This window comes from Salvia hispanica, chromosome 5 (genome assembly GCF_029641045.1).
Source record: "Salvia hispanica isolate PSC_SH4W2 chromosome 5, Shi_PSC_v1, whole genome shotgun sequence".
Lineage (NCBI taxonomy): Eukaryota > Viridiplantae > Streptophyta > Magnoliopsida > Lamiales > Lamiaceae > Salvia > Salvia hispanica.
The window spans coordinates 46,733,345-46,839,301 of NC_142696.1; the positions used below are offsets into that span (position 1 = coordinate 46,733,345).

The 105,957-nt window shown below is 35.3% G+C and overlaps 12 protein-coding genes and 1 long non-coding RNA gene across 20 annotated transcripts; 5 read left to right on the top strand and 8 right to left on the bottom strand.

The window, feature by feature from the left end:
• The first annotated feature begins 4,491 nt into the window (after positions 1–4,491).
• LOC125191409 (glutamine-dependent NAD(+) synthetase-like) lies at positions 4,492–11,990 on the top strand. 2 transcript variants are annotated; one of them, XM_048088962.2, is made up of 14 exons: positions 4,492–4,620; positions 4,803–5,010; positions 5,357–5,662; positions 6,177–6,400; positions 7,088–7,191; positions 7,376–7,510; positions 8,217–8,385; positions 9,087–9,222; positions 9,892–10,030; positions 10,197–10,373; positions 10,533–10,700; positions 10,967–11,062; positions 11,439–11,567; positions 11,657–11,990. In XM_048088962.2, the coding sequence occupies exons 2-14, from the start codon at positions 4,817–4,819 to the stop codon at positions 11,849–11,851; spliced, it is 2,172 nt and encodes a 723-aa protein (XP_047944919.2). In that variant the 5' UTR covers positions 4,492–4,620; positions 4,803–4,816; the 3' UTR covers positions 11,852–11,990. The 2 variants fall into 2 exon arrangements, with proteins under 2 accessions (XP_047944919.2, XP_047944918.2); XM_048088961.2 differs by lacking the exon at positions 4,492–4,620 and having other exon boundaries at positions 4,634–5,010.
• A 612-nt stretch (positions 11,991–12,602) lies between these two features.
• OEP80 (outer envelope protein of 80 kDa) lies at positions 12,603–17,369 on the bottom strand. Its single transcript, XM_048088950.2, has 16 exons — positions 16,637–17,369; positions 16,452–16,545; positions 16,263–16,345; positions 16,038–16,132; positions 15,878–15,947; positions 15,486–15,579; positions 15,303–15,387; positions 15,174–15,209; positions 14,794–14,947; positions 14,585–14,725; positions 14,211–14,281; positions 13,842–13,920; positions 13,641–13,756; positions 13,392–13,539; positions 13,065–13,134; positions 12,603–12,977 (listed from the first exon to the last, which is right to left on the bottom strand). Exons 1-16 carry the CDS (start codon positions 17,240–17,242, stop codon positions 12,823–12,825), a joined length of 2,097 nt encoding a protein of 698 aa, XP_047944907.1. The 5' UTR covers positions 17,243–17,369; the 3' UTR covers positions 12,603–12,822.
• Positions 17,370–18,942: 1,573 nt separating this feature from the next.
• On the bottom strand, positions 18,943–26,553 carry LOC125188429 (uncharacterized). The gene is made up of 19 exons (XM_048085263.2): positions 26,417–26,553; positions 25,559–25,662; positions 24,965–25,051; positions 24,753–24,828; positions 24,561–24,635; positions 24,396–24,449; positions 23,766–23,825; positions 23,553–23,669; positions 23,013–23,107; positions 22,725–22,927; positions 22,391–22,488; positions 22,050–22,153; positions 21,805–21,970; positions 21,541–21,663; positions 21,132–21,214; positions 20,711–20,852; positions 20,548–20,577; positions 20,201–20,271; positions 18,943–20,020 (listed from the first exon to the last, which is right to left on the bottom strand). The coding sequence occupies exons 1-19, from the start codon at positions 26,453–26,455 to the stop codon at positions 19,417–19,419; spliced, it is 2,331 nt and encodes a 776-aa protein (XP_047941220.2). The 5' UTR covers positions 26,456–26,553; the 3' UTR covers positions 18,943–19,416.
• LOC125186980 (kxDL motif-containing protein LO9-177-like) lies at positions 26,441–30,468 on the bottom strand. Of its 3 annotated transcripts, XM_089058155.1 has the most exons (4): positions 30,317–30,468; positions 30,031–30,183; positions 28,915–29,024; positions 26,441–26,565 (listed from the first exon to the last, which is right to left on the bottom strand). In XM_089058155.1, the coding sequence occupies exons 1-3, from the start codon at positions 30,436–30,438 to the stop codon at positions 28,919–28,921; spliced, it is 381 nt and encodes a 126-aa protein (XP_088914281.1). In that variant the 5' UTR covers positions 30,439–30,468; the 3' UTR covers positions 26,441–26,565; positions 28,915–28,918. The 3 variants fall into 3 exon arrangements, with proteins under 3 accessions (XP_088914281.1, XP_088914280.1, XP_088914282.1); XM_089058154.1 differs by lacking the exon at positions 26,441–26,565 and having other exon boundaries at positions 28,522–29,024; XM_089058156.1 differs by lacking the exon at positions 26,441–26,565 and having other exon boundaries at positions 28,895–29,024; positions 30,307–30,451.
• On the bottom strand, positions 27,642–28,787 carry LOC125188257 (uncharacterized). Its single transcript, XM_089058153.1, has 2 exons — positions 28,272–28,787; positions 27,642–28,200 (listed from the first exon to the last, which is right to left on the bottom strand). The coding sequence occupies exons 1-2, from the start codon at positions 28,785–28,787 to the stop codon at positions 27,880–27,882; spliced, it is 837 nt and encodes a 278-aa protein (XP_088914279.1). The 3' UTR covers positions 27,642–27,879.
• A 4,554-nt stretch (positions 30,469–35,022) lies between the features above and the next one.
• PHB (Homeobox-leucine zipper family protein / lipid-binding START domain-containing protein) lies at positions 35,023–41,299 on the bottom strand. Its single transcript, XM_048085936.2, has 18 exons — positions 40,210–41,299; positions 39,062–39,221; positions 38,840–38,949; positions 38,614–38,704; positions 38,436–38,531; positions 38,233–38,346; positions 38,036–38,119; positions 37,741–37,896; positions 37,544–37,618; positions 37,342–37,448; positions 37,029–37,218; positions 36,684–36,872; positions 36,518–36,598; positions 36,289–36,423; positions 35,865–36,190; positions 35,666–35,777; positions 35,428–35,577; positions 35,023–35,349 (listed from the first exon to the last, which is right to left on the bottom strand). The coding sequence occupies exons 1-18, from the start codon at positions 40,443–40,445 to the stop codon at positions 35,203–35,205; spliced, it is 2,559 nt and encodes an 852-aa protein (XP_047941893.2). The 5' UTR covers positions 40,446–41,299; the 3' UTR covers positions 35,023–35,202.
• A 5,660-nt stretch (positions 41,300–46,959) lies between these two features.
• On the bottom strand, positions 46,960–49,172 carry LOC125186546 (nuclear transcription factor Y subunit A-7-like). Of its 3 annotated transcripts, XM_048082928.2 has the most exons (7): positions 49,022–49,172; positions 48,743–48,831; positions 48,577–48,627; positions 48,134–48,279; positions 47,702–47,803; positions 47,468–47,632; positions 46,960–47,368 (listed from the first exon to the last, which is right to left on the bottom strand). In XM_048082928.2, the coding sequence occupies exons 3-7, from the start codon at positions 48,602–48,604 to the stop codon at positions 47,180–47,182; spliced, it is 630 nt and encodes a 209-aa protein (XP_047938885.1). In that variant the 5' UTR covers positions 48,605–48,627; positions 48,743–48,831; positions 49,022–49,172; the 3' UTR covers positions 46,960–47,179. The 3 variants fall into 3 exon arrangements, with proteins under 3 accessions (XP_047938885.1, XP_047938884.1, XP_047938886.1); XM_048082927.2 differs by lacking the exon at positions 48,743–48,831 and having other exon boundaries at positions 49,022–49,167; XM_048082929.2 differs by lacking the exon at positions 48,743–48,831 and having other exon boundaries at positions 48,140–48,279; positions 49,022–49,165.
• A 6,017-nt stretch (positions 49,173–55,189) lies between these two features.
• LOC125190288 (ADP-ribosylation factor GTPase-activating protein AGD12-like) lies at positions 55,190–67,358 on the top strand. Of its 3 annotated transcripts, none has more exons than XM_089058274.1 (9): positions 55,190–55,437; positions 55,874–55,923; positions 56,263–56,344; positions 56,531–56,606; positions 56,695–56,858; positions 56,991–57,126; positions 66,672–66,788; positions 66,890–66,985; positions 67,077–67,358. In XM_089058274.1, exons 2-9 carry the CDS (start codon positions 55,890–55,892, stop codon positions 67,356–67,358), a joined length of 987 nt encoding a protein of 328 aa, XP_088914400.1. In that variant the 5' UTR covers positions 55,190–55,437; positions 55,874–55,889. The 3 variants fall into 3 exon arrangements, with proteins under 3 accessions (XP_088914400.1, XP_088914398.1, XP_088914399.1); XM_089058272.1 differs by lacking the exons at positions 66,672–66,788; positions 66,890–66,985; positions 67,077–67,358 and adding exons at positions 57,237–57,353; positions 57,456–57,551; positions 57,644–58,080 and having other exon boundaries at positions 55,195–55,437; XM_089058273.1 differs by lacking the exons at positions 55,190–55,437; positions 66,672–66,788; positions 66,890–66,985; positions 67,077–67,358 and adding exons at positions 55,549–55,701; positions 57,237–57,353; positions 57,456–57,551; positions 57,644–58,080.
• LOC148926929 (uncharacterized) lies at positions 58,818–61,040 on the bottom strand. Its single transcript, XM_089058551.1, has one exon. It carries the CDS (start codon positions 61,038–61,040, stop codon positions 58,818–58,820), a length of 2,223 nt encoding a protein of 740 aa, XP_088914677.1.
• A 2,702-nt stretch (positions 67,359–70,060) lies between the features above and the next one.
• LOC148926930 (mitosis inducer protein kinase cdr1-like) lies at positions 70,061–76,659 on the top strand. The gene is made up of 7 exons (XM_089059299.1): positions 70,061–70,098; positions 70,168–70,591; positions 70,936–71,106; positions 71,836–71,946; positions 72,044–72,242; positions 76,241–76,509; positions 76,573–76,659. The coding sequence occupies exons 2-7, from the start codon at positions 70,508–70,510 to the stop codon at positions 76,657–76,659; spliced, it is 921 nt and encodes a 306-aa protein (XP_088915425.1). The 5' UTR covers positions 70,061–70,098; positions 70,168–70,507.
• Positions 76,056–77,251, top strand: LOC125191016 (uncharacterized). The gene is made up of 2 exons (XR_007171011.2): positions 76,056–76,857; positions 76,948–77,251. It is a non-coding gene; the product is annotated as an uncharacterized LOC125191016 (long non-coding RNA).
• An 8,384-nt stretch (positions 77,252–85,635) lies between these two features.
• Positions 85,636–88,041, top strand: LOC125220683 (uncharacterized). Its single transcript, XM_089059300.1, has 2 exons — positions 85,636–87,402; positions 87,493–88,041. Exons 1-2 carry the CDS (start codon positions 85,636–85,638, stop codon positions 88,039–88,041), a joined length of 2,316 nt encoding a protein of 771 aa, XP_088915426.1.
• Positions 88,042–89,450: 1,409 nt separating this feature from the next.
• On the bottom strand, positions 89,451–92,001 carry LOC125186850 (laccase-14-like). The gene is made up of 6 exons (XM_048083317.2): positions 91,877–92,001; positions 91,644–91,795; positions 91,315–91,559; positions 91,117–91,245; positions 90,115–91,041; positions 89,451–89,999 (listed from the first exon to the last, which is right to left on the bottom strand). Exons 1-6 carry the CDS (start codon positions 91,961–91,963, stop codon positions 89,794–89,796), a joined length of 1,746 nt encoding a protein of 581 aa, XP_047939274.2. The 5' UTR covers positions 91,964–92,001; the 3' UTR covers positions 89,451–89,793.
• Positions 92,002–105,957: the final 13,956 nt, after the last annotated feature.

A 105,957-nucleotide genomic window follows, 5' to 3' on the forward strand; every position in this document is an offset into this window, starting at 1 on the left:
CGTCTCACCTGAACGTGGGGCCCATCTACAGGTAGGAACAATTTCTTTTTCCTAATTCCAATATACTCCATTATTATAATTTGCATTCTATATATCGCAATTGTCTAATAATTATTTTATTGATTCCAAGTTTCTAAGTTAATTGAGTTATTTTTTAAAAAATTAGAATGTTTTATTATAATAGAATTATTTATAGTTTTAGCAAATAGCACATTCTATTTTAACTTTATTTCAATTTATTTAAGTATTACTAGTATTATATATTTATTCATCATGTCGAACATATATCTTTTTTAGTTTTTAATCTACATGCCTAAAAAATGCTTCTCTTAACAAGAAATGACGAGATTATATAGTATGCTCAAATTTGGACACCTGATGCGAGTGCACATATACAAAGTGCCCACACTAAACAAAAGCACTGAGAGTGCATCACGTTGCGTCGTTTTTTAATTGAGAAAATTAATACAATATGTTTGTTAGATAAATGTAATTATAGTCATTGTACGAGGTGTCTTATAAATAAATGTTATTATTCATGGAACATATAGTTGATTGTACATAAAAGATAATTGTATGAACTAAATTAATTTGACGACATTGAACTATAAGATGGTGGTGAAATCCGAACTTACATATATCGAATGATGGCGTGCTAGATAGGAGATGACATGTATGTTGTTGTTATATGTAAGTGTCCTTATAGTCAATGGCGGATCCAGAAAATGAAATTCGTGGGATCGGATGTAGTAAAGAATATTTTTAATATTTCTCAACTCTGATGACATCCTTTTCGTTGCTTTCTCATTTGTTGTCGTTTTCATAAATCATACTAAAATAATCAGATCCGCAAATATTATCAGTGTCTAAACGTTTCTTTTCATGCCTAATACTTCGTCTTGATACATGGATTAGAAATAGCAACTCGCCTTAAATAACATTATGTCCTTCGTTGTTAATGCAAAATTATAAACTCGATAAGAAATTTTTTGAATAAAGAGTAGTAAGACGGACAAATCTATCGAAATTTAAAATTGATATTTGAGATTTGTTTAAATTAACAAAAATAATATGTTGTCTTTTATAACTAATTAAAATTTTATGGAATTATCAAACACGAACCTTTTAATATTATGAAATCATGTATTTTTTTTATTTTAATAAATAAGATAAATATGTATAAATAATTATCAATCCATTATATGAAAAAATAATACTCCCTTCATTTCATAGTATTGGAGGCAAAACTTTTCAGCAGGGAGATTAAGAAAAATTGTGTTAGGTGAGTTAAGTAAAGAAATAATAAAATGGAAAATGAAAAAGGTAGAGAGATGAAGAGAGAAAAAAGTAAGAAAGAGTAAAGTATATGTGAAAAAATGCGTTGATTTTTACTAAAAAGAAAAATGACTATATTACTATGGAACGTACCAAAATGACGATAACTCTATTACTATGGAATGGACGGGAGTAGTAATTAAATTTCTAGGTATGAATTTGATTCTAGAGGCCATCTCATTAATTCGTTACTTATAAAAAAGTTAATTTGAGTGAATTATAAATATTAGTAAAACTAGTATTTTGGTAATTTTGAATATTATAATATGCATTTATCAAAAGAGATAAAAGTCCTCATTCGTAACAAACAAAAAGCTGGGCCCCACAATGATTATTGTACATTTCATTGTCTTCTTCCCCCTTCTCAATCTCTGCAACTCAATTTTTTCAATTCCTCTTCTCAAATATTCAAATTACTCCTCTCTGTCTATGAATTTCTTGTCTCACACACACGACACAAAGATTCGTGACTGCTCTGTTTCCCGCTCCAGCGCACCATGGGGTCGGCGGCAACTTCAAAGACCGGATCTAATGGAGCTCCCCCTGTCTTAGTTGGCCGGCGGTGGGGTCGGCCGACCCCGCCCGACCCCACCTGGATCCGCCGCTGCTTATAGTAGTGATAGTTTCGTATGAATATCCCTTAAACTGAAAAGAGAAGCTAGTCATTTGAGAAATACATTTGTTTGGTTCGATAGATTAGACAGAATTGAATTTTACTTATGTTGTTTGATTTAATAGAGTCGATAACATACTTCATTCAGGGCAATAAAATGTAAGATTAATATTGGCTTATAGGTCATTGTCCTCATGTGACAATTTTGGTTATTTTATGTTAATTCTAACTCAAAAACAATCTAAGGTGAATTTAATCTTAAATAACGGAACATTCTTAAATGAATTTTACGCAATTGACTAAATATATATTACGCATATATACACAAATCACAATGCATGCAGTTCCAAGATAAATCGATTCATGGTATAATGTTTAGAATTTTCCAAATTAAATTAAGAAGACCACTGAAAAATTTAATGATCATCATATGGAAAACCACTTAAACCAAGACAGACTAGATTTCATTAATTAATTAAAAAAAACACTTAAACCAAGACAGCCTAGATTCATTAATTTATGGATGAATAATTAGGTAGTAGTACAAATTTATTGACATACTCTCACTTTGAAAATAAGGGTCATTTATTTGTAATGTATTACTACTATTACCGATCAACACTAATTCCATTATTGAATAATTGACTAAACACCTACCAATTGTGTCACAGTCACCATATTTTTAAAATTGTGGTTGTTTGTCATATAATGTTTAATATATCGAATTAGCAATTGAATTATTTCTCATATGCTTACATGGAAATAGTAGGCATGGATTTGCTTTAGCTCATTTGTCAATATATAGATGCAAAATTCCTAAATAATGTAAAGTGTTGTCAAGAAAGGCAACACCTAACAAATGAAATAATATATAGTTAAACATGAAATTTCAAATTTCATGATAGACCAAACATGAGCTGATGAGCCTACTATGATGGAGTGACTGTTGAACAAGAGACAAAGATTAATGTATCTTATGGCCCCATCATTAATTTGATTTTATTTAAATTTTCAGGGTGGGTTTGGTTGTCTTGAGAGTCTATAACAAGACTTTTATGAAAGTGGGCTTTTCAAGGATTTAGTAATAAAGTAGTTACCACTTGTATGATGTTTGGTTAATATTGCGGTCTATTTAGAGCATCCGCAATGGTAGGCTAGCCATCGGCTAGCCGATTGACGTGGCTAGCCGATCGGCTAGCCGAATCATTGGAGTAGGCTAGCGGAAAATCGGCCAAAATTTCGGCGTGGGCTAGCCGATCGCGTTGCGCTGGCCGATGCGCTGGCCGCCATTGTGGCGTGCCGATCGGCCAGCGCTATTTTTTAATTTTTTTAATTTTTTTTTGAAAAAATATATAATGTATTTTTTAAATGTTTTTTTATGATTTTTTTTTAATTATGTAATTTTTAAATAGGCACACAGCGAGACCCCCGTTCGGCTAGCGACAAACTATAATGGATTCAAAGCATACTAACATTTGTTAATGTATTTTTTAATAAATTAGTGAGGAGTAGAGTGGGGCGGTGGCTCGTGTGTTGAAGCCCGGATTTTATTTTATTATGTAATTTTTTTTATTTTTGGTTAATGTACTTTTTTTATTTAAATAAAATTAACGAATTTTTTCAGTATATGTGTCGTAAATTTAATTCCGTAAATGTAGTATATTTTGAATTATTTTTATTGCGGCTGGCCTATGGCTGGCCTAAATCTGATGTGGCAGGTGATTTTTTTAGTGTTGCTGACGTGACAGGGGAGAGAATGACTGGCCTACTGACCATTGTAGATGCTCTAATGGTATGCATCTTTCTAGTACTCAATATAGAAAAAATTCACAATGTAGGGACATCTTTTGACCATTTTGTCCCTAAGATCATCAATGAAATTAGTCTTCTAACCTGGATAGTAAAGACACTTAAACTGTGATTTTTTCTACTTTAGGTGTAAACCTCGTTTTATATTTACTAATTTGTAATTTAAATAATACATTTTTTTAATTTAATCATTTGCGTAGTTAATTGGGTCTAATTTTAGATTTATACCTTCCAATCTTCGTACCTATTAGAATTATTAAAACATGGATTGTTCTAATGTTAATTGTTGTATGTGATTTTCTTTGACACATTGTTAATTACATTATAAGTGGTTTACAAATGACAACAATAAAAAATGTAAAGGTCAAAACTGGTCCTGGACATATGTTCATTTTATGATTTTGGTCTTATATTTTATTTTTTGAATTTTTGCATCTTGAACATTTCAACTCGGACCACAATTGGTCCTACGCTAACAATACCGTCAATTTTTAAATCAGGTTAAAACCGATTAAAAATTGATGAAATGTTAGTATAGGATCAATTGTGATCCAAATTGAAATGTTCTGGATGCAAAAATTCAAAAGATAAAATAAAAGACTAAAATCATAAAATGAACGTATGTTCAAGATCAATTTTGACCTTTATTCCTAAAAAAACCAAACTCTTGAACTACAGAAGAAAACGGTGTTATCCCCCTCTTGATGGGCCTAGTATAATTCAACATTCCAACAGCCCAAATATAAATAAAAATTTTAGAAAGCCCATACAAACGGCGGAATGGGCCGTGATCATAACGAATCACGCCGCCGGCAACTGCCGTAGATTAGTGCCGCTAGCCCCGCCGGAATCATAATCTCTAGGTAGTTTTTTAACTTTTTTTTATAACTTCATGTTGAAAGCAAATTGAAATACTGGATTTTCTGAAATTGGGAGTTATGGATGCATAATTTAAAGCATAAATTGCATAGGATTCATCTACGCCATATATTCTCCGTCCACTTCTTTTTCTCTAATTCTCTCTACTCATTCACTTTTTTTCCAGCAAATTGGGGGGAAATGAGGCTTCTCAAGGTAGCCACCTGCAACCTGAATCAATGGGCAATGGATTTCGATTGCAATATGAAGAACATTAAGGAATCCATTTCTAGGGCCAAACAAGCCGGAGCCGTCATCCGCCTTGGCCCCGAGCTTGAAATCACCGGCTATGGCTGCGAAGACCATTTCCTCGAACTCGACACCGTCAACCATGCGTAAGCGCCTCCTCTATTCTATGCTTTTGCTGTTTACTGCGAAAATTCAATTTCAAGTGATTCAATGCAAACTAGTGTAATGCAATTTTTTAGAGTTTAAATCTGATTTGCTAAGCTGTTATGGAAGAGTTCATAGTAGATTATGCTAATGTAAATATGTAAATATGCAATTAGCTAACTTGATTCCTGAAATGCAATCGATTGACTCTTGTAAATCTCAGATAGTTTTGGTGCATTGTGATTTAATTAGCATCAAGTAAAATATTTAGTTTGTAATTGCTTACAACTTCAAGAAACCAGCCCCCTTTAATTGAATTTGTTGTGACCTTGAACAATCATTTTTCAGGTGGGACTGCTTGAAAGAATTATTAGTGGATGACTGGACTGATGGCATACTATGTAGTTTCGGTATGCCTGTTATCAAAGGGTCAGAGCGCTACAATTGTCAAGTGCTATGCATGAATAGGAAAATAGTGATGATACGTCCAAAGATGTGGCTGGCAAATGATGGAAACTACAGGGAGCTCAGGTGGTTTACGGCATGGAAACGAAAAGGGTCTCTTGAAGACTTTCTGCTTCCAAGTGATATATCTGAGGCTCTATTGCAGACAACAGTGCCTTTTGGCTATGGATATATTCAGTTCCTAGATGTGTAAGTCATCATGTCGTCCTGCCTCATTTTTTTTGTCTCTCTCTTTTGACGTTGATCTCTTACCATTATTTTTAATCCTTTTAAACTAACGTTTTACTGGCTCATTACCTCATGAAATACGCTCAAGAATATAGGTCTAAAGTCAATTCTTTGAATATTAGTAAACTGAAGATGCACTATCTCTTTTAAGTAGGATTTTGTTAATGAAGGTTAGGTGTAAAACTAATATTTTAGATAAGGCATACTTTGTTATGAGGCGCATAAGCGCATTGCCTCTGAAGAGTCATGGAATACATCAATTCTAGTCACACCAACCAGTTTCTGCAAGTATAATGAGTTTCATCTTTGGGATAACTGGAACTCCTGTTTTGATGAATTGATGTATTATGTAGCTATACAATCTGAATCAGGTTTATATTCATGCATATAAGCTATAGTTGAACACTTGAGCTTGATATCTGCAAAACTGTTTACAAATTCTACAGCTTAATTTTATTTTTTTTTTGTTGCTCAGAGCCATTGCTGCTGAAGTTTGTGAAGAACTTTTTAGTCCAATGCCCCCTCACGCTGAGCTCGCTCTGAATGGCGTTGAAGTATTTCTGAATGCTAGTGGAAGTCACCATCAATTGCGTAAACTTGATCTTCGCCTCCGTGCTTTCATTGGAGCTACAAATACCCGTGGAGGAGTTTACGTGTACAGTAATCAACAAGGATGTGACGGCAGCCGCCTTTATTATGGTGGGTGACCAAGCATGAGTTGCATTTCCACTGTCATACTATGGGTTGTTGTTACAGCATATCTGATCTTATATTCTTAAAACAATATGGAACAAGTAAGACATCTAGTTACTAGTAGGCTTTCACTATAATGTAAACGCAGCAAATCTTGGTCCTCCATTTTTCAATTTCAAGTTTCAATCTCACCGCTTAAACTTTGATCTTTGAAATAAAGGGAAAGCTTAAAACCTCAAAATTTTCTATAGCCATTCTCTTATTGTCACAAAATTGTGGATATGAAACTTTGTTCCTTCTTATGTCATCCTCCACCTGACTGCTCAGAGTTTGAACGTGGAAAATAGGTGGAAATCTTTGTAATAATTGCATCACTAAGTTTAGTATGTGTTGTGATATTACAGAATTGTTAACTTTTGTGACATGTGGTGTTCTCTGGGAACCTTTTGCTTGATGAAAGAAAGACTCTTGGAAGTTTACTAGCTTTCTCTCAATCCTAATATTACCATGACAATATATTAGGTGAATCATCTAGACTCACAAGAAGTATCACAGTTTGTGATGAACCAGTATATTGAACTACCTGTACCTCATTACTTAATTGAAATGCTCAAATTATGGTCCATTCCCTTTCCTTGAGATGCAAATAATTTATATTTTGAGGAGTCTTTGTTTTTAACTTCTTACATTCAGATGGTTGTTCCTGCATTGTGGTGAACGGTGATGTGGTTGCCCAAGGCTCACAATTCTCCTTGAAGGATGTGGAAATGGTGGTTGCTCAAGTAGATCTAGATGCAGTATGTTCTACTGCAATTATTTGTTAGGGCCTTGGAGGAACTTATTTAGTAGCACTTAATTTTCAATGGAGAACTATATAAAATAAAACAAGATTTTATTTTTCAGAATTTGGACATTTTTAACGGTCCTCAACCCTCATCACATCATCTGTATCATTTGATTTACTGAAACTTCTCATTGCAGGTTGCCAGCCTTAGGGGGTCTATTAGTAGCTTTCAGGAACAAGCCAGTTGCAAACCAAAGGTTTCCTCCATTGAAGTACCTTATAGACTTTGCAAGTCTTTTACGCTCCAAATGTTGCTTTCAAGTCCTCTAGAGGTGAGGCAATAACGGGTTGACAAGAAAACGTTCCAATACTTATGCTATCACATGTGATAAATTCCTGTATGATAGTTCATGGAGGTAATATAGAGCAAACATCCATGTTTCCTGTGATGGATGATTTCAGTTCCTAAGAATCTCTTTGATAACACATTAATTTATGCATCAACCTCAGTCATTGGTTACCTCTTGCATTATAACTCTTACATATCTAATCTAGTTTTACTCATTGCTTTGAAGCTTCTTGCATGCTCTATTTTCTTCAAAAGAAAGTTTGAGTACCTAGATCACTTCGGCCCATTCTCGTCACTTATTATTTTCTTGCACATTAAGAAAACATGGGATCATATCATATATGGGCTCTTTTATTCATTTCTTTATTTATTTGCTATTTGTCTATAAATATAAATGCCTCTGTATGACTAGCCACCATAAAACCATTGCAGTGGCAATACACATCTTACATTTATCTCATGTGTTTGTATCAATGAAAGTAATTTACTTGGCATTCTTTATATGCCACCATTATACTTTCATTTATCAATTATTTACTTTCTACTTGATGTTCTGCTTTTAGAATTCTATGATCAAAGCTTTTTACCCCCTCTTTTAAAATAATAATAACAGTGTGTCCAACTGAAACCTCCAGAACAATAGTAGCTTCATTTGTTAAAGTTTGCTGAGTTACTTCTCATTCTTTCAGATTCAATATCATTCTCCTGAAGAAGAAATAGCTTTTGGGCCAGGCTGTTGGCTGTGGGATTATTTGAGACGAAGTGGTGCATCTGGTTTTTTACTTCCACTCTCGGGTGGAGCAGATAGCTCATCTGTTGCTGCTATAGTTGGTTGCATGTGCCAGCTAGTAGTGAAAGGTAAATTTCTATTATTGAACTCCATCCCCATTAATTTGTCGACCTGTATTCATTGTATGAATGATGCAGTTGTTACCCATCTAATTTGTTAAGCGAATACAGAGGATTATCATTTTAAACTTTTACATACATCTTCAACATGCCCCCTTGAGCATATAAAATATCTGCAGCATGATGCTCTCTTCCAGGTGCCAGCCCTTTGTTTGGGTTCTGATTACAGTGTTAATGATATTTTTTTGATAATGATGGGTTTAGCACTCATCCGCCCTCCTAAATTAATTCTCTGAAAGTAAATGTTTATGTGGTCAAAATGACTTCAGTTTTCATTTATTTCTGTGTTTGAAGTAAGCAGGGATCTAATCATCACTTGCTTGATAAGGGGGGATTGCAATTTGTTTGTTTGTTTTCTGATGATACGAATATTCTGTACATTTTTAACCATCCATTGCTCACTTTTATGAGCCAGCATATAATTTATTTTTTGTACCGTTTTCCTCTTGAATTCAACAGAATGATGATCCTTCTTTCATTTATTTGTCTGATTGGCCTAAAACTTATTTAATTGCCTTAAGCTACATTATTTTTAAAAGATAACATTGCATGTGATTGTATGAGGCCTTTATTCAATCCTCATGTGTAGGAACGGCCTAACATCATGCCTTTTTTTGTATTGGTATTGATTATGAGGCTTGTTACTTCAGCAATATCAGAGGGGGATGAACAGGTCAAAGCTGATGCCATAAGGATTGGCCATTATACTGATGGACAATTTCCAACAGACAGCAAAGAATTTGCCAAACGTATATTCTACACTGTTTTCATGGGGTCTGAAAATAGGTGAGAATATATGTGCAGCTTTATGTACATTTTGAGTGACTTATTAGTCTTTAGCATTTTCTGTATCATATCCCCACAAGGAGAGAGATGATTTCTGCTATTGGTTGGTTCATTTGCAGTACTTCGTCTATTTTCTTTAGTTGCTGTGGGTAGGACCATTTTTCATTCTCTGTTTAAGTTTCCAGTTATTTGCTTATCTTTATTCTTTGGGTGGGATGAATCACTCCTTCTTGAACTATTACATGGTGTAATATTCTTGTGGAAGCTTATGTGCAGCCTCTGCAGTGTGCACAGTTCGAGATAGCTATAAAACTAATGGTATGCAAAAGGCAATCAACATCCCCAGTCTGACCTTAGTCGCAGTTTGAAAAGTTTCTTTTGGGGTGTCTTTGTTGGGTAGTTTGCACCCAACAGTCTTCAGCTATGAATCATGAAGCATTTCTTGTGAAACAAATTTTGTTATTATATCGGAGTAGGATGATACTGAATTAATTGTTGATAAGCTTTTAACCTAAAGTAAAGTTGTGTAGAATTTTGACTTTTCAACACTACATCTACATGTCTACAAGACTACCTTCCTTCTATAGCACTGGCAGAATGTGTCATTTAACTCTTACTTTCTTTTTGAGATATTTTCTTGTACCATTAACTTACTTTCATTTATTGTAGCTCTAATGCCACAAGAACGAGGTCGAAGGTGCTTGCAGAAGAAATTGGGTCATGGCATCTTGATGTCTCAATAGATGGAGTGGTTTCTGCTCTGCTCTCTTTGTTTCAGACACTTACGGGAAAACTACCACGTTACAAGGTAAAATCTGAACACTTATGTTTACAACATTTTTGCTTGTATCATAAATGCATCAAGATGTTCATTAATTTCATCTAGGAGTAAGTATATGGCTCAATATTTATGCTGTAGTATATGCAGGATTCACATAATTGAAGTCGCTTGTTGTTTTACTGTTTTATTACAGGTAGATGGGGGCTCTAATATTGAAAATTTGGGACTCCAAAATATTCAAGCTCGAATCAGAATGGTCTTAGCATTTATGCTAGCTTCACTCTTGCCGTGGGTTCATAACAAGCCTGGTTTTTATTTGGTCTTAGGGAGCTCCAATGTTGATGAAGGATTGCGTGGTTACTTGACAAAGGTACTACATATTTCTAATGTTATTATGGTCCTTGGCAAGGTCATCCTTACTTTTGATGCACACAAACCGGTTGACTTCACTCTTTGCTCTTGTGCATAACTGAATTCAACTTTGCCATTCATTATAGCGTGAGAGTTGGTGGGTGTTCATTTTATGCAGTATGATTGTAGTTCTGCTGATATAAATCCCATTGGAAGCATCAGCAAGCAAGATTTGAGAAGATTTTTAAAATGGGCTGCTGTCCATCTGGGTTTCTCTTCATTGGAAGAAATTGAATCTGCTCCACCCACTGCTGAATTGGAGCCTATACGTTCCAACTACAGCCAGGTAGGTATCTGATCACATAGATGCAAACATGTCAAACTAAGCTAATTTTTTTCCTTCCAATCTTCACCCCCCTTGTTTTAACTTTCTCTACTTCTGTATTCTCTTTTCTAGTCATTCTGTTTTTTTGCATGTAGCAATTGTCCTTCAACACAGAGATAGTTTTCTCTTGATGTGCAAGCGGGACAGTTTTTGTGTTTTAAGTTGTTTGTATGCTACTGTTAAATGCTGATATTGTGCATGACTAATATTATTTTCTGAAAACACAGCTGGACGAAGTGGATATGGGAATGACATATGAAGAACTCTCGGTATATGGCAGGCTGCGAAAGATCTTTCGCTGTGGACCCGTATCCATGTTTAAGGTTTATTTTACTTTTTATTTATGTAATAACCTTTCGACTTTGCTCTCGACAACTGCTCAGCCATCTTCATACGTCCAATTATCTCTCTTGTGCAATTAACAAGGTTGATAGTGAGTATAAGGAAGTATAGTTACCAACAACCGAGAAATGGAATAATTTTCTGCAAACTGCTCATTGTTAATTGTAATTGCTAGGGAAAATCAAACTTAAAACACATGATCCGAAAAATTTATAAGTACATAGTTTGGTGGAAGCTAGGATTTATATGCATGCATAGGGATGCTGTATTATACTATTTTATGTGTATTCCACGTGTGGCTTCAAACTATGTTTCTATCGTTTCTCGTGTTGATTCATTTTCTGGTATCTATTGAAGAATCTGTGCTACAAATGGGGAACAAAGTTAACTCCAGGCGAGGTTGGTGAGAAAGTGAAATATTTCTTCAAGTACTATTCTATCAATAGACACAAGATGACAGTTCTAACTCCATCGTACCACGCAGAGGTACTACTTTTTCGAGCAAGTGAAACTTTTGTACGTTCATTGTTCTCTCCTTTACCATTTTTTTGCTTGACATAAAATGCCTTGTGCAGAGTTACTCACCAGAGGATAATAGGTTTGATCTACGGCAATTCCTATACAATGCAAGATGGCCATATCAATTCCGGAAGATAGATGAACTTGTGACGCAGTTGGATGGTGATAGAGTGGCTATTGCGAATGAAGCGTCGGATGGTGGCATGGGTGTTGTAGCTGCAGGTTCTGGCAATCCAAATGTTGGTTTATAAATTTTGACATAACCTTTTGGAATTTCAGTACTCACCCACCATGATGCATGGTGTAATTTGTGTGTTTTGTCTTTGTATATTGATGTTAATTTTAAGTTGAGGTAGATGTCGCCATTGAAATAAAATCAAATCTTTCCCATGTGTTCATGACCGACTGTTGAACTGATTATTGTTAGAATAAAAAACAGTACTAATTATTGAAGGAATAAACACTTGGGGAATAGGAACGATGGCATGAGTTTAAATTTCAAATTGGTAAAATAAGAGAGATCGAAAGAAAAAATGATCTGGAGTATTGTAAGTGATGATTGAAGTCCACTGGAGTATTGTAAGTGATGATTGAAGTCCACTTCATAAGAGAGAAAAACTTAATGGAAGGAAAAAGGCATGATTAAAAATAAAGTAGAAACTAAAAAATATAATTAATTGTGGATGAAGATCATTGGAAAATACACACTACGTTTGGTTTATTATAAGGTTCATTTTATAAAATAATCCAATTTGATTAAATGTTTAATTTATACTGGTTTATTTATCGATAATTCCATCTTCACCAAACCACCCAATTGGATGATTTTTTTTTCACATCAATGTGACTGTTTAATTACGATATAGTGGAATTTTCAAAATAGTCTTGTAACAATTATTTGAGTTTCTTGTTCGCAATTTTTACATTTTTGCATGATCATTTTTCTTCTAAAAATTCATTTTAGTTACAAGTTACATCCATTCAATCTATCTTACACCCATGTAACAAGACTCCAAAACTAATGCCATTTTCAGCAATAAGAAAAATATCAACAATACAATAAAAAAGGTGGAAAAAAATCAAAACAAAATCTCAATACTAGAAAGGTGGAAAAAGAAGCTCCCAAATTCTAAAACTAATGCAAATATACTACTTGATGGATGAAGGTGGTATAAGAATAAGAGATTGCCAAGGCATGAGAAGAAGCAAAGATGAAGGACCTTTAGTTCCGGAGCCCGATACCAAAATGAAACCGCCCCGTTTTCTGATCATTGAAGGCATACTCGAGCCTCAACGGACCCAAGGGAGAGTCCACACGAATGCCTACACCGTACCCATATCCACTTCCGGGCTTATTTCTTGCCCCAGCAGGATCACCTGATAGCAAGACACACAGTGTGGTGATTGCACAAAATGAGAAATGCAATTACAATAAACAAGAAACCTAGTAAAATATAGCCAAACCTGGAACAGTCGGTCCTGAACCAAGATCAGTTCCATAGTCAGCGAATATGGCCGCTTCTAGAGGCCCTGTCTGCAAAGAGCAACCATAAATTACTGCACAAATACTCATTGGATGGTAAGGAAGGAACTCAATGGAAGCGTTTCTGGTAGGACTAAAATTAATAGACGAAGAAATTCCAAGCAGATTCAGTTGCAGAGCTAATAACATGGTTGATGATGTTGTATTGTACAGCAATTCAGTAGCAAACACTAAGTAGTTTCAAAATCAAAGTTCTAGGCTAGGTCAGAGTGCCTATATGTAAAACATGGATGATGGCCAAAACATACCACTGGCAATGATATTTCTCCACTTCCAACCACATACGAGCGACCTGATCCAACAGCTCCTTCTTCGTAGCCTCTAACGCTGTTAGTTCCACCAATCGGAAATGCTTCATGAGGGGGGAATTTACCCACAACATGGCCACCGGACAAGCTATTAAAAACATAAAAAGTGAGTCACATATGACAGATATCCAAAATCAGCAGCCCCTGGAAAATTTCCATAACGAAGATTAACTAAAACAACCGTCTTACCAAAACAGAAATCTAGCAGGTCCCACAGAAAAACCCTGCCTAGAGCGAGCATTTACTCTGTTAAAAACTAGCCACTCTGGAGACAAAGGGATTCCCTGGTCCATGTTCACGACACACTGCATTTTGCCAACATAGCAAGAGTTACTTTGATTACTAATATTTGCAAGAGGAAAGTCTCACTGCGAATGGGAAGCAACTGACCATAGTAGAACCTGGATCACCAGAGCCAGTATATACAGTCTCGAGTTTAGCAAGTAGCATATTATCATGAGAGTTTCCGCTGCAGCAAAGACCAAAAGTGTGCAGTATGAATGGATTGGACTGCAGTATAACGTGTACACTTTGAGGGCATTTACTTTGAATGACATGATGAATTGATAAAAATAACACAAGTTAATCCACTGTTTTTTAATGGACTTTGATGGATTGATTAATTTTTAGCTTCTTTGACTAATCTTATCCTTCAAATGCTCAATCCAATGTTTTATCACTCTATCCTATCACTCAAATTAAATGCCCGCTTACTTAATTTTGGAAAACCTAGAAACTATTAGCCAACAAAATACATACCTTGCTGTAAGTGGACTGCCAAAGAAGTCCCTTATAATAGGATTTCCCTTTTCATCATGAGCACCCGCACGCTGTGACAATGAATTGGTCAATCTAATGAAATCCCCTTATTATAGTTTTATCATTAACTGTGAGACATCTATAACGACGTGTGTTTGAGAAAGAATTGCAAAACTATTCATTTACTACCTACTCCCATACACAGGGAACCTTAAGGCACAAAATTACTAAACCATAGACATGAAGCAAGATAAAATTAGAATTAATGGAATCTTGAAATAAATTATCAATATGAGCCCAAAAGACAAAACAGGAAAAGGGAACAAGGGAATGGGATGTAAATTGTAATCCACACACAAATTCTCATATGTTACCTGAAAAACAAGTCCAGCTGTTCCATTCCACTTTGGTCTGAATGGCCTACTATACTCAATTCCAGCTGTGACACGCCCAATTGTAAGGCCAGTGTTATTGGGTTGGTTTCCGTGGACTAGTGTTCCTGGGGTTCTTGAATTCTGAAAGTGTTTCAGAATAAATTCATTTGGTACAAAATTACTAATAGGGCATTATAAGTGAAAGTTACCTGTATCATGATTGCTCTTGACGTCCTCTTATCATCTCCTTCAATCCAAGGATCGGTGTAGTTCATCCTAAAAATGGAATCAATTTGCCCCCTCTCTAATGATAGATTAATTTTCTGGTTCCGTCCAAAGAGGTTCTTGTGGTATATTGCTATGCTGCAAACAAACAAATGTAGCAAGTTCCTTTGATGAGTAATCAATGTTGTAATAAGGCTACAGTGTAAAATTATTAGTAAAGAAGCATTTCCAGATCGAATTTCAAATAGCATAATATGTTAGTGGAGCAAACAATCTACTGTGGATCCAATCATCAGAATATCCTTAAAACCCTGTACATGGAAGAGATTTTTTTATAACAAGCTGCTAAGTGCTAATTGATTACCTTCCTATCAGTCCAGCTAGAGGCCCACTTGTTATTCTGCAGAGTAAATCAATGTGGATGATTTAGCAACAAGAGAAAAGAAACCGTAACAGAATTCTGCCAACTGCATACATTGAATATTTGACTTACCCACTTGATATTCCACCACCTCCAGAAATTCCTCCTCCGCTTTTACGCTCAACAACATTCATTGCTAAATCAACCTTGCCAATTTCTGAAGCATTCCATATATTAAACATGGAACCAATTATGCACCTTAACACATAGAAGCTGACTCACTAATCACTAAAACAAAGCCTCGAATGCATTTACCACTAGATGGCTGAGGAATAATACTAACATCATCCATGACACCCATTGCCAGCACTGTATCGACATCTCTTTTCCCCTGAATCATACTGTAGACCTACATGACCCAAAAGTGCAAGATTCCATTCCCGATCAACAATAATAACAAAAAAATAGATAGAAATCTCATCTTTAAGAGTCTCAGTTAATTTTCAACTCCAATTTTTGGAAGGGGTTCTGATATTTGCCACTATTCTAAGAACTAAAGCTTCTTTGAAAATTAATAGATTGGTCAGGGACTCGGACAAACATTAAAAGTTGGTGGGTGTTTCTCTAAGAACAGCTATAGAGCAGTTAGTTTAGCCTCTGGACTATGGTAGAATAAAGCATACCGCAAGAAACTAAACCCTACATACCTGTCCCTTCTTGGTAGTAAGTTGTCTGAGTATTGTTTCTGGCCTTGTTTTTCCAACAGTTGGCTCACCACTAACCAAAAATAATGGAAGTCAAGAGATCATAAAATAACATATATCTTCACTTAATATGCAAAAATACTGAAAAAAACGAGTTACATACGTCTTATCAAGGAAACGTATGGAGATATCATTGACCTCCGCTTCTGAGGCTTGTAACTTTATAATACCTCCAGAAAGAATCTCTACTCCTGAAACCTGATAAGAGTGATACATATCAGGAAGTCGTAGTTCAAACTATACCATAGCAAACAAAGCAAGATTACTGCCCACGGAGAGGCATTACAATCTAGCCTCCGAGATATAAAGAACAAACAACATAACTAACCATGCCAAAAAGACCTCTTTCCATGTACCAATTGTCGATGGAGTTTATCACTTCGTCCAGACGCCTGACATTAACAACTTTTCCTGCATAACTTGACACACCAATGGGAGCAGGTCCAACATCAGAAACATTGAGAAATGGAGGGGCATCCATTTTCGAGTAAAAAGTAAAAGCACGAGAAAAACGCACCATATGCATCACGAAATGCATCCTCTATAAACTTTGCCGGAAGAACATTAGCTCCTTCACACACCAACCCTTGAAACTCTTGGTTTTGTTCTACCTTATAAAAGATATACAAACTACAATATCCATCAACAAGCACACATATATACAATCGAAACGAAAAACAGCAATCCAAAGTGACTAAATACCTGAAAAATCAACCGAATTCCATCGCGGGTGTCGACGGCGACGGGCATACAAGACATGAAATAGCCACTGGCGATAATCCGGTGCACATCTTCCTGCACCTCACGAACCGTGAGGGCCGAATTCGCGCGGGAAGCTTTCAAAGCGTTGAGAGCTTCGGCTTCCAAGTCCTTCCTCTCGAGCTCCTCCCCATCCTTGTTCCTCACCAGCACCTCGCTGATTAGAACCCTCTCTTCCTCAGTGGCGCGAGTGCTGCTCACGTTCTTCGACTGAGTCACGGACCCCGCCTCCTCGCCGCCTTTCGACTGCGCCGGCGCCGGCGCAGAGTCAGACAAGGCTAATGCGGCGAAGCAGAAGAGTGGGGGTTTGTTAAAGGCCGCGTTGACAATGTGATTCTTCTTGACAAAAGGTTGGTTTTTTAGGAATTGGGAGATGAAATTGATCGGCTGGGAATCGGCATTGAAATTAAAATTGAAGTTGAAATTGAAGGGCAACTTGGCAAAATTGCTGCGCGCGGAAGAAAAGAGGGAGTGGCGGCGGGGAGGCGGGGAGAACGGCGGCAGTTTGACGGCGGAGGAGACGAAGCGAACCTCGTCGGTATTGGTCATATTCGGCGGCGAAATCGCAGACCCCTCTTTGGTTTTGGAGGGTTTAGAGGGTTTTACCGATTCTGATTAAGCTACGGAAGGAATTTCTACATGTAATCCGTCATTTTCACTCTCAACTGGAGTAGGATTTTGAGCTATCACTACGTTATAGAAGCCCAATGAGGAGTATAAAAGTCTATTCATGTAGACCTGCCCAAGGTTTACTGAACTAGCGGTTAAAACCGAAACCGTAACCGCCGATTATGGTTTCGGACCGAAACCATGAGAATTTATCCGAACTGAAACCGTCGATTTTTGAACCGTGGTTCGGTTCAGGTTCAAAAAATTTCAAACCGAAACCATGCCGGAACAGCCGGTTCCGGACGGTTCCAAAGCGGAACTGCGAAAAAGCATCGGAAAACCGTGAAACCAAGCCGGAACCGCAAAAAACTGGTGGTTCGAAACCGTGAATAACCATAAAAAACCATCGGAAAACCGCCGGTTCCGAACCAAAACCGAAACCGGCGGTTTTGGAACCGTAACCGTAACCGCGAAACATCATCGCGGTTCGGTTCCGGTTCAACAATTTCTAAAACCGGAGCTGGCGGTTCCGAACCGTAACCGCTGGTTCCTGAACTCTGAACTGTGGGCACCTCTAATTCATGTATTTATTTTGGTTTGACCACTGGTGTTCCTAATCCACCTTCAGTGGAATCGGATTAATCCTGCTCGACCAGACTTGCTCTACTGGACTTGCGGATTAGGCCGAAAGTCTCTCGGCAGAATCGGGCTTGCAGATTAAGGCTGACTTGCTCGACCGGACTTGCGGATTAGGCCGAAAGTCTCCCAGCGGAATCGGGCTTGCAGATTAAGGCTGAAAGTCTCCCGGGCTTGCGGGTTTAGGCCGAAAGTCTCTTAGCGGGTGGTGGGGTTTGAACCCTGATCCGGATTAGGCCGAAAGTCTCCCGACAGAATCGGGCTTGCAGATTAAGGCTGAAAGTCTCCCGGGCTTGTGGATTTAGGCCGAAAGTCTCCTAGCGGGTGGTGGGGTTTGAACCCTAATTCTACTCGACCGAACTTGCGGATTAAGGCCGTGGGGTTTGAACTCATGATCTCAAGGTCATCACAGCTCCGCGCTGCCAACTGCGCTACAATCCGTTGGTAATTTTTAAATACTAATCCATGTGCTTAAAAGATTCATTTTCAAACTTTTCAAAATTGATCTTAATTTATCCAAATTTCATGATTAATTAGTTCTTATTCAGGCATAGACAATTTATCACAATGCCGACTAAGAGAATATTAATTAGTTCAAAACTCATTTTAGCATAAATTTCACACTAAATATTGATTTCACTCAACCATTCACACTAAACTCAAACTTAAAAGAATATTCTCTATATTATGCCTTTTTTACTCACAAAATTTGAAAAACTTTTAGGTATTGGTTTAGTGTAAACCTAAAGATAGGTATTTTTTTCTCAAAAACCAAAAATAGGATTGATTTTTGAGTACTTGGAGCTAAATACTTATCCCATTTTAGATTTTAGTGTACCTTTTAAGATGGTCTAAGTATGCCGCTAACAACCAAATCATTAGTTATTTACCCGAAAAATGACCATTAATAATTATTTAGTTGGAAAGCTAATCTTTTCAAATCCATAATAATCTAATCTGCAAAAAGAAGTGGCAAAGAAAAATTCAATCAAATAAAAAGACAGTTAATAACGTCTCATCTATATAACGAAATCAAAGAAAACAAGGTTATTCAGAATTTATAGCAAGATTTCAATGCCCTAATTTCAGCCTTAAGAAAAGCTGCCACCTTAAACAACAAGAACAAAATATAAACAAGATCTTTGCCAACATACACATCCAACACATTTCCACTGCAAGTCAGATTTAACCTACAATTACATCAACCTTGAATCAGTCGAAATAATGACAAACTCTACATGTTTTTTCAGTAGCTGTTAGGCCTTGGCTGAGCTAAAGCACTTTATTGCACATCAGACGGACAACAAACGTTCAGCTTTTCTTTAGTTTATCCCCGTAAAAGACAAGTGTGGGGCTGTGGTTCTACCTGTGACGAGCAGCAGCATCGATCCTAGAGTCATCCGCTCTCCATCAATACCAGTGCCAGGTTCATCTTGACACGAAATATCATAAGAATTGTAGTTTGTTCCATGTATTAGTCATCCTTTTTTTTGTTCTGCGGGTACAGAAGAGTTGGCGTCCTCTTCAACAGAAAGGTTCACCTCCGTCGCTTGTGTGGATCGCGAAGGATTGGCAGCAGAGTCTTTTGCATCATCAGGGGATTCTCCACTTTCAGTCTTGCAAGTATCAGCAGGCTCATCGGTGGAGGCTGGGGAAGCAGCTGGTTTGTCGGGTTGATCCACTAATTCCACCTGCAGTTCGCCATTGGGTAAAGATGGGAGTTGGTCTGCATCTGATGAGTTTGCGGTATTTGACAGCGGAGGGTTTTCAAAGGAATCGGAACTCTCCCTCCACTCAACCCACTCGGTTGGTTTGTCAGATGAACTTGTCTCACTTTCTCCGGGACCATCCAACAATTCAGTAGGCATGTCATCACCAGCATTTGATTTCTGTTCAGAAGGTTCAGATACAGCAGTATCTGCCAAGTCCTCATCTTCCTCGACAATGACATTATCAGCTCCTCCAACATCATCATGACCTTCAGTGTTGGGGGATGAAGAAGCAACAGGAGCAGTGTCACGCTCACCAGCAGTTCTCCCATCTTCAAACGCAAACCAATTGGAGTTTGTAAACAGAGATCCACTGCAAACAAGATCAAAAATCAACATGAGCTCTAACTAGTTTGTTAAAGAAAATATTTAAATTAATATCGGAAGAGCATTCTGATATATTACTTTAATGGAGACAAAAATGTGACAATCAACTTTCATCAATCTTTCAACTCGTGGAATAAAATTCAACTGTGCAAGTTCAACTACTTACTTTTCCTGGTTATCGCCCAACCTAAGTGAAGAAATAACAACTTCCGCAGATTCATCGTCAAAGTAAACATCCTGAAAAAGTTATTATATGAACATAATTCAATTAAGATTAAATTTGACGATGTTGATATGATAAAATAAAAGGACAGAAATGTGCTACTGATGGTTGTGCATAAGAACTTGGCACAGATATAAGTCCAAGATAGAGAGAGAAGAATACAGCAGAAATTAAATTCTCAAGGTATTCAATGCCGATAAATTTCCTTATATGACACCCAATGAGGACCCTATCTACAAGTCACTAAATACGACTAATAATCAAGACATAATTCTCAGTCATATGAATACCTCATCATCCCGCTCGATAGAACCCTGAGCCTGCAAAAAGCAAACAATTAAACTATTCAGCCAATGGTACATTTTAGCCTTTTAGAGCATCTATTTACTTCTAATCTTCTGGAAAGAACCAATGATAAAATAGAACAGTAGCAGATAAATAACTAAAACAAACCTCATCAATGCCATCATTACTGTAGATTCCATATTGGAAGGCCTGGCTCAAATTATTCGCCAAAGCTGCAACATCATAATCTCTATCTTGGTAATCATCTTCATCACTATCTCTATTCCTATCCTGAAGTGCAGTGGGCCGCCTGCATAATCAGAACAATGAGCCCGCATCCATTACATGAGTTTGAGATTTAGCTAAATAGACTATGCAATTTCAAAATGCTGTAGTCCAAAAGAATAATGCTGAAACAAGACAACCATATCCAAAAGAACTAGAGTCAACATGGGCATAGATGCAACTATGAGCAAAGCCACTTAGGGTAGTACCAATGCAATAACTCAGTTTCTCATGCATAGTCCATTTAGCTAATAACTATATCTCTCCATGCAAAGATGCAGAGACCCAAATTAGTAACACTAACCCGCACGCCCACTGGAGGACATTTTCCACAGCGTTGCGCTTAACCAGGACATTTGTTTGCCAATCAACCCAATCAATATTCTCCTGCCAATGAAAAGGTAACAAATAACTTTTTTTTAAAATGTATCAGAAACTCAACAACATTGATGCCAAGCAAGATTCAAAATATACTGAAAGATTACCATTAAAAGTCTCCCTATACGGGTCCACACAAGGATAAACGCAATGCTACAATGTTAAGATATATGGGTGACAGAAAAAAAAAAAAAAAAAAAAAAAAAAGTCAACAGACAACTATGCCACCTTCCAGTTGAAGATTGCCATTGGCCAGGAGACAGAGGTGTTTGAAAGCAGCTGTGAAAATTAACAGAAAAATGCAATAACAGACAATCAATAAAGATTGGACAAACCTGCAGAAATGTCTTTATGTCACTGTTGCTATTCCCCAATTGGACAAGTTTATTAGCAATTCGGGTTAGGTGACCAATATTCCCTATCCTGGGTGGTTCTCTTCCCTCCGCAGATACAGTAGGCTGCAAATACATTAATAAAGTTCAATTTTAAGGATGATTGTATTCTTTACCCCATATATAGAAGCCCAAACAATAAAAAAAAAGGCAAGGAAGCAAATTGATAGACACCCTACAAGTTTTAACTGAGTATCAAATAATTACCTTGCTCGTATCAACAGTCAAAGTGAAGTTTTTTTCGGCTTCGAGAATCCTCCCAACGAGATCACAATCACGAAGCAGATGATCCACAAACTGAGGGTTCTTACTCTCGAGGCAAGATAGTACAATGAGCTCCACGTGATGATGCAAGAAATTATTGAATGGATACCTAAAAATAGAGAGTGATCAGATTTCTCTATTCTCAATAGAAGTTATTAGCATAAGATGGAATTAGGTAAATGACGTACTCGAAAAACAATTCCAGAATACGCTTCACAGCACCCAGCCGGATTAATTCCGTTTCTGCAACTTCATTGCTAACAGAGACCAAGACTGAAATGAACTCTATAATCTACAAGATCCATCATTGTTCAAAATGAGATTTTGGTTAATCAGCATTGGTTAATTATCTTATTAAGACATAATGTAATATGACAGATATACAAGAACGAATTAATATAGAGATGTAGCCAAGTGAAGTATATACAGAATGCACATGAGATTTGCAGTTATTTATTTATTGGACAGAGAAAATTATCAAAGAATCAACATCTGACACCAAACACTCCTTGAACAACAAAAGATGTACCTTCAAACGGCACTTTCCTAGAGGGGGTTGCAATTTGCCATAAGTAGTTAGCAAGATGTGATCCTCTGTTGAAATATCCAAAAGCTTGAGCAAATCACCTGCCAAACAAACCAGTAGAGTTATCAAGCCAATCCCTAATAAACATTTGATAGCGACTAATACCACGCTTTTCACAGAATCTACCCATATAAGCATATTTGAATGGAGACAATAAACAAATGAACCACACATTTTTATTGTAACTTAGTAATGAATCCATAATGGTCTACAGAAAGAAATGACTGAATTGGAAGTTTTCACTTGTTAGTACAACCAATGAAATCTGAGAGCTAACCTAGTCCATCTAGCATGCCTCTGACAGTCTCAGGGCTGGCAGCAGTTTCTGATCCATGTGTCATTTGACGGGTATACATGTAATACGTTCCTGAAGTTAGCCTCTTGGGATCTAGCAATGATATACAGACGGACAGCAAGTTAACCAAAACAGATTTCGGCCGCGAGTCCTCCAGAGCGTGTCGGAACAGTCTTTCGATGAAACTGTGTCAACAATTGGTTCCAACCAAGATAAGAAAACAATGTGACGTGGGAAACCAAGAACCAAAACATGTATAGACAAATAGACCTTGGGCTGGAGATTTTTGAAGCTAGTCCGGACGGAGCATATCGACTGATTGCACAAAGTGTTTCTGCAGCATTAGCATGTACTTCAGGGCAGTCCTGCAAATATAAAATAGAATACAAATCAATACCTCTGTGAAACAAATCAGTCGTATTCATGGGGAATTTGGCATTAAAATAGGCATTGAAAGGTTTCATACGTCAAAGTGCATTCACTTAACACCCCCACCTACAATATGAAAACAAAACTAAACTAGAAAATAAGGTAAAATAAAATTTAACCAAACATAAACAGATAAATATAGTATCGTACGAATTAATTAACATATACAAACTGCAAGTAAATCTGTGACTGAATAACTTTTGCTCCACAATAATGAAGGATAATAAGTAAAAGAGGCACAACTATTAACAAACTATAACCCTCAACAATCAGAAAAGAAAATCAATCTCCAGTCATTGCAACACACTCTAAATTAACTAGACCCTAGGGTAAAGAAGACAATGCTGTCAAGTCAGGTTATACATGCTTACTGCAACTTACAGATGAACTATATTTGTCAACAATCATTTCCAGCACATTCATATCTTCCAACCACTGCATAGAGTCCGCGCAGTTGGTATAAATATGTTCATCAGCGCCAATTAGACGAATTAAAACCTGTTCAGCAAGAAACGTATTAGTATTTTAAACAAGTACCCCTGGTAAGCCTGGGTGAGGATGGAGTTTTCGAGGAAGGATTGTACAACAGCATACCTCCATTATAGATGTAATTCCAATTAGATCAACTAGCCTTTTAATGATATCCTGATGATCCTAAAAAAACATGAAAGAAGCTCCTTGGTAAATGCAATTAGGTAGTGTAGGGCAGTAAGTAGGACGATGAAAGAGGAAATTAAATTCCTACATACTTACATTAAACAATTTAGACAAAAGAGTAATGAATTTTACATTTATTTAGAACAATATCTAAGAAATGGAATTATAGAAATCATGAATATAAACCCTGGAATGACTGAAACAAGTTAGTGTGCTGAAACAGGAAAAAAGTTATGCATTTAGGAATTAAGGTCTCTAAAAACATGAAAATAGACTGTAAAGTAAGAGAGAACATGCTCCTTCTTTGTTTGGAATGATACTTCCAGCAACTTCTCAGTTTAGAAGGACGCAACAATGTAGAATAAGAGAGAATAGGTAAACAGACTGTAAAATAGAGAATTATTTCCATCCCCATTACTATGCATAATGTTGAAACATTAACAAAAGGCTTAAATTATGTGTCTTTATGTTCATATAAACTATATTTGTCATTCAGATGATAAACATAATGAGTACTGCTTTATCAGCACGCAAAAATAGCAGATTTATAAATACAATTGAACTCACTCGTATGTAATTTGTTAAAGGAGTTGTCTTCCGCAGCAAGAGGCACACAACAACCTGGAATATTTTGATATCAAGGCATCAAAAAAACCAGCAAGAAATTCAAAATAACCAAAACAACGATAAGCAACATAATTTGTCATTGATTCATTTGTTGATAAACCGTACCTTGCTGAAATAACCAGCCAACAAAGTGCTATGGGGACGCTCGGGTTCCAGGAAAGAAAACAGCATGTCCATTAACTGTGAACCAAAATAAGGAGGTAACTGGTGTAGTTTCATAAAAAAAATGCCTAAATTTGAGAGAGACGAAACGAGATGACCGAAAAGAAAGAAGAAGACAGCATTGCAAATTCCAACCTCCTCATCCTCTATCAAGGCTTTGAGAATTATATCAACCTCACAAGTGAAAATCTCACAAGCAACGAAAGGTAACCTGTTGAGAGAAAGAGAAAAATACATAAGTCGTATTTATTTGAATGCAATGCACTGTAGAATTTTTATTGAGAGGATATTGGTATGAAGATGATTGGAAACAAAATACAGGTAGAACATATATGATGTGTGCTTACTTGAAAGTTCGTTCTTTTTCAGCTCCTACTGGAGGCTCTTCCACTATGTATTGAACTAGTTGTTTTACATTAGCTCTTTCCCGCAAACTGCAAGAAAGCGAGGCTATTAGCTGAAAGTACGCCAGCAAAGAAAAGGGTGTTATATCCAATTATTACCAAAAAATTATGACTGGACTTTAGCAATAAAATATAGTTCCCATGATTGCAGCAGAGAAAGAAAACAGTTCATTTTTAGAGATCAATCAATAACCCATGAAGAATCAGTTACTACACAAACTACTTAGCTAGAATCAAATCAATTATAATGTTCTCCCCCTCTCGTCTTAACCTATATAACAGAGTCTTTTTTACTTATAGCATGAGCTGGTGAGCATTTGTGCCCATTACTGCGTAAAACATTACATAAGAATACTCAGAGATGCTATACTATTCTATACTATATATAGAACAAACATTTGATATACTCAATTACGAACACCTAGATCTCCCACCCCAAATGGTCAATACAGTGATTAGAAATCATAAAAAATGTTTAAATACAGAGAAAATAGACTATCACAACAAATTTTTGGGGCAAGTGAAATTGGATCTCACAAATTAATGAGGCGGCCATTGAGAGCTTTGCATTCCTGGATGATTTCATCCTCATCCAATAGCTCCTCCAGCGTAAAATCATCTTTATCCAATATGGTCTCCACCTGATATTAACACGGTAAGAAAGCAATAAACATTGCATACTCAATCATCCCAAAGAGTAATCATACTTAAATAGTATTAGCATGGCATCATAAAATAAAACAAATACCATTCCCAATTCTGAGCATAAAGTGCAGTCCGCTATAAATTTGTAAAACTATACCAATATAAATTGTAGGTTCACAGTCGAAGTCAGAGAAGGGTAAATAAAAGATAAATGTCTTCCCAGATCATCCTTCCACCAATAAAAGGTTCTACGGTTATGTTCAAAGAAAGACTACGAATCTCACTCAACTCACTCCATTGTACTGATTTCCTACTTCCAGCTTTTTGTAGTTATTTTTTCTCAATCAAATAAGGTATAAATCTCACTAACATGGAATCTCCTGCCTAGCCTATTCAAAATAGAGAATCCATCCTACAAATACCACCGGAACGAGTTTAGGAACACGACAACAGGAAAGTCCGCATCGATCTGTAAAACCTACACATGGCAACCACGTGTGACACTCTACTAGGCCAATGTTACATCTCCAATCAAGAGAGCTCCGCCACTGCACATGGCTAACAGACACCACTAAATAACGCAAGACTCCACCGGTAGAGTCTCCCCAATGAAAAAAGCCCCATTTCTACCCAACAAATCTCAACAGCAATCCAGAAAACGAAACCCAACGTCCAACAAACAGCATGCCAACAAGATTCGATCCAACAAACATAACAAACTATCGAATAAACAAGATCGCAGGCACTCACTGGGGATGCAGTGGAGAGACCAGCCATGCGCCAGAACATGTTGAGTTCCGATCGAATTGCAGAATTGTACTCAGATCTGTCCACTCAAAAACCCTAGCTCACACACCCCGCTAAAACTCCGAATCACAATCTCTGATTCAATAAAATCCCTACAATTTCAACCCAAATCAATCACAACTCGCAAACCTTTTGGATAATCCAAGACACAAGCACCCGCGGATTCTTGTGTTGGATTCAATTTCACAGAAATATTTCACTCAATAGATAATGAGATGAATATGTGAAACTATATTACCTGCGGATGTGTGTGGGAGAAATTTTGAGATTTTTTCGGAATTTACAGAAAAAAATATCAATAAACCGGAAATAAATATCCGTTATTCAATTAACCATAGTTTTGAATCTTTTAATTTATGTATGTGTGTATAATTACCACATGCGTATTTTTTTGACTTATTTTGTGTCATCTATCATCTACTATACTTTTAACTAATAGTAGTATAATACCATGACCTGACGTCATAAGAAAATTATTGGAGATTAGTTTCAACCTGAATTAGTAGTTAAGTTAAACTCATTAATTTAAGAGTGACAAAGGAATAATAGTTTTTCTAAGAAATGTAATTCATGGGGTATTGGTTTAAGTCTCTTTCACAATAACTTTTGTAGGTCAATTATAGGATAATGATGATTTGAATTGAATTTTAAATTATGTGGTTTTGGTTCGTGCTTCTTGTTAAAAATAACAAAGTCGCTTTTACTGCATGTCCAATAAGTATATGTTAAATCTGAAATGAATCTTGATTTTAACTCGAGATAACAAAAAATGTGTCAAAGGAGAGGAGGGATGATACGAAAGAGGATGAAATGATAGTGCTGAAGGCAGCAAGAAGACATATTGGTGATGGTGAGGAGGACAAGGTGCAGACGGCAGGCTTTGGGCACGTGATGGGTGGAGGAGGCAGCAACGATGGAAAGAATGATATGCGCACATTATGAGTATACGTAATTGGATCAAAATTTAGAAAAAAAAATGACCATGTATAAAGAATCTCGCGTGTACAATATATCATACTTATCTTTGTGCTAATAATATCAACAAGTTATTTATTTTACTCCAATATAAGTAATTCGTAGTATTATTTTTATGATCATCCCATTATTAGTAGCCATTTTAAAAAATGAATTATATACTTGTAGATAAGAAAATAATGAGATTTAGAAATAGGTAGTATGGAGTATCATAACTCTAGAAGCTTTAAATACAAAATACAAATTTCATAATTTGCATATTCAAATGAAACAATCCAACACCATATTAGTGTTTCGAATAAAAATGATAGCCATATCCAGACAGAAGTAGTCTTTTTTTAGTAATCTTGGTTTAAAAGTTTGAGCAATCAAAAAAAAGGGCAGTTTAGTAATTAGACCGCAAAGGGCACCCGAGTAAATTCCCTCCAGATTTAAGGCGAACCAGTTGGCGTGTTCTGATTGGCCACACGACTCTCACGCACCAAGTACAACTGCTGCCCTTCTCCAAACACGGCGGCGCCGCCACCGCCGCCGACGTTTTGCGCCGCCCCTCCGCTCATGTAAATGGAAAGAAGGCTGTCGTCCGTGGCCCCAGCTCCACTCGACGAGAGATTGTTCCCGCCGGACTCCCCAACTCGCCGCGGAGAAGCCGTGGTGGAGCACTCTCCTCCGCCGCCGCCCAAGAAGCTGCAGCTCGGCGTCGCCGCCACACTCCTCCCCCCGCCGCCGCAGAGCGGACACGAAGTCGCCCCCTATCAACCGCAGCCACCGATTATTTACACTAGCAAAAAAAAACTAATGCAAAAAAAAAAAAAAAATTTACGGCGGAGGTGGCGGCGGCGGCGGCGGAGCGGTAGGTGGTGCCGTCGTTGTCGACGGTCCATCCGGCCTCCTGAGCGAGGTGGCGGAGGACCTCGTTGATGTCGGCGCGGGGGGAGAGGCGGTAGCCGCCGTGCTTGCGGAGGCCGTGGAAGATGTTGGTGGTGATGGAGCGGCGCTGCCTCTCCCTCATCTTGGTCCGCTCTCTCTCGAGAGCGCTCCGGCCATTGGCGCTTCGGCCGCCCTCCTTCATCATCAATCTCTCGTTTTCTTCAGTGTGTGTTGTGTTGTGTGATAATGATTTATTTGTGGCATGAAAAGCTTGTTTTGGTTGCATGAAAGGGTCGTGGCTTGAGGAGTTAAGACAGTCAAAATGCATGTACTTTTGCTCAACGTACACATGGCAGTAGAGGGACCAAAATTTTATTCTCTTTTCATGGAACTTTTGTTTTATATGGGTCGGGTTAGAATACAAATTTTTGAATCGAGACGGTCCATTGATCGAATGAAAACTTGGCATGAACTTGCCCGAATGATCTGTGCTGGATAGCTCGTCGCCCTCATTTTTACCATGGCACGATTTACATGATGTACAAAGAGAATTTGTGTGAAACGAATTCAGAATAGAGGAAAATGGCTATCCTTACTTGGTTACTCCTTAGGCAACTCAAGGTCCGGTCTTTGATCAAGAGCTTCGATTGCTGAATTATCAGGAAATGCATCTGGATAGGTTGCTGCAATCTTGTTCTTCAGGCTCCTACAAATTAAATTAGAAGAAACGTGCATCAGCTTTCATAAAAATGTGGTGAATAAGACTTTCACGCAACGAAATTGCATTACAATGACAGGGTCATGGAGTATTATTTTTTGCAAATTTCCTTTAGGCAAACCTTGTAAGCTCTAATCTTATGTTATATGAAGTTCACTACAAAACTTGTTCCACTCCTTTTTTAGAATACACCATTTTAGCTTACTTGGTATAGGTGTTATTGAAGAGGACTATTATGTGCAAAGCAATTAAAAGCTTCCCTCATGTTGTTTTTCTCTCCACATGAATCACGCATCCACTTCGACATACAAGATCCTCTGCTTCAAATTAAGTGCTTAGGGAAAATCATTGATATGATAAACCAAAATTTTCAAACAAACTCCTCTGTAATTTTTGACAGCAGCAAGCACATTCTGTCAAACTATGAATCTTATCTAATCCATATTGCTAAAGAAGCTTCTAAATTCATCATAAAATATCCCATAAAACAGATTTCCAAGCCGAGATGTTCAATATCCTTCTTCGAAGAATGTAAAGCTGATCTGCCCTATCTCAGTTTGAACTTTGATCCTTCTATTTGAAATCTATGTTTGTGAACAGAAACCTCTCAAATAAAATGGTGGAAGATTACTCACATGAAGCTGAATGTCGAGACAACGATGAACCGACAAAATTATACAATTAAACAGACTAGGTATTGTGATGGGGAGACCTAATCATGGCACCAACAATTTATTTACAGCCGAACAGGATAAAGTTCAATCTGCCATTGTCATCATCAATCATACCCACACATTTCACAGGCTCAATCATCACCATCAATCATAAAACATTATCACTAATCCAAAAGGCAAGGAACACAAGTTAACTCTGCAAACATCTAAATAAGGCAAGTACTGTAGATAACACGAATCAACCAACAAACCATCATTTTTAGCATCATAAACTGTAGGGAATCGAAATTTAAAAGCCAAAAACGGAGAATTCGGCATACCTCAGCTTCAGAAAGATGTGATCCAGATCCGATTTCATGGATCGCAAGAGGCGCGTGTTCTTCGCAAAATCGGCATGCACTTCCATGAAGCAATTCTCCGAATACTCGTTAAAGTGGGACAACACTGCATTGCTGTCTTGCAATCTCCCCAATCTGCGAATTCAACTCTTAGAGCTACAAATTTCTGCAAATTTATGGCTGAAAAAAACACAATTGAGAAGAAGATATTTAATCGAGTATAACGCCCGAAAATTGTTGGCGTCAATCAATACATACATATACATACATGAGATTTTGTGATTGTTTGATCGAATCTAAATCTTGAGAATCAACTAGAGTTCTAAATTCCCTCGAAATTTCGCTGGATGCCGATTCTATCGACTCCTTTTCTGAATCCGCCATTTTCATAACTCTTTCTTCTTCCTCCCGAAAATGGGCCTAAATTTGAGATATATTTAGCGGGCTTGAAATTGGGCCTCAATCATGGATATGTAAATAGAATATTTGGGCTTTTAATATTTGGATTTTCATAAAGTCCAATTAAGTATTTTCATTGATAATGTGCAAAATGGTTTTGAATGTGTTTTACACTGAAGTGGGAGTGGTTGTTGATTTGTAGGTGTCAATGAGTTGAGTTAGTGGAGCCCGACATGGCCCGGGTTCGATATGGGTTGGGCTAAGATTGTCCGACGAAAAAATAGGATGCGCACTTGGGATGGGCCTAGCCCTTGCCCGGCCCAATTCAAAATTCAAAATTTTGTTTTATACTATATGTATGTAGTGAAATGGTTAATGTTGTTTGGTCTAATGAATTAGATCCTTGGAGCTAGGATGAGGCAATGCATAACAAGGATATCTCTTGTAAGAAAAGAATTTTATGCAAGAGTGCAATTCATATTTGATATGGAGGTTTATGATCTTGTAATCCAACTAGAAGGCTATATGTAGCTCGATATATCTAAATTTGTGAAAAAACTTAGTTCGATCATGCCCGCTTTTATCTTTGGGCCTAGGTCGAGCCAAGCATCACCGAGCCTTAACCAAAGTTGGGCAAATTAACCCATTTGGTACCTCTATGTTTGTGTCTGATAATGAAGCGTGACTCAGTTGGTAAGACGTTTCCCTTTAATCAATAGGTTAGGGGTTCGAGTCACCACATAGATAAATAGAGAATCATTATTGATAATTTTTATAAAAAAAAATACCTTTACGTTTTGTGCCTTGCCCAAACTTCATGTTACTACTCATTTCCATTTGTTGACTCAAATTATGGAATTAACCAAATAGCTAATATTCTTTTATATCTGAAACTAATCAAATAATAAAACGACGACATCCATTAGTTCTTGCCATTTGCCGCATGCGATATTAACCTACAACATTTTCACTAATGACACATAAATCTTCATTCATGCATGTTGTTCAAAAACATCATTTACGGCATGAATTTATAATAAAGAATCATGAATGTCTGCGAAAATTCGCAATGATACAAACATTTAGTTGTTCATAGTAAAGATAGTGCACTCATCTTCAATTTCAAATTAGTAATTTGTTCAATATGAAGTTTGTTTATGAAGTAAGCTAGTAATAATATTAAGTTACTTTAATATTCGGTTTAGTAGATAAGATAACAATGAGATACGATATTGAATAAGTTGAGTTTATCTAAGATTAAATTAGTTGTATGGAGTTAGATTGTTATTTATGAGATATAACGTAATCTTAGGCTCTTAGCATTGTGGAGATGTTCCAAAATACATGTCACGGATTGAATTTGTGCAAAAATGGCAACCGAACAGAAGATAAGATTAAACATAATGCTATTTGGTTACGAGTAAATATGACAACACAACGAACTATTATTGTTATACACCAGTATCCACTAGTAACCCAAGAGGTGTGGTCGAGTGGCATGAGACTCGTCCATCCTTAACCAAATGGTCAGAGGATCGATCGCCGGTGGATACCCTGTTAGGGAGATTTAATATATAGAACAGAAAAACGGATATCTGAAAGTCGTGATAAACACTTTCAGATCAAATCAATTTCGGTGGTTCTACCAAAGTTATTTGATCGGATAAAATTCAGAGTATGCAGAAAATTCATATGTGTATTCGAGATGTGAACCAGACGAATTGATCAGATTTTGAAGAAGATGAAACGATGCAGCTGTTGACGAAACAGTGCATCCGTTGGGAAAAATTAACCGAAAATAACTAATTTTCAAAGGTTTCCGAAATTGCAAATTAGTCCTTCGATTTTCAGAAATTACATTTTCGGATGAATTTCTGAAACAGCAACTTGGACCCCGCCAGGGGCTGCCGCCCCTTGGACCCCGCTACCCGGGGGCGCTGCCCCCGGACCCCCGTTCATCTGTTTAGGGGCTTCGCCCCTAACATCATAATGAATTCAAATAAGCGTGCACTCCGCACCTCCATACTTAAATGATGTATCATTATAACAATAACCGATCAATCAAGTTAATCCAATTACACTAAAATATCCAACATATCCTTGGTAATTAAAAAAAAAAAGAATATATCCACTAGTATACTGTATTATCCCAAATTTCAATTTTCATTTATCTACAATCATATCTGTACTCATGTTTACAGAAAAGCTTAATGGTACACCAATTTTAGTCTTTTACCGATAAAAGTTTGTAAAATTAATCAACCAACCAACATCAATTAAATAGAATGTAAAGTGTGAATGGGTAAAAGTAAATAATGATTGTATTTCTGCAATACATGCTGAGAAAAGCAAAGTAGACAAAAACTCAACTTATCCCACACCCAAAAATTTATTTCATAGTTTGCTTCCACAAGAAACCATAGAAAAATAATTGCATCAATAGTTGGTCAACAAGGATCTTTAACAGTATCAATTCATTCATTTGAGGGACAGTGGGTTTTTAATGAAAAACTATTTAGTCACAATTTATCAAACATAAGGCTAATATATTCCTAATTTAAAAGTGATATATAAATAAAATAATAAGCCTGACTTATTGCATTAATCGAATTTCCAAGTATAATCTTCTCCACATCCTCAGGAATCTATAAAAAAATTATGATCAATCATAATATAATCAAATAACATTGGTCAATAGATGTTTGCCTATCCTATAATGTACACAGCCTCAATTCAAATCTTAGGTAGTAGTATCAATTTTTTTCAACTACCCGTTTCATATTTTATTATTTTTGGATTAAATTTGGGTCATTTACTATTAAATCTAGTAGTATTATTAATAGAAACTATACAATTTAATCACAATATGGTCAATTTCAAATACTACAGAGAGAAATACTAGGAGGAAAAAAATACTATTAGAAGTGGATATTTTTAGATAAATTGTACTCCTATGTAATTTGTAATATTCATAAATGCTTATTGCATATTCAAAGCAACCGTACCATGAAAAGAGGATTGAATTGCACGCTTGTCTGAGCAAAATTCAAAAGACTGAGAAATATTTGTGAAATGGACAAAACAAAATTAAAGTGGAGAGGGATGGGCATTTTATTTTTTGCTTTTCTATTAATTCTTGCCTTAGAAAAGCTTACATTTTTTGTCGTCTATTGTAAATGAAATTTATGTCGTTGATATTTCAAATATAAAAAATCATATGGGTTCATAATTCTCATACCAAACCTAATTCATCAAGCTTTTGAGAGAAATGATAAGCTTCCATTAAAGTAAAAAAAATAAATAAAGCGCCACTTTAGAAGAGTATATTTAATTCATGAGATGGACCTTATTTTAAAACGTACGCAAGGAGTGGACATTTAAAATATTGTCACTTAATTAATTGATACTCCCCCCGTCCCGCTTTAGCAGTCCCATTGACTTTTCTGCCCCTTTTTGTAAAAATGATAAAAAATAGTTAAAGTGGAGAAATTAGTAAAGTAAGAGAGACAATAATGTAGATAAGACCCTTCTCTATATTATTCTCTTTCTTAATTTACCATTTCTCATCTTTAACTATTTCTTTTATCATTTTTACAAAAAGAGAGGAGAACAGTCAATTGGACTGCTAAAGCGGGACGAAGGGAGTATTTTTTTGTCATAGAATTCCATATAGATGAGCATATACAATGACGAATTCAAATATAGTCGACTCACCTCACTTTTCGCCAAAAAAATTCATTATATCCGGGCATTAAAGTTGTAACTGATCACACGATACGGTAACTCCAGCCCAACCCCTGGGACTGGGGTTTATTTCACTTTTTCTCTTGCGATACATTTCTCTTTCAAGTTCACGATTACATTTTTCATTGTATTTGATCCCACGAGTTGTGTTTTCTGAGTCCGACACAGAAGTGCGGGGGACCAATTTAAAGATATTGGGTTGGTGGTTCATACACACACAGGCAAATGAGTTCACGAGACATTGTTTAGTTCTTTGGAGCCATGCAATTGACCTTGACTCCCTATCGCTTTTTCACTAAATGTTGCTTTCAAAACCTTACCTTTTTCATATTTCAACGTCCAACATTTCAATTTGCAACCAACCAAATCATCACATAATAGTAGTAGTAGTACCCACCGATATCATTTTGCAGATTTTGCGTCACATCCTTCAAATTTATTCCATTATTATAATTGTAATCATTATTTATCATTTAGGACAGGGTCTCTCTCTTTGTCTCTGTTCAACCCTCTTCTAAAATTAGAGATTTTGATAACAATAGTAAAAAAAATACTTGAAATAATAATAGTAGAAGAAGTGAGAATTTTTTCTTCATTCAACATTTTACAACACAAATTATAAGAAATACGATGAATATGACAGAAAGAGTTAATAAAACATCGATCATCCTTTATATATATTTATAACTAAATACGAATAAATGAATTAATATATTATACATTTACTAAAATGCATACATATAAGATATAAATTGACTGATATTCTAAAATAGTAAAATAAGATTCTATCATATTATTTACTACCAAAAAATAATAGTAGTAATTAGAAGATGATAAAGAAAGTACATTGCTTCCATATATAACATAATAGTAATAGACATCTCAAAAGTTAATAATCTCTCTCAACATTATGTCATGCATAAGTTCTGGCAAAATCAAAGGTACAAATAACTTAAGCAGCTGCTGCAAACCAGTGCAATTGTCATATAGTTAGGAGTTTGATCTGTTTCTTTACACAAAAGACCAGTTCATGAACATGAAAGCTAGGCAGTGATTGGCGTCGTCGTCGTTCAGGACCTTCCACGCGACGGCCTGCTCATACGCGACGGGCCTGCCCATGCTCGACACACAAACTCCCGCTGGCAGATAGGCAAAACCCTAACAGAAATGCAACGGTAGATATTGAATACACTCATCACAAGGGGAGGAAAACTAGTCGGTGAGTGGTAGCCGTACCTGCTGCATGATCTTGGAGAACTCCGAGAGGAGAATCTTACGACCGGCTTCATCTAGAATCTTCTCCAGCATTATGTCCTGAAGGGCGACCAGGGTCGTCTCCAGCATGTCGAGCCCTGCCTGGTTTGCGAATGTGAAAACTGCAGATGCCTGTCATTTTTATGAACAAAACATAGATGAACATAGAGAAATAATAGAAGAGGTTTTAAAAGTTAAACTAAAAGATAAGATGACTAACATTCATCTTAACAGTGCAGCACATGATTGCGTCGCTGTGGTGCCAAAGTTGTTTAAGAACAGCATCGCCTGCTTGTGAGTCGGCCTGAAGGAGTTCCCCACCGGTGTGCACACTGGGATATAATCATAAAAGTTAGCAAGTTCAAATAAAAAAGCTCGTTCCTTGCGGCTCTTCTAAATATCCAGAGATAAAAAGATACCTATAGCTCCTGCATATCCACTGTGCCAATGTCACAGCCTCGGGTGAGCCTGGGAGAGGCTTTGGTACCATATGTGAGCTGAGTTGAGACGGGGCTATGGCCATGGCGACTCTTTGAACTGAGGCAACAATGCTTCGTACATATTGACGGGCCATAGCAGCAACGCTCTCTTGATAGTGATTTTCAAAAGTGAACTGGAACGCAATGGTTAGGACGGACCTAAGGTTGTGGTTGCTCGTATCAGCTTCACCAGCTGAGCGAGGTCCACCATGTCCTACATCGAGGGCTGAAGCCAAGTCCAGTGTTCGATTTGCTGCAGGACCATCCTGTATCATAAAGAATAGAATAATTTATAAGAATAACGAGTATGCACGACTTTAACATGCAATTGACCGAGAGAAGCTAGCAAGGAGTAGCACCCAACTGATTTAGGTTCCAATGGAATGACACGGAAACCAGATGGAAGCAAAGGAGCATCATCACCAAATGATTCATCTATCGGTGCAAAAACAAGCTGAGCGCAAGCCCCAGTGGTTGTCTCATCAATACCACTGCATAGCTGCATGGACAGAGGGATACATTCACGATATGAACACCATAGTCAACACAATTTAGTAAATGACATCTACAAATCTGTTTTCCTATTGTCAGACCTGTAATAAGTACATATCTCTCGACAAAGCTATGTCTTCGGGGGAGAATGCATGGCCCTCCAAACGAACCACCTCCAGAAACTACATTTTGAAACCAATTATTCCACGAATTGCCATTGAGAGACAAAACAGATAGGCGAAGGAAAAAATGTGTTCATAAAAGTACCTCTTCATGCTCCACTGTCTGCGCCAGAGGTAAAATGACTTGGCTACTAGGAAATCCACCAGGCTTTGAACATGGAACTGCGTAAGGGCTAGCTTTAAGAGAAGCAGCCGAGTAAACATCAACGCCATAATCAGCCCACTCCGAACGATGCTCCCTTAGGAAGCGAACAAGCAAAGCAGGGGGCACATTCTGCATCGAATATATATTAGGGATGTTATCGAAACTATCCATCTGGAGTGTAATAATAAGCTAGAGTGTAGATAAGAGATCATGATGGCATTGGAAATGAAAAGCTGATGTAGATTACATCATTTCTTTGTCAAGAAAACGATAAACAAAACTGACCTGGAGAAGCATTGATGCCCGTGCACATAGGACTCCCCCAAATGTTGGGAGCATTGACAAATTGTTATATTGAGAACCAAGAAATTTGCTCGGGGAAGGGTTAATAGCAATGGTTACATCTTCCACTCCATCGCTGCTCATTATGGACCAACCATCATCAACAAATCCATTGACAGCATCATTGAATCCCCTAATGGTCATTCACCATAAGCAGGCAGCATCAGAAGAATAATTGGAAGAAAATGGGCATGAGATCATGGAAACGCATGACCGAGTTAAGCATTTTATAATAATAGCGGAAGTCATTACTCACCTACACAACCTTTGACTAAATGCCCTGAGAACGGCAGGTTGGCGACCACCTGAGTACTGGACCTCCCCACTGGTTTCTTGAGCTATTTGTCTTATGTGACGCAAAGCCTAAACAATACAGAATGAGTAATTTGTTACATACATAATCAAAGACATGAACCATTAAAGACACTAAAATGAAATGCGAGGCAGCTAACACCTACAGCCATAGTCATCTTCTGTGCAAGAATTTTGGAAGATTCGTAGAGAGGCCTCAAAACTTCAGGAACACTGGAAGCCTGTTACAAACAATCCCATGATATATGACACCAGTGAATGATGATGGACAAACATGTAACAAGTCAAAATGCATTGGAAGAGCAGAATGAAAGCCTCCTAAACATAGTTGGTGAGTTCTTACATCAAAGTCAATGTGATCGACAATGTGGATAATTGATCCGCCACCCTCACAAGGTCGGATCAGGTATCCACTTGGTAGCATTTCAGATCTGACAAAGCAAGTGGCAGGGGGCCCAGCTGGACCGCCAGTGGAGGATGTTAATGACCTCTCACAAATCTGCCAAAAAAGGTTATGCTGTCATTAAAGGCAACACCTGCTGACGGCATACAGATGCTTGAGACTCGCCTCCTTTGATGTTTAATAAGAGAAAATTAATATGAAATTACAGAAAATAGGTAAGTGCCAGGATAGATACCACTAGACTGCCATCCTCCAAGCTAGTAATATATCTTAACGTCCAAAAGTCACGAGCAGATGCCAATGTTGTTGGTGCATATACCTATGGATCAGAGTGGATTTATTTAACATTTTATGAAGCTGTTATTCTATATAAGTTGCCTGAGGCCAAAGCTGCACAGAACAACATACAGACTTCCATCACAACAATTGTACCTGCATATATACAAGCTCTATAGTCCCTCCGTTTCCTGTGGGAATTGCACTTGCTATATCAAGGCAACGGCAGTCACGGAACCAAGAGAGACGATCTTTAAGAATTTCAGCAACCTACAAAGGAAAGTTAGTCTGAGTAGAATTTCAAATGGGAAAAGACACGCCACAGATGATGGGCAACATAAAGAAAGTTCGATTACTACCTTCGTGGGTTCAAGACTCACGAGGCCACAGGCTCGTGCTGCAACCCCACTACAATTGCGGGAAACAGCGACGATGCCAATAGAATCCGGACCAGGCTGCACACGTCATATAAGAGATGTTACCATGTAAAGCTGAGAAAAAAATAGAAGACAAACCAAAGCATTACGAATCATTTACCTTCATCCCAATCATCTGTACCCAGTCGACAGCAGTTCCGGTAGCCTTACCAAGAAACTCTGCCAGGGTCTCCTCAGCAATTGCGAGAAGACTACAAAGCCACAATTCAAACATAAAAAAAGATTAAACGAAATGATAAAGAAGCAAAATCAGTTCAAACTTCTCGAACCGCCAACACATGAAACCTAAAAACATCCAAAATAGTAGGCAGCAGTAAGATAGTTACCCAGCTGGGCTATTAGCATCCCTCTGAGGATGCTGAGGAGTTGGGTTTTGCTGTTGTTGCTGACCACTCATAACCACCGAGTCACAGCTAGTATCAGTGGTCGAGTTAACCTGTTAAACACTAGTAGAATCAGTTTGAAGTAACATAATGACAAGACACAAAAGCCAACTGGTTAGATTATTAAATTAAAACAATGTAACATACTGTACAAATAATACTTACGGTGTGCAGCTGCTGACGCATGTAACCATTTTCATAAACCAGATGCGAGACCTGGTTCTGAAGGCGGTCATTCTCTTCCATAAGCAGCTTATTCATGGCAGTCAGCTTCCTATTAACAGTCTGGAGGCGAGATGATTCTTTCCTCTGTTTCTCCCGGCATCTACAAAAGATAAACAAGGAAGTTATTCATTGCTTAATGCAATGCATACAGGATATTTTTTTAAATCCCACGCATAAGAGAGGATAATAATGCAAAAAGCAAAATACCAACAATCTGACAGGTAGAGTTTATTAATAAATGTATCATGAATAATCAACCGAGCAGTCAGACTTCTTTAAAACAACTCTGTGACTCCATATACTGAAAATTCAATAAAGAACGAGCATTTACAGTTTAACAATACTAATTGCATCCAGAACAAGTGAGCTCGAAAACTAAAAATTAATGTTTAAAAGTCGTATAAAAAAGCAAAACCTGAAAAGTAAACTTCTTAATGATGACTACCAACTGGAAAACTCAGTAGTGTTCAAACCCGGAGAGAGATCTGATGGACATTTATTGTATTCATTGAATTAAGATCTATAAAGAAAGGGACTGGAAGTGAAGATAAAGCAACTAATAACATGACTCTTATGATGATGAAGGCCCATCTGAAACATATTGACTGGGCACTAAGATATCAAATGGCACAAATTTCAGACGCAGATTTCATGAAAAATCAGAGATTTATCCGCCGTGTAAATGTTCTTAAGCGAAAAAGCAATCCAATTTTACCTCCCAATTCGATTAGCTAAAAGAATATGAGCCCTCAAATTTTTCCTAATGGACCATGTACAGAATACTAAGTTATTTTGTGTCATTCTTCCATTTCAGGTGTTCAAAAATAAATTGAAAACCGCCATTTTTTGAAGAAGTGCTGAGAAAAACGTTTAAGGTTTGGAACCAGAAGAAAAAAAATATAGTAACTCTTGTTTAACAATTTTTTTTCTTTCCAAAATACTAAATCTAATAGAGGAGGATGGATAAGCAAACAATAACTACATCATTCCAAAAGAACCCCAACGATGAAAAAAACACAAAGAACTTTTCCAAATCCTTCAAAAAACTCCACATCCCAGCTCCCAACAGCCTTGAGAAACATGTGTACCTGCGGTTCTGAAACCAGACTTTGATTTGTTTAGGTTCAATGTTAGAGAGAATGGGGCACTCCCTAATGAGCTGCTGCCTCCTCAAAGAGCTAGGCTTGGGGCATTCAGCATAAACCCTCTCGAGCGCATCAACCTGCTCCGGCGTGTACCTCACATACTTGCTCGCATCCAATTGCTGCTGATGCTTGCTACTGCCGCTGCTGTTACTACTGTCCCTGTGCATAGAAAGCGCCATCCGAAACACCTCCTCAGAAAGACTGAATCTTTGGTCGTGGGAAGAAAAGTAATGGCGGTTTAGATGGTTGCATGAACAGGCAGGCTCTCTTCACACAGAGAGCCTACTCTCTCACTCATCAAGATTGTGGCTTTTGCGTCTTGGTTATCTTCTCTTTCCTAGACTAAAGAAGAGAGAGAGATATAGAGGAGAGCAAGGCAGGAGAAGGACTGCTGGTGCTGTTTATTGGAACAGAGGTCCCTTGGTTTTTATCCAAGACCCCAATCTCGAGAATTTCAGAGAAAGTGAAATTTGGAGAGAGAGAGTATACAGTGAGATAAGAGGGTAGATAATAAAGTCAGTCACAAAACCAACCCACAGGACACAGGAAAAAGAAAAAGAGGGAATTTCAGAAGGAAGGAAACAAGAAACAAAAAACAAAAAACAAAAAACAAGAAACAAAAAACAAAAAAAAGAAAACAGGATAGACTAATTCCGATTCAAAAAACGCCAATAATTTTGACCACTTGATCAAAAAACGAGTTGCAGAGGCAAAAGGGGTTAAAATCGTTGAGGAAAGGCCAGATTTTTTTGGGTCTGAAATGGAAAAGCTGGGTGAGTAATATCATCAAACACGTTCAATGCAATCAGTGAGGCGCATATAATGATTTATTAAGAAAGGGTATTCGGATTTACTGGAAATTGGGAAGTAAAAAAAAGTGCACAAACATGGAAATATTAAAGAAACACTGAACAGTGAAAAGATGGAAGATAGTAAATAGAAGGCAGAAGGGATGACTTTATGGGAAGCAGACTGGCAGCCCCATTTTTGGACAAGTAGAGCTTCTAGCTGGTAAATCTGTAGCTTCTCTTCATGAGGAAAAAATATTAATTCAAATCAAGTAAACAGATCTTCCCTCCCTCTACAATCTCTCTCCATTTGTATGGTGAGGATGATTATGAGGTGTACTTACTGTCCACTGGCTAGTTCAGTAGGCTCAAAAGGTGGAGATTTGTAACAATGAGCGGGTGTTCGAATTCCACTATCACCGTGAGGAGACTGGCACCTCTCGGGCATAAGCGTGAGGCCTCTGTGGATGTGGGTCTCCGGTGTGACAGTGGGTTGAACTCTCTCCTCTAGTGGGCTGTTGAGTACCGTGATTTAACTCCCCTCACTGATGTCGGGGGGCGTCTGGGGTTGGCGTTACAACCTTTTTTTAACAATAACAATGATTATGAGGTGTACTGTATTTGATCAAATTGGTAGAAGTATAAATGTAGTTGTACATATAAATTAGAGTCCTATACTCGTCGGAACGTAGAAACGGTCGTAGTTGGTATTTAATGCGATCCTTGTGGGCGTTCATATACCAAATTTAATTGAATTTTTCGACTTACCGTGACCCAGTCATGAGATAGGCTACCGACTCGACTCTATTCGCAATAACGGTGAAGTTTGATAAAATTTTAGTTCGTCCGTTACCTTTAAAAACTAGATAAAGAAAATCCTGAACTTTAAATTTATTCGTAATTATCACTGACAATAAAAATTAAGTGAAATTATATCTGAATGTCATGCGGGAAAATACATGGACGTCATCGTCAGTGAATTAAATAATGTCGTCTATCCATAAACAAGCTCACGTTGTTCGATTGGAAAATATCATTCAATATATTACACATAGACGATCTTTTTTGGTCTTCGGATTTTTTTGACCAAGTTTTCAAATTATGAGACAATCCATAATATGACCATATTCATGATTTTCGACAATTTAGTCTAATTAATAAACTAGTTTTTGGTAGATCATCACACAAATTGTATATAAAGGTGGGCCAGTCCAAGGATATTACAATAACTTCATGGGCCTACAGGCCCACATGCTTCGATCCACAAAGAATGCTGCAAAAGCCTTTAAAAATATTTCTAATTCTATTTGTATTATGATTAATAAATAAACGTAGTCATTTTATGATTATTATTTCAAATTCAATTATATAAGAAAATAAATAAATAAAATATCCAATATAATTATAAAAAATAAATCTCTAACTCAGCTTTTCTAGTTTTAGAAAGTTACTCCATCCTCTCATAAATAGTAGAGTAATGTTTTCCACGCTTATATTTAAATTATTTAATACATACTCCATATATTGAATAATGGAAATACCTTGGAATTAATTATTGATGTCCCAGCATGCTTCCACAAACATGATATCATTATTACGCTTTCATGCACTAAATTTTTTGTTGGGAATAGGACCCACGAGACACTAACATATGTATAAAATTTTGAATTATCACATTAATTCTCCTAATTATATAAGTATTCCCATTGGTAGATTCCTCGTATAAGATCCATGTCAATTGCTCTCCACATCCCCTGCAACATTGGAGCATCATAGTTGTTAGCATTATATATGAGTGTGTTTGATTCAAGTATACTCTAGTTATATAAATAAATACTATAAAAGTTAAAATAAAATATGAAGTTATGATATATACAATAAATACTCTATAATTATATATGTAGCTTGTTATATGTATGTGTTTTGAAATTATTTATTTTAATATGGCGACACGTTGACAGTTTGTTCATTATGGAGATGAAGTGCCACGGGGCTTTTCACAAAAGTTAGAAGGCAAATGTTTTAAATATTTTAGAGAAAAAAAAAGTATAGGGGTCATATTATAGGGAAAAAAAAACTATAGTTTAGTGGGAAAATCGAGATTAAATAAGGCAAACTTTAAGTGAAATCAATTTGAAAATAAGGGAAGATAAAGAAGCATGTGACTGCTATAAACAGTGGAATAAATAGGCATTTTTCATGGTTAGTTGGTTACTTAGCAATGATTATACTATGAAGGCTATGTCAATAGCTTCGGTATATATTCGACTAAATTTCGATTAATAATAAGGTAAGAAATTAAAAAGTAATGTATTATTTAATGGATAAACTTATTGCAAAAAATGAAAATTGAAAATGACTTAGAATCGTGTGAAATGATGTGATTTTGGAGGCTTGAAGATTACACTCCTTTTTACTTGTACTAGGTATGATAAAGCTTGATTAACACTTTTATAAAAATTAATACTTATTCCGTTCATATAAAATAATCTCATTTTAGGATGTCAATACAAAATAGTATCATTTCTATAAATAGAAAGTTTATTTATCATACTTTAACTATTTTTTTCTTTAACTCTATTACTTTATCTATTTTTTCTTATTTTATCAATTTCTCATTGAAAACTCGTATCATCCACAAATAAGACTATTTTTAGTGAATGGAGTAAGAGAATAATTACTCCCTCCGTCCCGCTTTAGCAGTCTCATTGACTTTTCTGTCCTCTTTTTATAAAAATGATAAAAAATAGTTAAAAAGGAGAAATGATAAATTAAGAGAGAGAATAATATAGAGAAGAATCTTATCTAAATTATTGTCTCTCTTACTTTACCATTTCTCCATTTTAACTATCTTTTATCATTATTACGAAAAGAGGGCAGAAAAGTCAATGGAACTGCTAAAGCGGGACGAAGGGAGTATTAATTAAAATCAACACGCAAGTACATTAAAATGTGCCTTCCCTCAAAAGAATCCTAAGAGGTATGAAAAAGCAATTGATCTTTAGATTTCTCACTAGGTTGACATTTTGAATAAAGTGTTTCACATTTGCAAAAGCATCCAAAGAAGTGTGCGAGAGAGTTGTCAATAAACTTTATTAGCAATGTTTATATTATGTTTTATAAAGTATTAGAATGTGGGTGATTAGTGGATGCTTTGATGAATAATATTGATGAAACGATGTAAACAAATTGGAACAATGAGGAATTAGTTACTATGTAACTGAAACTTATCGGTAATAAATAATATAAACGAGACACATAATTGACTTTTATGGTTTAATTAGTTCTTCAATGATACTTAAATCATAAATCTATTAGTACCCATTTATTATCATGTACTGTACTAATCACTATCCAAGTTAATAACACAATGCAAAAAATGGTGTGTGACCCTGATATCCAGATCATTTACAATTATTATCATTTCAGAGTATCTTTTTATATAATCTAGGGAAACTATAAAATTCACATTATATTTAATTTAATATAATTTAAAGAAGGAAAAATATTGGGTGTGGGCCACAATATGGGTCAGGCCCACTTGTTAATGTCTCCATATCGCAATCTGATTGCGTGATTTAGCAAAATTAAAGAGACAAAAGTGCTAGTCGCTTGCAGCCGAAAAGCGCTGGGGCTCTCCTTTCCCTCATGCACCAAAAGCGTGTTTTCTCAATAGAGAGAGTGTTGTGCTATTCGAAACCCCACCATCCACCTGTCTCCCTCTTTCTTAAATTTTCCATGACTTTGCTTCCATTTTACATCTCCAATTCTCTCTCATGCACATATATGATAAGAAACACAAATTGTAATTCATACATATTTCAATGAATTAATAGACAGAGGAGAGAGTGGGCCATGTTTTTAAAATTAATAATAGTTAGTTGTAAAGGTGAAGAAGAGCCAAGAGGGATGGTAGAGAACAAGAAAAGAAAAACTTTATGGTAGTAATAATAATAGCATAAAATCATGGTATAATACTTCATTACTTTGCCTGCCATTATTATGAGTGATACCAAAGATTATGAATTTTATTTGTCAACCCTTGGCATAAATGGAACAAAAAGTAACCCAATATTATGGTTGAGAGTGACTCTTCAAGTTCTCAACCCATCCAACATTCTAGCTCCCAACCCCCTAACCTAATTGCATTTTTATTCGGTACTACCTTCATCCCGCGTTAACGGTCACATTTACTTTTCTGCTCTCATTTTGTAAAAATGATAATAAATAGTTAAAGTGGAGAAATAGTAAAATAAGAGGGAAAATAAGATAGAGAAGAGTCTTCTTTGCATAATTCTCTCTTTTATTTTATTATTTATCCACTTTAACTATTTATTATCATTTTTACAAAATGAGTGAAGAAAAGTAAACACGACAGTTAATGCGCGACGGAGGTAGTACTTACTATACATTTTTTCCCATAAAAGATTAATAAGATATTTGATCATTATACTATCTTTTTGTTACAAGATAAGATACTGTATCATTTGTTGTTTCCAAATAGAGTTATTGAACCTAAGATTGGTAAAACATGTTTGGTATGACACTAGATTTTCATTATACTATTATTTATTCACAGCTACCAATAAAATATTTCAAACACATGGGGGACCTCTAATGTCACTATTCACTACATAAATAGCAATAGAATAAAATATGAAAAATAAACGAAAATTTGAGAAGGAAAAATATCCCAACAAACAAATATTGAGGTCAAGGAGAATCACACGTAGCAACAAATAGATTGTTTTTTATGATTATTCAATGAACCATAGGTGGAATGAAGAAGACAAGAGAACGCATGTTTCAATGAGACAAAATCCAAGGAGCAACTTGAAATGATTCAAGAGAAGAAAACATAGGGAATATTTATAGATAACATATTACTACTATAATAAATAGCAAAAGTGAAGTAATTGTGGCTGTGTTGAAAATTTTGAAGGAGGGTATCCTCTCTATACCCTTTGAATTTGGTTTGATTGAGAGATAATTGGCATATCATGTTTGTTTGAATAAGACACACAACACACTATCATTATCTTTCACACTTTGGTCAACATCTCAAAACTAATCATACAATAATAAATCACACCCCAAAATTACGACGCAAAAATTAGTAGTATTTGTCGTTTAATGAAGTTGACACTTTTCTTCACGAGTTTCAGTTAATAAATAGGAAATTAAATATGGATATTTCGATATAAGTTTGATTTTTCACCTTATTGGGCTTAGCTAGGCCTATTTGAGGAAAATATATGTAAATTAATTCGGCCTAAATAGGAACTTTGTTACTTGCTGAGGCCCATTTATATGAAATCGACGCGGCTCTTGCTGAGGTCCATTTATTTGAGCAAAGTCTTGTGACGTTCAATCATACCAAGCTTATTTTAAGCTTTATCAAGGCATTGTTTAAGCAATATCTTGTGGTGTTCAATTTTACCGAACCTATTTTACAATTTACTATGATATTCGAACAAAGTCTTGTTGCGTTCAATCATGCCAAGCTTATTTAAGGCATTATTTAAGCAATGTCTCTAGGAGTGATCAAATTGGATTCTCAATTCAGAGAGACCGATGCCTAACTCATATACACGGGTTTCGATCAAACAGATTCTCGATTTAAATAGACCAATGCCTAACTCATATACGTGGGGTTTCGATCAAACTGGATTCTCGATTTAGGGAGACCTATACCTAACTCATATGTGTGGGATTTTTGGATCCTTATATCCAACTGGTCCTTCATCCATATTCAATTTATATCATTTAACCTATTAAACTTCATGATTTTGGCATGTTGCAATGGTTTTTTAAGCCCACTATAAGTGACATGTTGCCCATATCTAGTTATGTAATTTTATGTTCAACCTAAGAAGGGAATTTTAGCAAGAGTGACACAACTAGAGAGAGAAAAGCTTGAGTTGCATCAATGCTAGAATAAAAAAAACATGAAACTGGCACAGCAACCTGAAATTCACATTCTGCTGAAACGCTCCCTACAAAAACCTATAAACTGAATGTACACACACGAAACTATGACTTAAATATCTATGAACCATCATCTTAATGAATCTGCCAAATTCACACGAGATAGTTTCGACTGAGCTACTTTCGTTTCGACCTGTTTAAGCTACATCTTCTGAGGGCGCTCTTTGGGGGGCATCTTTTTCACCGTTGAGGTTGATACTGTCGCGATATTTCTCGCTAGACTCAACATCTTTCTTCTTCAGGTTGTCATTTTTTTTCTGGAATCGACCCCCGTTTCCCCGAGCTCGCCTCAGTGCATGCAAGTGCCGAGATTCATGCAAATATGGCTGCAAGAATAATCAATTAGTATGACAAATGCCTTATTTCTAAAGGGAAAAAAGTACTACTACGAGAATTAATGCAATGATGGCATAACTCATTGATACCTTCCGAGGCTTGGATAGTTTATTTTCTGATTCAGCCTTAGCACGAGACTGGCGACGACGCAAGATGCCATGATATTGCTTTGCGTTAACAAAGACAGGCTCCTCAACTGCTTCTGTGGGCAATGGCACACCAGCTTGCTGAATTCCCATCAATTGCAAATGTACCTGAATTAAGTGGGGATTTAGAACACTTGGGAACATCTGTTAGGAATATGAGACGAGCATAACAAGTACCATAGGTTGCGCAGGATAAGGTTGCGCTGGATAAGGCTGGGTTTCGTAAGGAGCAAATATGCTCCTGTAGTACGGGTCAGGATATGGGTAAGCTGTTTGCGCCTGCAAGTATCAAGAAAGTAGAGTTAAATACTTAACTAGCCTTTATCAACCATCAAGCAACATGGCTAATTGAACCAAAAATAACATCTTCAGAGATTATACAGTTATATTCTACAAAGGGATCTCCTTAGATTCGAGAGAAACATGAAAAGTATTGTCCAGGAATACTATGACAATAGTGATGCAGCAGAGACTAACGTATTCTGTAAGAGCATATAACAAAAAACAGATGATGCTGCATTTCATACTCAGATAGTGATACTTTTACAATCAGTAATACATTCAAACTAATAAAAACACAATTAGCACAACTAACACCATATGTAATACCATTACATTTCCAACTCCAACTTGAGCAGGTGGTGCATAGGGCATTCCTGGTGATGCAATACCAGTTGCACACATCCCTTTTGCTGGAGACAAGGGCTGGAGGTAAGACTCTGTGTGGTTTTGTTGTTCATCAGCCTCACTATTATCTGACAATTATTCACATCACAAAAACTAGTAAGGAAGTCTAGACAGCCAATATCAAAACAGAGGGCATTGCGAAGTAAGAAAGTAATAGCAATGGCAACATTGAGTACAATCCTGCTTAGAAAAACTCCAATTGAAGATCTGTAAATATAAAGCAGGTAGCTGCTGAGTGCTTACTCTGCCTAGCTAGATAAGGTTTTCCAAATAAATGTCCTCTATGCTCTAAATTTTGATGAATCAAAACACATAAACCACCAAAACATACTAGCAAAGAAAGTAATTTCTTCACATAAATTAACCTGAAAGGCTGTGAACGGAAGATGTCATAATGCTGAATGATGCACGCAGACCTGCAATGCAGAAACCAGAATCCAATCAATCACAATTAGGCGACTAAGAAGGAAATCAACATCCAAAACGCATAAAATTTTAGATGAACTCAACGAAAGCTCAGCACAAACATACAGGCAATCTTCACGAATTTCCAATCAATAATCAGCCCCGTCACGATTTCAATCACATTGAATCGGCTCAATTGAGACCAGAACAATCCACTAAGATTCAGAAAATTCAAAATCAAATCCAATTAAAATCAAGCCCCTCCAATTCCAGTAACGCACCAAAGTCCAAACGGATAAAATCGAGAAATCGAAACTCAAACAAAAAAATTGAAACGAAGGGGATTTTAGATTTGATAGAATTGGAGAAGTGATAGTTAGGGTTTGAGATTACAAAAAGTTTTACCTGAGTGAAGGGAGCTCGAATTCACGGAGGTTGCTGCACGACCAATAATTCTCTCTTCTCTCTCTCTCCCTCCTTACTTTCTCTCTCTAGCGATATATATTGCTGGAGCTCTTATTCTCTGCAGTTGAATGCAGATGGAAACTGTTGTCTCTATCCGAAGAGAGAGAAACTAATGAGGCGTCGAATTTTCCGTTTTTACCACGGCATGCACTTTTGACTGCCACGCTGTAACTCTCCAATGCCATTTATATCCGGCGGTAATTTCGATATAAATTAAATTTTACTATTGGCCACAAATCTTTTTCTTTTAATTTAAACAGAAAACAGATATAAGTGGAAAAAAATATGAACAATCATCAATTAATTTAGTATTTTTAACTTGAATTTTTTTATTGGATTTATAACTTTTGAATTTAGATTATAAAATCTTAAATTTTCACTTGCAATATCCCACGATAGAAATAAAAAATAATATGACAAAATTAAACATGATTGGAAAATAAAATCATAATTTTAATTTAAGAATGTCCGAAATTTAGGGTGTTACAGTGACAATATTTGATAAAATGACGTCATTCTATTATGATTTTAGATTATGACACTGGTTCAATCAAAACTAAAATTAAAAAATACTATTTTCTCCGTCTCATTTAAGATGACCATCTTTCTTTTTTTTATTTTATCCCACTCAAGATGTCCACTTTTCAATTTTAGAAATGACATCCTCTTTCCTCTTCCCTCATTAGAATATTCAACTATCTTTTTCTTCTCTACTTTATTCCACCTAACAACACTCCCTAAAATCTCGTGTCACTCAAGAATGTGGTCAAATCTTGAGTGGGACGGAGGAAGTATGAGACAAGTTAAAAATCAAATATGAATATCTTGAAGTAGAGAGGTATTAAATTAAATTTATCATTTTGTCCAACATATTGTTCTTCAAATATAAATACTACTAATTGACTATATTACACAATCATATAGGAGTATAGTTTTTCGGTTTTTCCTATACATAAAATGGGATACATTCGCTTCACCAAATCTATGCAATAAAAGAAATTGTTATAAATTTTTTATTCCTCTTTCAAAAGCAAGAATATTACTTTAAACCTTTTTTAACTACAGTTTAAAAGATAAGTAGCCCCACTAATTTGAAACCTAATCATAATTAATTCCGACTTATCTCCGAACTATGGGGAAATGCATCGCGGAATATGCGCCTATAAATCGAGCCTAGGGAATATCCAACCAGATTTCGCCACAACGTTAGCGTCCTCGAATTGATTGATGGAGGTGACGGAAGGCGATGGCGGTGTATTGGAGCGCGACCGCAGGATATAAAATCCGGAATAAAAAATTGAATAAAAAAAGGGCGAAGTTGAATATGTGGCGGAGAGGTGTGTGGTCCAGTGGTACTCCTTGATTTGGGCAGACAAATCTGAGCTAATCTCAGCCACTACCTTTCGCGGGGCCCGCATTCGGAGAAGATGACCTCACACGTATGTTTTTCAACATAATTTGTGGTTGTGTTTTGATTGAGTGAGGTAAGTCTATGTCGAGTTTGGAGTCGCCTAGGCTCGACACGTACATTCGAATTATTATCTTTTTATATTTTATTAAATACTCCCTTCATACCATAGTAGTAGTGTGTCATTTTTGTACATTCCATAGTAATAGTAGAGTCATTTTCATTTATAGTAAAAGTCAATACATTTTTCCACACCTTCTTTACTCTCTACTTCCTCCGTCCCACTTTAGGAGTCCCGGTTGAGTTCAGCACGAGTTTTAAGAAATATAAAGGAAAGTTGGTGGAAAAAAATAGTGGAATGTGGGTCCTATTTTTATATATTAGTTTTATAATAAAATATGAGTGGAAAAAGGTGAGTGGAATGTGAGGTGTATTACCAATTATGGAATATTCCAACCGGGACTCCTAAAGTGGGACACCCAAAAGTAATAAACTGGGACTCCTAAGGTGGGACGGTGAGAGTATTACTTTATTCTCTCTTCATCTCTCAACCTTTTTCATTTTCCACTTCACTCTCCCTTTACTAATGTCCTTGCCGAAAAGAAATGCCTCCATTACTCTGGAACTGAGGGAGTAAGAGAAAGAAAAGTAGATGTGGAAAAATGTGTTTAAGACCCTATGAATTGATTAAAACCTCATATTCATACTCGAACCACGACGATTTAATAAAAAATCCTAAGCTAACCCGAGGATTCTCCGAGTAAGAACCCTCGGTTGATCACGTATTTCATGAATTAGATAAAATGACTAAAAAAAAAGAAAGATTTTTCTTTTCTCAAACGGGTTGCATTTTTTTTGCCGCCGGATACGAGGTCAAATATTCAGTATGAATCATAGTTCAAATATTTATAATCTAGTTCATATAGTTCGTGTTCCAGATACTTGAATAAATATCCGACGAAGTAGAACCATCTTTAGACTTTTACTAAAAAGATAAATGACTCTATAACTATGGAACGTACCAAAATGACAAAATGACTGTATTACTGTGGATCGGAGGGAGTATTAAACTCCATCAAAATTTTCTTGTAAAACAAATTTATTTTAGAGATAGTAAGAATGAATTTTAATATGAAATCAATAAATTATAAAAGAAAAAAAAGTTAAATTAGCGTTATTGTAAAATAATACTCCCCATTTGTACAAAATCAAAATAAAAGGAATGAAGTTTAGTGAACAAACAAAACTAACTAAATTTTTTTAAAAGAAGGTTGAAATAACTAACTTGTTAATTGTAAAAAAAATACTAACGTATTTGTAATTTTCTCTATCTTCTTCGAACTGTTTAACTAAATTCTGGCGCAAGGCAATGTCGATTAAAAATCTCAATGTTATTTATGCCTTTTGCAATACACGAATAATAATTTCGTTCGGCCCTTTTGTTGAAATTATTTTTAAGCTATCTTTGTAATCCACACACTTGTTTTACAACTACCCAATGGTTATTACTATATGTTTTTATTAAAATGCTAACATTAGGAATCCAATAGAACAATAGGATCCAATATGTTTTATCTTTATGTACCTTATTATATAAATCAAGCTAGGAATTTAACATTAGGAGATAAATTACTTAATTGTGGTGTATTTCTAGGTGTAGGCATAGCAATTGTAGCAATGACATCGAGGGCTATCAGGGGGAGGAATCTCTCTATTGTGAATGCTCTAATGGTAAAGAATTCTACCCCAATTCTTGATTTTTTTTTTGATCCATGAGACTATGATTCAACCCCAATTCTTGAGTTTTTAATCTATGAGACTATGACAGGAGTAGTATCTTTGAAACTCATATGTAAACTTTATATAAATAAAGAAAGTAAGGTTTTGGGCCCTATGCATACGTAAGTTTGGGCCAGAGGTTTTTTCTAAATGGGTTTTGTTGAGTCCAGCGTAAATAGACCATCAGTTGAATTGGGCCGTGAATATCTAACTTTTAAACATTTTTTTATTTTTCTAAATTTTATGTTTTTCCTAAATCAAAAATAAAAATTGACTCGTCAAATAAAACCTTATCTAACAATATTAATTAATTAAATAAATAAAATTAAAATTCCACATTATCATACTTTCATCCAAAGTTCTCTCTTTAGTCTCTCATTCTTTCGGTCATTCAAAATTCTCGTGTTCCTTTAGTTCGAATATGTTGTGTATTCTTATCTTTATGCTACAACAAGATTTGTTTGTGTTTTTTTGCCAATACGAGGTTGAGAAATTTGGGCAAACCATTGTGAAATAAAAGGAGTGAGAAAAGAGATAGAAGTAGGCCACATGGATAGTGGTGATGTGATTTTTTAGTATTAAACTTATGTTTGGGATAAAATAAAAAAATATAGAACATCTGTATTTTATTGAAAAATAATTACTTAGCAATTGATCATAATCGTAATTATTAATAATTTATTTTGAGTTATTATTAAAACTCCATTTATTAGGATGAGATCGATACCCTGCCGTTCCAACAAACACAGAAAATGGTGCTGTTCTCAAAACGCATAAAATAGAGAATGAGACGGCATACTCTATTCTGCTCCTATTAGTACTATATTCTAGACCCTGCCCATGGTTCATGAACCGGCGGTATCGGTTCGGAACCGTCGGTTCCGATTTTGGGAAATATGGAACCGGAACCGAACCGTGAGGCTGTTTCACGGTTTCGGTTTCGGTTTCGGTTCGAAACTGCCGGTTTTCGGACGGTTCGTAGCGGTTTAGGTTCGGTTTCGCGGTTTCACAGTTTTTTCCGTCAATTTTTTTTTGCCATATAGTTTGAAATTATAAAATAAATTGGAACAAGGAAATGGATAGTTTAAATTGAGAGATTGAAGAGAGAAATTCTTGTTAACACTAAAATGAGGTGAGTGTAAGTAAGGATATAGATGAGTATTTAATATAGATAAAAATAGAGAGAAATGAGATCCAATTTGAATTTAAAATCAACATTTAAGAATAAATAAATAAATAATAAAAATAAAAGAAATTGTGTTTTGTGCAATCAATTTTTAATAGTGCAGCCATCGCCCACCGTCAACCAATCAATTTTGAAGACTCAACTAATCAATTTTGAAGACTACAACATTAACCAATGTTAATTTATTATACTTTATTTAAAGTAATCAATTCTTGTAAGTTTATTAAAAATGTTGGATAAATATTTATTAATAATTATCCATACTCCATAGATTCCATACGTAAAAAAATATGTTAATTAATAAAATCAGAAATAGTATTATAAAGTTATTACCATAAACCATACAACATAAACTCCATCTTGTAATTTGGTTATTTTTATTTTATTATCTTTTATCTTATGTTTTCCAAATTACCATCCAATTTTACCAAATAGTATTATAAAATTATTTTTGCTACAAAATTTTTTCCCACATTATTGTTTCTACGGATATTACCAAATCTAAAAATGAAAGTTATTTATATAAGAGTATAAAACTCATAAACCGGATCATTCAGCAATGTTTTATTTAATGGAGTATAGTTTTAATATAAGGATTAACTATGTTTAAGTTTATTTATTTATCATCGCGTTGGCGGTTCGGAACCGTCCGGAACCGGCGGTTCGGTCGCGGTTTCGGTTCGAAAAATTTGGAACCTGAACCGAACCACGGTTCTAAAATTCACGGTTTCGGTTTGGCATATTTTTCGCGGTTTCGGTTCGAAACCGTAATCGCCGGTTACGGTTTCGGTTTTAACCGCCGGTTTGGTAAACCTTGAGCAGCTCTACTATATTCTTCTTATATGCTATTAATATTATATTATATAGTTTTCACTTTAAACAATACTCCCTCCATCTGCGAATAAGAGTCCCGTTTTTCTATTTTAGTCCGTCCGTGAATAGGAGTCCCGGTTCACTTTTACCATAAATGGTAATATATAGGATCCCACCTTCCACTAACTCATTTCACTAACATTTCATTTAAAACTAATATATACAAGTGGGACCCCTATTCCACTAACTTTTTTACACCCACTTTTCTTAACATTTCTTAAAACCCGTGCCGCCCATGAGACTCCTAATGGCGGACGGAGTATAATTTACTCTAAATATCAATTAAATTCATAAATTAGCACACCCACAAATGGTAAGTAACATATTTAATATTATGCGTATGTTTTTTCAGTATTTTTATTGTATTTTACATTTTCTTTTTTGTGTTTTATATCAGCAATGTATTTTTATAATAGAATAAAAATATTAAACAAAAAATAAAATATATATCTAATATTCGATATGAGTGTGCTAATATAAAAATTTAATTGATTTATTGTTGCGTTGGAAAAGTATAACCATAATAATATACATATAAAGTACTCCATATAATAGGAAAAGAGAAGAATTTGAAATGTCATTTAATTAGCTGTTTTATGCGTTTTGAGAATAACACCATTTGTGTGTTTGTTGAAATAGCAGAGGATCGCACCCTGAAAAGGATCACCTAATTATTTTCCTAATACTTTTCCTAATTCATTTCTTACAAATATAAAATATAATAGTGGGGTCCATTATCATATATGCAAGGATGAATTAGGAAATATACTAGGAAAAGAATCTGGTTATTTTTACCGTTATTTATATGTCCGTAATACTATTATCTAGTCACATTTATCATTATTTCGAAAATGAAGGAAAGTCAAAACATATAAATTGAAAGAAAGAGAATATGAAAACGATGAAAACGACGAATACAGGACGAAATCAAGGCTGTAATACCAGAAGGTGGACAAGTACAACTAATGAACACGGAAGAAACAGTTGTTTTTTCGTCGATTTGAAATCAAATAAAACGGCCCATTTTCGCAGGAGCAAGGATTAGTTATTGCATCCAAAGAAAGTTCAAGTCTTGGCAATAAAAACTCTTCTGATTGCATTCAAGAGAAGGTAATGAAAAGCTCTTTTTTTTTTCACAATCATTTTCAGATCTTTCCTTTTTCAGCTATGCAAGAGTGCAGCTTGTGCATAAGCAGAGTAGATTTCATGTTTTTCGTTTATCGGGGTTTAAGATTGAGATCAGAAGAAGAATTTGGGTTTCTCCATAGTTTCAAGATCAGTTTTTTAATTTTCCCTTTTCTGAGTTTATGAATAGAATCTTTAGTTTCTGGAATTGGGTTGGGTGGATTTATGTTTTTCTTTCTGTTTTTGAAGGTGGGTTGGGAAATTTTGATTCATTCATTTCACTTTGGTTTAGATTGACTTTATTGATAAAAATAGCATAATTGAGTTTGACTGTGGAAAGAAAGTGCTATTTATGATTGATTCTGTTTTATTGGTTGTGAATTTTGATGGGCTTATAAATGGGGCTCTTATTACTCTGCAGGTTTTGATAAGAAAGCATGAACCGCCATCCATCTGGAAGACTAACTTCAGGTTTTACTTTATGCATTTTGCAATTTTTGAATGAATTCTTTCTATTAATTGGTTAAATTGGAAGTATTTGTTTGTGTGTATTCACTTAGTATTGTAAGTATTTTGGGCTAGTTCTAAGATAAAGGGAAAAGGTGAGAATAGTTTCAGAAGTTTGGGATTGTAACACAAAATCTTACACAAAGAAGATAATCACATGTACTAATACTGATAAAGTATCGTGGACCGCTCTTGTATGGACGTCTTTCTCGATTTTAGTACTGTTTACATTGATGAGTTATGGTGTTTTATCGTAGACTCTGTATTTCCCATCTTTATGCTGGTTCTTGAAAATGTGTTCAGGTAAAAGAGCATTGAAAGATCTTCTGGCTCGACCTGACAATCGTGTGTGTGCGGATTGTGGTGCTCCGGACCCAAAATGGGCGTAAGTCCCTCGTCGAGTCTCTGTCTTTCCTTGCTTTATCTTTACAAATGTTGACTCTAATTTTAATAAGATGGACTTCGAAGAAATTACAATTTTTTTTTACGTATATTGTGTATTTGAGGCTCGGATAGTAAGTATTAGAGCTTACTAGTTTGTGGTTTATATATGGTTCGTTTTTCATTTCAGGTCGTCAAATATAGGAGTCTTTATATGCTTAAAGTGCTCTAGTGTCCATAGAGGCCTCAGCATGCATATTTCAAAGGTGACTTCTCCTTACTGTTTTCTGCTCCGTGGCGTGCTTTCCCCAATATGATGTATTTTCCCTTCATCGATGCTTCTCTATTCTGCAGGTTCTGTCTGTGACGTTAGATGACTGGTCTGACGATCAAATAGATTCGATGGTTGAAGTAGGTGGAAATGCATCTGCAAATTCCATTTACGAGGCTTATATTCCTCAAGGGGTGTCAAAGCCTAGGCCCGATGCTGGCCCTGAAGCACGCTCTCAGTTTATCAGGTAAAGTTCGTGTTTAAAGTCTTGACGATTAATCAACACATAACGAAATATTAGCTTGGGATTTTACTGCTCATTTTCAGCTAGTTATTTGTATATTTGTTTGTTTTATTCTTCTTAATTTGCACCTTTTAGATCGAAGTACGAGCTTCAGGAATTCTTGAAACCTAGCCTGCGTATTCTGTCGACTGCTTCAAAGAACTCTTTTCGATCTAGTATGTCCACGAAAAGTTCAGAGAGCTTTCGAAGTTCAGCTTCATCACAGCAGCCAGTATGTCTCCTCCTTTCCACCTTTGGAAGGACTAAACGTTGTTTCTTTCATACGAAACTCACTGTCCCGATAACTTGATGCATAGGAAGCTAATGCCAATTCGATTGCAGGAAGGTATGGCCGAGTTTATTGGAACGTTGAAGGTTAAAGTACTAAAAGGCACGAATCTAGCTGTTCGAGATATGCTATCTAGTGATCCGTATGTTGTCTTGAAACTCGGAAAGCAGGTCTTTAAATCAAAACCTCCTTAATCTATACACCGCGTTTTTTTTCATTCACCGCGTTTCCCATGTTTCTTTGGGATGAAAAATGTTTATTCTTGTTCGTAGAGAGTTCAAACAGCTGTGGTGAAGAGCAACTTGAATCCCGTGTGGAATGAGGAACTTATGCTCTCCATTCCACAAAAATATGGCCCTATCAAGCTGGTACGAACCCCTCATTTTCACGGCACTTGTTGCATGATCTGATATTGAATCCATCACACGTCGTAATGATCCTTTCGTGTCTGAAACCACAGGAAGTTTATGACTACGACACGTTCTCAGCGGATGATATAATGGGGGAAGTCGAGATAGACATTCAGTCGATGATAACTTCTGCTACTGCATTTGGGGATGTTGGAACATTCGAGAACATGCAGATCGGGAGGTGGCTGAAGTCGAACGACAACGCGCTGTTGGAAGACAGCACAGTGAACATTGTGGATGGGAAGGTGAAGCAGTTAGTATCTTTGAAGCTGCAAAATGTGGAATCTGGAGAAATACATCTTGAGCTGGAGTGGATGCCTCTTGATCAATAACAGTAGTACTTTAAATTGTTGTGTTTTTATATGTTGATATAGATTTGTTAATTTTTTTTCCTCATTGTTATTTGAAAGAGAAATATTCAAAGTCTAGGAGCCAGGAGTGTTATTTTTCTTTTATTTACTTTAATAAAATCAGTAAATTTTTGGTATTTTATGTAAATAACTTTATAAAAGCTTGTTTATCAAACAATATTTTGCATAAAAAAACAAAGTTTGAAATCTACATTGATATTACCTGATAGAATTTTATTGGATTTCGTAATAATTCTATAGGCGATAGAAGTTGTCTTTTTACACATGAAATAGTGATTGTTTTAACTTGTAAACATCCTCCAATGAGGAATGAATTCTACAAAACAAATCTATGGATGATCATGGTCGTTAGAAAGGAATCATCCTTAACAAGTATGACTCCGGCAAGGAATATATACCACGAAACAAAATCTATGGAGAGGACATGCCTAAAGAGATAATTGTAAATCTCAATTAATATTTGAGTATTATATTTGTTAACAAAAAAAAAAGGGAAAATGCACACTTTAACTTATTTATAGAAAGGTCGATTATATGATATCAAATTACTGGATCGTTTGCAAGAAATCATCTGTAACAAAAAAAAACTCCGATATCTTAAATGTGCGATCGTCTATGACCTACTATTATATTGAGTAACTAATGACTATAGATTCGTTGACTACAATGTTAGTAATTGGGATGGTGACAACCAGTGGCGGATCCAGGAATTTATATTCGGGGGTACGAGTCATATGATAAATCATTATATAACATACCAAAAATAAAAACTAATAGTACTAAAAGAAATATATTTTGAAATATAACATTTTAGAGTCATACATTTCAAAATACAAAATAATCTACATTATATCTAATTTATTTTTCGACGAGTCTTCATTGCTTCAAAACGATTCACTACATCGTCATCGGATACTTGTAGAAACACATCTTTCTCAATGAAAGTGACCAAACAATCATTCAAAGGTTGATCACCCATACTATTTCGCAACTTATTCTTCACAAACGTCATTCCAGAAAACACTCTCTCTACACTTGCAGTGGCAACCGGAAGAATCAAAATCAACTTGATAAGCAAAGCCACACGCGAATAAGCCACATCTTTTTTTGTTTCAACAAGCTTCACCAAAATAGAACTAATATCTCGCAAATTCCGAAAGTCTTCATCACTTCTCATATCTCCAATGAATAAATCAAGTTGGCACTCAAGGTTCATCAAATCAATGTTTGAAAATTCGGAAGGATAAAAAGTGGCAAGTTTGAGTACCTTTTCCTTGTCAAAAGAAGAGAAGCCATCTCTAGGATTGAAGCAAGCCATACATCTGAGCAACTCCATATTAACTTCATCGAATCGATTATCAAGTTCTTGAAGTAATAAGTCAATCACTTTGATAAACACATCAACACGAAAATGATGAAGATATGAAACTTGTTGAACAAAACGTTTTGATCTTCCATGAGGGCTATAGTGAGCTTTCATATCCGGAACAACAATGTCATTTTTATTGCAAATTGAGATTACCTTGTTCAAGTGAATCTCCCATCCATCCTCCCTCATTTTCTGTAGTTGATCTTTGGTTAGAGTGACAAGCCTCATAGCATTAATGATGTCTTGATCTCTTCTTTGCAAAGCAAGACACAAATCGTTAGTGTACCCAAATATAGTAGTCATTAGTTGTGCCATGAACACGAAATCAAATGACTCTAGTAAGTACAAAATGCCTTGAGCTTTTCCCTTATCACTGAAAATTGAATCTTTCTTTCCAATCATCGTAAGAACTTCAAAAATCGTAGAAAACAAGTCCATGATATTCAAAAGAGTCTTGTAGTGAGAACCCCAACGAGTGTCTCCAGGCCTCTTCAAACTAAGTTCTTGATTCAACCCCGATCCCGATTCAAGCTCACCAACTTCCAATGCTTGAGCAACTTTTTGTGCTTGAATGTCACGAATCAATTCATTTCTCTTACAAGAAACTCCAATTACATTCAACAAAATTCCAACAGTTTCAAAAAGCCAACTACAATCATCGTTCTTTTTTGAAATGGCTACTAATGTTAGTTGAAGCTGGTGGGCAAAGCAATGTACGTAGTAAGCGCTTGGAGTATCTTTCATGATCAAAGTCTTGAGTCCATGTATCTCACCCTTCATGTTACTAGCCCCATCATATCCTTGCCCTCGAATCTTGGATGAGCTTAATGAATGTTCAACAAGTAAAGTCATAATTGCACTTCTAAGAGACAAAGATGTAGTATCACCAACATGCACAAGACCAATGAATCGCTCAACTACCTTTCCCCTTTTCTTTTCAACATAGCGCAAACAAAGAGCCAACTGTTCCTTTTGGGACATATCACTAGATTCATCGGCTAATATAGCAAAGTAGTCATCACCAAGATCATCCACAATTCTTTTCATTGTTTCTTTAGCACAACAATTGATGATGTCTTTTTGAATAGTTGGAGATGTCAATTGACAATTTCCAGGGGCATTTTCCAAAGTCACTTTTGAAATAACTTCATTATGTGCCTTCAACCATTTTAAAAGTTCAATAAAATTTTCCCTATTAAGGGAATCTTCACCTTCCCTGTGACCACGAAATGCCATGCCTTGTCCCAATAGGTAACGTAAACAAGAAATTGAAGCCTTCAAGCGAACATTATATTCTCTGTTTATCACATCACTAACATTATCTAAAGAAACCAGAATCGATTTCTTTTTGCCATCCCTCAAGTTCACATATTTCTCATAAGCAATATTATGAGCACTTCTAACTCCACCAATATGTTTAATAAATCGTTCTGGCTTATTCCACGACTTAAATCCTTTATTCACAAATGCATCTCCCCCCACGTTAAGTCCAACTTCATTCCTGAATAAGTAGCAAACAAAACAAAATGCAGCATCTTCAACCATACTATATTCAAGCCAATCCCATTTATCAAACCATGAAACCATAAACCGACGATGCGAACTTCCAAAATTTCTTTGTGGAAAATCAAAAGTTCTTGGCTGACAAGGTTTTCTAAGAATATATGCCCTCCTAATTGCATCTCGATCATTTGGAGGATATTCCATTATTTGACTTCTTTTAATAGGATCATGGTGAAGTTTTTCAACATCATAAATCAATTCTTGCTCCTGTAATGGCACACTAGCATCTGAAGGAGATACAATACCAATTGGAGCCGGAGAGCTTGAAGGTGGAGAGCTTGAAGCCGGAGAACTTGAACTATCATGAGTTTTTCTCTTTTTGGCGAGAAATTGTCGAAGATCAGACTGTTTTCTCATCACTTTTTATTTTATTTTCTGCATATATATCATAACAAATATTCTATCAAAATCATTATTCTATTTTCTAAGCCACAAGCTGCCAAAATTTTTCCCCAAATCATTTAATGAATAAGACCCACATGTTTCCCCCAAATTATTTAATGAATAAGACCCACATGGCCACACATTTACACCTCTACAATATGTTTACACGTATAACTTACACCCATATAAATATAAAGAATGAATGGTTGATAAATTAACAATTGACAAACAAAAGTATAAACAATTGACTCACTTAATCCGCCACTCTCGGCCTCGGCTAAAGATTGAAGAAGAAATTAGGGAGATGCAGATTGGAATTTGGAGCCTTGGAGCCTGGACCCTGGAGGAGAAGCAGTCCCGATGGTTGGCAACGGCGGGGCGGGGCGGTGTGGTGCGGTGCGTCAGCGGCTTAGCGGTGCCTGCCGGTGAGAGGATTTTTTCCAACAGAAGCTAATTGGGAATGGGTGGCTTAGCGGCTAGGTTTTTGGAATTTTAGTTAGAATTAAATTGATTTTTTTAGCTTTTATTAACTTCCTTTCATAGCTAATTAGGAGTAGTCAAATTAGAATAGGGGTGCATTTTAATATAAAATTTAAATTTTCTATATATATATATAATAGTACTAAAAAAAATAAAAAAATTTGGGGGGTCATTTGAACCCCCAAGTTACCATCTCCATCCGCCACTGGTGACAACAATGACCGAAAGAGTACAAGTGGATATGTGTTCTACGTGGGTGACACTGCCTTCACTTGATGTTTATGAAGTAGCCCATTGGCACAACATCAAACTGCAAAGGCGAATATGTGGTCGCAACCTTCATTGTTTGCCATGTGGTTTAGCTTAGAAACGGAGCTTGGTGACCACAAATGAGCCAACAACTATTTGAATGGATAACAAGTCGACGATTGTGCTATTTAAAAGTGTTTCACAACCAAAGCAAGCACATCGACACTAGATATCTAAATTTAGATATTATGTAATCAAAATTTCTAGAATTAGGTATTAGAGAATTTATGGTATCTAGATAATTTTTGTTAGAATTATCTAAATATAGATATTATCTAATAAAATATCTAGATTTTTATAGAGAAAATTCTAGATGTATGAACTTAAAAGAATAGAGTGGAGAATTATAGAAATCAAGAAATAAAGTATTAATCTCTATTTACATAGACTATGAGTAATTAATTAGTTATTAACATTAAAAAATTTCTAATTAGTTACCTGGATTTAAAAAATGGTCAAATTGAAGCTCATTTTAACCAATGAGCCAGCCCATGCCCACAACATTTCATTGATGGGTCAAGCTTGGACCAGCCCCTGCCAGGAGTATATTACTACTATTTTGTATCTTTGGCATGTTTGTTGTCAAAATTAGTAATGTCTTTTATTAAATTTGTGCACTAGTGTATTTTGTCTTATTGTTACTGTTAGGGAATATATGATCCTTGGATTTATACAGTTAATTTAGTGTCGTAAGATTTATAAAATTTGAACTCTTGATCTTCTTACAATTTAATCATAGCATATTAGTAATAGATTTATGATAATTTGAATATTTTCCAGTTGGTTCGTGATTGAAGAAAAATGTTTAGATGGCATTATTTTTGGTATAATCGCGGAATACTTTTGAGATTATTAAGTTCCATACGTCGTCACATTTGAAACCCTAACAATACACACTAATTTTGGACGAAGCAGTCAAAATAATTTTTCAATTCAGCCAACATAATTATAAAAAAAAATTTAAGAGTCCGAAATGGTTAATTTTTTGAATGTCATATTCGTATTTCTAAACAAGTACTCCCTCCGTCTCACAAAAGGTGTCACACTTGTGGAACGACACATGATTTTAGGAGGTTTTGTTTTGTGTGTTAAATGGAGAAAGAAAATATAATTTTTATATTCACGCGAGAGAGAACTTTTTCCAAAAAGGGAAATGTGACATCTTTTGTGGGACAAACTAAAAACGTAAGTGTGAAATCTTTTGTGGAACAGAGTGAGTAGTAAAGAATATCAATTCGAAATTCAATTCTTTCTAGATATACTCTATTATCATGCAGTGGCGGATCCAAGATTTGTCATCTGGGGGTACGAGTCGTATGATAAATAATTAAATAACACTAAAAAAAAAAAGAAAATAGTGGTAAAATAATATTTAAAATATTTTTCAATTTTTAACTCGTGTATTTTAAAATAAAATAAAGCCAAAAACTATACATAACATCTAATTTATTTTTCTACGAGTCTTAATTTTCTCAAAGCGATGGACTATATCATCAATTCTATTTCGCAACTTATTCTTACAAACGTCATTCCAGAAAATACTCTCTCTACACTTGCGGTAGCAACTGGAAGAATCAAAATCAACTTGATAAGCAAAAAGATAAAGGGGTAAGCCACATCCCTCTTTGTATCAACAAGCTTCATTGAAAAAGAACTAAGATCTTGCAAATTCTAAAAGCCATTATCTCTTCTCATATCCTCCATGAGTATAACAAGTTGACAATCAAGAGACCTCAAATCAATGCTTAAAAAATTGGAGGGATAAAAACTTGCAAATTTGAGTACACATTCTTTGTCAAAAGAAGAGAAGCCATCTCTAGGAAGCAAGCTTATATTTTATTTTATTTCCTTAGATAATTCTTCCTTCAATATTCATAGCTATTTTTTGGAAATTTTATAAAATACATTACTAATAAAATTATATATATAATAATAGTAGTGAAAAAGAAAAAAATTTGGGGGACCACCGTCCCCCCTTGTTTTGAATTGCCTCTGCCAGTGTTATCATGCCTGCATTTTCGATTAGTTTCTAGAACAACACACCAATCTCGAAGAGCTTCTCGAAGGTGCCCTTCTCTTTCACCACACCAATATTATCTGGTCAACCCGAGTAAGCAAATGCCACTGATTCGTGACAAGGACTAAACGTTTTCTTGATGCAATTATTAAACACCAGGATTGGAGTAGTGATAATTCTAATCGAGCCTTTCGGTGGCTACCTCCTGATCCCGATGGATATATCACCGAGTTTTTGGTGCAGGAGGAGGGGGAAGGTTGGCATGGCACTCTTTAAGACGCTCTATATACTTAATAACATTGTCTAATTGATCGCCAAATGAATTGTTACCGGCAAAGGACATACTTGAAATGAAAGAAAAAAAGGGGACAACCGCTGCAAAAGTCAAGGACTTTTTCATTTTTCCGGATTTCTCACGAACTTCAAATGTAGTGCCAAATGTCATGAACTTTGAAAAATTGTTAAATTTTTCCCATGTTTCATATTATTAAGATTGAAAAAGTTCATAACATTTGGTGCTACATTTGAAGTTCATGGAAAATCCCGACAAAATGAAAAAGTTTATGACTTTTGCAGTTGTCCCAAAGAAAGTGTTTTGATTTAGTGGGAAAAGTTTTGTATATTGAATGTGAGATATTTATAGATAAGTATTGGAGGATAAAAAAATTATTGGGAATAAATCAATTAAGTAAGTAACATATACTCTATATAATTTGAATTTTGGAATGAATTATGTATTAATAATTTTGGTCCATCCATCTATTTCATCACCCACGCGGGAAGGGAACATTTTGGATACTTATGTAATGATTGATATATTAATAGCATTGGATGAATGAAATTTATAATATACTCGCATTTCATATTTGATTAGTTACCGGCTAATAGAGGGCGTTACAAAATTAAACTGAATTGTAGCATTTCATATTTGATTAGTTGCCTATCTCCAAACAGAAAAGGAAGAAATAGCAATAGGATAATGTATTTCTTGGGGTTTAAGTCATACAATAGTCTTATTTATAAACTAGGACCTTATGTTCAGTAAAGAACTGATAAAGAAAATACAAACAAGAGCATATAAATATGCTCGACTCAACAAATTAATTTAAATATATAATCTAAAAGATAAAAATCTAAACATATAATATAGCCATAAAAATATCAATATTAATAGCGCTCCCGGGGACATCTCACACGTTCACGGGCGTCCAATTCTCGGTGCAACTGCAGTTGTACAGCTAACTCCTTCGTCCTCCACGTGTCCCCCGGAGTCATCATCCACTTCCAGTTCTTCCTGTTCTCGTTCTCCTAGCCGTTCCTCGGCTATGGCACGCGATCCATTCGTATGATCCTCCCCCCATGTGTACACTCTAATGTGATCTTTCATATATCTTGTATAGCCTAAGTGAAATCCCTCAGGTCTTATAGACCAAAAACATAGATTTCCCATTTTCGAGCGGCAAAACTTGGACAAATGATAATTAAACACATTAATATATCTTCTTTTTCGTCCCCAAGAAAATTGACAAGAAAATTGAGTAGTAAACCAAAAGTTTTGTCTGAATGACCAATCGATGCTCTGAAATGGCCTTAATTTATGATATCCAAGATTGTCTTCTGAAGATAGACAATGAACTCCCACTGAACTATTCTTAATTTCATTGTAAATCATAATTTTGTATTTTGGTAGAATGACTATACTTGCGTAACTAGTCTCAACAATGATACATAATATTAAAAATATTAAAATAGGACGACCCATTTTGATAGTGTCGAAGTGAGTTTTGTTATTTACATATATTTCTGTCGTTGTTTACATAGATGAGATGGTTAGACACACATATAATTGGATGATTTGTGATCTTCATAATATTGAAATTGAATTTATGTACCATAGTACTACATGTGATTTGCGATATATAATAGCTAATGATTTCGGATTTTATGCCGTCGAAATAGAAATATCATGACAATATTATTGCAATTTTGTGTAATATTGTTTGACTATAATTGTGTTTAAGTAATTACTTTTTGCATGCAATAAATTTTCTTGTTAAATAGTAGATGTACAAGAAATTATATGATAATCGATTAATTACTTACCAAAATATATAAATAAAATTGTTTAGATACTATTAAGTTGATCGTTACGATGTTTCCACACTATAAATATTTGGTTAAACATCAATCGAATACTTGTGGTGTTAGACAAGTTTTTTTGTGGGTGCGTTTTGTTTTTCAAGTGGCAGAAGAATAAAAATATCTTAACTTGATAGCACAAAATTGAAGTTTGTGAATATAACTGAATTTTTTTAAATATCAGTAATCATAAAACTGTGTTTATATTGATTAACACATAACGAAATATTAGCTTGGGATTTTACTGCTCATTTTCAGCTAGTTATTTGTATATTTGTTTGTTTGTTTTATTCTTCTTAATTTGAAGTTTGTGAATATAACTGATTTTTTTTAAATATAAGTAATCATAAAATGTCCTTTGGAAGGACTAAACTTTGTTTCTTTCATACGAAACTCACTGTCCCGATAACTTGATGCATAGGAAGCTAATGCAAATCCGATTGCAGGAAGGCATGGCCGAGTTTATTGGAACGTTGAAGGTTAAAGTACTGAAAGGCACGAATCTAGCTGTTCGAGATATGCTATCCAGTGATCCGTACGTTGTCTTGAAACTCGGAAAGCAGGTCAGTAAATAAAACCTCCTTAATCTATACACCGCGTTTTTTTTCATTCACCGCATTTCCCATGTTTCTTTGGGATGAACGATATTTATTCTTGTTCGTAGAGAGTTCAAACAGCTGTGGTGAAGAGCAACTTGAATCCCGTGTGGAACGAGGAACTTATGATCTCCATTCCACAAAAATACGGCCCTATCAAGCTGGTACGAACCCCACATATCACTGCGCTTGTTGCATGATCTGATATTGAATCCATCGTACATTGTAATGATCCTTTCGTGTCTGACACCACAGGAAGTTTATGACTGCGACACGTTCTCTGCGAATGATATAATGGGGGAAGTCGAGATAGACATTCAGTCGATTATAACTTCTGCTACTGTATTCGGGGATGTTGGAGCGTTCGAGGACATGCAGATCGGGAGATGGCTGAAGTCGAACGACAACGCGCTGTTGGAACACAGCACAGTGAATATTGTGGATGGGAAGGTGAAGCAGTTAATATCTTTGAAGCTGCAAAATGTGGAATCTGGAGAAATACATCTTGAGCTGGAGTGGATGCCTCTTGATCAATAATCAGTAAAGTTTTGGTATTTTATGTAAATCACGCTTTTTATAATATGTTTACAATATACATATAGAAAGAGGATTTGATTTGATTATATTTCATCACACTACTATTTTTCTCTTGATTCGATATTGGTTTCTTGAGCTCTAATTGTCTCACTTGAATACAAGTAATAATTTTATGTTCAATATATTACAATGGCTCTTCCATTTACATTCATGTAATATAGTAGTACAATGTTCATACGTAGTCACGTGTGTCTTTATGTTAGTACTTATCAATACTGTTAATACACCACATCTAATAAAAAAAAAATTAATTACTCCCCCGTCCCGGATAATTCGTCCTACTTTGATCGGACACAGATTTTAAGAAATGTAATGAAAAGTGAGTTGAAAAAGTTAGTGGAATGTGAGTTCTACTTTTATATATTAGTTTTATAATAAAATGTGCATAGGAATGAGTTAGTGGAATATGGGGTCCACTATAAAAGTGAAATAAGACAAATCATGTGGAACGGACCGAAGTGGAATACTGGGACGAAGTATCCGGGACGGAGGGAGTAGATTACATGCATGAAGACGATCATGGCAAGAGCTTGGTGTACCGAATTGGTGAAGCTGTAAGCATGGATAGTGTGAGAATCTGAGATACTGAGAATCGATAACCATTTGAGAGTTGTAGAATTCTTGTCTGATGTCACACTTTATTAGGCATATTTTTAAGAAAAAAGGAGTATTTATATATGAATTACTCTAGATGTGACCATTTTTATTATAAAATTCAGAGTTGCAATTAATAAGAATTAATATTCAATAAAACTTCAAGGGCCCACATAGAAAATAGCTTCACACACGTTAATACGAATATGATCATGGTCGTTAGGCCATCCTTAACCCCATCCCGGATTTGGATCGCAAGTCCCCTCCACGTCATCATTTCCCTAAATTTGGAGACCCAGGCCACAACTCCAATAACCCCGCAGGCCACAACTATTCATTTGCATTATTCATATAAATTTATATATAAATTTTCGAATTTTATAAAAAAAAATAAAAAAATTACTAGTATGAAATAGAGTCCCGGTCCGGCCCGAACCCCAAATAACGCCGGGCCGAGACTCTCTGCGGCATGGCCCATAACAATTAACCCTAGGCCGGGATGGGACTCGGGAGCGGCCCAGGGACGCAACTGCGTCCTCGGGACCGTCCCGAGCCATGACTCTCCTCCCTCCAACGCTGATTTCAGGCCGGGGCTCGCGAGTCAGCCCCGTAGCGTTAAGGATGCTCTTAGTCCTTAACAAGTAAGACTACTACTAGGAAATAAAACAAAATAAACTATATAATTATAATTATAAAATTCATCAAATTATCATTATATTAGTACTAATATAATCGAGACCACTCAGCGTAAAGTACTCCATCCGTCTCAAAAGAATATATATTTGTTCTATTTACTATACATTTTTCATTTACTATTTACATATAATGATATTACTTTAAATTTTTTATTTAATTAATGTATAACCTCATATCAATATTTCAAAAAATCTTAGTCCGTGCAATGCACGGGGTGGGCGTGATACTAACAAAAATTAAAGAGGGAGGATGTATTAAATATAGTGAGAGGTAAAAAGGTTTATAATTAATTAAATATATATTATAAAAATTAGTGGCATATGGAAAGAAATAAATCTATTTTAGTCTCATATATCACATTTGATTGTTTCCTTGTTTATATGATTTAGAGCACTCCCAATGCTCTCTCTAAAAACTCCCTTATTTCTCCCTAACTCCTGTTACATCAGTGCCACATCAGCACCAAAATTTATCCCCAGTTTTTAGCCAACTTTTAGCCAACTGCTCCAATGGTTTCTCCCTTATTTCTCCCTAACTCAACATTTCATTTTTACATCATTACTAATTTAATTGTTTTATTTTTGTATATAATAAAGCTAGCTAATTTATAAGACAAGACAAATAATAGTAATAAAGTTCGTTGTATTAAACACGAGTAAAAAATTATAACGACAAAAATTAAAAAAAAAATAGGGGGGAAATTATTTTAAATTAATTATTAAATTTTAAATTTATAGGGGGGGAAATTCAAAAAAAAAAAAACTATTTTTATCGCCGGATTATCGCCCACAGTGGTCGGCGATAATCCGGCGATAATCCGGCGAATTTTCGGGATTCGGCGTTAATTCTACCGAATTAACGCCGGATTATCGCCGATTCCTCCCCATTGTCGGCGAATTTTCGGCGATAATCGGCGATAAAACGCCGGATTTAACGCCGAGTGCATTGGGAGTGCTCTAGGTTGGAAAGATTGGTTTGACTATTATAAATATACATCACATGTGCAAGATTTAGATGTTCATCTTTTTTTCTCTGACAAGATTTAGAGGTAGTTCTGCAAGATTCATGGATCTGGATCCGTATGTTCTCTAAACCCTAAACCTTTCCAATATTTTTCAAACAATTTTGAATTTCAAATATTTGTCATCATCTCACTTGTTTTTCTGACCAGATATAGAACTTATTTTGCAAGATTTAGGGCTGCGCATCCGTATGTTCTCTAATTTTGTCTCTATTTTTCGAATTTCAAATATTTGTGGTAAAAGTTGTGGTATTCTTTTTTGAGAATTTTTTTTTTCTCTACATCAACTTTTTCTTCTTTTAAATAGTGCTATCTGATTTGTTTTTGTTATGCAGCCAAGTAATCGAGTCTAACTGGAATGATGACAGAGTGAGTACTCCATTTTTGTTCATGTAATCATATATGGCTCAATTTAATTTTTGTTTTTGGTGATTTCAGTTTAAAAATCCAAGGTTCTTCAAAAGAGGATCCTATTCCAGTGTTTATTTATATGCTGGGATAATCAAACTGGCAGTGACAATGCTATTGTGAAATACATTCCCCTGCCCAAACCTCTCACAACCGAGCTTCGTCAACGAATCCATCGGGAGATGCTTGCCCGACAGGCTTTGGAACATCCTAATGTTATCAGGTTATTTACAAATTGTATCGACCTATTCAAGCAACATGTTTTCAGAACATAACTCATTAATTTTGTACGTGTTCATTTTGGTTTGGCTGCAGAACGATTGATTATCGATGGGGAGACGAGCAATTACTTCCGAATTTCAAATTTGCAATGCCGAGAATTGACGTCTCCCCTTCAACGGACCTTGCTAGTCACTTGATGAATTGTGGTCGCCTGTCGTCAATTGACACAAAAGTAGGTAGTAACTAGTAAGTACTCCATCCGCTCCGTAGTAATGGAGGCGTTTCTTTTCGACACGGAGATTAAGGAAAATTGTGTTAGGTGAGTTAAGTAAATGGAGAATAAAGTAGAAAATGAAAAAGGTAGAGAGATGAAGAGAGAAAAAAGTAAGAGAAAATAAAGTATGTGTGGAAAAATGTGTCAACTTTTACTAAAAAGAGAAATGACTCTATTACTATGAACGTACCAAAATAGCAGAATGACTCTATTACTATGGAACGGAGGGAGTACTTGACTTGTAGTAATAAAAATTTATGTCCTTAGTTTTGAATGATAATGAATTCATTCTACTTTTGTAGAATTACATGTACCAAATACTCCAAGGCCTCTCCCATTGTCACTCACGAAGCATAGTTCATTGTGATCTTCGACTTGATAATTTGCTTCTTGATATTAGCCCCCAAACAATACTGATTACTGGTTTTAGTCATTCCATCAAACTTGACGATCCTCCTTCGCCAATAAACCAGGTATGCTAATCTTGATTAGAACAATTTAAGACATGAATTAGTAAAGTAAGAGATACTCCTATATAAAAGAAAAAAAAGTGATTGGATTAATGTTAGAGCCAATAAAGGTTCCTAAACTAGAAATTGCTATTTTTATACTATGACAAAGGGGTACTCCCTCCGTCCCATTGAAGATGACCCACTTTCTTTTTTAGTTTGTCCAAAATAAGATGACTCACTACTTTAAATGGAAACACCTTTATCTCTACTTTATTCTCTCTCTTACTTTATTCTCTTCTCTTAACACATAAAAGAAATTTGCATAAAATCTCGTGCCGGTCATCTTCCTTGAGACGGAGGGAGAATATTTTTTTTTCTAACTAAACCACTCCGTTTAGAAAATACTACAATTTGACCAATTTTATGATTTTTTTTTGACAATTTTCCAATTTCATTATATTTGCATACCTTCTTGTATATATCACCTACAACAAACCCTAATCCATATTCTAATACATACACAGTTACATAATAAATGATGGTGGGATCCATCACTCATATATGTGTATGTATTAGGAGATGAATTAGGATTTGCCGTAGTGATCCTTACCGTCTTCTAACATACCAATTTCTGAATAGGTAACATGTCCTTATCACAATGCACCTGAGATACTGGCACAAGATTCTTCCGAGATTACTCCCGCGACTAATATATGGTCATTGGGTTGTATATTTGCTGCGATGGTCAAGGGATCTAGTCCGTTTATTACACAAGACCTATTGTCTCACGGCATGCATCTCGAGCCATATCTTATAGACCTTTTTGCTGAGCTTCGACCCGATGCACTAGACCTTCTTGTAGTAAGTTTCACCCCTTCTTTAACGTCATAGTTTCGAGACTTTCTGAATTTTATGAATAATTATTTGATACGAAGAATGTAATTTTTTTTTCTTCCAGAAAATGCTCAAGATTGAACCCACTGAGAGGATTTCGGCTGTGGCTACGCTGCAACACACATACTTTGCTGGCTTCGAACTAAGGGTGTCTCCGGTGGCGCCCTTCCCACTAGGACTTCCACTAAGACTTCCTACACAAAATTCATGCCACGTCATCACTAGGACTTCCCATTTCACTAGGACTTCCCGCAATAAAATTAGTAAATTCACAATTAAAATTAAAATTTACGGAATTAAAATTTTGACACGAGCCATATTTATAGAGTTTTTTTTTTTTTTTTAAAAAAAATTAATTTTCGGTGGGACGTCCGAGTGGGACGTCCTACCCACGCCACAGTGGCGGACGTCAGGTAGGACGTCGGGCTGAGGGGCGAGGACATGGGACGGGCGTGGGCGCCCTTCCCCTTCACTACGGCGGACGTCGGGTAGGACGTCGGTGACGTCCTACCGGGACGTCCGCCATTGGAGACACCCTAAGTTAATAGAGTTTGAATGAAAAATTATGATTTAAATGAGCCGACGTCCTACCGGGACATCCGCCATTGGAGACACCCTAAGTTAATAGAGTTTGAATGAAAAATTATGATTTAAATGACTATTATGATTATCTCTCTTTTTAAAAGTAAATAGGTTTTTTTGTTGACATCACCATCAGTGGAATTGGACTTGAGAGCACTAATTTGGTTTGGCTAGACTTATTTATATGATTATTTGCTTTCTGTTTTTTCTGAATTTTATTTTTGAACACAAATATATACTACTTTAATTTTTCATTTTCCTCCCTAATTCATAAATTAAAATTGATTTGTCAAATAAAACTTTACCTGACAATCAAAACAATACCCTTTTAATTTTATCAATCAAACAAATAAAAATAAAATTTTACACCATCATGCTTCGACCGACTCTACCTATTATCTATATTTGTTATTTCTCCCCCTTTCCAAACTTGTATCTCTCTAGCTATATTTCACTCACTCAACAAATCTCCAATATCTTTGAAAAGTTATGTTTTGCAATCGTTATATGCCACAACATGATGTTTTTCTGCAACCACGAGGTACTAAATTTTAGTTTGTCTAGTCAATTTTGATATTTTAATTAGAGAGGAAAAATCAGAAAAGATACCTCATGAAAATATATAAAAATTTATCATAATATTGCCAAATTTTGTTACGTGAACAGGTGCAATTAGAATTGTTAGAATCTGTATAAAATTACTTTTAATTTGATATATCATCTGTGAAAATATAATTTAAATTGATATAGTTATATGAATTCACATTTTTCAAAAATAGAAAATAATTACTTATTTATAACTAATGTGTGGTGGTTGACATTAATACCCTTAGGAGGTGTTCGGTTTGCTAGATTGTATCCGAGATTAAATTTGTAATGTGTTTGGTTCATGAGATTCAACCTCACAACTCAATCGTAGATGGATAATCATGAGATAATTAGTCATAGCCAACCCTCTATGACTAAAATAATCTCATAACTCAATCCTAGATTGTATCTTGTAATATTTTATCTTGGAAATCGAACACCACCTCAATTGATGTTCTTTTTTCCATTGCATTGAATTATTGATACATATGGTTGGATCATCTTAGGCCTTGATTTAATGATTGTGAAAATGAGTGTTGGAAATAAGACCAACCAAAGGCCAAGAACTAAGCATAATCAAATCAAAGAGAAAATTTACCAAATTCAGTGAAAAAAATTTAAATTTTACTAGTAGAAAAATAGTAAAAGAATGTGTTCCTTTGAATAAGGAGAAAAGAAGAGAATTATGTGATCAGACGTAGCAATGGATCAAGGGGGCTCTGGCCTCTGGGCCCTTGTCAAAGTATCAGCACATTCTTTTAAGAATGTATCTATTTCTATTTTTTTTTTATGGCTGATATTCCACTTGTTTATATATGTCAATCGGACCATCGAACCAGATCAAACACTGGTTTGCGATTGAACCAGCCGATCCTAGTCTACTTTTCAACACATTAGTTGTCATGGTACTCTTTAATATATGCTCCATATACCACAATATTAAATTGTCTAATTCATGGTTGGATGAGATAGATTGACCGCGGCCAACTCCACCTAAAACCTTATGTGTGTAACAGCGGGCTAGCCGGCTACATTGCGGAGGGTCGAGGGAACTACAACCACGACATTAACCCCAAAAGCGACTATTGCCGTCAGTGGCGGACGCAAGATTTTTATAACGAGGGGTCCAAATTGCGGTTCACAATTGTTGCATACCGTAATATTGGTAGCGTCGACATAATTGAGAAATATATTTATTTTAAAGTAAAAAAATCAGTTCAAATTATATTAGTAGTAATATTATAATAAATATGTTAATGTGCATATAAATTGAGCTAAATATTTTTTTTTAATTTTAAATTAAAAGTTAAGTATTCCCTCCGTCCGCCATTAGGAGTTCCAGTCACTTTTGCGCATCCGTTTTATAAAAATGATAATAAATAGTTAAAGTGGAAAAATGGTAAAGTAAGAGAGAGAATAATGTTAAGAAGAGTCTTGTCTACTCCTAAAGGCGGGCAGAGGGAGTATAATAATTTTGTTGATCAAAGGTAAAATCACACAAAAAGAGTCACCTAAAGAATTTGAACTCACAACTCCATTAAAGAAGTATAATAATTCTGAACGATTTTCCCTTTTTTTTTCCTTTCTTTATTTTTTTATAAATCAATATATACATTTTGTACATGTGTCTATCATTTTTAATCAAATAATTATTGCTATTATAATTTTTTTTATTGTCAATATTTATATTAAGTCATTGATCATTAATTTTAATTTTAGAAATATCATAAATTAAAATAAATATATACAATTGAGGATTAAAACATAACGATGAATTAATAAATTAGTAATACAACACATGCCTTCATCGTCCCATATAAAAAGGATTTGAATGTAAAATCTAAAAGCGCGCGAAACATTTTTCACAGATATTTTCATTGGAGCTTGGACAACACTCTGTTTGCGCGATGAATCCTCAGAACAATCAGCTTTAGTAAGTAGATTTTGATTTGAGTTTAAGTTTTCGTGAGCGCGTTCTACCTTTTCTATTATTTTTTGATTTGTTAATTTGTGATTGTTGTTAATTTGAACGATGAGGATATGTTCTACGCTTAGTTTGTTAATTTTAGTGTTAATTTTGCAAGTGTGCGCGATTTGGATTCTACTTTGTCTGATTGATATGTTTTTGTGCTTAGTTAGTCAATTTTGCAATCTCGATTAGTTTGTGTGTGTGATCTCGATTTCTTCTTTTTCTATTGTATTTTTGTTTGGTGATTGCTGTTGATTGATGATTTATTAATTAGAGAGTTTTGTGATTGTTGTTGATTGGTGATTTATTAGTTGGAGATTTTTGTGATTTGTTAATTGTTGTTAATTAGTGATTCGTTAACTGGAGGTTTTTGTGATTTATTAATTGGTGATTGTTGCTAAATTGCTTATTTATTAATCGGAGAGTTTTGTGATTTGTTATTTGGTGATTGTTGTTGATTGGTGATTTATTAGTTGAAGATTTTTGTGATTTGTTAATTGGTGATTGTTGTTAATTGATGATTCGTTAATTGGAGGTTTTTGTGATTTGTTAATCGGTGATTGTTGCTAAATTGCTGATTTATTAATTGGAGAGTTTTGTGATTTGTTATTTGGTGATTGTTGTTGATTGGTGATTTATTAGTTGGAGATTTTTGTGATTTGTTAATTGGTGATTGTTGTTAATTGGATTCATTAATTGGAGGTTTTTGTGATTTGTTAATTGGTGATTGTTGCTAAATTGCTGATTTATTAATTGGAGAGTTTTTTTATTTGTTATTTGGTGATTGTTGTTGATAGGTGATTTCTTAGTTGGAGATTTTGTGATTTGTTAATTGGCGATTCATTAATTGGAGGTTTTTGTGATTTGTTAATTGGTGATTGTTGCTAAATTGTTGATTTGTTAATTGGAGGTTTTCGTGCTTAGTATTGCTTTTGCAATGTGAATATTAAATGTAGTTATGATTTGATTATTTTAACACTATTATTGTTTATCTATTTAAGTAATACATATTTTCTTCCATTTTTCAATCGAATTTGTGCCTTTGCAGCCGGTATTTGATTACAAATTGGAAATACCGAGGGTATAAAAACCCCCAGATCCATAAGAATGGATCATACGCAGTTTTGCTCAAGTGTGTTGGTGTGGATAACAACCAAGAAACCATTGCGAAGATCATAATGCCTAATGATTCCGTTAGTCAACACCGAATGAATAGAGAAGTCGCCGTTCGAGAGCATTTGTTTCATCTCCATCTTCCGGGAGTCGTGAAAACTGTTCAGCTGGATACGGATCGTCAAACAATTGCCAAATTTTTTATGCCATATTATGATCGGTCTCTCAGCACATATATGGCAGATTGTTATCCTGCTGGGTCTCTTATTAATGCTAGAGTATGTAGTTAATGATTATTGTTTTTATATATATGTTGTGCTAATATTTTGTATGCAATGCAGAAGTACATGTATTGCATTCTTGTTGGAGTGAGTAGCCTCCACGCTAGCTCAGTAATACATTGTGCAAACAAGCTATGTAGCACCTGAGTTTAAGGTTCAACGGAGTGAGGTTACATATGCAGTGGATATGTGGATATATGGCCCGTGGGGTGCATCTTTGCTGAGATGGTGCTCGGATTCTTTCCGTTTGTTGATGAAGATTTCCTCCTCTCTAAGGAGCAATTTGAGGAGAAAGTAACAGACATGTTCTACTTTCTGGATGCCTATGCACTTGAGCTTCTATTGGTAATTTTTGTTCAATTTTCTCAATCTCTAATGAGTAGTAAAACATAGTTTCTATACTCACACTCATGTGTTGGTTGTTTTGTTTTTCAGAACTTGCTCAAGCAAGATTCAACCGAGAGGATTACAGCCAATGCAGCACTTAATCTTCCATTCTTTATGGATGAAGCATATGGCAACCACTTGGTTCAAGGCCACTTGATCAATGTGCTAGATCCAAATGTCACATGACCACTAAGTCTAAACAACAAACATTGTCTTTTGGTTAGTATATCTGTCTATTGTGGTTGCAGAGATTGAAGAAATTGCTTTGTCATGCCTGTTGTGGTTGTAGAGATTGTAGCAATTGCTTTTTCATGCCTGTTGTGGTTATAGAGATTGTAGAACTTATCTTTTTCATGCCATGTTCATAGCTGATGCACTATTTTTTAGCACTAAATAAATCTGTAAGTATACAGAGTATATATAGTATAGCTAAAGGTTAGTACCGGATATCGAACACGGGGAAGGCAAACACAAAGTGTCTATCCTCTACTATACTCAATTACTATTTGAAAGAACGGAAGGTTTTTGAAAACTTTTGGAAATAGAAAACAATATAAAGCATATAACAACTAAATGCAGATAAAACACAGAGACAATTGATAGAGATAAGGGAATCCCAGGGATGTGCGTTCACAGTTATGGTTATACAAATTCCGAACTACAATACTCTAGCACAATTTATACTTTGAAAGGACGAGTCACCTAGCTTATGCTCATGCGATGCAAACGTTGATTACAAGATTAGGGTTGTCAATCCTAACACGTAACTCCATAAAGCTCCTAAAACCCTTGAAAAGTCCTCACTCTCAATTAACAGTACCGTTTTAAGGGAAGCTAACTGTAGCGTCTACTAAGTGAATCTAACTCGCTAGAACTCTCTCACAGTTATGAAGCAAGCTATATTAAATCATACAAGATTGTGTCACTCAATCATGCAGTATCAAAACTACTTAGGGAAGAAACAAAGTAAAAACAAAACGAATATTAAATAAAAAAAGGAATTGTATAACCAAAGTCGTTACCAACACATCCCTAGAATCCTATGAGTTTAGTTACATGATGAAATAAGCTAAACACATAGATTGAATGGAAGACAATTTGAACATAAAATTAAAGCAAATAAAACCCGTAGGTTGAATCCTTGTCGTTCTTGATGTTATGTAAATCCTTCTCCAACTCCTTGCACAAGTGAACTACGCTAGCTCTTGATCTCTATGAATTATTTTGCAAGTAGAAGCTCTCCATTTTTTATGAAGCTTGCGGTCTTATTTATAGGGGAAAGCCAATCCTTGTTGTAGAAGGAAAAGATCTTCAAAATATGGTAAATCTTGGAGCAAATCTAGGCTTCTCTGATTCGCCGCCTTTCTCTTGCGGGCCACCGCACCTTGGCCGGCGGTCGCTTCATTGGAGTCCAGAGAGTCTGTTTCTCCGGCGGCGGACCGCCGCATGTCTTCCGGCGGTCGCCGGGCGAGACTTCTCTTCCAAGAGTATTTTTCCGAGGCGGACCGCTGCATTGATCTGCCCGTCGGGTGCCGGCGGTCGCCGGTCGCCGTCTGACTCCAGATTTCCAGAATTTACGTTTTGGCTCCCTTTTTCAGCTCAATTATGCACATTTCTCACAAAACACGACAAAAATACCAAAATAGACAAAATATGCGAATAATGGACGTGTAGAGTGACTTTGACATCGAAAACAGACCAAATAATGGCCTTAAAATAGTGCAAAATCCGAGCGTATCAATAGCATATATTACTAGCTGAGTTGATAAAATCTCTTCTAATATTGGACATACCCACCCTTAGGCTTAAGTTTTCTCACTTACTCTGGAAATGTGATCTTGTAATCTGTGTTAAAACAGTTGTCAGTCAGTCAGTCCACTAGCCTATTTTAGTAGCAAACACCCTTCTCTCCATTCCTATCCTTCCCTTCACCTTCTGCTGCTATTCATCTCTATCTCTGCCACACCTTCCTGCATGAGCCTATAGGAGAGTCAGGCTGGCAGGCAGGGACGGATCCACCTTAATATAAGGGGGGGCAAATGCCCTTCCTCAAATATTATTAACATATGCTATTTTTTCAATTTTGCATTTTTTTTTTAAATTTCTTTATATTCTTAAATTTCCCTTACATATAATTTTGGCCCCGTTCATTTATATTCCTGGCAGGGGATCTAGTCCTTTTCCAATCCATATTGCAACAACTCTGCCACATTCCCTCCAGACCTCCCAAATCTTGATGCAGTCTTTATCTTCCTCTAAGAAAGCTGCTACTCCTGGCATTAGACCTGCTCACGGTTCATGAACCGGCGGTTACGGTTCGGAACCGCCAGTTTCGGATTTGGAAAATATGAAACCGGAACCGATCCGTGAGGCTATTTCACAGTTTCGGTTTCGGTTCCAAACCGCCGATTTTTGGACGGTTCGTAGCGGTTTAGGTTCGGTTTTGCGGTTTTTTTCTTTATTTTTTTTTGCCATGTAGTTTGAAATTATAAAATAAATTGAAACAAGAAAATAGATAGTTTAAATTGAAACAAATGAGAAATATGAGACAAATAGAGAGAATTGAGAGATTGAAGAGAGAAATTCTTGAACAAGAATGGGATGAATGTAAGTAAGAATAGGAGGGAGTATTTATAGATAAAAATGGAGGGAAATGAGATCCAATTTGAATTTTAAATCAACATTTAAATAATAAATAAATAAAATTAAAAAAATAGTGTTTTGTGCAATCATTTTTGAAGAGTGCAACCATCACACACCACCAATCAATTTTGAAGAATGCATATTCATATTTTGAAGACTACATAATCATACGTAAAAAAATGGTGAGATTGCATTAACTAAATTAATTGAATTGAATTGATATTGATTAACTAAAATATGATCAACAATGCCAATGAACCAATCAATTTTGAAGAATGTATATTCATACATAATCATACTTAAAAAACGGTGAGATTGCATATATAATGCTTTTATATACGAAAATAGTGCAACATTAATGCTACTTTTGATAATTACAAATTTTGATCTCATTTTGGTTTCCGTGACATTTTGTGCATTATTGCAACAAAGCACCCCTTTTCAATTTTTAGCAAAATAGATGTGGAATAACTATCAAAATGTATTAAATGTGATTAGTTATTTTGAATCATTTCAGTCATTTGAATCCATTCCAATGAATAGTTATTCCTATATGTAATTAAATTATAATTGTGAGAGAGAAAAACAACATGATATACAGAAACAACTATAAATATTCACACAAGTCTAATGTTCACATTTAAAAGTTCAAATATAAATCACGTTCCCTTCTTAATTTTGGTAGAAATCAGATCAATATCAAATCAATATTAATTCATGTTGAAACCGTGAAACCGGCGGTTAACCGGCGGTTTGGAACCTTCCGGAACCGGCGGTCGGTCGCGGTTTCGGTTTAAAAAATTTGGAACCCGAACCGAACCACAGTTCTAAATTTCACGGTTTCAGTTCGGAATATTTCTCGCGGTTTTGGTTCGGAACCGTAACCGACGGTTACGGTTTCAGTTTTAACCGCCGGTTCGATAAACCTTGGGCAGCACTACCTGGCATCCTTCAAACTCTGCACTCATTGCCACAATCCCACCTCAAATCTCCACTCACAAGTCCCCTCTCTTCATGATTTTAGTAATCATGCAGCTAAATTAACAGAATCACAACTTAACCCTCTCTTCATCAAATAACCTTAATGTGATTTTAATTCTTGCAGCTTCTTTTTACATAAACGGCACAACTAATACTAATACACAAGTAAAATGTTCTTATTTTATCTTACTCCAATATTCATTGCATATATTTAAATCCATCATTTTATTCATCACTATTAGTTTAAATTATTAATATATCTTGATTCTTGAACATAATTGACTATATTATGATAGTGTTTCCCATACACCAAATACACAGTAATGTAGGTGAAATAGCATCTTATTTGTGTTTGTTATGAACCCATTATTTATGGGTCAATTTTAGTTTTTTTTTATGGTGGTGGTTTTTTTTTTGTGATTTCAGTTTAAATATTCAAGGTTCCTCAGCACAAGATCCTATTCCACGGTTTTATTTTGGTCTTATTTATGGAAAAACTTTTTTATAACTAGTGGTATATATAGCGTTTCCTTTTCTGACTAACACTATTTAAAATTATTTTATTCTTTCTAATGTTCATAAATTACGCTTTAAAACTTGTGTTATCCACGTAGAAGAACTATTTTCTACGAGTGAAGTTAGAGTATTTCATAAAATTCTTCTATTTTGTCTCCATCTTTCAAAATTCTTGGAATGCGGTTTTATGATGAAATTCTTGACAAAATTGTTTTGTACTATTATTAGTTTTTTTTATAAAATTGTATTATTATGTACTGTCGATTTGTTAAATCGTATGATTTGAATATGAATATTTCTATAAAAAAATGTCTACAAGAAATTTTCATATTTTTGTCTCTATATATGTCAAAATTTGTGGCATACATATTAAGTTTTCTTGCATTTGAAATTTGAATTTATATGCATATATGTCAAAATTCGTGGCACACTATATTTTGTTTTACCTTATGCCATTTAATTATACACGAACTTTCTTATGAATTTCATCTAAAAAAAATCTGACCATTTTGATCTGCTGTCAAAATCTTGATCTAAGTTGAGTTTCATTTAAACATAAAGAAACATTCATGCCTAATTAAGTTGTGAAGATTAATGCGCGCGTCTCGAGATAAAACTCTAATATCAAAATTTATACTTCTTCCCTTCTAAGTTAACTGCAAAAGGAAAATGTCACTTTTTTTTTTTGCCGTAGTACGATTTTTTTTATCTTCGCGTTCGGTTGCCAAGATTAAATCCCATTATTAAAGATGTATCATGTTTGGTTCATAAGATTGAACCCTACAACTTAATCACAGATGGATAGTCTCATGATAATTAGTCATAGCCTCTCCCCTCCAACTAAAATAATCCCACAACTTAATCCTAAATGGATAAGCTCATGATACTTAGCCATGACAACCGAACGCTACCTTAATAACTGCACTTCCGCAAAATTAAGCTGAAATCCACCTATGATTTAATCTCAAACACATGCAACAAATAGTCAAACAAAATTAAATCCACTAATTAAAGACGTACGATTTAATCTCAAAAACAATTTTAACATCATCAAATTCAATTTCATACTCCCTCCGCCCCCTATTAGGAGTCACTCTTTGACCGGGCACGGGTTTTAAGAAATGTAAAAAAAAGTTGGTTGAAAAAGTTAGTGGAATGTTGGACCCATTTTTTTATATTGGTTTTATAATAAAATGTGAGTGAATTGAGTTAGTGGAATGTGGGACCTACTTACTATTTATGGTAAAAATGAAGTGTGACTCTTAATTGGGAACAGACCGAAATGGAAAAATGTGACTCTTAATGGGGAACATAGGGAGTATAATTCTAATTCCATAAACAAATTTAACATCATCAAATTTAATTCCAATTCAATTTTAATTTTGTGCACCATACAGACCCAGAATAACCAACACTAACCACTGATTTGATTGTCAGAGGATTCATGTGGAGAAGTAATATTCTAAGTCTAGGAGGATCTTAATTTGATTGCCCTAGGATTCTCGTCGTAATTCCTTGTTGGCTCCTTAAAATAAAACATATTGTCCATCCTAAAGCATCCACAATGGATGCCCGATCGGGCTCGGGCGTGGTCGGGCATCCATTGCAGCCCTCGGTCACGCCCGAGCGCGACCGATAGTTCGGTCGCGACCGATCCCAAGCCCGATCAATCGGGTGTGAGCTCGGGCGCCCATTGCAGAGGCGCGCCCGAGCCCGATCTAAAAAAAAATTATAAAAAAATCAATTTTTAAATTAAAAAATCGATTTTTAAATTAAAAAATCATTTTTTAACTTGAAATAAAAAAACTATAATTTCACAACGATCCGTACCAAAAGACGGATCCGTGAATTAGTGAGCAAGTTTTGCATTTCTTGAGTAAACCTTTTATATATAGGTTTTCAACTCTAACTTTCATCCTGACTTCGATGTGTGACAAAAGGTAGTTTTATAGATAGGTTTTCAACTCCAAATTTCTTTGTGATTTCGATGTGGGACAATTAGTTTTACACTTAAAAGAGAGTTTTTTTTTTGCTTTATGTAAACATTTGTTTGATTTCATTACATAATCTAGGTTAGCCTAATGGTAAATGTATCTTGTTAAATTATAGAGTTTGTGTGTTTCAAGCCCCAAACTCAACATATTTTTTTTTATTATACTTCTCTCATTTTATTTGATTAATGTAAGTGTTTTATTTAAATTTATTGTGTTCTATAATAGTGTATTAATTTTTGCTATTTTTTATTTGATTAAAATTAAATATGAAATTTACAAATTCTTTTTTAAAAATTAAGTAATGCATTATTTTCATTTAATTTAGTATTTAATTTTTTTTATCTAAATTAAATTTTTTTTATTTATAATATGTGAAAATATAAAAAAAATTATTAAACTTAAAATGAGAAATGGATAAGAGATAGGGCATCTACTAGGGCTCCACCATTGTAGAAAGATAGGGTATGTTGATGTGGTAACCACTAAATAGAATTATGATAGGTTATTTCACAACCTAGAATTTAATTTCTAAACTGAGATAATATTTACAACTATATTTTTGCATATGTGTTTTGAAATATGTCTTATGTGTTGAATAGTATTCAATTTTATGTGGAAACAAGTTGTTAATAGTGTCAAGTCTTTAAATTGTCGATTATAAATTTTGACACACGTGTGCTTTGGATAATTATCTAATGACTGATATCATTGGAGGAATGAAATTTATTATACCTCGCATTTCATTATTTGATTAGTTACCGACTAATAGAGGACGCAAAATAATCTAAAACTGAATTGTAGCATTTCATATTTGATTAGAAAAAGGAGAAATAACAATAAGATATTTGGTAATTTTCTTGGAGTTTAAGTCATACAAATATACAATAGTCTTATTTATAACTAGTCTCAACAATGATACATAATATTAAAAATATTAAAATAGGACGACCCATTTTGAGAGTATTAATAGAAGTAAGTTTTGTTATTTATAAATATTTCTATCGCTATTTATATGAGATGGTTAAACACACATATTGGATGATTTATGATCTCCATAATATTGAGATTGAATTTATGTACTCCATATGATTTACGATTTATAATAGCTAATGATTTCGAATTTTATGCCGTCGAAATAGAAATATGTCAATATTATTGCAATTTTGTGTAATTTAGTGTGACCATAATTGTGTTTAAGTAATTAGTTTTCTTATGTGAAATATGTTCTTGTTAAATAGTAAGGTCACAAGCTAGATGTACTAAAAATGATAAGATAATCAATTAACTTACCAAAATATATAAATGAATTATTTAGATTAGGGATGTGATCATATATTTTTTATGGATGAAAATATATCATTTTTGCTAAAAATTATGTTTATGCTAAATAACCAGCATGTGGTTCCTACTTTTAAAGTATTAGTTTTATAATAAAATGTGAGTAGGAATGAGTTAGTGGAATATGAGGTCCACTACCAAAAACGGTAAAAGTGAAGTGTGTAAAATTATATGGGATGACCCAAAATGGAATACTGGGTAAAATTATGTTGGATGGAGGGAGTATTCTGTTTGTATAAAATGATTATGCTATATAAAATGATATTCTGTACATATAAAAATGATGTCAAACACAAATGATATTCCGTATGTATAAAATGATTATATTCTATAAAATGATATTCTGTATGTATAAAAATGATATCAATATAAACAGCGGCGGAACTACACAGTGCCAAGCCCCCGCGCCAGCGGGGGCTTGCCCGGCACCAGACCTTAAATTACCCTTATACCGTCGTGCTCCGACCGATTTCCGCCCCGGAGCGAGCCCTGACTCCGTCACCTGTTACCTGTAAATTCTGCAATTGAAAATTGGGGAAGAAGCTGTTACGCGATTGAAAATTGGGGAAGAAGAAGAAAGTGGGCTTATTTGTTTAGGCTTTTTATTTTACAACTTGGGCTTTTCATTTGGGCCTTCTAATTTAATAAACTAACTAATAGTGCCAGCCCTAGCTCTAAGTCCATACACAATTGGCCCAAATTTTCTCACGCCTGGAGCTGGAGATTCGCGACTTGTGAGACAACGCTCTCGCTGCTTCTAATCTGCTAGAGATTTCCAGCCGCACCTTTCACGATTCAGGTAAGAATTGAATCAATTGACGGTCCATGGGTGATGTATATCAAACTCGATATGCAATTTAGGGCTTAGTGCAGCAGCTTGGCTCGTTTCTCAGATTTTATGATTCAATTTTCAGTTTCTCATTTTTTATGTTTTATTTGCATAAAATGTAATTAAAATTTGTAGTACAGTAGTAAGTCTCATGTTTCTATTCCATGTAAATTTTTTTCCCTCAATGTCTTTAAATTTAATTTGTATACAGATTGCAGTAGTGCCTACTTTATTATTGTATGAATATATATTATCTAACACTAAGAAATCTTATTGTTATTGATTGTAGTTATGTATCGGTATTTTTCCAAAAAACCAAGGAACGATTCAACTACTACAAGTGCTCCAAATGATAGTAGTATTTCAATTCCAAGGAACAATTCAACTACTACAAGTGCTCCAAATGATAGTAGTATTTCAATTCCAAATTCGATCATGAACCAAGAAAGAATTAATGTTTCAAGTGTTGAATCTAGTGTGGATAACATAGATCGTGACCCGGGAAAGCGGAGACCTATTGCTGAGTATGAAGTTCAAGATAGGGATCGCATCCGAAGAGAATACATCTCGAAGGGACCTTTCCAACCAAAAGGCCATGTCTTTAAGAAAAGCTCATTTGGTAAGGAGAAAAGGAGTTTCCAATGTAACTGGTTTGAAAGACATGCTTGGTTGGAGTATAGTGTGGACAAAGATGCAGCATTTTGTTTTTGGTGTTATCTTTTTAGGCCAATTAACGACAATCGGTTTGGCGATGATGTATTTGTGAGCACAGGGTGTAAAAATTGGAAAAAGGCTCTTGCTATTTTTAGAGAACATAAGGGCTCAGTTAATAGCACACATGATCAGGCCAGAATACTTTTTGAAGGATTTAAAAATCAAAGACAAAGTGTTGGATATAATTTGATGAAATTTGATAAGGAAGACGAAGTCAATTATCGGATTCGTTTGACTGCTTCTTTAGATGTGACTCGAATATTGTTGAAACAAGGGTTGGCTTTTCGAGGACATGATGAATCATTGGAGTCTGAAAATAGGGGAAACTTTCTAGAGATACTTGATTGGTTACGTGACCAAAAACTTGAGGTAGCAGCGGTGACATTAGAGAATGCTCCTCGCAATAATCAGATGGTTAGTCCTTTAATTCAAAAGGAATTGACAAATTGTTGTGCTGTTGAAACTACAAAAGTTATTTTGGAAGATATTAAAAATCGTAATTTCTCTCTTTTGGTTGATGAAGCGCGCGATGCATCGATAAAAGAACAAATGGCTTTGGTTCTCAGGTATGTTAACAATGATGGAGAGATTGTAGAAAGATTCTTGGCCTTGGTTCATGTCACCGATACCACAGCAAAATCTTTGAAGGAAGGGATTGACTTAGTATTTGCTAAGCATGGTTTATCTTTGTCACGATTAAGAGGTCAAGGTTATGATGGTGCATCAAATATGCGGGGTGAGTACAATGGTTTGAAATCACTTATATTGAATGAAAATCCATCTGCCAAGTACGTTCATTGTTTTGCCCATCAGCTTCAATTAGTGGTGGTAAATGTTACAAAAACACATGGTGCTGTAAGCGATTTTTTTACTATTGTCACTATGATTGTCAACACATGTGGATCATCTTGTAAAAGAAAGGACAAGCTACGACAGCTCGAGCATGAAAAACTTGTCGAAGGTATAGAAAGTGGAGAAATTAAAAGTGGAAGGGGTTTAAATCAAGAGACGAGTTTAAAGCGACCAGGCGACACTCGATGGGGGTCACACTTCACTACTTTGCTTCGTTTGAAAAGCAAGTGGTCGTCAATAATTGAAGTGCTTGAAAATGTGTTTGAAGATGGTGCTAATCCTGATAATAGAGGTATATCAAAAACATTGGGCATGAGGATGGTGAGTTATGACTTTGTTTTTATTCTTCACTTGATGATAGAGTTGCTTGGGACAACGAATGATTTGTCAACAATTCTACAACTTGGGGATCAAAATATCGTTCAAGCTACATCTTTGATTGATACAACCAAAAGGACTTTGCGAGATTTGAGAGAGAATGGATGGAATAAATTCTTGGGACATGTCGAAGAGTTTTGTGTGGCTAATTTTATTGACGTCATTAGTATGAAAGATGTCATCAATCATCGTGTGCGTATGAAGCGGGATGGGCGCGTTACTAATTATCATCATTACAAAGTGGAGATTTACTGTCAAGTAAGCTTCACATTTTTTTTTCTCAATTATGATTGCAATTGATTATCATTTATCAATTAAATAATTTAGTCAAATTTTTTGTATTGTTAGGTTCTTGATTTACTTACTCAAGAGATGGAGAATCGTTTCCCAGAAATAAATTCGGAATTGCTTACTTGCATGAATTGCCTTAGTCCAAAAAACTCATTTGCTAGCTTCAATGTGGACAAGTTGGTTCGTCTTGCAGAACTTTATCCGGCTGATTTCTCATCTATTGAACGTATGTCTCTTCCATATCAACTTAAAACTTATATCAATGATATAGTTGATAAAGTTGAGTTCTCCAACATTGAAGATTTGGGAAATTTAGCAAAGATGTTGGTTTCTACCTCAAGAGATAAAGCTTTCCCGTTGGTGTACCGTTTGATTGAGTTGACACTGATCCTCCCGATTGCAACAGCTTCTGTCGAGAGAGTATTTTCTTCCATGAAACTTATTAAGACAGATTTGCGCAATAGAATGGGAGACGAATGGATGAATGATATCATGGTGGTATACATTGAGAGGGGAATTTTCAAAAAAATTGGAAATGAGACTATTCTTCGGCGATTTCAAGACATGGCGACTCGTCGAAAACAGTTATCATCTAGTGTGTCGTAAAAGTTGAACAGACATTACATGTAAAATTAAATATTTTAATATATATATATTTATATATTTTTTTTAAATTTCAGCCCCGGCTTGTACAATTTTCTGGTTCCGCCACTGAATATAAATGATATAATGTTTGTCTAAAATGAAATTTTAGCAAAAATAATATATATTTCATCCATAAAATAATAGGTTATCAGGTTATCATTTTAACGCATCCCATTTAGACAATATCGGTTGATCATTATGATAGGAACATATTTTTCGTTCAAATTAGGTACACTAACCTTCACCGATTTATTAAAAATATTCAACCGTCATTTATGCAGATTGTTGTTTTATGCAATACATGTATGGATTTATTATAGAAGAGATAGGTAATATTGCCACTCTTGGGAATGAAGAACGTGTCTACAAATCATTCACGAGATTTGCGATATATTTGCATGTTTATGGCTTTTTTTTTTCTCCTGTCGATGAAGCAATTATATGCTGCCGATGAAGCTATTATATGGTCTACGAATGAAGTCAAAAGTTTTTTGAGTTTATGATCTTGGGTATGCTTGTTGTGTTGCTTATGTCGAGTCTTGCTTGCGTTGCTCCACATATTTCAGCCGTATGTTTAGTTAACTGTTTTTATTAAAATCCAAGAGACAGATCCCCTTATTTGCATCTCTCAGTAGTCGGCATCAGTGGCGGAGCAGGATTTTAACGATGGGGGTTCATCTAAACCAGTGTTCCTACTATGATAATTATTGATAGATACACTGCCAACGAAAAAAAAAAAACAACTTTGTCGAAAGAGTTTAAAAATATATTTTAAAAAATTATTAAAAAAAAAGAAAGAGTTAAATTGAATTCTAAACCATATCAATTTAAAATGTAGAACAAAAAAAGTGATATAAATAAAAACACATAAAGTATAAAATAGAAAAATCAATATAAAATATAAGATTTCTTTTATAATAATTTCTCTTGTGACAATCGAAATCTCAAGCGTATATAATAAAAAATGCTTTATTTTGTAGAATCAAACTCTTAGTCAACTGTAAAACAAGAAAAATAAGGGGAAATATAGTTGCACGAAGAATAGTAAAAATTGAATAAAACTTATAAATGATGCCCTTGTTGGGTATCGAACTCAAACCATCATTGACTCACTGTGGATGGTTGAAAAATAAGCCAACTGAGCTACTGATGTTCTAATAAAATCAGAAAATGTTTGGTAGTATAGTATTTTATGATGTTGATTGTTTTTAATAAATAAGCACATTTCAATATCAAATCTTATCAAATCTTTGACATATCCCAAATCATTGAAAAGAGTACAACATGAATTAGAAGTTTGATTAAATAATTTTCATGAATATAACAATTTATCACTATAGCACAATCGAGAATGCCATAGACCCTCATCCTCAAACAAGACAAGAACCCAATTATTCTATTTATTTTAAACACCCCATGGTGGAGGGTTCGTGGGTCCCTCAATCCCTAAATATCATAACTCAAGGAGGTACAATACTTGGCCACGCCCAAAAGTGACGTGCCGAAAGATACACGAACAACAAATACCAAAGCCACAGGAGGCACGACACTTATCTACTCTAAGGTAATGAATCAAGATCCGGGGTCGACAATCGTCATACCATATTTCGGTGGCCTAGTCCAATTTGTTGTTCCGAATACGAATGTTGGGGTAGCCCAGTTTCTCCATATAAAGCAAATAAACATATACTAGTAGATATCATAAATAAAGAATCATTGATCCTCTTCTCTCTTCCCTATTGTGGAATGAGGATCACCAAATACAAGAGGAGGAGATGAGTCTTCTCCGCCGCAATGTGGCATATCCGGCGGCGGCGGCAGCATCTTCTCATGTGGGAGTTTCCCATCCTTCACAATGAACACCATTTCCATCCCCCATGTCAAGTGCCGCTCGAAATGACAATGCATGTACCACACTCCTGCAACATATTACACACGAACTCATCTCAAAAGACCAGTCAATTAATAATAATAATAATAATAATAATAATAAAACGCATTTACTCTATAAACCCCACATATGTTCTTGCATACCTGGATTGTTCGCCTTAAATCTTATAGCGATCCATCCGTTTTTAGGCACCGCGATGGTTTCCATCAACGGCGGGTCGACAAGGTTATAGTTGGGCGGATCCCGGGACTTGTTGAAGTTCCCTAACCCGGAACCGACAACGTAGAAGCTGTATCCGTGTAAATGCATGGGATGGTCAACGCCACCGTTGAAGTTGATGCCTTGGAAAATCACTTCCACCGCCGTGTTATACTCCAACATACGAACCGCTGTTCCGAACGCGGATGGTCCCGCTTTCTTCCCCACCTGTTGTGTGTAGTTGTAAGATGTTGGCGGGAAGTCGGGGAAATCAGCAGTGTAAACTCCATTAATCTGTTTGTAATAAGCTGTGAGAATGTCGACGTTGCTCGGAAGCACAAATGTCAAATTGTTGACGCTCGCGTGCACCCTGAAGGGTTCGAAGCAAGAAGGTTCGGTACAGGGAAACACGTTCACTGAGAGAGTGTAGAAGAAGGTTTCGTCGACTTCCTTAGGGACGTCCACGTTGTTGCCTAGGCTCTTTAGTTGCTCTGTGAAGCCGATCGTTGCAGCCGTCTCGTTGACTTCGGGGAAGGACGGAAGCAGCGGTGATGGAGGCGGAGTGTAGTTTCCGACATACTCGATTATTCCAGTGGCGGGGAATTTCTTCTCGAATTTCCTGACAGTGGCGTACACTCTGGCCGCCATGTAGTAATGGCTTGGCGGCTGGTTGGCTTCTAGAAGCAAATCTATGGTTTGGCCTGGCGAAATCGCTACATAATCTGTATGTAGCGGTTTCGTGTAGGCGCCATCGATGCCCACTACGGTGAAGTTGTGGTTGCCGATTTTGAAGAACATTTGGGTTTCCATCACACCGTTAATTAATTTGATTAGGTACCTTTTCCCATATTCCACTTGCAATTTGTATGTGTCTGCACCAAAAATGAATAAATTAATTGTTTAAATTTTTACTATTACAGGTTTGAGCTTGTGACAATAAATTTAACCTTGTTTGGAGCATGGATAAAAATCGCCGGGTTGGCCGTTGATGAGGATGGCATCGGATGGTTGGGGATCTACTCCAATGGCCAGGAATTCCTTGTACACTGTTTCAACCTTAGCATTCCACCAGTCTCCTGCAATATATAAGTGTGATTATCTCAACAAATTGAATTAATTTACATACAAATATTGAGATACTATACCAATGATTATGGGAACATGAGCATGAGGCTTGGGGAAAGGATAAGTCTCCCTCGCCGGAGGTAGGATGACAATTGCGCCGTGGACGGTACTTCTCAACCAATTGTTATGAGCGTGCCACCACAATGTGCCTTCTTCGTCGGAGAGGATCATCTGTTGGGTAAAGTTTTTGCCGGGTTGAACTGGGCACTGGGTCACATAATTGGTTCCATCCGACCATGGATATCTTGGCATTTTTACTCCATGCCTGCATATAATCAACTACCATTCATATATAATTTCACTAATGCTCCATTACCACATATATAAGATTTTGAGGTATCGTATTTACCAATGGATTGTTATATTTTGATCGGAATGATTAATAATATCGACTGTGACAAGATCTCCCCTCCTGGCATATATGGTTGGCCCCGGGAATTGTCCGTTTATAGTGAGCAATGGCTTTTTGGTGCATAGCCTTGCGTGATCAGAATTTACCACCTGAAACAAGTTCAAATTTAGACCAATTTTTCTCGAATGAAAAGGTTAAAACTAAGAAAATCAATTTATTTATATACTTACTTCAAATCTTAAGCTTCGAACTGAAGCATTGGCTTGCACTATGTATCCAAGCACAACACCTAAGAAGCACAGAATGAAAACCTTCATATCAACAAAATTTATTTTGAGCTTTTAGTAGTTGTAAGTTGATATTGGATCCATCATTTTATATATGTTTGATTGCATCAAATAAAGAGCGTCAGTTGACTTTTTCTCAGTTGCAAACACGTGCATGAGTCACGCTAGTCAGTTGACTTTTTCTCAGTTGCAAAAATTATATGCTATTTTGTCATTAATTTATAATTTTTTTTAAATATCCTTTCATATGCCCATTCTTAAATTCTTAAAATATATATATATATAGATTTTTGCCCCACGAATTTCTGGATCCGCTAGCTGTTTCCATATATATATATAGCCAACCATTAAGATCGTGGGAAACACAATACAATATTCTAGTAATATAGGAGTAATATTACTAAAGTTAATAATATAGTAATATTACTACAAGATTCTAGTAGATCTAATTGAATTTACAAATACAATACTCCGTATTTATTTGAATATTTTATAGTTGGCCTCACTACTTAATTTGTGGTAGAATGACTGATTTCGTAATCGGACATAGTTGCAAAAACAAGAGGGGGAAAAGACCAAGAAGAAAAAGAATTTGATAAGAAATTGATAGGAAAATGTTTGATGTAATACAATCGTCGAAGCTGAAAATTCACGGTCACGCAATGGCCTAATTTAGCACGAGACTTGCAAAGCAAGAGGAGTGCTGATGCATAATGGATTTTAATGATTGAGTAGCGATTAACGTGAATCATACCAGTGGAACACTAATTCACAGATATGGCCGACACTTTTTTCTATATTTTAATTAATTAAATGCAGAATGAAAAGGAGGTTTTAACCTCCTACCAGTAAACATTACTTTAAATTAATTAATTAGTAATTATTGCCTTAATGCGATTAACGTGGAATCTATATTAGTCAGAAAATTGAGCTCATTTTTTTTATGTACATGGATGCAGCTGAGCTGTTTGATAATAATCTGCCTCTTAACATCATTAATTTTAAAAATATTACAACTCTTAGACTTGCACATGGAGGAAACATTATTTTAATGAAATATTTATACCCATTTCGACGTGAAATCTTTGACGAATCTCATTACAAAAACGACCTTAAAACAAAAACAATAAACAATAGAGGTGCACTTATGTTTACATATATAATGTAGGGTAACTGCTTTTAAAGTCATCAACTTTTTATGAATTCTGGTTTTAACCACGAACTTTAAAAAGTTCGTGTAATGTCACGAACTTTATTGTCGGTTGTCATTTTCTCATGTCAGGTTTTCCGGTCTGATTCAAACTGTTCGTTTCCTATTAAGACAATGTCCAAATTCTTTTATCTTAATATCATTATCTTCGTCTTTGAAATAGCTTCGCGTGGGTACCTTGTACGCCTCAATCGGAACTCGGATGAAGAAGTTATGGCCGTTATGAAGGTACAAGGTCGCACAAAGGTCACAGCCTTCATCAAATGGTCATAACTTCTTCATCCGAGCATGATCTACATCCAGAGCCTTCCCACATGAATAAACTCCACCAAAACCAAATCTATAGACATAATCAATCACGTGTTCGTGATGATTATCTATTTCCCAAAAATGTCCCTCAATGCGCCGAATCTTGAAAGGATCTGTTTCCTCGCCTGCCCACGCCTTGCGAGATATGTGACTATGCTGATAATGCAGTACAGAAGGATCTTCTGGTCCATATCGAGGCATCCTAATATATAATCAATAATTAACAATAATCAATAATTATCAACATAGAAAGCATAATTCTATACAAATATAAATCAAAATTTGATATTCTAACCATAAATCAGTATTTGGACACACATCCTTTTCTTTTCTAATAATATTACTTCACTTAAAATTAATAAAAGTATTGTAATAAAAGTATTGTATCCAACGTAAAATTCTCAATCAAATGAGTAAGAGTAGCAATTATTTTGTGTGAATGGACTATAGTGGATTTCCTCGCAATACTTCCTAGCAATACATAAACTGCATATCTTATTATGATAACATAGACAACACTCACATGCCACATTATACTATCTGCCTCCTCATTTTTGTATATATGAGTATATGTGATTTCAACCCACAAAATTTGTGTTGCAACAAAATTTGCATATTTGCAACACAACATAACCCAGCTTCAACAAAAGTAGAATCATGTATTTATTAACATAAATAAACTAATAGTCGTCATCAACCAAAATCAACCACATTCAATAATTCAACAAAAAATCAACCACATTCAATAATTCAAAACCAAATTCTTCCAAATTCAACACCAAATTCAACCATATTCGATAATTCAACGAAAAAATCAAGCAAATTGAATAATTCTACACCAAATACAACCAAATTCAACAAAACATCAACCAAATTGAATAATTCTACACCAAATTCAACAAAAAAATCAACGTAATTGAATAATTCAACACCAAATTCAACAAAAAATTTTCAAACCATGAACCCTAAATCTTATACCCAACTAAAATATACCAACAATAATCGAAACTAAGGGTAGAAACTTACCTGAAAACACTTCAAATTGGAATGAGAACAGCTAAATGTTGGATTAGGGTTCGATTTTCGCCGAGAGTAGAGAAGAAAAAGGAGGCGTGGAGGTTCGAATGAGAGATTCTGCGCGTTCTGGACTGAAATTTGAGTCCAAGGCAAAGATGCGTTTGCCTAATGCGTGTATAAAGAAACATGCATTCTGCTCATGCGTGTATTAATATACACGCATTTTGCTCACGCGTCTTTCCCTTCTCCGGAATTTTTTTTTTCGGGGTACAAATGGCGGATAGCAGCTTCCAGGAGGTTGTTTCTTGGAATTTGGCCCCTTCGTGCATGAGCCTGTAGGAGAGTCAGGCTGGCAGGGGATCTAGTCCTTTTCCAATCCATATTGCAACAACTCTGCCACATTCCCTCCAGACCTCCCAAATCTTGATGCAGTCTTTATCTTCCTCTTAGAAAGCTGCTGCTCCTGGCACCCTTCAAACTCTGCACTCATTGCCACAATCCCACCTCAAATCTCCACTCACAAGTCCCCTCCAAAACTGCTTTGCCTACAGCTCTCTCATGCACCTCGACTTGAGCTACAACATCACAATTCCATTGGAAACCTGATAGGCCTTCACTTTTGCTACAACAAGCTTCGAACCCTCCAGAAGCTCGAATATACTCACTGGATAGGACACTCCCAGCCCCTCAACCTCAACTCAGCTCTATGGTGATAATTATGCAAAAACCATACAAAATATCTAAGTGATGATTACAACAAGTGCGTTGTATACGGTCTCCATCGGTTGGTCTGCCAAATTTTGTGAAGCTAGTTTCTAATATTATCGCCACCCACTTTGTGGAGACAATAATCCTACAAAACAGTAAGTTCATAAGGGTGGACTTCTCACACAATAAATAGAATGAACTAGAAAGTGGTTCCCAATATTATCGCCACCCACTTTGTGGGAACAATAATCCAAAGGAACTACAAGTTTCATGGTTCAATCAGAATTTATGAGATAGCTTGATTTTGTCATCAGCACATGAACATTGTCATGGGAGTGTGCTGTAGAGATAAAATTCTGTAATGCTAAATCTGATGGTCGTGCTTAGGCAACAGTAGGCGGCCATGCCATGTTTTGTGGTCTCTGGACTATTCGTCGGTGTTGTGACCAGTAAAATTATCAAAATTTTAATGCGTATAAACCTCCTTTGGAAGGTACAATTTTTTTAATTTTGCTGTTGTAAGATACAAAATTGTTTTGTGGTTATTTGTGATTATGTATTGAGCATAAGTATGTGATAATAAGTTTATTTGCCAAATCTTCATAATGTCATTCAATATTTTGTCTGCGATCCTTAAAGAAACTCGAATGCCAAAATTGTGTAGACCGAAAACGAAAATAGATAAGATTCTCATCGCTGAAAACCTTGAGTTTATACTCACCGACTCATGTCCTCCATTTCCTCGACATAATTCCACGAAGAATGCTCGAGAATGCATTATGCATGTACTTGACAAGCTCTTTGAGGAATAAGGTCAAGCTATTTTCTTTTAAGTAGTACTACAAGTCTTGGTAAGTGACGATGAAAGATGAATATTAATAGAATCTGGCTAGATGATTCAATTGGAATGTCCTAGAGGGACAGAATGTTTTGAGAAATCTTTTGATCACTCAAATAATTTTCCGACTCAAGTCATCGCCTAAAGTAATAAGAAATGACTACTAGAAGGTTTAACTGAAAAGTGGAAAACTTCAGAATATTAGTCCTTATAAAACTGTGAGAGGAAAGTAACATGATAGATGACGAATTCATAAAGGCTGCATTTATCCTAAGTCCTAGTTCATTTGAACAAAAGACTAGATATGGAAATGGGAGTGTTTCATCAAAGTTTGTTTTAAGCGAGTGAAGATGCTTTGTAAGTTGGATTGACCTCTTTTAGAGAAGGACAATGACTTACATGACAATGCAACTTCTAAGTAAGAGATCTTGATCCAATTAGGTTTTGTTGCAGTGGGAGCTATTAATGTTCAACTATTGTTTTATGATTGATGTTTAAGGCATCATAGTATTAAAACAATAATAGTGCAACAAGATTGAGTATTAAAACAACACATCAACTTCTTAAATAATGAATGATATAGTATTTATGGCTCTTAGTCTTAAGGCCAAGAAAATACTTAGCAATTGTTCGAACTGATCTAGACTATCAAGATTTTAACAATTCGTTTGTTAAATAGCTTGAAAGTCGAGAATGTCTGTTTGATGCACTATGAGTTAGAATCGTTTGATTCAGTACTTATAGAAGTGCTACATAGAAAGACTAGCGAGTCTTAATGGTACACCATAAGAAGACGAGCAAAGTGTTTTGATCAGTAGTGGGAGTCTAATCTCCATTAACGAATCCAAGCATTCTTCTAAAGAATGAGATGGTTATGTAAGAAGGAATCGAAGTCTTTCTAAGACAAGTTTGATATATTGGGTAGTGGTGATTAATATCTAGCGGTGCTAAGATTGCTATTATGTTGAATCGTGCACGAGGTGAGTCTCGTTTGATAATGTCCTCAAGAGGAGCTCGAACAAGGTTTTATTATTCGGAAAACTGGCCAGTTTGAGTTTTATTACTCTATGAATAATAAATAAATGTTTCTTGCTAAGTCCACTCTTGGAATTAATAAGATGTTAATTAATTAAGTCCATAGCAGACATTAATTAATTAATGGACATTTATATCTTAAGCGCGAGAAATAAATAATATAAATAACGGAAACCCGGATTACTTGTAATTTCGGATTTGGATGGGGAGAGCTCAATATTACTTCTGTAGTGGCTGCTCGTAATATTCCAATATAAGCTTGTATTAAATTGTGGGTTCAATTTAATTAGTAAAAAACTAATTGGGGGAGCCCATATCCAAAACCTTCCATAGATTCCTGTCTGGGCCCAAAAGGAACTTAATATAAATAGGAGAATAAAGGAGACAGAATTATTTTTATTTCATTCACATGAAATTTTCGCCCTTCTCCCTAGGAAGGAGAACGAAATTTTCAGCTCCTTCTCCGTGAGGAATTTTCTGTCTTCTTTATTCGAGTCATAGTATTTTGATAAGATCGGCCCATCCTGATATCGAGATACAGTTCGGGAACCAGAGAGAAGATCTGTGGTCTAGTATTGAAGATCATCGTGGAGAAGGCGCGAGCAATCGTTGATTCTTTGAAGAATCAAAATCGGTAACTCTAAAACTTAGAAATCATGTTTAGGATTTATATTTTTCTAAGCATGATTTATTCGCGTTCTAGTATGCAATTATCTGTTTAACATGTGAATTGATTAATCGCATAATCGGTCAAATAGATCCGTATCTGATTTATTTGTTTTGTACAAGTCTTTCGTTGTGCAAGGGGCACCAAACCCCATCGTACTGTCATTTATTTTTCCTACCAGAAAACAAAAACTCAAGATTTCTTGATGCCATAATTAATTTAACAACAACTTAAGATAAATAATGGGTTAGAAATTTGAAAGGCATGTTGTGTTTAATTAAACAAGACCACTAAACACAAATTCAAATTTACTCTCTACTTTTCAAAATTGTTTCCCCACTTTCCTAAGTGGAGTATTACAAAATGATCATCTTCTGGTTTTGAATTGGCTCAAATCTATTTCCTCTCATTTCATGATATACAAATGAGTGACCAGTCATTTAGTACTTAAGTACCTGGGAATTTAATACCGTCAAAATCTTGGAACTTTCAACCCTTATCATAAACTCCAAGATTCTTGATATGGATGAATTAATTAACAAGATAGTTAAAAATAATAATGCGACACAGCATATCAAGGCATTATGTTTTTAGGGAGAAGAGAGAAAAAACACACCATCAACCTGATTCTACAACTTTGCTTTCCCATCGATCAGAGATGAATCAAAAAATAATAATTAAATACTATACCTGACCTTAATTAATATAATAGCTACTCTATTCATCCTCACTCATACTAATAATACATATGTAGACTGTCCCAACACTAGAAGAGTTCTGTGAATTCAAATTTGCTTTTTATCTTTTAACCATGGAATATATTTTATCATCTACATATTCTCAAAATTCTTCATTTTTCCTTTATGCAAATAACAAATCTGAAGATAATTGGTGAACTAAAAGAGACTGGTATTGTAACCGGAGTATCTGAAGCTTCTAGTAGAGTTGAGTGGTTCAAAACTAGTTCTTCTACTTTTGGGGTTGAGAATGGCATTGAAGCATTAAGTACATCCAAAATCTCCAAGGTAAGAAGCTCATAGAAAAATCCACTCTTAGACTTGTGTATTAGGATGTATGAATTTAAAAATGCATATGTATGCAAATGCTGGAAGTAATCTCAATTTCTGACGTATATTACTCACTCCGTCCCAGATAATTCGACCCAGCATTCTATTTCGAGCCGTACCACATAATTTGTCCCATTTCACTTTTTACCATTTTTGGTAGTGGAGAGACCCCATATTCCACTAACTCTTTCCTACTCATATTTTATTATAAAACTAATACTTTAAGAGTAGGACCCACATCCTAACAACTTTTTCAACTCACTTTCCATTATATTTTTTAAAACTCGTGCCGGATCAAAGTGTCCCAAATTATCTGGGATGGAGGGAGTATGAACTTCCCAGTATTAATTTTTTGGCTGGAATGTTGACAGCATTTATAGTATCTATAATTGTTCTGAAGCAAACTTGGAGGACAAGAAGGAGTTGGGAAATATATTTGGTTTAGAACTAAGGATAAGCTTAATGAGTGTAGAATATCTTGATATTTAAGTATGAAAATCCAAGATTCATCAATCCCTTATTATTATTAAGTACTTTCTAATGATCGACTGTCTTGTTATTTAATGATTTTAGTAATCATGCAGCTAAATTAACAGAATCACAACTTAACCCTCTCTTCATCAAATAACCTTAATGTTATTTTAATTCTTACAGCTTCTTTTTACATAAACGGACTCCCAGCTACTTCATTAATGAATTCCTTAACTACTGGTTGATTATAGCACAACTAATACTAATACTAATACACAAGTAAAATGTTCTTATTTTATCTTACTCCAATATTCATTGCATATATTTAAATCCATCATTTTATTCATCACTATTAGTTTAAAATTATTAATATATCTTGATTCTTGAACATAATTGACTATAGTATGATAGTTTATCCCGTACACCAAATACACAAAATATTGGGACATATATATTCGCTCCTGCAATTGCAAAATTTTTACATAAACAAATAAAAACAAGTCCCATATGGAGTAGTAATTTAGGTGAAATAGTGTCTTATTTGTGTTTGTCATGAACCCATTATTTATGGGTCAATTTTAGTATTTTTGATGGTGGTGTTTTTTTTTTTTTTTTAAATTTCAGTTTAAAATTCAAGGTTCCTCAGCACAAGATCCTATTCCACGGTTTTATTTTGGTCTTATTTATGATTTTTTTTTTTTACAACTAGTGTAACAGTCCGACATTTCTAGGGTATAATAAATACGCCGACTGTTAACTAGACGAACTTAAGGCGACAAGAACGTAGACTAGGGTTTCATTTAAAGTGATTTGACCAAGTATTTAATGAAGATCAAGGCACAAGTCAACAGCTTTAAATATGAAAAACAAGATTTAATAGCTAACATAGGCTAAGCTCAAAAGTCAAAGGTTTATTGTAGCTCCAACAAAACGCAATAAGTTCAAACCAACCAAAGGTAATAAGTTTCAAATATTCAGCGGAAGCATTCCAAGAGAAAGCGGAGCCATGTATGAGGACACGACTACACTCAAAATCCCAACCATCCATATTATTCGATTCAACCATCTCAACACCACCGACCGCCCGTCGCCGCTCAACCTGCACATAGGGAAAACGCATGCAGGGCTGAATATTTTAAACATACTCAGTGGACTAATGCCAAAACATTTTATAGTTATGCCACCCTTACCATAGTGAACTCGAGGTTTTGCATTTATTTAAAGAACAACATCGAGTATCACAAAATATTTCATGGACTGGCCAGTCAAATAATACCTCCCATTTTCTCATCAATTATCATTTCATATGGTGTGACGAAGTGTGGCCACACTTTCGCCCACGAGACCGGCCGACTAGCAAGGACGGCTCCCGATCTCCAGTGTACACTAGCCTGATAGGGTTTGCGGCCCTACTCAGACCCGAATTCGTTTATATAGCCCTTTAGCCTAATGGAGCGTACTCACAATCTAGGCATCAGGCACACACAATATCCAAAATAATTCATAGGCATGGCATAACAGTTTAATCCACCCTTATTTCTCCAACATCATAAATTTTGCATATAGAAGAGTTTAAGAATAAAGCCCACCTCGATTTCCTTCGAGTTCAAAAACGCACTTCTTCTTGTTATCACACCGGGAATGCGAACTATCACCTTTAGTTCATATATTTCAATAAGTCTCAATCATGGATCAAAATCATGCATGATCTCACGTTTCCCTTTTCCCATCGATTATTTTCAAAATCACCAATCAAAATCAAAGTACGATTATCATATCGTTTTTATTCACACAACAATTCCAGACAGTGGCGGAGCCATAAATTTCATCATGGGGATCCAAATTTAATCTTAAAAAAAATTACAGTACATAAATTAAATTATAAGATTCAAAATGTAAAAGTTAAATGTAATCACATTATAACATTTGTCTTCTATTCTTCATCTTCTGAAATCGCTGAATAATTGTTTCATTGGTAACTTTAACAAACACATCCTTTTCCATATAAGGAACTAAGCAACCATTCAACTAATGAAGAATCAACGGAAGAAAGTTTCTTAAAATAACGATCCATATACCTACAAAAATAGTCAACACTAATTAAGTTTGCAAAATATAAATCATACACAAAAAAAGATAAAGTTCATTTTATGTTTCACAACTAAAAGAATAAAGAGTAAACAAAATATACAATATGCTCAAATCTAAAATGTTGTTGTCACAAATCAAATAGTGTAAAACTATTAATACATACACATCAGATTAAGAATAGGGGTTAAAGAATTCCAACACAGAACCGCCATAGCCATTGAATTACATAAGCTATCTTCTTTCTCCCCATTTAAATTTTATGTGTACCAATTTAGAGCTTGAATGTGATTATTTAGGTCTCAATTTACAAAGCTATTGCAGTCCAACATAAAAACAACATATATAGAAAAATCAATTAAATTATATTTGAGTTTCAAAATATACCTAGTTTTAGATAACTAGATTTCAGATTACGATGCACAAGGAGTAGAACTGCGGTAGAAGGAGAAAACTAACTAAGAGGAAACGATTTATGGAGTATAATTTTGCTGAAAACTATTTTTAATATTATATATATTATAATTATAATTAGTGTGAAATTACTAAAATACCCCTAGGTTTTTAAAAAAAATAGTGGGGGGACCATGGGCCCCCCTAGCCCCACCCTCCCTCCGCCCCTGATTCCAGATTTATCATCAATTCATGTCACGCATGAGTGTTTCCCACACACAACACATATACACACACACAACACACGTACACGCCTACCGAGGCGTGCACACACACACGGTCACACACCCACACATGCATCAAATTTCACCGATTAATTTCCCCCTTCACTCGATCTAAATGCATGTGGACTCAAGAACACCGATTGATCGGTAGAGGAAGAGAAGATCAAAATAAAAGTAAATTTTCAATAGAACAATCAGTAGGAAACAAGTAGGATCTTGATTCTTCAACAAAATCTTGAATTGCAGCTTCAATTCTTCTCCAAAAGATGAAGAATTAATGGAGAAGGTAGAAGAAAAATTTGAGAGAGTGGGGAGAAAGAGAGAGCGACGTGAAGTAGAGGGGGGCGGTTTTTCTGATGCTAGGGTTTTGGGTTCTCACTCTTATTTATAGAGTGCAAGATATAATCCAATAATTAAATAAATAAAGATTTGGAAAGATTTGTTGGTGAAATTGGCGTGAAGTAGGGGAGAAAAGTATGGAAATTTCGAATCTTAGGCTATTATTTAGCCTATGATTTATTTTTGAATATTTCACGGAGTAGAATAAAATATCACGGAGCAAGAAAAATAATAATAAATTCCCCCAAAGTATAGTCAAAAGTGGCGTGTAGTTTCATTTTCTCAAAAGGGATTTAATATAAATCCTAATTAAATTAGGATATGGTAGGATCTTCTTAGATTTGGTAAGATATGCTAGGATATTTGAATTTATTTATGGAAGAGAATAAACAAGGGATCAAATAATATAAAAATAATCTCTTCTCCCATAATAAGAGATTTTCGAAAATCTCTAAGAAATAATAGGGGTTTCGAAAATCTCATCACATAATCAAGGAATATTCGGACTTTGGATTTAATTCGGATAATTATCCCAAGCAATAATTAAATCCAAGAAAAATAGGATTTCTTTCCAATAAATAGGAGGGTCGAAAATTCCACATGATTAAATAATGCTCCTATTAAATTCTCACTCATCCCTTAGGAAAATAATTCACCACAAATATTATTTCTTCCCACATCAAAATATCCACATATTCGAATTCACCTCCATTCCACATTTTTCAACGACTTTGACCATTCCACGGCCACGTCATATTCTCCACAACATTGACTATTCAATAGCCACGTCACATATTCAACAAGTTTGACTATTCAACTCAAACTCAACTCCATATCGCAATTAGGTCACAAAGAATATTGCAATAAATCATTTAATTCCACATAACATAGCATTAAAAGCATTTAATGCAAAAATTTCCACGTCACAAAAATTAGGGTTCAAAAAAACGGGGCGTTACAACTAGTGGTATATAGCATTTCATTTTTTGATGAACACTATTTAAAATTTTCTAATTCTTTCTAACGTTTATAAATTACGCTTTAAAACTTATGTTATCCACTATGAAAACTATTTTCCACGAGTGAAGTTAAAGTATTTCATAAAATTCTTCTATTTTGTCTCCATCTTTCAAAATTCTTGGAATGCGGTTTTATGATGAAATTCTTGACAAAATTGTTTTGTAATATTAGGGGGGTTCAGTTGCTAAGATTAAATCTCATGATTAAAGATGTATCATGTTTGGTTCATAAGATTAAATCCTACAACTTAATCCTAGATGGATAGTCTCATGATAATTAGTCATAGCCTCCCCTCCAACTAAAATAATCCTACAACTTAATTCTAGATGGATAGTCTCATGATACTTAGTCATGGCAATCAAAAGCCACCGTAGTTGTTTTTATAAAGTTGTAGTAGTATTATTATTATGTACTGTCCATTTGTTAAATCGTATGATTTGAATATGAATATTTCTAAAAAATGTCTACAAGAAAATTTCATATTTTTGTCTCTATATATGACAAAATTTCTGGCATACATATATATTAAGATTTCTTGCATTTGAAATTTGAATTTATATGCACTTGATATATTTCAAAATTCGTGGCACGCTATATTTTGTTTTTACCTTATGCCATTTAATTATACACCAACTTTCTTACGAATTTCATCTAAAAAAATCTGACCATTTTGCATCTGCTGTCAAAATCTTGATCTAAGTTGAGTTTCTTTTAAACATAAAGAAACATTCATGCCTAATTAAGTTGTGAATATATGAGAATGCGTCTTGAGAGATAAAACTCTAATATAAAAATTTATACTTCTTCCCTATCTAAGTTAACTGCAAAAGGAAAATGTTTTTGTCGTAGTACGATTTTTTTGTATCTTCTTTCCGCTAAATTAAGCTGAAATCAACCTATGATTTAATCTCTAACACATGCAACAAATAGTCAAATAAAATTAAATCCACTAATTAAAGACGTATGATTTAATCTCAAAAACAATTTTTACATCATCAAATTTAATTCCATAAAATTCTAATTCCATAAGCAGTTTTAACATCATCAAATTTAATTCAACAAAATTCTAATTCCAATTTAATTTTAATTATGTGCAATTAACCAACACTAACCACTGATTTTCTTCTCTGCATGAATTCTCGGAGGATTCATGTGGAGAAGTAACATTCAAAATCTAGGAGGATTCTCGTCGTAATTCCTTATTGGTTCCTTGAGCTCCGACTATCTAAAACTCAACGGTAGCATTTCATATTTTGATTAGAAAAAGGAGAAATAGCAATAAGATATTTGTATTTTCTTGGGTTTAAGTCATACAAATATACAATAGTCTTATGTATAGACTAGGACCTTATGTGGTTTGACCTCCTAATATGTTCAGGAAAGAACCAATAAAGAAAACTCGAACATGAACATATAAATATGCTCGACTCAACAAATTAATTTAAATACTATAAAATGATAAAAATCTAAACATAAACAAACCATAAAAATATCAATATTAGTCGAGATATCGCTCTCAGGACGTCTCGCACGTTCATGGGCGTCCAATTCTCGGTGCTGCTGCTGTTGGACTAACTCCCTCGTCCTCCACGTATCCTCCGGAGTCATCATCCGCATCCAGTTCTTCCGTTAGACTATGTTTATCAGCAACCACCCAACCCAACCCAACCAGCCACTTTTTCAATATTTAATTTATTTCTATCTCCTCCACATCATCTTCCACATCATCAATATTTATCCAACCCAACCACCCACATTTTCATGGTTTATCAATGACCACCCCAACCACCCAACCACACTATTATATATTTATTTTTATATTATTTTTTAATAATATTATTAATACATGAAATACTTATTATTGTAAATTTATAGAAAAACGTAATAAATGACAAACTAAAAATTATAAAAACAAACAAAAAAAAATATACATTACAATAATTGAAATATAAAATTTAAAATACATAATTGGTGCTCATACATAAGATGAAAACTAGACATTCAATTGCAATTGCCGAATTTTGCCCATATATGCTCAACCAAATCGTCTCGCAGAGCTTTGTGAGCTTCTCTGTTTTGAAGTTGGGCTTTGTTTTTCATGTAAGAAGCTAGACTCGCAATTCTATTCGTAGAATATATGAAATCATTATTCGCATCTCCATCTCCATTCTCATGACTACTTTGTCCAAGTCGATCTTGAATAAATTCTGCTGGATCACAATAGTTCGAATATGTGCTTCTTTCGTCTTCCACTATCATATTGTGCAAGATTATGCAAGCAATCATTATCTTCCCCATAATATCACGATCCCAAATAAGACATGGACATTTGATAAAAGCAAAACGAGCTTGCAAAACACCAAAAGCTCGTTCAACATCTTTTCGCGCAGACTCTTGATGTCGAGCAAACAACTTGTGCCTCATCGTTTGTGGACCTGGTATAGATTTGACAAACGCCGCCCATTGAGGATATATGCCATCAGTGAGATAATATCCCATATTTTTTTCCTGGCCATTTACTATGTAATTGACCTTCGGTGCTCGACCTTCCAAAATATCATCAAAAACAGGAGATTGA

Excerpts from the sequence above, each read along its gene's own strand:
- LOC125191409 (XM_048088961.2), top strand. The coding sequence starts at position 4,700 with ATGCATAATTTAAAGCATAAATTGCATAGGATTCATCTACGCCATATA. Across the intron at positions 6,401-7,087 it reads CGGCAGCCGCCTTTATTATG|ATGGTTGTTCCTGCATTGTG; the intron begins GTGGGTGACCAA and ends TCTTACATTCAG. Across the intron at positions 7,511-8,216 it reads TGCTTTCAAGTCCTCTAGAG|ATTCAATATCATTCTCCTGA; the intron begins GTGAGGCAATAA and ends TCATTCTTTCAG.
- OEP80 (XM_048088950.2), bottom strand. The coding sequence starts at position 17,242 with ATGACCAATACCGACGAGGTTCGCTTCGTCTCCTCCGCCGTCAAACTG. Across the intron at positions 14,726-14,793 it reads CAAGAGCAATCATGATACAG|AATTCAAGAACCCCAGGAAC; the intron begins GTAACTTTCACT and ends AAACACTTTCAG. Across the intron at positions 12,978-13,064 it reads TTCAGGACCGACTGTTCCAG|GTGATCCTGCTGGGGCAAGA; the intron begins GTTTGGCTATAT and ends TCTTGCTATCAG.
- LOC125188429 (XM_048085263.2), bottom strand. The coding sequence starts at position 26,455 with ATGTTCTGGCGCATGGCTGGTCTCTCCACTGCATCCCCA. Across the intron at positions 24,829-24,964 it reads GAAAAAGAACGAACTTTCAA|GTTACCTTTCGTTGCTTGTG; the intron begins GTAAGCACACAT and ends TTCTCTCAACAG. Across the intron at positions 23,108-23,552 it reads TTGACAAATATAGTTCATCT|GACTGCCCTGAAGTACATGC; the intron begins GTAAGTTGCAGT and ends TTATATTTGCAG.
- LOC125188257 (XM_089058153.1), bottom strand. The coding sequence starts at position 28,787 with ATGCCAAGTTTTCATTCGATCAATGGACCGTCTCGATTCAAAAATTTG. Across the intron at positions 28,201-28,271 it reads CCGCCGCCGCCACCTCCGCC|GGGGCGACTTCGTGTCCGCT; the intron begins GTAAATTTTTTT and ends TGCGGTTGATAG.
- LOC125186980 (XM_089058155.1), bottom strand. The coding sequence starts at position 30,438 with ATGAAAATGGCGGATTCAGAAAAGGAGTCGATAGAATCGGCATCCAGC. Across the intron at positions 30,184-30,316 it reads AAACAATCACAAAATCTCAT|ATTGGGGAGATTGCAAGACA; the intron begins GTATGTATATGT and ends TTGAATTCGCAG. Across the intron at positions 29,025-30,030 it reads CACATCTTTCTGAAGCTGAG|GAGCCTGAAGAACAAGATTG; the intron begins GTATGCCGAATT and ends TTTAATTTGTAG.
- PHB (XM_048085936.2), bottom strand. The coding sequence starts at position 40,445 with ATGGCGCTTTCTATGCACAGGGACAGTAGTAACAGCAGCGGCAGTAGC. Across the intron at positions 38,705-38,839 it reads GATGCTAATAGCCCAGCTGG|TCTTCTCGCAATTGCTGAGG; the intron begins GTAACTATCTTA and ends GTGGCTTTGTAG. Across the intron at positions 38,532-38,613 it reads TACAGATGATTGGGATGAAG|CCTGGTCCGGATTCTATTGG; the intron begins GTAAATGATTCG and ends TGACGTGTGCAG.
- LOC125186546 (XM_048082928.2), bottom strand. The coding sequence starts at position 48,604 with ATGACATCTTCCGTTCACAGCCTTTCAG. Across the intron at positions 47,804-48,133 it reads TTGGAGTTGGAAATGTAATG|GCGCAAACAGCTTACCCATA; the intron begins GTATTACATATG and ends TGATACTTGCAG. Across the intron at positions 47,633-47,701 it reads CTTATCCTGCGCAACCTATG|GTACATTTGCAATTGATGGG; the intron begins GTACTTGTTATG and ends CACTTAATTCAG.
- LOC125190288 (XM_089058274.1), top strand. The coding sequence starts at position 55,890 with ATGAACCGCCATCCATCTGGAAGACTAACTTCAG. Across the intron at positions 56,859-56,990 it reads GCACGCTCTCAGTTTATCAG|ATCGAAGTACGAGCTTCAGG; the intron begins GTAAAGTTCGTG and ends TGCACCTTTTAG. Across the intron at positions 66,789-66,889 it reads TCTTGAAACTCGGAAAGCAG|AGAGTTCAAACAGCTGTGGT; the intron begins GTCAGTAAATAA and ends TCTTGTTCGTAG.
- LOC148926929 (XM_089058551.1), bottom strand. The coding sequence starts at position 61,040 with ATGGAATATCCTCCAAATGATCGAGATGCAATTAGGAGGGCATATATT.
- LOC148926930 (XM_089059299.1), top strand. The coding sequence starts at position 70,508 with ATGCCGAGAATTGACGTCTCCCCTTCAACGGACCTTGCTAGTCACTTG. Across the intron at positions 71,107-71,835 it reads CTCCTTCGCCAATAAACCAG|GGATCTAGTCCGTTTATTAC; the intron begins GTATGCTAATCT and ends GCGATGGTCAAG. Across the intron at positions 71,947-72,043 it reads ATGCACTAGACCTTCTTGTA|AAAATGCTCAAGATTGAACC; the intron begins GTAAGTTTCACC and ends TTTTTCTTCCAG.
- LOC125220683 (XM_089059300.1), top strand. The coding sequence starts at position 85,636 with ATGAACCAAGAAAGAATTAATGTTTCAAGTGTTGAATCTAGTGTGGAT. Across the intron at positions 87,403-87,492 it reads AAGTGGAGATTTACTGTCAA|GTTCTTGATTTACTTACTCA; the intron begins GTAAGCTTCACA and ends TTGTATTGTTAG.
- LOC125186850 (XM_048083317.2), bottom strand. The coding sequence starts at position 91,963 with ATGAAGGTTTTCATTCTGTGCTTCTTAGGTGTTGTGCTTGGATACATA. Across the intron at positions 91,560-91,643 it reads CAAAATATAACAATCCATTG|GCATGGAGTAAAAATGCCAA; the intron begins GTAAATACGATA and ends GATTATATGCAG. Across the intron at positions 91,042-91,116 it reads TTATCCATGCTCCAAACAAG|ACACATACAAATTGCAAGTG; the intron begins GTTAAATTTATT and ends TTTTTGGTGCAG.